The sequence below is a fragment of the Paroedura picta genome, chromosome 1, assembly GCF_049243985.1.
Source record: "Paroedura picta isolate Pp20150507F chromosome 1, Ppicta_v3.0, whole genome shotgun sequence".
In the NCBI taxonomy this organism is placed as follows: Eukaryota; Metazoa; Chordata; class Lepidosauria; order Squamata; family Gekkonidae; genus Paroedura; species Paroedura picta.
This window is the reverse complement of record NC_135369.1, coordinates 179,786,876-179,931,054: the sequence shown is the minus strand read 5'-3', so window position 1 is coordinate 179,931,054 and position 144,179 is coordinate 179,786,876. Positions and strand designations below refer to the sequence as shown.

The 144,179-nt window shown below is 46.2% G+C and overlaps 1 protein-coding gene across 22 annotated transcripts; it reads right to left on the bottom strand.

Moving 5' to 3' along the window:
• Positions 1–32,731: 32,731 nt before the first annotated feature.
• Positions 32,732–124,614, bottom strand: PCBP3 (poly(rC) binding protein 3). Of its 22 annotated transcripts, none has more exons than XM_077313829.1 (14): positions 124,468–124,609; positions 88,006–88,142; positions 86,646–86,669; positions 84,288–84,320; positions 83,009–83,125; positions 82,015–82,146; positions 77,938–78,087; positions 75,695–75,838; positions 61,080–61,121; positions 52,827–52,902; positions 51,771–51,830; positions 46,875–46,927; positions 34,898–35,067; positions 32,732–33,487 (listed from the first exon to the last, which is right to left on the bottom strand). In XM_077313829.1, the coding sequence occupies exons 2-14, from the start codon at positions 88,072–88,074 to the stop codon at positions 33,451–33,453; spliced, it is 1,107 nt and encodes a 368-aa protein (XP_077169944.1). In that variant the 5' UTR covers positions 88,075–88,142; positions 124,468–124,609; the 3' UTR covers positions 32,732–33,450. The 22 variants fall into 22 exon arrangements, with proteins under 22 accessions (XP_077169944.1, XP_077169926.1, XP_077169987.1 ...); XM_077313811.1 differs by having other exon boundaries at positions 52,827–52,905; positions 124,468–124,608; XM_077313872.1 differs by having other exon boundaries at positions 52,827–52,905; positions 75,764–75,838; positions 124,468–124,608.
• Positions 124,615–144,179: the final 19,565 nt, after the last annotated feature.

Below are 144,179 nucleotides of genomic sequence, written 5' to 3'. Positions count from 1 at the left end.
GTGCTCGCACTTCAGCAAGGAGAGGGAAAGATGGATTAAACCGCCATTGAAAAAGAGCAAGCTTATAAATGTAAATTAATGTAAATCAAGATCTACATTTTCTATTATGGGATGTGGATGTGGAACCACACATTACTAGGTCACTGGTCTCCTATCTCTTGGCAACTCAACATAAAATTAGAATTAAGGAAGAAAAACGGTTTAGATGGGTAATGGAATAGTTAGCCTGCAAGATAATCCTATTTCTATGTTTGGTCCAGTGCAAATTATGATGGAAGGTGATTCCTAAGTATTTGAACCATTTGACCTGCTCAATTTGATTACCACCAATATGCCAGTTTGAGGGAGACCACTTCTGTGCAAAGACCATCACTTTGTTTTTTTTTTGAAGTTAATCAATAGGTCATTGAGTTGGCAATATTCATAAAAAGAGTTCAGATATCTATTCAGACCAATTCTGGAATAGGAAAGCAAAACGGTGTCATCAGCATATAGAAGAAGTGGGATTGAAGTTTATCTAGTTTGGGGGGATGACCATTTTTGAGTCTTAGGGTTTTTGGAAGATCATATTAAAAAAGTTAAATAAATGGGGAGCAAGGACACAGCCTTGTTTAACTCCTCTCAGGATGGGGATTTGATTAGTTAAATTACCTTTTTCAGTAAATTTAACCTGACAGGTATTGTTGGAGTAGAGGTTCATTAGAATTAGTAATAGGCGCGAATCAATATTAAGGTCTTGCAGTTTTCTCCATAGTAAACACCTGGAGATAGAGTCGAATACACCCTTGAGGTCAACAAAAGCTGCATAGAGTTTCCTCCTACATATATGAAGATATTTGTCTGCAAGAGAATAAATGGTTAAGCAGTGGTCTAAAGCAGAACAATTTTTTGTAAAGCCAATTTGTTCAGGACCTATTAGGTCATTTGAAGTCCCCCAATCAAATAGCTTAAGTTCTAGATGTTTGGCATACATTTTGCTGGCGATAGAAGGCTAATAGGACAGAAATTTTCTGGAGAGCTGGAACCACCTTTTTTATAAAAAGGCACAATGACTGAATTAAGCCAGGATTCAGGGAATATTCCCGATTGGTAGATAGCTGTAAAAAGGACAGCTATCTTTGACTATCTTAGTTTATCTTGCTAATCTGCTTTATGCCAATAAAGCTATTGTGTGTGAATTAGAATTAATAAACTTGTATGCTTTCCCCCATGTGATAAGATATAATGGCTTAAGGCTTAAAGCTAAAAGATAAGAGAGCCAGCATGGTATACTGGTTCAGGGTGGCAGTAGAAGAAGAAGAAGAAGAAGCAGTAGTAATAGTAGTAGTAGTAGCAGTAGTAGCAGTAGTAGTTTTGGTTCTTATATGATGCTTTTCCCTGCCCCAAAGAGTCTCAAAGCAGTTTCAGTTGCCTTCCCTTCCTCTTTTTCAATGATCAATGATCAAAATTTAGGGTTGTGCGATTCAGCCGGCAAAGCTGCTGTTCCTGCCTGTAGCAGCCGGTGCTGCACAAAGTGCAAAGTGGCCAGATTACACAACCCTAGATCAAATCATGACCATTCTAATTTGTACCAAGCCAATAAATATCACAGCTGTCCAAGTCTATGCTCTGACAACTGATGCAACAGAGGCAGAAATTGAAGACTTCTATAGCACCATTCAAGACACTTTAAAACAAGTACCCTAGAAGGATGTCATTTAAATAGTGGGTGACTTTAATGCAAAAGTTGGCACGCAAACAGAGAAAGACATTACTGGCAACTTCAGACTTGGAGAAAGGAATGAGGCAGGTGATCGTCTGGTACAATTCTGTCATGAAAATCATTTTCGCATCATGAACGCTTGGTTCAAACAACATAAACATCACCTATACACTTGGACATCACCAAATGGGCTACAAAAGAACCAAATTGACTATATCTTATGTAGCCTACAATGGTCCTGTTCAAACCATATCCGGGTGCTGATTGAAGTTCAGATCATGAACTGTTATTGGCTAAAATCAAAACAAAACTCCACAATATCAAGAGAACATTAAGGTTAGGGAGTTTGATGTAAATAAAATTCCGCTCACATATGCAGTGGAGATGAAAAATCAGTTTCAACTATTGGGCGCAACAAAGAAGATGCCTGATGAACTGTGGCAGGAAATTCAATCAATTGTTGTTTGCCACACAAGAAGCCAGGAAAAAAGATCAAAATGGCTCTCAGACGAAACTATAAGAATAGCTGAATGTAGAATAGCAGCAAAAGATGCAGGCAAAAGGGAGAAAGCAAGAAAATTAAATGCGGATTTTCAAAGGGCAGCAAGAATAGACAGTGAAGCTTACTGGGATCAGATATGCAAGCCGTTAGAAAAAGCATTATCAAAGATAAACAAGGGAAGGAACTGACTGACCAACAGAGCATCAAGTGGCAGGAATACACAGAAGAACTGTATGCATGCAGAATGGAAGTTCACTCTCTCAAAAATGAAAAAGAAATTGAAATAGAACTTCAACCGGCCATTCTTGAGGAGGAAGTTGAACAAGCCTTGAGTCAACTGTCAAACAACAAGGCCCCAGGCATTGACAACATACCCTTGGAACAGGTGACATGTGTTCCAATCAAAACCATTACAGCTTTGTGCCAGAAAATCTGGGAAACTAATAACTGGCCAGAGGAGTGGAAACAATCTCTATTCATCCCTCTACCAAAAAAGGGTGACTCAAACTGTTCCAGTTACCATACAATAGCCCACATTTCCCATGCTAGAAAGATCCTGCTCAAAATCATATTACAATGCATAGCAACAAACATTGAAAGAGAATTACCAGATGTTCAAGCTGGCTTTCGACGGGGGCATGGCACTCGTGATCATATAACAAACCTGTGCTGCATTTTGGAAAAGTCAATGGGAATATCAAAAGGATGTCTTCCTTGGAAGGTACCTCATGGGTCATCTAGTCCAACCCCCTGCACTATGCAGGACAATCACAACCCTATCACTTATCTACAGTAACCTGCCAGCCCCTTGAGCCTTCACAGAATCAGTCTCTCTGTCAGATGTCTATCCAGCCTCTGTTTAAACATTTCCAAAGATGGAGAACCTACCACCTCCGAGGAAGCCTGTTCCACTGAGAAACCGCTCTCACTATCAGGAACTTCTTCTGGATGTTTAGACGGAATTTCTTTTGAATTAATTTCATCCCATTCATTCTGATCTGTCCCTCTGGAGCAAGAGAGAACAATTTTAATATTTATTAAAATTTAAAACCCAAGGCTTCAAGTAAAAAAAGGTAAAGATATCCCCTGTGCAAGCACCGAGTCATGTCTGACCCTTGGGGTGACGCCCTCTAGCGTTTTCTTGGCAGACTCAATACGGGGTGGTTTGCCAGTGCCTTCCCCAGCCATTACCGTTTACCCCCCAGCAAGCAAGCTGGGTACTCATTTTACGACCTCGGAAGGATGGAAGGCTGAGTCGACCTTGAGCCGGCTGCTGGGATTGAACTCCCAGCCTCATGGGCAGAGCTTTCAGACGGCTGCCTTACCACTCTGCGCCACAAGAGGCTCTTGAGGCGTCAAGTATAACCTCATTAAAATCCATGTGTACTTTCATGCTAATGCCTCCACTGACCAGATGTATTTCGGCATGGCTGTCTTTAACAATGGTCAAGCATAAACAAAACAGCATACATAAAATACAGGAAAAGAAATATTAAACATACGCTTGGCTCCTTTACATACAGTGATTTAATATGTTAAATATGTAGATCATCAAGGACCTTAATCGATTCTGCGGGCCAGAAGGCCAGATGAAATTCTTTGAGCCCTCTTATGTTTCAGAAGCAGGCCCTGGTCCAGAGGAGCACTTCCAGTGTCCAGTGAGTGTCCTAAAGGACAAATTTGCAATCGGGATGGATACCAGCCCAAACACTGCATGGCTGAGAGAGGTGGTGCGGGATTGGAGAGCGTGGCAGCCGCTGTGCCATGGGATCTCCAAGAGTCAGACTCTACTGAATGGCTGATGACAACAAGTCCCTGCTTTAAAAAATGAAGCCGGTTTTCTGGGGATTCCTTTGCTGCGGCACAAGTGAGGGGGCCGTTTGGTTGTGTGCCTGAAGAAGGAAATGTCAGTGCGGAAAGGGACAAAAACTCGACCCTTTAAAAATGCAAATCTGAATGATATCCCTCATGCGAAAGCAGTCCGAGAGGCAGCAGCTGTCCAGGAACTCAGGTGGAGATGTTTCATGTTAGGTCATAACAAAGTGCCAGTCTGAAAATATGTTGGATTTCGGTCATGGAGTTTGCCATGCTTGACGCCAGAAGTCCACACAAGTACCCTGCTTTTTACTACCCAAAGGAGTCTCAAAGTGGCTTATGATCACCTATCATTCTTTCCTCCACTTACAATCACCTTCCCATTTTCTCTGGGAGGGAGGCAGGCCCAAGAGACCTCCTAGAGAACTGTGACTGGCCCAAGGTCACCCAGCTAGCTGCATGTGGGGGAACAGCTGCCAGGCTGTGCCTGAAAGGATCCGTGTGCAGAGATGGCAAAGACCTTATTGGCCCGGGACTCATAGACCTGCTGGACTGGCTCTCCTACTAAACTATGACAACTTCACTCATCTGAGCCAAGCCTTCTGAAGGGGCTACTCTGTGAAGAGATAAAATGGGTGTTCGCCTGTTCACATGCTTTCTCTGTGATGAACACCTATCTTGTGATGTGGCCTGCTGGAGGACATCAGGAATCTCCCACACACACACACACACACACACATTTGTATCATAAATGTGCAAGACAGAAATGTTCAGGAGGGCTTTTTGATCAAGGGATCAGATGTGTTGTAAAATGAAATAGGATTGTGGTCTATTGCAACATGAACATTGTTTTCAGTACATTGGCTTCTGCCTGGAAAACCAGAATGATGTAGTGGTTAAGAGCAGTGGTCTTTAATCTGCAGAGCTGGGTTTGATTCTTCACTACATGCAGCCAGCTGGGTGACCTTGGGCCAGTCACAGTTCTCTCAGAATGTTCGCAGCCCCACCTCCCTCACAGGGTGACTGTTGTGATGAGAGGAAGGGACAGCAATTCTAAGCTGCTTTGAGACTCACAAAGCTTGCTGGGTGACCTTCAGCTAAGGGAGAGCAACCAGCAGGCAACCAGCAGAGGGAAGGTATGGAGGCTAAAATGCACTAAAGGCATCTGCGTCATCCTGCCCTCACACCTACCTCTTGCTCTCTTGTTCCTGGGGATGGGAATTTCTTTTTTAAAAGATCTAACATCCTGGAGCAACAAAAGGTGGACAAGCATGCAGGCGATGCAAGAAATAATTTCCCCCCAAAGTTGTAACACAAAGCATGCCTCTCTAAAGTCCCACCCCCCGAAATCAGGAACGAGATTAATTTTTTAAAGTTATATGCATAGGCATTTAACTGGAGAACTATGAATTAAAAAAAATTAGAGGGCACCACGGGACCTTTAAAGCATGGAGAAAGGGGATTGGTTGCCTGGCTTGATTGACAGGTGGAAGAGAGTCACGTATAAAGTGCATTGCTTCTGCCATTTCCAGTAGCATTTGTGGAGGGTGAGAAGCGTGAAAAGGTGGCAGACAAGAGTGAGACAGCAATTTTGAGTCCCTTGGGCATGCTCCTTTTCTCGTTGTTATCCTCCCTCCTCCCTCCCTCCCTCCCTCCATTCCAAAAAGTCTGTCTTTTGTTATAAAAGGGGTGATTGCGTTACAACACTATTTCTAAGTTTTAAAAAAGCAGTCTTGCACAGCAGCGCTATAGCCCATGGCTTAAAAAAATTAAAAAAAAATTACATTCAGGATACTTTTGGGGGAAAGGAGGAGGTGATCAAGAGCGCAAAATGGTAGGATTAAGGGGCACTACAAAAATAAAGGCGCGAGCAGGCATCATTTTGCAAAAAAAAAAAACAAACATGAGGGAGCAAAGCATGATGGGAGACTGCCTCTGCTGGACCCAGTACGAAAAGTATTTTCTGAATTTCAGCCTGGGAAATAAGGGGAGCAAAGCCCAAATGCAGAAAGGCTAGAGTCGACTTGCAGCATCCAAAAGAAATCCAAAGTGAGGCTAAAATAAGGGATGTCTCCTAATGCGGAAACGGACCAGGTGTCCGATTCATTAAAGGGAGCTTCATGTGTTCATGTGACATTTCCAGGAAGGTGTAGGGTGCAGCCACCTTAACAATGAAACAGTTAACAAAACTGGACTGTATCTTTCACCTTTCTTTGTGTGACTTTGCAAAGTTTGTTGCGATCAACATGAAACGCCTGTGCCATTTATTTTTTCCTTTTCTTAACAGTCAGCACTGGGACTATGGGAATTTTTAACCCTCTTAAAATGTCCTCATGGTTGCTTTGAAAAAAAAAATACAAACTGGAAAGGAGTCATCTGTCTGCTAAACCCTAATGATAACGGGACGGCTCTTGCAGTCCATCTTTGACCATATATGGGAGTTATTGCACATCTGGAAGGCATCAAGGCCACATGCTTTCCTGGCAGAATCACAGCTGGGCTAGATCCCAGCTGCACTCGGAAAGAAAGAGAGCCGTCGGAGGAAAGAGCAACAGCGCGCCCTTGGCTGCCGAAGGAGGGCCTGCAGCTGGTTTCTTAAGAACACACGAAAACACTCCCCCAGGGGTCTGTTCGCTAGAACCTGGTCTGATATCTGCATTTTGGAAAAAGGAATCCTCTAAACAAAATACCTTCGAGTGACTCAGATCCGTTTCTCTTCCACCGAAATGCTTCCACGGAAAAGATTTTCCCCGTGGAGAACTTCAGGTATAAAATGAAAGGCGAGTGCTGACTCTCCCTGTCCAAGGTATTCCTAGAGTGGCCCTTTCTAGGCGTTCCTAGAGTGGCCGTTCTTTGACCGGTGATAGAACAGCAAGCAAAGCAAAATGCTGTGTTTGGGACGCTCAAAGCCAAGGAACAGCGCTGAACGTGCTAGTGGGAGAACAAGGCTTGTGTGCAAAAACAAGAAAAGAAAAGAAAACTTACATGAAAGGGCATCAAAGGAACGGGGGGATTCCACATTAGAACAAAGGACCGGAAGGCCTCTGAGAAAAACTCCAGTGTTGTTCTGTCACTAAGTAGAAGAAGAAGAGTTGGTTCTTATATGCCGCTTTTCTCTACCCGAAGGAGGCTCAAAGCAGCTTACAGTCGCCTTCCCTTTCCTCTCCCCACAACAGACACATTCAAGAATTCAAGAATTATCCAAGCATTAACTGTTCCTCCTCCAAACCCTAAGGCTGCCACCCTCGAGATCTCCCAGAATTACAACTGATCTCCAGGCAGCACAGATTCCCCTGGAGGAAACGGCGGCTTTGGAGGGCGGGTCAACATAACTCCTGTTAAGCCCTGCTCTCCCCAGACTGAGGTTTCTGAGGGCAAGGTGGGCTCCCTCTCTGCATGGTGCCAGCGATACAGTTACTATTTTGCCCGTCCACGGTGGGTCAACCCCACCCTCAGTCCCATATCCTCTGTCACTGAGATTTGAGGAGGAAAAAAATCACTGGTAAATGGCATCCATAGTGACACTCTAGGAATTTCCCCATGTCACTGTAGCCAGTACCACAGAGATGAGGAGAGATTCGTAGAGTGTCACTTGGAAGTGATATCACGTCTTCCCCAAATTTCACCCTCCTCAGACACCCCCCTCAAAATCTCAAATACCAGGAACTGACAACTCTCATGCTGGTTGCCAGCTCCAAATTGGGAAAAACGTGTAGATTTTGGGGGTGGAGCCCGAAGGCAGGGTTTGGGGAAGGGAGGCACTTTATTAATGGGGCATAATGCCATAATATTTACCTCCCATAGTGGCCATTGTCTCAAGGTGAGCTGATCTCTGCCACCTAGAGATCAGTTATAATACTGCCAGATCTCCAGACACTACCTGGAGGTTGGCAACCCTATCCTCATGGCTGCTCACTAGTTTACCATCTCCCTCTGAGTTTCCCTGTCCAAGAGAACAGATTAATCAACAATCAGGGAGCAGTTATTCCTCCTCCTTGGCCCTCATTGCTCTTATCCTTAAAATCCAGGAGTGTAATACCCCAGGTGTTCCTAGAAATTGACTTCTGATTGGTTTCCAGGTCCAGTTAAAAAGTGGAAGTATAAACATGAAAGCCTTCACTGTTCTGGGCTTAGAACAACTAAAGGACAGTCACGGCCTACTTAGAATCATAGAATCCTCAAGATGGAAGGGGCCATGCAGGCCATCTAGTCCAACCCCCTGTTCAATGTAGGATCAGCTTCAAGCATCCAGGATAAGAATCTTTCCAGCTGCTGTTTGAAGACTGCCAGTGAGGGGGCGCTCGCCACCTCCTTAGGCAGCCCATTCCACTGCTGAACTACTCGGACTGCGAACCAGTTCACTCCCAAAGCCTCGTCATCTGATTAGAAACCCACAGCCTTCGTTTGAAGTGATGCCAAAACTGTGGGCTTCCCTCGCCAAGGAAGTCTGCCCCCCAGCCCTTCACTCCAGATTTTAGGAGCCTCCCCTACCCCCATCGCTGTGCGCTTCCAGAGAGCTCTGGCAGTGCCCTGACAAGTTAACGGCAGAGTCTGGTCTTTGAAACTGGTTTTTACAACCAGCTTCTAGCTGGAGGATCCTTAGGAGGATCATATAGCTGCCAAATGTTTTATGCTTCTAGACTTTATTGGAGGGTTGTTGCTGTTTTTTTAGCGCTTGTTCCTTTTAATGATTTTGTGTTTGTATGATTTTATCTTATTTGGTGAGCTGCAGCAGGCCAGCCTCTGAAGAATCAGCAAATACATGTTTTCAATAAATATATAAAGTGCCACAGTTTATTTCAAATATTTGTTCTCGGTCCTTTTCTAGTATTATGATTACGGGCCCAATTAAACCCAACTGCTCCCTTGAGGCAATGGTCTGTAAAGAGAAACTCTCATATTTTGGTTGTACAAACAATGGATTGGAAACAATGACTCTGCTTGGTAAGATTGGAAGAAGTAGAAGAAGAGGTAGGCAGAGACCAAGAGGGATGGAGAGAATCAAAGACACAGGTGGATTCACCTGGCAAAAGCTTAAATAAATATATCTGCAGGTAGAGTTGGGTGGAGGGACTTTATGGAAAGTCACCATGAGTCAGAAATGATGGAACTGGAAAACAACAACAAATTATCATCATCATCATCATGGCTAGCTTGGAAGTCAACCAAATGTAAACTTTTCTTATTCCACTAAGATCCTCTCTGAAAATGTTCCCTAGAGCAGGGGTAGTCAATCTGTGGTCTTCCAGATGTTCATGGACTACAATTCCCATGAGCCTCTGCCAGCGTTTGCTGGCAGGGGCTCATGGGAATTGTAGTCCATGGACATCTGGAGGACCACAGATTGACTACCCCTGCCCTAGAGCACTCTTGGATTGAGCAATACCAACTAGCTGAAGATCCCTGGCCTTTTCAGCCCTGCCTCCTGCCAGGTGAAATGAGCTCCTGAGCAAGATCAGGGCCCAGCCTGAATTATCCGAGTTCCGCAGGGCCTGCAAGATGGAGCTCTTCCGCTGGGTCTGTGGTTGAGACCAGCTAGATAATAGCTAGATAACAGGCATATCAAATATCAGGCCACCCTCTGGCCCCCTCTGCATCCTTTCCTCCCTTGCTCCCTCCCTATAAGTTAACATCTGCTGGCTACAACTTGACCTCAGTAATTAAAACGGATGCAACAATGTCAAATTGTGGTTCTATATAACTGGTTTTTATCTTTATGAATCATGGTTTTATTGAGTTTTTTGGACTTCGTAAACCAGCCCGAGATGGGCAACCAAGGGGGACGGTATATAAATCACAAAACAAATAAATAAAAGATAGACAAATTCTTTCTCTGAGATAGAAAGAGCAACATAGCAGATAATAAGCAACTTCTTCAATCAATCCCTGGACAACCGTATATTTCAGAGTCTGTATGTTCTTCAAAACAGCCTCTGTCTAAAATGTTAGATGAGTACTAACTTTCCTTAAGAATTGAAATATAAAATGCAAATGATAGAATCATAGAACCATAGAGTTCATTTTTGCTGCTTGCATCCCCCTTTGTTTGGGGTGTCCACACGTGCTTTGCTCCCTCCAGTGGTTGCTTTAATATTACACCGTTGTATCTCCAGCATTCCTGCAGTAAAACTGCAGGGAAAGAGGCAGGAGGTAGCCATATAATGGAAGTGGCCACAAGAAGGAGCCAAACATGTGCAAAAAAGGGGGAAACAAAGCCATAGGGGCAGGCAAGCAACCGAAATGAGAGCGTGGAAGAGCCCACAGCCAACAGGATGGGACAGTCAATAAACGATGGGACAGGATTTAGATCGCAGAAATTAGGAACCAACCAGAAATCTGAAGCAAAGCTCATGTATTAGCGTGGCACGCTATAGGATGCAAAAATTACATATTTGGATCCGACAAGCTGTACAGAGTAATACAGACCCCAGTCCCTAATCATTTACTCAAATAACACCGTGAACAGTTTTGTGCAGTACAACTCCATTCACTATATTAAAAAAAGCTCTAAAAGTGAACCAGCCAGATGTCTGCTCCAACACAAATCCCACCCAGCATCAAAAAAAACTATCAATCATCAAATTTTTGATCTACATCCTAACTCAGGTCTGGATTGTTTGTTGGCTGTGTGACAGTTAGACCCTGAGAACTTGGGTTTTCAACATGATGTTTGTATTATCTAAATAAAGTTTACATCTCTGAAAATGACCTAATTCAACTCAGGGACCTTGTTCCTGCGATTTTAACCTTCATTCAGCAGAAATTCTACATCTAAATTCAGGGTTGAAAAATGGGTCTCAAGAGATGGGACTTTGGTTCAGCAGAATTAGGTGTTGGCTTTTTTTTTTAATTGTAAAGATAAGGAAGGTTTTCCAAGCTGGACTCCCTCCAATAGGAACCTCCATTTCATAATTTTATTTGGCTTGATTTTTGTATGAAGTCAGATCAACGGTCCATTTAGTACAGGGCTGTCTAATTTGAATGGCAGAAGATTTCCAAACTTCTCGGTATTCCTAACCAAGCAAGTGACTGCTATTTGAGGGAGGGGCCCTGGGTGGGCCAGTGATAGGCCTGGAGGGGGTGGGAAGGGGAGGAGCCATGGGTGGGCCAGTAATGAGCCTGGAGGGGAGGGGTGGGGAGGGGCCCTGGGTGGGCCAGTGATGGGCCTGGAGGTGAGGGAAGGGGAGAGGCCCTAGGTGGGGAAGGGCCCTGGGTGGGCCAATGATGGGCCTGGAGGGAGTGGGAAGGGGAGGGGCCCTGGGTGGGCCATTGATGGGCCTGGAGAGGGTGGGGAGGGGTCCTAGGTGTACACAGCTATACTTTCCAACCATATTCTGCACCATTGCACCACTTCTGGGGGTTCTTGAGGCCTGAAGAATGTTTCAGGGGGTTCTCAATGGTAAAAAAAAAGTTGAGAAAGGCTGGGTTAGAGAGACCAACAACCCCTGGGGTCAGAACAACATCCAACCTGCTGAAGAGTTAAGGAGAACGTGAACTTCTGGACTTTCTGTCTTGTGCCATGTTGGAATGACATACTTATAAGAATAGCGTTTCTTTTAATAAATGTATCATTCTTGAATATTGTTAGCTTGGTGTAGTGGTTAAGAGTGGTGGACTCGAGCCTGAAGAACCAAGTAGGATTCCCCACTCCTCCTCAACGCAAAGCTAGCTTGGTGACCTAGGGTAGTAACAGTTCTCTTAGACCTCTCTTGGCCTCAGCTACCTCACAGGGTGTCTATTGTGGGGGAGAGGAAGTGATGCTGATTGTAAACCACGTTGAGACTCATGAGGCCTGCTGGGTGACCTTGGGCCACTGTTCTATTAGAGCTCTCTCAGCCCTACCTACCTCACAGGGGGTGTGCTGTGGGGAGAGGAAGGGAAGGTGATTGTAAGCCTCCTTGACACTCATGAGGCCTGCAGGGTGACTTTGGGCCAGTCCCAGTCCCAGGCTTTGTGAGTCTCAAAGCAGCTTACAATTGCCTTCCCTTCCTCTCCTCACAACAGTCACCCTGTGAGATAGGTGAGGCTGAGAGCTCTCAGAGAATGGTGACTGGCCCAAGGTCACCCAGTAGGCCTCATATATCTCCAAGCAGCTTACAATTGCCTACCCCTCCTCTCCCCATAACAGGCACCCTGAGAGGTAGGGAGGGAGTAGGGTTGTGCACAGTGGCATCCGAATTGGCTGTTCCAGGCTGATGCAGCCTGAGCCACGCCTCGGGGGGGGGGGGAGGAGAGGGGAGGCGGAGCTCCGCGCCTGTGTGTGTGCACCAAGTTACGCACCAGCGCCCGCACCTCCCTTTCCCCCCCCCTACGTAGTGCAGCGCTGGCTGTGTCGGCCTGGAATGGCCGATTCAGATGCCACCACACACAAACCTAGTAGGTAGGGCTGAGAGAGCTCTGAGAGAACTGAGAGTGGCCCAGGGTTACCTAGCTGGCTGCACATGGAGGAGCGGGTAATCTAAGTAAAACTACTGTTCCTGTGAGCACAGTCATAGTGTTCAGGCAATCAACCCCCATAGGGCATCGGGTTAGAAATGACCAATCCGCAGTTTTGCCCTGCAATAGGAGCGTGTCTATCAAGACCATCATGAAACAATTCGTGTCGCTCCGGCCAATATATCGTGCTGCACCGGGAATGGTTGAAAACAGTTTAAATTTCAGGTCCCTCTTCCTTTCCTGGCAGCCGGGGGTACCATCCTCTTGATATTTTTTCTGGAAGACGAATTCTGTTGTGCTCTTTGATGTCCTTTTGGTTTGGGAGGAGTTAATATGTTCCTCCTTACCTCATGTTGGCTTCTGGTTTGATGGGGAGAAAAAGGGGGGAGAAAGAACCTCCGAACCATATGGTTATAATATATCTTTAATAGCTGTCTGAGTTTGTGGGAAAGTCTGGCTCGATTTCCTACAGAAAGAGAGTCAGTTCAGTTTGGGGAAGGGATTTCTGCAGCGGAGGAAGCGGTTCCAGAACAAAAAGATCGGGGGAGAACAAAGAGGGGTGGGGAGCACAAACAATCTCTTGGTTCCCCCTCCCCAGAGCGACGGGTCAAGGAACGTTGCTTTTTCTGGTATATATTCCATATAAAATACGCATTCAGCATACCTGAAAGCCTATGCATAGAAGGGCCCTGGGGAAAGCAGGAAGGAAAGCTCTTTCAAATTAATTCATAACCCTCCTAAGAACAGCCTCATCTAGAACCCTGCTGGGCATAACTCAGGGGAGAAAATGAGTTCAGAAATCAGACATACTCCTTAATTTCTCAGTTGTAAAATTCCTGAAGATTTTCAGGGTAGAGCCTGGGCAGGGCAGACTTTGGGGAGCAGGGTGTGTTCGTGGGGTATCCACTCTCATCTGTGTCTCATCTGGGTATCCACTCTCCGGAGCAACCATTTTCTCCATTGAAACTGATCTCTGAAGCCTGAAGATGGGTTATAATTCTCAGAGATCTCCAGGCCCTGCCTGGAGCTTGGCAACCATATTTCCCAACTTTATGGCTCCAAGGTCACAAAAAGAAGAGCTGGGTTTTTTTGGTACCCTGCTTTTTACTACCCAAAAGTAGTCTCAGCCAGCTTACAATTGCCTTCCCTTCCTTTCCTCTCAACAAACACCCTGTGAGGAAGGTGGGGCTGAGAGAGCTCGGAGAGAACTCTGACCGTCCCAAGCTCACCCAGCAAGCCTCTCATGAGCCTCAAAGTGGCTTACAATGGCCTTCCCTTCTTCTTCCTACAATGGAAACCCTTGAGGAAGGTGAGGCTGAAAGACCTCTGAGAGAACTCTGACCGTCCCAAGCTCACCCAGCAAGCCTCATGAGCCTCAAAGTGGCTTACAATGGCCTTCCCTTCTTCTTCCTACAATGGAAACCCTTGAGGAAGGTGAGGCTGAAAGACCTCTGAGAGAACTCTGACCGTCCCAAGCTCACCTAGCAAGCCTCATGAGTCTCAAAGTGGCTTACAATGGCCTTCCCTTCCTCTTCCTACAATGGAAACCCTTGAGGAAGGTGAGGCTGAAAGACCTCTGAGAGAACTCTGACCGTCCCAAGCTCACCCAGCAAGCCTCATGAGTCTCAAAGTGGCTTACAATGGCCTTCCCTTCCTCTTCCTACACTGGAAACCCTTGAGGAAGGTGAGGCTGAAAGACCTCTGAGAGAACTCTGACCGTCCCAAGCTCACCCAGCAAGCCTCATGAGTCTCAAAGTGGCTTACAATGGCCTTCCCTTCTTCTTCCTACAATGGAAACCCTTGAGGAAGGTGAGGCTGAAAGACCTCTGAGAGAACTCTGACCGTCCCAAGCTCACCCAGCAAGCCTCATGAGTCTCAAAGTGGCTTACAATGGCCTTCCCTTCCTCTTCCTACAATGAATATCCCTGAGGAAGGTGAGGCTGAAAGAGCTCTGAGAGAACGATGCCTGGCCCTCGGTCTCCCAGCTGGGTGCATGTGAAGCAGTGTTCTCCAGATTAGAGGCCACCACACTTAACCACTACACCAAGCTGTCAGTCCACTCACAGGCATGCTTCCTGGGCCATTGTAAATGCAATCCAAGGGAGAGCAGCATCAGTGAAGACAGAGGTTTGGAGTCCCTGGAAGAGTAAGGCATAATTCTGTTCAGCTGCAAGGAGTGGCCAAGCCCGTTTCCTGTGAGTGTTTGTTTCTTTTTGCCTTTCGATTCACGCCATGAAATTAGGAACATCTTAACACAAAGAACTCTTTTTGAGGCTTGGTGATGTACAAGCCCAGGGGTCATCAAGGGGGATGTCTGAGAAATTCGCGCTTCCGCTTCCTAAGCCAACCAAGTTTTATCCAAGGCACATGAGCGTTCGTGTGCATGCACACTTCGTCTACTGCTCAAGAAACCTTATGCCTTGAATAAAAACTTGGTTGGTCCTAACGGTGCCGCTGGACTCAAACTTTGTCCTGCTCTGCACAGCGACCGGACCAAATCTGATTCCTTAACCCATTCTTGAGCACAGATGGAACTCAGCCTCAGAACAATCTGGCCGAGCCTTGGTCCAAGAGCTCCCCCTAGTGGTATCCAAACAATGGTCATTTAACTTCACATAACTCCTGCTGGTGGCCCACCAATGCAAAATGATGGGCTTATGGCTAGGTTTGAAAGTTCATGTTATGCCACTGACTGAAGATACCAGTGGGGTGCACATGATTTTCCGTAGGCGAATTTCTTGGGGTCGGTGCCACGAACTTCCCTTGACCTGGCCTAAACCAATCACATCAGGGGTAGTCGACCTGTGGTCCTCCAGATGCCCATGGACTACAATTCCCATGAGCCCCTGCCAGCAAATGCTGGCAGGGGCTCATGGGAATTGTAGTCCATGGACATCTGGGGGACCACAGGTTGACCACCCCTGAATCACGTGGCATAATGGTGAAAGTTCCGTCAGGGCCCTTGGCTCTTCCGGAGCTCATTCCCCTAGGCAGGGGCCAGGACTGAAAAGCCTCGGGCCCTGATCAAGGCCAGGTGCAGTTCTTGTGGTCCAGGGATAACTTCTTGCAGTCCAGTTGTAATTGTAGGAGAGCTCCAGGCCCCAGCTGGAGGTTGGTAACCCTAACAGTAGCAGAAATCTATGTTTATGCCCCTTCCCCCAATGCAACTCCGTTGTCAGGGATGAAAAGCAATGTTTTCCGGCCCCAGCCACTAGCAGAGCCAGAAACCAGAGACCACATCAGAGGACTATAACATGTTACTTGGAAACAAAAAGAAAAAAAAAATACCAGGCACCCAGATTGGGTATCTCCATTAAAAGCTTCAGTTAAAGCACAGAAACGAGACAGGAGACATTCAACCGAAAGGATAGCTGGACATTTTCTTCCTAACCAGGGCTGATTTATACGCTCTTTCCTATGACTAATCCTTAAAACTGTGGTAATTCGGGAAGTCTGCTGAACTCTGCAGCATGCTTCACACAGGGACCCTCCAGGAAGGCCCACAGATCAGCCAAAACCTCCCCTGCAGTCGCTCTCCAGCACTCAGCTTCAGGGGGCGGCTACTTCTGAACATGGAGGGTCTGCTTAGCCACATTGGCCGTCTGTAGGACTGCCAGGCTCCAGGTGGGGCCCGTAGAACCAGTGTGGTGTTGTGGTTAAGAGCGGCAACTTCTAATCTGGTGAGCTGGGTTTGATTCCCCACTCTTCCACATGCAGCCAGCTGGGTGATCTTGGGCTAGTCACAGTCCTGATAGTGCTGCTCTGAGCAGTCCTGTCAGAGCCTCACCTCCCTCACATGGTGTCTGTTGTGGGGAGAGGAAGGGAAGGTGATTGTAAGCCACTCTGAGACTCCTTCGGGCAGGGGAAAATGGGTTCTTCTTCTTCTTCTTCTTCTTCTTCTTCTTCTTCTTCAGGATCAAGAGCTGATCTCCTGGCTTGATAGTAGTACACAGGAAAGGAATGCGGGATGGCAGCTAAGAAGGTTAATGGGATATTAGGCTGCATTGCTCAGAACATAGAACCTAGAGCAAGGGAAGATTTAATACCACTCTATTCCGCATTGGTTCAACTTTATTTGGAATATTGTGTCCAGTTCTCAGTGCCTCCGTTCAAGATGGATATCGGCAAGTTGGAACGTGTCCTGGGAAGGGCAATGAGGGATAGTTGAGGGGCTGGAATCCATGCCTTACAAGGAGAGGTGGAGAGAATCAGGGATGGGTAGTTTGGAGAAGAGAAAGGCAAGGGGTGACAGAATAGCTGTGTTTAAGTAAAAGGTAGACATGTTGAAGAGGGGGCCCATTTGTTTATTGCAGCTTTATAGACAAGGACTAGGAGTGAGAGGTTCAAATGAAAGGAAAGGAGATTCCACAAAACATTTGGAAGCATTTTCTGAAGGCGAGGACTGTCTGTAGATGGAATATGCTGCCTTGGAGGCTGTGGAATCTCCTTTGTTGGAAGTTTTTTTTAGGAGAAGAAGAAGGAGAAGAAGAAGAAGAAGAAGAAGAAGAAGAAGAGTTGGTTCTTATATGCAAATTTTCTCTACCTGAAGGAGTCTCAAAGCGGCTTGTAGTCCTCTTCCCTTCCTCTCCCCATAAGAGACACCCTGTGAGAGAGGTGAGGCTGAGAGAGCCCTGATATTACTGAAGAAGAAGAAGAGTTGGTTCTTATATGCCACTTTTCTCTACCCAAAGGAGTCTCAAAGCGGCTTACAGTCGCCTTCCCTTTCCTCTCCTCACAACAGACACCCTGTGAGGTGGGTAAGCTGAGAGAGCCCTGATATTCCTGCTTGGTCAGAACAGCTTTATCAGTGCCATGGCGAGCCCAAGGTCACCCAGCTGGCTGCATGTGGGGGAGCGGGGAATCAAACCTGGCTCGCCAGATTAGAAATCTGCACTCTTATCCACAACACCAAACTGGTGTAGATTAGATGATCACCTATCAGAAGTATGATTTTTAAGTCTCGGAGAATGTGGGGGGCTGGCCTGGATGGCCCTTTGTGGTCTCTTCCAACTCTGTATAATTCTTACTTTTGACCAACCAGGGCCTAGGTAATGAAACAGGGTGTCTTGGCCAGTTGTAATGGCTGCTGATTCTGGGAAAGGCACTGTACGAAGAACATGATTTCCTGCACGGAGCCAAGATCTGTTGAAGCTTGCCTTAGCACAGCATTTTAGACCAGAGGCCACAGTCTATGGCTCTGTGTAGGACCAAATATGTTTCTTCTCCCTCTCCAGAAAGGGGGGGAGGATTTTTACATTAAAGCAGGGGTCCCCACCATGGTGGACGTGGATACTGTGGCACTCACTATCAAGGGTGGCCAGGGATTTCCTCACTGTCGGTGGGGGAGGGCAGGTGCTCTCTGGAGGGAGTTCTCATACCCAAACCCAGAAGACAGCCTGACATGCCGACACCTCTGGGAATTTGACATTGGAATGTCAGAGGTGCCAGGGGCAGTTCTCTGGCTTCTGGGGAAACTCTATGGCAAAAAAAAAAAAAAAAACTGACTTCAAATCATAGAGTTTCGTCCAAAACCCAGAGTGTCATCTCCCAGTGTGCCGACTTCACTTCCAGGTGACATCAGCATATTGAGACATTCTTCCTGATTGTTGTGGAGAGGAGATCCAGGGGCGTGAGGATTGCCATAAAAGCAGCTATTTCGGGGGGAGTTTCAGGGCTGTCAAGAAAGCCTGGATTGAGATCTATGAAACTTACGTATGAAATCTGCACTGGGCCATGGTAGCTTGCTGGGTAACCTTGGGCCAGTCTCTCTTTCTCTCTCCTCCCCAGCCGAAATCCACACAGGGTTGATGTGAAAATAACGTTGTGATTGTTATTTTAATGGGGATTTTATTGGGGTATTATTGTTTTAGAGTTTTATGTGTAAACCGCCGCGAGGCTACGGCAAGCGGCGGTATAGAAATCGAATAAATAAACAAACAAACAAACAAATAAATAAATAGAAAAATGGCAGAGAGGAGAATAATATAAACCACTTTGGGGACTGCATGCTGATCTTGCCTTCTCTGAGCTTGGAGGGAGCTACCACGCTCTCGTATCCAAAATGGTGTTATCCTGGAAGGGAGGAACTGACAGGGCCATCTCCAACCATCCCAATTTCCCCCATAAGCAACCAAAGAGGTCTAACACCCAAATGGAGCAGATGCAGGTCTCCCCTGAAGCCATGTGCCTCCAGGCCCATGGCTTGGCTGGAACAATGCCATGTTTGCGACCCCACACGTGTCGAGCACTGGGTCTGCTTTTTTGAGCATGTTGTCCTACAGCTGCAGCGCATGAGAAACACACAGCCGTAGGAAGGACAACACTGAAAAGATTTTTAAGAGGCGTTTTCCATGTAGCTTTTGGCAGCAAGCTTCTCTTGGCTCTGAGCGTGAAGAACAGATAGTCCTACTTCGGCATACAGCAAGCAGAGAGGGAGGACCCAAGCCAGCGCAGGGAGCGCAGAGTTTGCCTGCTGGCTTTGATCTTGGTTTCTTGGCCATGGCTGATGGGAAGGAAGGGGAAATTAGGATTACTCTCCCCAGGCTGGTAGATTCCTAGAGAGTTGGGGTCGAGCCTGGGTGGGGGGAGAAAAGCTTGGGGAGTAGATGTGTTACCCGGAATAGATCCCACAAGGGGAATTATAGGGAATTTGAATATGTAGCAAAAGGCTGGGTTACTGCAGGGTCCATCACCCCATGAGTAGAAGGAACTCAGCAGAAATGTGATGTCAAACAAGAAGAAGAAAAGTTGGTGTTTATACCTTACCTTTCACTGCCCGAAGGCATTTCAAAGTCGTTTACAATCGCCTTCCCTTCCTCTCCCCACAACAGGCACTCATAACCATAAGGGAGCCTTTATGGACAAAACTGATGTTATTTTAATACCTGCTACCCTATGGGGTAGGCAGGGCTGAGAGAGCCCTGACAGGACTGCTCTGTGAGGACAGCTCTAGCAGGGCCGTGCTGAGCCCAACCATTCGGGAAACCCTTCCAAGGGAGGAGAGGGGAACGGTGTGAAAAGCGGCTTGGAGTTCGTAATTACGGAGAAAAGCAGGATATAAATAAAAACAGGCCAAAAATAAGCATCCATTATCTGCAGCCTTTTCTACCCTTCGTCAGTTTTCTCTCTCTGCCCCTTTCTCTCTTTTTTTCGTTCTAGTTGTGAAGGTGAGAACTTTCCTGAGTTGTGGCTGCTGACGCTTTTGGGGCCATTGTTGCCTTTCGGTCAGTGTTAATTTGCTTTAAACGGTGCAAAAATGATGGGAGTGGGTGGGACAAAGCAGCCAGTTAGCTGAGTGTAAACCCTGTTCCCTGGAAGCGCTCCTTGTAGCTTAAAAATGCACAGCGGCTTGGAGCGCAAGCTTCATTCTGTCTCAGAAGCATTTTGTCAGCAGGCGTCTGAGTTCTTCTGCGCTGTGGTACTTTTGCGGGCCCATTTGGCAGGGGCCTCGTGCTGGAAACACAGAGAGGACCGGGCCTGACTGGCAGAGCGACAGGCCCAGGGAGCCCCGCTGTTCACAGATGCTCAGAGCTGACACTTGCTTTCAATTTTCGGAACATTCCAAGAGCAACACGAACCGTCCCAGGCCGCTGGGGCCTCCTACGTGATTGCTTCAGAGCAGTGGGCTCCAAAAACGAGAGGACAGCACATACTGGAGAGCCCTGGAGGGAAGGCAATGGCCACAGGCATTCAAGAAAGCTTGATGATCCACTGGGATAACTGGATCAGAACCTCTCCAGTGGAAGGCTGCCCGTAACAAGGGGGTGGGTGGGTGGGAGCAGCTACTTCCTTGGGGGCCCGCCTGGTTGGATTTGGAAATGTAAGATTTTTTTTTTTTTGCCTTCAAGTGGAAAGTTTCCCATCTGCTGCTCCTAGCATTGTTAACTCTGGCCTGGGGAATTCCTGTAGATTTGGGGGTTATGCCTGCTGTAGGTGGAGTTTGGAGGGGAGCTCAGTGCTGAGATGTCATTCTAGGACTTGTCTTTCCCACAACCTTTATGGTAAACCAGAGAGTCCTCCCACTGAAGCTGTCGCTTCTTCCAGGAGATTTAATCTCTTGTCACATGGAGATGGAACGCCCATTTCCAGGAGGTAGCTGGAATTATAACTGGTTTCCTGGGCTGATTATGTACTTACTTTGTTTATTCCATTGTGGATCCTCCTGAATTCGGATTGATTTGAAATTGGGTCTTCCTCTATTCCCCTCCCAATTGAAATAGAAAGTGTTCTGCACTCGAATGGGGAAGATCAGAACGGGGGGGGGGGGAGTCAAATGCAGCAGGAGCCTCTTTCTTTTCTTGAACGAGGTTGGTGGGGGAGAGGATTGGAGACAGCAGAGGAGTGGGAAAAAAACCAAGAGGCGAATCTCTGCTGAGAGAAGTTAGGGCTTCTGGAGCACAGTCACTTTAAGACAAGCCTTGCAACCGGGAACCAGGAAGATTTTGAACCGTCACCCTGGCCAATCAGGGAAAACTTCTTTGCTACAGGCATGAGGCAGCGAGTTAATTCTCAAAAAGTAGAGAGCAGCACATTTACTCATGGTGGTTTTTGAAATATCAAGGCTTATATCCACTCCAGGATCTCGTGGGGGAAAGATACGGTCACCATGAATGAATTATGCTTGTTGCAGAGAGAAAATGTAAAGCACCAAAATCAAAATGCAAACCGAATTCAGTGTAGACTGCAGAGATTCATTCGAACTGGGACTGGGTAAAACTCCCCCTGCAGACTACATCCAAGTGACAGCAATTAGTTCCCTTGAAGAAAATGGCTGCTTTGGAAGGTGGAATGGATATCAATATACCCCGCTAAGGCCCCTCACTTCCACAAATCCTGCCCTCCTTAGGCTCCACCCACAAGTCTCCAGGTATTTCCCAACCCAGAGGTGGCAACCCTATCGCTCCACCGTGCTGGATCAGGATCAGGAGATGATTCGTCCACTCCACGGTTGCTGACTCCAGACTGAAATATTCCTGAAGATTTGGGGTTGGAACCAGGATAGGGCCTGGTTTGGTGAATAGAGGACCTCATCAGGGTATAATGCCACCGAGGTAGGACTGCCAGATATGGATGGGGAAATACCTGGAGATTTGGGGTGGGTGGAATCTGGGAAGCGTGGGGCTTGGGGAAATGTCTCAGCAGGGTACAATGCTGTAGAGTCATTAGCCATTTTCTCCAGGGGAACTGTTCTCTGGATATCTATTTATTTATTTATAATTCAATTTCTAAACCATTCCTCCCCACTCATAGTTTTAGGGTGGTTTACAATAATTATATAACAAGTAAAACTGGAATACAATAAAACATTGTAAAACCCAATAACATTTGATAGCCACCACTATTTAGCTGGCATTTTTATGATAGTAAAGTGTCCTCTGTAGAGAGGAAGGGTTAAATAGGCTAAAACATGAAGAGAAAGGAAGGAGGCATATAAAACTTCTAGGCCAGTCCCGCCTCAACCATAGGCCTGGTGGAAGAGTGCTGTTTGACAGGCCCTGCTGAACCTTAACAGCTCCCTCAGGGTCTGGCTCTCCTCTGGCAGATCATTCAACCAGAAAGGGGCCAGGACAGAAAAGGCCCTGATACTGGTCAGGGCAAGCCAGATCTCTCTTGGTAACAGCGGGAGATCTTAAGACTTCACCTGAAGGTTGCACAAACAAGACCTTCTCCCTGTTGCTCAAAAGACCTTGAGCTCTGCCTGAATGTATTGGTCATGTGCAATTATTATACAACTGAGGAAGTCCAATGAAACTAGTTTACACCTAGGATAGTAGTTAGAAAGGGTGTTCAACAGACTTTTTGTCATCCTCAGGTTTCATTCACTCCTTTCATTTATCCAAAGGCCCCAGATATAGTTTGACAGCTGAGAAATAATGCTCTCATCCATCCTTTAAGACAGAAGGAGGGTTTGGAATGAATCACATTATTTATTTTTCACCAGTCAATCAATATTTATTTACGGTCATTCAGACCAAAATTCAAATACATGCAATTAAAAACTAAGACAATTTAAAAAAAGAAAAAACAGTAATGGTATAATAATTTTTTTTTAAAGATCTGGCGACATAAAAAACTTTAAGATGTTAGATTGAATATTTAAGACAGTTTAAGTTGCCAGTGACAACTGGTTCTTTGTACTTCTGAAGTTGGATCAGAGAGAAATTTTCTGATCCACATACATAGTACGCAATTTCATGGCGTCAGTGCAAAATTTAGCTGTGCAGAGAGTTATTTGCCTGTCTTAGTCTTGAAGCAGCAGCTTGACTTTCTCCTTTGGGGAAGATCTTGGGTAGGCGTTCAAAATTGGCTGAATAAAGTTACATCTGATGGCATAATAAATGGGGCAGAACAGAAGCACATGTTCGTCTGACTCTATCCATCCGCTGGCACAAGGACAGAGTCGCTGAGCAAGGGTTTTGTTGTTGTTGTTGTTGTTGTTGTTGTAATGCCCCTCCAACACAGCTGTAGGTAGGGCTGAGCATCTCGCTTGGGCGAAGGCTCTTCTATGGGTGTTAAGTTCTGACAGATATGGGGCTGGAACAAGCTTGTATCAGATCCTATCTGGACACAGAAACTCTGGTGTTTTGGCTAGATTGCTTTGCTGACTAACGTCCTTGATCCTTTGTTTACTTATGGATTTAGCTTGATCTTTGTGTAAGTTGGCTCGCTGTTGTTCCATAAAGCCAAGCTGTGATAGTGCTTTATCTGCTTCACAGTTTTTAGACAAGTTGACTGAAAGTAGTCTCTTAAGATCAAAGCAGATAATCACTTTGGGTCGTAGGTTAGCTTCAGCCAATAGAGGATCGATAACGTATAGATTTTATCTTCCACACTTTGTATACCATCTCCCCCTACCTGAAGTGGTTTGGGTTTTGCTGTGTGTTCTGTTGAAACATGGGGATTTTTCACCCCAGGTGGACAGCATTCCTTGGAGGAAAGACCTTCTTTCCCTCTTACGCAAAATGATTTGGCTTCTCAAAATATGGTGCCGTTCCAATGAACACAGTCTGAGAAAACAGCATTTTGCTGATTCTGGCAGCTGCTTTTTCAGAGTGGCCAGTTCTATATTAGGGCCGGGAGAGTCTGTGAAGGACTCAGTCATCCATAGATTCTGCTACAAGAGCCAGAGGCAAATCACCTGAAGGCAGGGCTAATCCAGTCAGGCCATTTTTCTTTACATGATCCTGGCCTTGTGGTCCCTAACCTTTTTATCACCGGGGACCACTCAACGCCTTTTACTGAGGCCCGGGGGGGGGGGTAGTTTACTCCTTTACTCTCAACCATTGACCTAGCACTCTCTGATCACTATGGTAATGCTTCAACATCCCTTCAAAATAAGATACAGACATGCCACAACAATGAAGTGTGTTGTAAAGGGCTAGGGGGGATGAAGTAAAGGGCCGGGGGGTGGGAGAGAAGGCATCCTTCGGGGCCCACCTCCAATTAGTCAAAGGACCACATGTGGTCCGCGGCCCACAGGTTGGGGATCGCTATTGTATGGGATATAAGTTCAGTATGAATGCAGGTGAGTGGCAGAGGGCAATGGGAGTGCCTTCCCCCAGCTGGAATCTGGAATCTGCAGTGTAAACAGAATGTAGCTATCGCCTGAAAAGTCAGGTGCCTTTTCCATACTCTTGGTGGCTCCATGAATGCTTTGATAAAATGATACAGACTGAAGATAATCTTACTGAGTGTTGTCTGTTGCTGTACATATGTGCCTCTTACTATGTCATTTCTGCATCATGTATAGCAGTGGTCCCCAACCTTTTTATCACCAGGGACTGGTCAATGCTTGACAATTTTACTAAGGCCCGGGGGGGGTAATCTTTTGCCGAGGGACATCACCGCTGCCTGAGCCTCTGCTCCGCTTGCTTTCCCACCGGTGCCCCTGACTTCCCGCCGCCGGCTGGGTGGTGCTGCCAGCAGCATATGTGCAGTGCCACGCCGAGGGGGAGCCCCAGTGATGGTGGCCACCGGAGAGCACCAAAGGTGAGCCAGCGGCAGAGTGGCAGGGCAGCCCCCGAGGCAGCAGCTAGGGAGGAGGACGAGGAGGAGCTGCGGCCCGGTACCGACTGATCCATGGACTGGTCCTGGTCCCTGGAGGGGGAGGATTGTATAGGGAGGATGTATAGGGAGGATTGCCAGGACCCCTCCCTGATCCCCAGTGGCGGATGGAGGATAAGGCTGCCAGAACCAGGTTGGGAATCTTCTGGAGATTTGGGGATGGGACACATACAAAGCAACACAGGTAAGCTAGTGCACAAATACAGAGAACCACCCGAGCAAAGGACTAGATGTTCACTTAGATGTTCACTTTGAAGGCTGGGTCTTCAGACAGAGAAGGTTTCACCTTACCAAGCAGACAAAAGAACTGAATTAGGAAACCACTGAAGATCCCCCCCAAAAAAACCTGAAGAAGCTCATTGGGGTGCCTGAGAAGGTTCTGGTTTTTCCTGACCAAATAAGAGATTTTGTTCACAGTCTTGGCCAGTGAATAAAGTTTTGAAAACGGGTAACATTCAGAAGTCATTTTGACCATACGTCAAGAAAAAACTTTCAAGACTTCTCAGTGTTTTTATTCTTACTGTTTTATTGAGGATTATGTAAAATATAGATTTGGTAATGGAGCCTGGGGATGACAGAAACATCAGTGGGGTCAAAACCGTAGAGTTCACCCTCCAGAGCATATATTTTCCCCAGGGAACTCCTCTCTGTAGTCTGGTGGTGAGATGTAATTCCTACAGATCACCAGGTCCCACCTGGAGGCTTGCATAACTATTTATGCCGTACCATAGATTTGAGGTGAACATCCTCCTCATATCTCCCACACTACAGACCCCCCCCCCACCCCCCAATCTCCAGGAATTTCCCTGGGCAAAGTTGGCAACTCTGATAGGGCTGCCGAGTTCCAGTTTGGAACCCGCCCTCAGTGCTGTTGCTTGAAAAATTATGGAAAAGCCACCTTGTGTACTTATCAGAAGTTGATAAAGGAAGTGACAAGGGTAGCTCTAGAATTTGTTGGAAACTCTGTGGAAACTCTACAGAGCACCCATCTTGGGAAAAGCCTCCACAAGTCTGCCCTTTCTCAGGGTTATGTCTAGTTCAAATGCTCAACAAAAGCATCTGCTCCATGACCACTAAATAGCAACTAACAGGAACACATATCAGCCTCTCAGTGAAAAAAATAACCTTTTATCTGGGAGGAGGGGAGTGTTTGTCCAGTTGTCCAGCAGGCAAACCTCTCCTTACACTGTGGGGTAGTTTATAGACAGAAACCCAGAAACACCCTTATTTAATATTGCATCAAATATTGATTTGTAAGACATTCTGTACCCTAAACTGACATTGGAGTAGATGTCAGTTGCATCTCAAATTTAAGAGTATACTGCCTGCTCCCAAGAAGGAATAAAAACATGGATGTCAGTCAGATGTCAATCTCCAAGACACATCTGGACCCTTAAGCTTAGACTCTGTGGGAATGTAGGGGCTGCTTCACTAATGGGTTCCTCCCCACTGAAACTCGATGCATATTTTTGGGACAATAGGGTCTCCGAGAACTGGTAACTAATTTTGTCAGTTTCTCAATCTCTCCTTTCCTTCACACCAATGGAGCTCAGTTAGCAATTCCTAACAACCTGCTTCACCTTGACAGTTTCCTGTCTGGTACTCAAGGGGTTGTCAAGAAACATTAATACCTTTAATTCCACTCAGGTAGAGCAATCCCTGTTATTGTCTATCTCCTGAGAACCCACCGAGGAATTTCCAAGATCATTGTTCACCCATCACATGTCTCCTAAGGTCATTGTTACACACAGGAAGTTTCATCAGTGTATTGTTTTAGGAGCTAGCGCATCAGCATAGCCTAAAGTAGCATTTTCCCTATAAAAACAGAGCACCCAGCATCAATTGTGGGTGTATATGTTCTAGGCACTTTACATACACTTTCTACTTGCGTGCTGGTTTTCTTTCTATGAAGCACTGGCCATTTCACTGCTGATTCCATGGACTTCTCTCTTCATGTCATGATGATAAATATTGCCTCTTTCCCCCAAAAGCTATCCTTCTTCACCCCTTGTTTTCCATAGACTTCCTGGGCGTGTGTTTTATGTGCTTTCTTGTGATTGAACCGCTTAAATTCTTTCCAGTAAAAAAAACATTTCCATTTTACACCTGATTGGTTTATTTAGAGTTTCTTAAGGGAACATCTGAGAATGCATAGGTGGAGCTCCTGTAGTTACCCACCTCCCACTAAGGCTACTATTAAATTGCTAGTTTCCCCAATTAAATCAGGAGACCTCCAATTTGGGTAGCACCCTTGGTTTCCTGTTTTGGGCAATGTCATTTGTTCCAGATTCAGGGGTGGTCAATTACACATAGCAGCCTTTGCTTTAGTTGAAAAATGTTTTTTTCCCTTGTCAAGCATTTTTTAAACTGCTGAGTCCCTGAGGAACTTGATCCCTCAGCAGTGGGGAGGATTCAGGGACCCTTTTCCCGACAGGCTACATATGCAAAGTTTAATTTATTTCAGAGTTTGCAAGATGCAGCAAAATTCAGAATTAAGACTTAGCAAATCTTTCTGAAGTACACAAACAGCCGGCAATTGCAGCTAATTCTCTCGAAAGGAAAAATTATCCTTGTACAATTAGCATGAATGTTCTGATTGTGTACATCAAGTGCCATCAAATTGCAGCTGACTTTTGGTGACTCCAGCAAGGGGTTTTCAAGTCACGTGAGAAGGAGCGGTTTCCATTTTCTTCCTGTGCAGAGCCTTTCTTGGTGGTCCCCTGTTCCATGTAATGACCCTGCTCAGCTTCCGAGAGCTGACAAGTTTGGACTATACCATGCTGCCTTCTCATTGTTATGATTTGCTGTAAAAAAAACCCCTCATTTCTTTTTACTGACAGGACTTTTTATGAATGGTTAGTTTCATGCCCACTGACTTCAGTATTTTCTCCTGAAATGCCAACAAGGATAACTGAGAGCCAGTGAGGTATAATGGTTAGGGGACTTGGGTACACATTCTACCATGAACCATGTTATCTTAAAAATATGAGGATAAAATGGAGAGAAGGGAAATATATATGCAACTTATGAGCTCTTGGTTATGCCCTTATCTATAGGTTTAAGATGAGCTTTGTGGATCCCACAGAGAGGAGAGTCCCCACAGGTGACCTCTTTCTAATGGGCCAATACACATGTTTTCTGTCAGCTTGATTCTCTTCTGTCTCAAGCACCGTAAGGTAGGTGGAAGGAAGACCGGAGTCACTTTATTTTGTCAGGAATTAGCACAAAGAAGCTGAGGTGCAGGAAGGTGTATCCACCCATCGATAAGAAGGTTTCTTGCCAAGATGCAGCCAAAGAAACAGACAGGAATTTTCACAATTTTTTAGCATTAGATGTAGAGCTAATGAGATACATAGAGATATCATACAGATATTTTTAAATGCTGGGTTGTTGTTGTTTTTTTACAGAAGTTTTCAGTTCAAAAAGTAAGATCTCCGGCAGGCAAAGCAGAGTCAGGGTGGGGAAACTCCATAGCAACTCCCCTCAGTGTCCCTAATTAGTGGAAATTAGAGGGTAGATAAAAATGATGAAACCATCAACAGGTTAAGCTTCAGTTGCAGACCAAACCCCCTTTTGTAGGGATATGCATTTGGATATTTCTGGTCCAAATATACAAATACTTTAGGGATATTGTTTTAGGTATATCCGGTCAACTGGGACGGTATTTGAAATTCTTGGAGTACTGATGTCTATATTGGGGGGGGGGGGGATGTTTGAGGCCAGTATTTGAATGCTTGTTATTTCTTCCATTTAACTGATTTCCTAGGCAACGGAAGGAAGAGGAGGGGAGGGAGGCAATTCTCCAAGGCAATTGGATCACGTGTTACTGTGAGCATTTCAACTCTCTGCCCAATTAGAATGATTATCATAATCATAGCTGAGCAAAAGGCCAGAGGACCAAAAGCAAGACCTGGCATTACCTTGACTCCATTTCAGGGAGAGAGGTGGGATTCTTGTTTGTTTGTTTGTTTGTATGTTTTTAGTGGTGTTCTTCTGCTGCTAAGATAATCATTCCGTTGCAGACCAAACCCCACTAGTGGGGATATGCATTTGGATATTTCTGGTCCAAATATACAAATTCTTTAGCAATATGGTTTTAGGTCTGTCCTATCATCTGGATCAGCAGGCCGTTAGATTGGCCCAGAGATTGAGCCATGTTGTGTCAATCAGATGGGAGGACGACTCAATATATTTATCAACTTTTCCACTAGTCAGTTAATTACAATTGCTAGAGGGCAGTGAGAATGACCTATGCTGAATCCAATCAAGCACAAGTCACAGCCTGAGCTGACCTGGACAACCCAGGCAAACCTGATCTCATCAGATGTTGGAAACTAAGCAGACCTGAGCCTGGCTAGTATTTGGGTAGGAGACTTCCAAGGAGTTGGGCAGTAATTCCCAACACCAGGGCCATGACGCAGAGGCAGGCAATGGCATACCTCCTCTGAACGTCCCTGGCCTGTCTGCCAGATGATCCTCGGATCTCCTGGCTACTCTACAGATGTCATGAGATAAATAAATAACAAGTTACGAACAGAAATAGAGGCACTTGCTAAACTACAAGCCAGTGTTAATTCAGCAAATGAAGTAGTTACCATTTCCTGGGTTTCTGGCAGCTTGTACCCATATAGATTTAGCAGTATGTGATTTCTCTTTTCTCAGCAAGAACCACAGTGGCATCTTCATCCACGTACGGACCACAGCTTAGTGGTAGAGCACAAACAGAAGGTCCCGGGTCCAGTCTCTGGCATCATCAGTGAAAAGATCTGATCATTGATGATGGGGAAGACCTCGGCCTGAGATCCTGGACAGCAGCTGCCGGTCTGAGTAGACAATACTGACCTTGAATCGGTGGTCTGCTACAGGGTGAGGCAGTTCATGTGTTCCATGTGTTCCATCCACTTAAGCAGGTTCTTCCTGCTTAAATCCATGGCTGCCTAATCAGTCTATACACCCCAAAGCAAACTAAACCGGTAGGCAAAAAGTGGTATCTTCTTGAGATTTATTAAATGCAGTCCTAAGTTATTTAAATAATTTTGCAACCAGAACAAGGTCCCGGGTATTCAATCCCACTTCCTGATACTTCTTCAGTGGTTGCATTTTGTAGTCTTTATAAAAAGATTTAACATCACCAGTATTAATTTGAACTCTAAAGGTAAAGCATATCACATTGGCAATAGCTCTTCAGTAAAGGGGTCACTTCTTCAATTTATATGAAGACTACAATTGCAACCACTGAAGAAGTAACAGAAAGTGGGATTGAATACCCGGGACCCTGTTCTGGTTGCGAAATTATTTAAATAACCCAGGACTGCATTTAATAAATCTCAAGAAGATACAACTTTTTGCCTGTTGGTTTCGTTTGCTTTTGGGTGTATTTCTACAAGAAACCAATATGGCCTAATCAGTCCAAGCAAGTGATAATGACAAGGAAAACATCTGAACTATCTTTTTCTGAAAGCGATTCTTTAACCACTTCCTGATCTAATTTGCGAGGCAGGGAGGGAGGAAAAAGCGAGTGAGGAAGAGAGGATGCTCTCTTATTCACGTTTCTACTCCATTGCTAAAGCCAATCAAGCCACTCCATAAAATCAGCTCTGACATAGAACAACAGGGATAAGGCGAGACAAACCCACAAGTCCTCCAACCTGACTAAACCGATTTGCAAATAAATAAAATGAACAAAGCAGTGGTTGAGGGTTTTCCAAGCTGTGTGGCTGAGATCGGATCATTTTAGTCCAGACTGTACCAAAGAGATTAACATTGTTAGACCTCGGCCACATAGCCGGGAAAACCCAACGACAACCGGTTGACTCCAGCTGCGAAAGATTTCGACAACTCAAAATGAACAAAACTCAAGAACAAAGCACAGTCCTCAAATGATTCCCACCAGATGGCCATTTTAAAAAAGAATCGTCAAAACCAATTAGGTGAGCAATCACAATAAATTAAAACAGTAGTTAAAAGGAGTCAAAACAACATGCTTCAATTTTTCTAAAAACCCAAACAAAAGCCCTGCACTTACAAGCCCGCCAGGAGCAGGCTAATGAGACTCCCTCCAAGACTTTTCATCTACCCAACTTCATCTACCCAAAGAAGGGAGCAAGAGGAGATTTTGGCACCGAGGCTGCAAAAGGAAAGGGGAAGGAAGCAAAAACCCTAAACCAGGCAAGTCAAGGCTAAATCAAATAGATGGGGAAAAAAGGACAAGAAACTAAGATAATAATAATAAAAAATTGCCCAAGGACAGAGCACAGCCTTGCAGTGTCCTATCACACCAGAACTGGAAACCTCAGATAGATAGATAGATAGATAGATAGATAGATAGATAGATAGATAGATAGATAGATAGATAGATAGATAGATAGATAGATAGATAGATAGATAGATAGATAGATAGATAGATAGATAGATAGATAGATAGATAGATAGATAGATAGATAGATGGGTTATACCATGCCCCCTTCCCTCCACACCTGTGCATAGGTGTTTATCTCCTTCCTGTGTGTAAAATATGAATAAACATGAGAGCTTGACCTCGTGTTTTCCACGAATAGGGACAAAGAACTGCCAGAAGATTTCATTCCCTCATACAAGACTCGCAACCAGAGAAGGAAAGGACATTTAGGGAGCTTACAGATTAATTTTGGACTATACAAAGTGTTGGGGGGGAGGGAAATGCTACCCATGCCTGTGGCATTGATGCTATGGAGTCCCACCAGAGTGCCTTGCCTCCATGCAGTTTAACAGTTACAGGTAACCACTGGAAGAAATTATCGGAGGGGGGGAGGAGTTGGATTGCAAGCTCTGGATAGGAAACTACCTGGAGATTTGGGGAGGTGGAGCCTGGGGAAGGCAGGGGTTTGGAGAGGGAAGAGACCTCATCCTTATCCATTGTTGTTCCTCTATATATTTCTGAAACAGCCTAAGGGGTAGGATGTGCCGGCTGTCCAAGTTGAAATAAGGCCAATCAGGGTGCAGCCAGCTTTGTCCTGATTGGTCCTGCCCCTGCGGCTCCCACCCTCTGGCTCTGGACTCTAGCCTCTTTGCTCTCAGATGCCTCAGTGTCTGGAGCCAGCAGCAGGGAAGGGGAGAGAGCCCTGGACAAAGGGTCGTGGTGAAGGTCATTCTAACAAGGGCCTCCCATACACTCCTCACCTTCTTGCTGTCTTGCTGTAGTCTGCTGCCGTTTTGTGGTTTTCACCCTCTACAAGCGGAAGATAGCAACATGCTTTATACATGACTCTCTTCCACCTGTCAATCAACCCAGGAAGTCAATCCCCTTTCTCCCCTTTTTAAAGGTCCCCCAATACCCACCAATTGTTTAAAATTAAATACTTCTCTATTTTTAAAAAGGATTTCCCATCCCGGGAAGCGGGGAGAGGGAGGTGGGTGCGAGGGTGGGACATTGGAGGCGGAGATAGTGCTTTGACTCCATATCTTTCTTTGCCTGGTGGCCTGCTAGTTTTCGCTGGGGGAAATCACTTTTTAGGTTGGTGAATCCACTTTTGGGGATTCACCAACTCACGCTTTAAAATGGCGGATATCCCGAGAGGTTTGCTGTCTGGGCGCTGGAGGTTGGCAATGTCATGTGGAGCGCCCGGAATATAGTGTCTTCAGGGGGCAGGTATTACGCTAAATTTATGGCATGCAAAATGGCCACAGGATCCACAGCCTCTCCCTTGAAGGGCAAATAGAATCAGTAGCTCTCAGCTTGCCCGGCATGAAGGGCAAATAGATTTGGTAGCTTTCAGCTTGCCCGGCATGAAGGGCAAATAGATTCGGTAGTTCTCAGCTTGGCCGGCATGAAGGGCAAATAGATTCGGTAGCTCTCAGCTTGCCCGGCATGAAGGGCAAATAGATTCGGTAGCTCTCATCCTGCCTGGCATGAAGGGCAAATAGTATCAGTAGCTCTGAGCTTCCCTGGCACGAAGGGTAATTAAAGGATCCAGAATGAACTGAAGAGACCACGAAGGAGAATACAGAGACCAGACACAGAGGCTGTTCCTAGCAGAGCTGCACAGACATTTATTGAATACAAACAATTGCAAACACAGCTGGCTCACAGAGTCTGGAGTATCCTGAGCTAAGTGTGTGGGATGTCACTTCAAAAACATTTGCAGCCATCCCTGTCACACTTCCAGCATCTCCATTCCCAGTGATTTAACTTCTATATTTAAAGAAACACTCCCTCCCGTCCCACCCCCCCCCTCACCCTGTTCTCTGCTTGTTACCAATGATGGTTTGCTTTGGCTCTGCCCCCCTCGAAGTGACGGAAACCATGTGGGAACCAGCTGGGACAACCCTGCTTATATCCCCTGGCTCAGACATGTTCCGCTCCCAACAGGCCACATTCTTCAGGACATAATGTCAAAAGTGTCCAGGTCGCCAAGGGCAGGAAGGACACGGAGGCAGTGGGACAATGGGGAAGGACGGGGGAGAGGGCTATTTCCAAGCTGCCATGGCTCTAGACGAGGCCAGAGATCTCCCCTACTATGGGAGCCGTTAAAACAAAATTTAAAATGGAAACAAAACAAAAAAGCTAAGGTAATTGTGTTAGCTAAATAGAGCTAAACAGAGACTAGCAAGACCTTCTTCTGAAACCTGGCCAAGAGAAACTCCAGCAATGCCTATTGCAAATAATTAGCACTGTACATCTGAAACATAGACGGATCCGCAGCAGAAATTTAAAAAAAAAATTAGGAACAGAATCAGGAGCACAGAATGCAATTTATAGAGAAGCTCGGTATGCGAATGTGCAATACGTGTGCATAGACATGGGCATATATGCACATAGATCCGCACTCACATATATTTGTTACCAAAGAAAAAAGTATTCAAAGAGATAGAGCAAGGAAGTATAGGGGCTGGGTGAAGAGTCATTGGCTTGATAGGGTCAGATGATGCACGGTGAAATAAGACAGGTAGAAATTTAGAGCGCACCCATTCCAGTGACCTCAGACGTCAGCCTAGAACAGAGGAAGGTAGAAAGGGATGGAAAGAAAAGTGTTTAAAGGTGTCCACAAGATGACATGTTTATTACAGACCCCGTGATACAACTACCCAGGCCAGTTTGCCAGTAATGCTGGTCTGTAGTCATCCTCTCTAATCTGAAGAGCCTGGGATAGGGCTTAAACGCAGTAGACTCTAATCTGAAGAACCGTTAGAGCTGCCAGGTCTGGGTTGGAAAATACCTGGAGACTTTGGGAGTGGAGCCAGGAGTGGGCAGGATTTGAGGTAGGGAGTATAATGCTATGGCCTCCACCCTCCAAAGCAGCCGTTTTCTCCAGTCACACACTCTCAGCCTAGTTGTTGTATTTATATTGTCTTTATTTGTTTTTTTTATTATTGTTTCATTTACATTGTAAGCTGCCTTCAATTCTGCAAAGGAGAAAGGCAGGAGATGGATGGGTGGATGGATGGATGGATGGATGGATGGATGGATGGATGGATGGGTGGGTGGGTGGGTGGGTGGGTGGGTGGATGGATGGAAGGAAGGACAGATAGGTGGGTGGATGGATGGATGGATGATAGGTAGGTAGATACCCTTCTGCCAGTTAATAGTCCAATTTCCTTAAATAATGTAGAAATATCATCTCGGCAAAGATGGATGGAATGATGGATGCATAGATTGATGGATGGATGCATAGATGGACAGACGGACAGACAGACAGATGTTGAACTTGGAGAATTTTTTGTGGAAAAGTGGCATTATGATTTTCTAAATAAATAACCTTATTGTAGCATGTGAAGCTGCAGAACTCAAATAACTGAGAAAGAAGGTTCTTTGGCATGGAGGGGATGGATTGGAACATCTTTGACATTGATGAAATCACTGTTAGGACTCTCCTAATCAGAGTCCTTACTCTCTGCATCTCAGAATCTCCTAAGATGGCTAGAGAAGTCCAGCTTTTGGGGGGTCTTGTCCATGTGTTACACCACAGGAAAGCAGATAAACTAAGCTACTCAGTAGATGAAGTAGACTCTGTAGACTCCGCTGATGGTTTTACCAAGTGTGCCAAAGTCCAAGAGGAACCAGCACATGACTTTAGATTCAGGTGGGTAGCCCTGTTGGGCTGGAGCACAAGAACCAAGTTTGAGTCCAGTGGCTCCTTTAAGACAAAGTTTTATTCAAGGTATAATCTTCCGTGTGCAAATGCATGTCGGTTTCTGAAGAAGTGTGTGTGCACACAAAAGCTTATACCTTGAATAAAAAATTGTTGGACTTAAAGGTGCTGCTGGACTCAAACTGTGTCTAGCTCATGACGACTTGTGTCCAAGAGATGTTCCTCTTGGAGGGTGTCCACGCCTTTTACACCAAAAGCTGGTCGTGGAGAGGAAGCTAGAGGATGACCATGGCCTTCATTAGAACCGCTCACCTGGCATTGATGAGGTACTGGGCAAGGCTGATGTTTGCTGGGGTTCCTGTGATGGTAATTTGGCGTTCCGATGAACCTTCTGTGGCGTTGGCGATTTTGATCTGTGCTCCAGACATCTGTCTAATTTCATTGATTTTGGTCCCTTGGCGTCCGATTATGCAACCTATTAGCTAGGGAAAAACAGCATGGGAGGCTTCTTAAATCGGCTCCTCTAGTATGAACGTAAACATTACAGAGATTTCCAGACACCTCTGACCAAGGTTCCTTTCTCAATTCCAATACTCAAGAGAGCTGTACTTCGCCACTCTCCTACTGCCCCAAGCTATCACTTAGAGCAGGGGTAGTCAAACTGTGGCCTTCCAGATGACCATGGAGTACAATTCCCATGAGCCCCTGCCAGCGTTTGCTGGCAGGGGCTCAAGGGAATTGTAGTCCATGGACATCTGGAGGCCCGCAGTTTGACTACCCCTGATGTAGAGGCTCCCACGGGTAATTTTCTTATTACAACGAAAGCATTTTGACCTCTGTGACTGTTTACTTTCTAAACTTGGGGATCAGTCTTTTATCTACAGAAACGCTCACTTTGGGGTTGCTTCCCCTGATTTGGGGGTTTCAGGAGGCAGGAGGAAATCTCCCCTAAAATACCTACTTTCACAGTGATTCTAGTTCTCCCCCCCCCCCCCATGCACACACTCTCATTGGGACCCGGAAGTTATTGGGGGCGACACTCTGTTTTTGGGGCAAAACTCTTATGATTTGAGGACAATATTTTTATCATAGAGTTTCCCCAAAATCCAGAGTGTCACCTCCAGTGTGTGAGGTGTGCCAATGTCACTTCTGGGTGATGTCAGCATGCAGGATGCTCATCTGAGTTTGGTTACATGAAGGGGGAGAGCGCCCCCTTCCCCACTGACAGTGTAGTGGCACCTGGGAATGGCCAAACTGTGGCTCTCCAGATGTTCATGGACTACAATTCCCATGAGCCCCTGCCAGAATCATGCTGGCGGGGGTTCATGGTATTGTAGTCCATGGATATCTGGAGAATCACAGTTTGGCCACCCCTGCAAATCTATGTACACAAAGTGTGCCTTAGTCAAGGTGGGATGGACCATTATATGGCCTGATATCACATATTTAGGGGGTCCTTTAGAGCCCATCCCCTCTCCTAGAACTTTATGGTAACACATGGACAAGGGCTGTGAAGCACAGAGGTGAGGGAGCTCCCATTTCTCCACGTCACAGGGATTATACAAAACTCCGCCAAGCTTGCGAACAAATCAGAAAGCGTGTCCATATCTCAGTCTCCACATCCTGTGAGGACATGAGGGCAGCAAAGACTTTGCTGTGAAGGAGCAGAAGTGGACGGGTGGCCATAAGTAGTAAGCATGAGAAGGTTGTTAATTTTACACCCTGAGTCACACCATTAGCTCAGGTTTTTTCAACCATGGTTTCATGAAACTCTGGTTTATTGACGGCACTGCAAGGATTCCCCAAATAATTTTAAATATATTTTTTAATTCTTAAATATTTATTGGGTGATATCTGTAACATAAATAAAGCTAGAAAGGGATGGTGGGAGGAGTTAGGTCTCATCACATACCTGATTGGCTGGCCATCGAATAAACGGCCAATCAGGTAGCTGGGGAGAGCACCAGCCCTGGCCTTGGTGCCAGGGTGGCTGCCTGCTATGGGGAGGTAGGATGGAACCTGCGGGGGCCACGACACCAGCCCTCCCCGCCACCTGCCCCGACTGCCTTTGAGCTGTGTGCTTAGACGGCTGCGCAGCCTAGGCAGGTGCTGCCCTGCCATGCAGAAGCTGACTACCTGATGGGTGGTGGCTGGGAGGGGGAGGCGAGTCACAGCTTTGGCTCCACGTGGTTTCCCAGCTGCCATGGGGAGGTCGGGAGGGAGGCTGGGGGGAGCCAGGATGCTAGCCATCCCTGCCACCTGCCCATCCACTCTCTTGCCCATGGCCCCAGCTTGCTTCTGAGCCTCATGCTTGGCTGCCTGTGCGGCCAGCTGGCAGGCAGGGGCTGGGGGGTAGAACAGCTGTGGCCTCACCTGTGCCACCTTTGAGCTTCCTACCCCTTTCCTCCCTTCCCTCTCATTTGCCTTCCTTCCTTCCTTCCTTCCTTCCTTCCTTCCTTCCTTCCTTCCTTCCTTCCTTCCTTCCTTCCTTCCTTCCTTCCTTCCTTCCTTCCTTCCTTCCCCTTTCTTTCCTTCCTTTCTTCCCCCTTCTTTATCCCCTTTCTCCTTCCCTCCCCTCCCTCCCTTCACCTGGAGATCCTAGCACCCCATTGCATTCTGGGATACAATGGGCTTTGCCCCTAGTGACCAAGTATGGTCATGCTGACTCACTCCTTTCTCCCAAAATAGCCAATAATGAGCCTGGAGTGGGTGGGAAGGGGAGGGGCCCCAGGTGTGCGTGTACCCAGCTATGCATCCCAATGATATTCTGCATGAAGAAGCCTGAAGAACATTTTGGGGGTTTCTCAATTGCTCAAAAAATTGAGAAAGGCTGCATTAGTCTCAGGAAATCTGTCCTCTAAAGCAGGGGTAGTCAACCTGTGGTCCTCCAGATGTCCATGGACTACAATTCCCATGAGCTCCTGCCAGCAGATGCTGGCAGGGACTCATGGGAATTGTAGTCCATGAACATCTGGAGGACCACAGGTTGACTGCCCCTGCTCTAAAGGACAGGTAATACAAGTGCCTGTCAGTTCATTGCTACAGACACGCCAAGCTTCTCCTAGACCATTTACGCACTGGAGGTTTCATGCCGGACTGCAGGCTGGAGTTTTAGTCATGGCAGGTTGCCCCACTTCTTCCTGCACCCACACGGGGGTGCATTTGCCCTGGTGCACCTTATCGGTCCCTGATTTGTGCTCCTGCGCAGGAGCTGGGGCAGTGAAGTTCCCAGTGCATAAATGGTCCTAGGCAGAACTCTTCCAAGCAGGAACAACAAACAGAAACAGGCACCTTCTCATGAAGCGTGAAACAAGTTTTTAAGGAAAATACACGGCCAAACTTTTTGAACACAAAAGGCCCACTAAAAAATAAAGGCAAATCCAAACCACAAAAGTGTTAAATAAAAGTTGATTTTTAACTGTAAGATGTCGTTTCAGAGAAAGGGGTGCTGGTGATCCCAATGAATAGCTGGACCACAATCTTCTCACAGTTTTATCCTGGGATACGAATCTGAATCTATCAGATAATCCTTCCTCTGTCCTCTGAGTGTTAATCTACTGGACTCTATGTCACTAACTCTAAAACAAACTAGTGAAGTTATACGAAGTTGGTCTGGTTTAAGGGACTGAGTGACAGGCAGGGTTGTGGTAGAGTTGAGGTCCAATTCCTGCTTAGCCGTAATGAAGCTCCCTGGGTGATATTCCTCTCTTTCCTTTTATCCTGTTAGTTATTGATCACCAGTTCTAGAAGAAGAAGAGCTGGTTCTTATATGCCGCTTTTCTCTACCCGAAGGAGTCTCAAAGTGGCTTACAATCGCCTTCCCTTTCCTCTCCTCACAACAGACACCCTGTGAGGGAGGTGAGGCTGAGGGAGCCCTGATATTACTGCCCAGTCAAAACAGCTTTATCAGTGCCATGGCGAGCCCAAGATCACCATCTCACCAGATTAGAAGTCCGTGCTCCTAACCACTACACCAAACTGGCTCTAGTCAAATGTAAGATCCTGGTCCATATTATTATTCCCTTAAATGATCTAGGACCAGGGGAATGGGCCACCTGATCATATAAGAGCCTGCATGTCAATTAAGATCAGTATCAAAGGCTCTGCTCCATCTGTCCCCACCTCACCTCAGCAGGTAGCTGCAGGCAGAATCTTTTTGGTGGTGGCACCTCAGCTGCGGAATACCCTCCCCATTGTTTGTTGCCTAGTTTGCTAAGCTTTGACCACATCTTGATCTACCAAAAATAATGTCATGTGAAATTGTGCAGCCTGTTCTAGTTCATCTTAGATCATATTGTGTGTTAAAATGTTTATATTCATTGCTAATATCACAACCAACCATTTATCAGGGAAAGGTAGGCTAAAATGTCTTAAATATAAAATAAAATAAAGAAGGTGTTAACACCTCTTCTACAGGGTAGGTAGTGACATTGTTGATAGATATGGCATCTCATAGAATCATAGAATCGTAGAATGATACAGTTGGAAGGTACCTCATGGGTCATCTAGTCCAACCCTCTTACAATCTGTAAGAGAAGAGAAAACCTTGAGAGGAAAGATAGAAACGATTCAGCCTGGGACATATTTAGTATCATGGAGTGATGAGAGATCTAGTGCGGAAATAGTCAACAGACAGCAAGTGTTTTGGAACTGGATGGCAGAAGAGCATTCAGGAGAGCTGAGAAAGAGCTGGGAGCTACCTGCATTTAGGTGATACAGAAAGCCCTGGAAATTTATGTTAAAGTCAGAGGCTATAAAAGAATTAAGAGAGAGGAAGAGGAAGAAGAGCTTCTCCCAGGGGAAATGCCCAGTGAGTGACTGGGCAGATAGAAAGAGAACCAGCTGGGCAAGAGTCATGGAAAACAAAGGGGTGAAGGGAGTAAAGGAGAAGCCAACGATCTGTTGGAATATGCAAGACCTGTAGCATGCATGATTGAACAGGATATGTGGAATGGCCTGCAGGGGGCAGCAGAGGAGATGTATAGTTAGGATGTTTAGGTCACAAACGTCTTGATATTTTTCATATAATCTCTGTGTCCTGATTGGCTCAATGGGAGACTTCCTGCTCCTGTGAGCACATATCCTCCCTGCTTGCCTCCAGAACAAACCAGACAAGATCAGAGAATCTCTTTTTTTCTCACCATAGGAAACAATGGAAGTTGGATGGGGGCACCCTTTTCGGGTGTCCATAAATTTGGATCCCCTAGTACAATCTTTTTAAAACTTGCGGTCTCCTTTGAGGGGAGCGTGACACAGCATTGCTGTAAATTTGGTGCATCTACTTCAAACTGCCACACCCCCCCAGAGCACAGAACAGATGAAAAAGCAAAATTTCCCATTGACTTTAATGGTGCCGAATCAATTCGTCTGATCCTGAATCTCTGAATCCGAACCAATAATTTGGGTGATTTGGATTTGGTTGACTCGATTCGGCCTGAATCTGAAATGTACTGAATTTTTTTTTTCTGGGCCCATCCCTACTTCCTACGTACTTGCCTGCAAAGCAACAGACAGAATGAACAACAGGACAGGACAGTGAGGCAGTAAGGAATCTCTCTTCTGTACAAAGTTGTTTCTCTTCTAAGTAAAACTATTTCATCTGTCTACGCTTATTCCAACTCTGCCAATAAGGTCAACTGTATCAAAAACATCAAGGGAAGTCAAGAATGATGCGGATGGAGTCACAGTGTTGTAGTGGTGCTGGATTTCGAATGTGGAACAAATAGGTTCGAATCTCCACTCATGCCACAGACACTTGCTGGTTGATTTTCTCAGCCTCACACACCTCACAAGGGTGTTGTGGGGATAAAATGGAGGAGAGGAGAATGCAGTAATCTGCTTTGGAGAGAAAAGGTGTGGTATAGATGAAGGCAATAAAATGATCAAGGTTCAATGGATTTGGTAGGGAGAAGGTTGGACCTAAGTTCTGTTAGAGAGCAGCTGTAGTGGAGCACAGCGGTCAGAAACCAGGTTGCAGGAATAAAAAAGGTTGAGGGAAAGACGATGAGGGCAACAGAAGTAAGCAGTGTGAGTTAGGAATTTGGAGGCCAAGGACGTAAGAAAACCAAATGGCATTTGGAGACAGAGGATGAGACGAAGAATGGCTTTTTAAGGATGTAAGGAAAGGGGTATATTGATGGCCAGAGGAGAGAAGCCAGTGGAGTTGTGTTAGATCAGGGATGGCCAAATTGTGGCACTCCAGATGTCCATGGACTATAATGGCACATGGCAGGGGCTCATGGGAATTGTAGTCCATGGACATTTTGAGAGCCACAGTTGGACCACCCCTGCCTTAGACAGACTAGGTCAGGGGTAGTCAAACTGCGGCCCTCCAGATGTCCATGGACTACAATTCCCATGAGTCCCTGACAGTGAAGTGGCAGGGGCTCATGGGAATTGTAGTCCATGGACATCTGGAGGGCTGCAGTTTGAGTACCCCTACACTAGGTGATGAAAAGGAAATAGCAGGAGATGGCAAAAGATAAAAGTTGGGAAGGCCTAGGACCAAAGGGGCATATATTGGGGGGGGGGCGGGGGATGGATGAGGTCAACAGAGCAGTCAGGTGACATGTGGAAAATGTTGGAGATGTGGAAGGGGGGACTGGGTGAGAAACAGTGGCAGAAGGGAAGAGATCCAAGTGGATAGTTTCAGTTTTAACACTGAGAGAAGCACAACTTTGAGTCAATGGGGAGTGGGGAGCAAGACTTGGTGGGACATCAAATGAGGCGAATCACTGAGGATTCCTTGAGTGGGTGTGGACTGGGAGAAGTGTTGGTAGGGTTACCAGGTCTGGTTGGGAAAATTCCTGGAGCCTTTAAGGGCAGAAGGCAGAATTTTGGGCTGAGAGGGCCCTCAGTGGGGCATAATGTCACAGAGTCCGTTTCCTAGAGCAGCTATCTTCTCCAGGGAAACTGGTCTCTATTACTTGGGAGACAAGCTGGAATTCCAGCTGATCTCCAACCATCACCCTAGAGACTACCCCCTCATCACAGGTGTAGGAGTATTACTCAGCCTGGCAAGGCCTTCATGTTGAGATGTTCCTAAGTTAGTGGCATGAATCGTAAAACCCAAACTAAGAAATGTAAACAGAATACGGTTTTGCCACTCCTTACATGCAGACAGAATTATTCCTTTCAGGGACTCCAAATGTCTGTCTCCACTGATGCTGGTATACCTCAGGATTTACTTACAATGCCATGGAAAGCATATGTATAAGTGTAAAAGGCTCCCCATTCTTCTTTGTTCTTCCCAGATCTTTTCGTTCTGGGACCACTTCCTCTGCTACAAAAACCCCTTCCCCAAACTGAATTTACTCTCTTTCTGTAGGATATGAAAGCCACCGTGGTGAAGCGGTTAAAGAGTGGCAGCCTATAATCCAGAGAATTGGGCTTGATTCCCCACTCCTCTACATCAGTGGTCCCCAACCTGCGGGCCGCGGCCTGGTGCCGGGCCGCAAAGGCCATGGCGCCGGGCCGCGGCTCCCTCTCCCCGCCCCCCCCCGCAGTAAAAAACTTCCCAGGCCGCAAGCTTGCGGCCCGGGAAGCTTCTTACTGCGGGAGGGCAGGGAGAGGGAATCAGGGCCGGGCCGCGCCCTGATGTGTGGGCGTGGCCCGCGCAGGCGCGGCCCGATGCCCTGCCGGTCCCCAGCCTCATAAAGGTTGGGGACCACTGCTCTACATGAAGCCAGCCGGGTGACCTTGGGCCATACACAGTTCTTTCAGAGCTCTCTCAGCCCCACTTACCTCTCAGGGAGTCTGCTGTGGGGAAAGGAAGTCACTTTGAGACTCCTTCGGGTAGTAAAAAGCGGGGTACAAAAAACGGCTCTTCTTCTAAAAAGACCAGACTGGAGGTGATGTGAAAGACCTCTACCTGAGGCCCAGGAGATCCTCTGTCAGCCTGAACAGAGAGTATTGACTTTGATGAACCAATGGCCTGATTCAAAATAAGGCAGCTTCACGTGTGTTCAAAGGAGACAGGAGGCAGCTGGGCCGGAGGGTTTATCAATGTCATGGAATTGCTAAGGAGCAGGGTGGGGATACTGCTTCAGAACAAGGAAGTGAATCAGCATCACAACTCTTATGCATTGTTGTTCCTGTATATATTTCTGAAACAGCCTACGGGGTGGGACGTGTCCGGCTGTTCAAGTTGGAATAGGGCCAATCAGGGTGCAGCCAGCTTTGTCCTGATTGGCCCTGCCCCTGCAGCTCCCACCCTCCATCCCTGGACTCTAGTCTCTTTGCTTTCAGTGCCTGGAGCCAGCAGCAGGTAAGGAGGGAGGGCCCTGGGCAAAGGGTCGGGGTGGAGGCCTTGCTAACGAGGGCCTCGTGGCCTTTTAGGCTGGGCCTGCTGACGAGAGCCTCCCGGCCTGCTGACTACCTGCTAAGGATCTCTGTTTCTGCCCTGCTAACAAGCTGCCCAGCCCCCGCCTACCCCACTTGATTTGGCTGCGAGCTGCAGCCCAAAGCCACCTTAAGCTGCCTGGCCAGGGGCTAGGGAAAGAGACCCTTTCAAGGCCTGTTCTTAGGAACGGGCTTTGAAGCTAGTCTGAATTAAAAATTGGGAAATTCTCAGGCATACAAACAGGGCAGACAGTCTTACAGAATGAACCTGTAAAACCAAGGAGCCTGAATTAGAACTGGGAGATTTTTGAAAGAAGGTGACATTTTGGGAGAACTGTGCTGGTAAAGGTGGCTGAATGAGAAGAGATGAAGGATCTGGAGGGGTGAAAGAAGTAAGAGATGGGGGAGATTTCTGGATGACAAAGCAACAGTGCAAAGAAAGGGCAGGAGAAGGGCATTAGAGGGGACTAACATACAGGGGTTCAGTGAGGAGAGAGAGGGCAGACGGGTTCTGTAAGGCTAGGGACAAGCCCAGCCAGGATCACACAAACATTGAAACCAGGGCCCATTCTGCACACATAAGATAATGCATTTTCAATGTGCTTTGGCAGCTGGATTTTCCTGTGCAGATCAGGAAAATCTACTTCCAAACAGCATTGAAAGTGCATTATCTTTTGCGTGCAGAAAAGGCCCAGGTTTGTAGCCAGGAAATTTTTATGGGGGCAGGTGGAGAAAGTAGTACAGGGGTGACCAGACATCTTATTTATTTTCCCTGCTCTACTTCAATGTGATTTTACAACCTTCCTTTTTTTTAAAGCAGGAGAATTCTTCAGCCCTGCTAGCGGCCAATTCTGTTTGTTGTCAGTTGCACAGAGAATTCACATTGGGAAAATCCATGGCAGGACTCACACCTTTTTTTTAACCTCAACTCCTTCCTTTTTCACACAGAGAATTGACACTTGAAAGACATGTGACATATTTCATGCCAACCATTAAGTATTGATTGGAAGGGCATGCCAAACGGTGGGTGGGGCCTGCTCTTTTTCCTAACACCGTGGCCTGTTTGAAGGCATCACAGATCATCCTAGAGCAGGGATCCATGAGAGCTCCCCAAGAGCTCCCCGGCCTTTCCTCTATATCCTGCCTTAATAAATTCGGACACAAGCTCTTCCCAACTTTGCCAAGAAAGCAAGGAACTGGCTGATTCCATTGACTTGGGGGCAATATTCTCACCTGCTTACCTTGCCTGGGAAAGGGGGGTGAAGCCTAGATGCCTACTCCTGCCTCAAACTCTCCTTTATCTCCCCCTCAGACCTCCTTGGGTGTGACAGGGAAGTGTGGCCAGCTGGTCTGGTTCCGGGACTCCTCAAAACTGGAAAAATATTTCAGGGGGTCCTCCATGGTCAAAGAGTTGGAAAAGGCTATCCTAGATTGTGTCTCCGTGCTGGGCTAGTAGGGCTTCTAGAATAAGGCAATTTCCCTGCTTCTCTCTCCCACTGCAGTTGACTACCCATGTGGGGGGGAGGGGGCGGGGACAAAGTGTGGGACTGCAGGGAGGGAAGGATCAGCAGGAATTACTCTCCCTTCTTCTCCCCATAGGGATGCTGTTCCTTCAGAAGGGCTTCTATGAACCAAACCTGCACCCACTTTCTGAAGGCATAATTTTACAAACCACGTGGTGTAATGCCATAGAGTCTACTCCCCAAAGCAGCCATTTTCTCCAGGGGAACTGAGCTCTGTGGTCTGGAAGTCTACAGAAATCTCCAGCCCCCCCCCCCCCCCCGGAGGCATGCAACCCCAATTCCAGTGGGGCGTCTCATGAACGCTAGTTTGGCATGATCCTCCCATTTTGTTTAAGTCAAAAGAAGCATGCAAGCCCAGCTGCACATTTATGTGGGCACCCAACACTCACTCTATGTTTTCGGTGAGGAGAAAGAAGGCCTCAAAATGATATTTCCACCAGCCCACTGGAGCAGGCTTTTTTAGCCAGGGTTTCGTGAAACCCTGGTGTTTCTTGACAGGTTTCCCATATGGGTGGCAGTTAATTAATTTTAAATATATATTTTTAAAATTTGTTAAATATTTCTTGGGTGATATGACCGTATATGGTCATGTCAACCCACCCACCCCAAAACAACCAATGATGGGCCTGGAGGGGGTGGGAATGGGAGGGGCCCCAGGTGGGCGTGTCCACAGCTCTGCTTCCCAACTACATTCTGTACGATCACACCTCTTCTGGGGTTTCTCAAAAGCCTGAAGAATATTTCAGGGTTTTCTCGAGGTTAAAAAAGTTGGAGAAAGCTGCGGTAGAGGGCCTAGAAAACAAATTCATCTAAATATGTTCTCCTGAGAAATACCACTCTTGATCACCATTAAAAAAATAAAAGCAACCTGAAATTCATTTCATAGAGCTGTGCTGCTAAATAGTCTGGACAGATTTTGTTTTGCTGTACCGAGGCGTCCGTTTTCATTTACACACACAAAAAAACCTATCCCAAACTGAACAGATGGTTTTAGACTCGGCTTCTGGAATGTAAACATGATGGGCCTAACATAAAAGAACCAGAAGGATCAAGGGGGGGGGGGATATCGGAGAAGCTAAGCTAGTTTAGAATAGAATTAGGAAATGGAAATTCTTAAGGTAATCAGAATGTGGGACCAGGGCAGTGTATGTGGAGGGCACAATTGACATGTGGTGGAAGATGGTCCCTTGCAAATCTGTCCCTCTGCCCCCCCCATCCTGTTTTCCTTCAGATAGATATTATTCTGGGCCCCGCTTTTTTTTTTTATAAAATAGGCAAGCTTTATGGGTTTTTTTGCCCAGCAAGGTTTCTGTTTGGCTGAGCAGTTCAAGGATCATGGATGCTTTAGGCTGATCCTGCATTGAGCAGGGGGCTGGACTAGAGGGCCTGCATGGCCCCTTCCAACTCTATGGTTCTATGATTCTATGATCCTGCATTGAGCAGAGGGCTGGACTAGAGGGCCTGCATGGCCCCTTCCAACTCTATGATTCTATGATTCAATGGTAAAAAGAAATGTTGAGAAAGGCTGTTCTAAGGCAAGGATTGTAATATAACAAATGAACAACCACTTTTGCTTATTTGTTGTATCCAATGAGATGTATAGGTTATAGTCCAATTGCAAGGCTCTGTTAAGAGCCAATCAGGTTGTTTGGTGGGAAGCCCAGTGTATAAAAGTGCATTAGGTTGTGTGTTAGTTTTTCAGAGTTTGGTTGGTGTTAATAAAGAGTTGGATTACCGAAAATACTGCATCTGCATCTACTGAACCCGTAAACTTAACACCTTAGACTACAAGGTTTGAGCCTTGGGCTGAGGATGGTGGATATTACATCACCCCCCCCACACCCCGAGGAACTATCACACTAAACTGAGAAACAGACCCTTGTTGTTGCTCTCCTTTGCCGCCACCCCTCCCCGCCAAATAAGGTGGGCCTTTCCCCCCTTTCCAGATCACATGTAATCAAGTTGCTTTTCAACTCTCCTTGGGGTCTGTCCACAATAAACCACGTGGATGAGGTCACCAAACAACAGGGTAGAGTCCAGGAGAGGAAAAGACAAGAGAAACGATTCCCTTCCCATCTCATAATGCCTCTTGGCAAGCTGCTGAGGGAGTTACTGGTTGTGACCTTCCCTCACGCTATCAAGAGGAACAGCCACCGAGCATGGTGAATAAGGGCAAATCCCAGAAGCACTACATTAGAAAACACAGCCCCCCCCCCAGCCCACCGCCCCATGATCCCAATCTCCTGTTTCACGCCTCAGAGCCAGGCAATGGACACATGGACGACAACGACGACAAAGGCCTTGAAATGACACGCCTGGAAGGACCTGACGGGCTTCTCTCCAGCGGCCTCGCCGGGACCGGATGTCATTTGAAGACTAGCAAGCCTATCGGATGGCAATGGAGAGTACGGAGATGCGATACTCACATCATTGGGAATGGTGAGTTCATGAGTACTGGCCGGGGGACTGGCATCCAAACCTGGGCATATGCAAGGGAAAATGGTTATCACTGGAAGAGAAAGTCCTGCTCACTGTCTGGTATTTCACCAAAATAACAGACCTTGTGCATTTCTCAGGCTGCACCGGGGCCGGAGGGGGAAGGGAGGAAGACACTTTGGTAAAATAGCCAGGAAAGCACTTCCTAACACACAGAACCCCAGGACTCCCCAACAAATATTGCCTCAGTGATCGCTTGACTTGTACAGCTGGTTCCACAATTGTACGTAATCTCACCCCAACTTGCCTATATGTGTGTGTGTGTTAGGCAGGGATTCTCCGCTGGGGTTCCATAGAACCCCGGGGTTGTGCGAGAGCTCCCCGGGGGTTACACAATTCCCCCCAGAAGTTCTGATGGCTGGTGACATCACTAGAAGTCACTGGAGGCCATTTTCCTTGCTGGTCTACAGGCTTAGTCTCTTTCTCAACAAGGATTGCTCAACTGATTGGCGGGTTCCTGTATCTTACTTCTGCACCCACTTCTCCGAAGGGGCATGTCGCCACTCTTGGGGTTCCGCAAAGCATGAAAAAATATTTCAGAGGTTCCTTCATGGTCAAAAGGCTGAAAAAGGCTGGTGCAGGGGAAATAAAATCATTCCTGCCCTATCTTGCTGTCCATCCGTGTTGCCTTATATCCTGGGCCCAGCACTCAGAACCCTATGGCTGTTTGGAAGTGTAATATTTTTAGCTCATAGACAAATGCCCCAACAACAAATGCCCCAATTTGATGGAAGGGCAGGCTATGTCTAAAAAAGTGGACATCAACTTTGGGTTGGGAAATATCCAAAGCTTTGGGGGTGGGGTCTGGAGAGGGCGGGGTTTGGGAAGGAGAGTCCCCAGCCGGATAGAACATAATGAAGTCAACTCTCCAAAGCAGCCATTTTGTCTGAGGGAGCTGATCTCTGTCATCTGGAGGGCAGCTGTAATTCTGGTAGATCTCCAGGCCCCACCTTCTTAAGATTTGTCCTTAATTCCTAGAAGATTCTCTAATGATATTTTCTTAGCTTTGTTTGCTAGAATTCCAAATATCTAAGTGGCCGTTGGCTCTCAAGTCAACCTATGGGGGACACAATGTTGGTCATTTTTCTGCTCATTCTATTCCCACATTCTTCTAGAAAATAAGAACATATGTTAAGAATTCATTTGTGAGCCACCGATGAAAATTTTGGTTTGAAAACGGTTTGTGCATCTGGACTCCGCTCTGATTCTATTTGAATAAACGAAGAAAAGGACTTTTGCCTACACCAGTTTCTTTATCTGTATGGCTTCACGCAGCTGGTGGGTCCATTCGTTCTTGGTGCCCACCTGGAAGCTGGCAACCTTAGTACCCCCACACTGTATTCGAGGTCTCCGCCTGACTTTTGTGTGCAGGCTGCCCAAAACAGATAGTTTACACACACATATACATACACACCATTACTTGCTGCACACTACACTGATACCAACTGCATGTGGGGGGGGGGGGGAGACGTGTCCAGTGGGAGGACAGATACTAGGAAATTACTGTCTACTGAGATCTGACCAGAACCACCAATGATTCAACCTGAGGGGAAACAGGGGAAATGGCAGGATAAGAGCCGAGCTTCCTGGGATGGCGCTGAGAGAAAAACTGTCTCTCTTGTTTCAGATTTTGTCCAGAAACAAGTTACAATGAGCACAGCCTCCAGAGGAGCATGAAAATTGCAGGTGGAGGGAAAATTTCAGGTCCATGACAGACAAACCAGCAAAGGTGGGCCTGAAGTGAGAAGGAGTGGCAGATAGCGTGACTTCCAGTGTCATCCTAAACAGTTATACCTTTCTAAGCCCATTGACTCTGATTGGGAGGGCTCTGTTTGTCCAGTAATTCTGATAGGGCCATTCAGTCTGTGTTATAGTTGCAGTCCTATGACCCAGTTCCTTATCCATTTGCTGCTGGAATAGATCCACGGGGCAGGGATTTCTGGACTGACATACTGATCCGCACTCTGTCTCCACTCACAAACACACACACGACCCTCTTGCGGTGTGTACTCCCATGCTGAGTGATACATGGCTGAGGTGAAAACTCCTCCTTTTTGATAAACATCAAAGAACCATAGAGACTTCTACAGAACTGCTGTTCGAGAGAAAACAGAGAGGTATTTCTTGGAGATCTCCAGCCACCTATTGGCTGGCTACCCTGGTAACATAATATGAAACTGTGGTTGACACAGTATGCTAGAGAGATGATCCTCAGCTTGGAAATACATTGGATTTAATCCTAGGGATTCTACTTCCAAGGAAAAGAATTTGGGACTAAAGTTAGTCCTCTTCTTAGGACTGCAAGTCCATTTTAAAACTCTCCCCCCGCCACATACACACACACCAGTGTTTGACAGAAGCTTGTTTTTAACAATTCAGCAAGTTATTAAGGGTGATGAGGAGTGTTAAAAAAAGGAGAAAGGCACTGAAACACAACTGGACGGAAAGGTCAACCTCAGGGTTATGTAGGGTTGCCAACTTCATGCTGAGAAATTCCTGGAGGTTTGTGGGTGGAGCCTGGGAAGGGCAGAGTTTGGGGGGGGGCTCTGCAGGGTCTAGGGCTATAGCAGCCTCCCAAGCAGCCATTTTCTCCAGGAGAACTGATCTCTGCAGCCTGGAGATCAACCTCCACCTCAGGGAGTTTACCAGCCAGAACCTGGAGGTTGGCAACCCTATAAATGGCTTGTGATTCTATCCAGAGTTTACCGTAAGTATATCAGCACCTGCTAGATGGATCCCAAAAGAAAACTGAAGTGTCTCTTGGACCACACTTTCCACAAAGCTGCCATTTTGTCTCGGGGGCACAGATTTTTTTTAAATCAGAAGTGGCATGGTGCCACATAAAAAGCTACAGGGTTTAAAAAAAAAATTTTCCCCTCTCAACATCGCTGGGAGTGGTTGTGGGTAACAGAAGCGTGATAAGGTGATCCTTACTCCTACTGGGGAACAGAACTCCTACAGGCAGAACAGGAAAAACTCTGCCTCCTCCAGTCCCCTCTTGTACACAAATGACGAAATTGCCCCTGGCTACCCTGGTCACCCTCTCCAGGCACCACCAATGCCCTTTATCTCTGGAAATATTGGAATCAGCTGGGCAGCCTAGACAGGCATAGGGTTAGACCAGGCTTTATCAACCAGGCTTTCATGAAAACCTGGTGTTTCTCGACAGCCCTGCAAGTGTTTCCTGAATGGGTGGGAGTTAATTTATTTTTTATATATTTTTCAGATTGGTTAAACATTTATCGGGTTATATGACCATATATAGTCATCTTGGCTCACCCACCCCGCTCCTCCCAAAATGGCCAATGATGGGCCTGGGATGGGTGGAAAGGCCCCGGTTGGGCATCTACACAGCTACGCTTCTGAACTATATCCTGTGCAACTGTTCCACTTCTAGGGTTTCTGAAAGCCTGAAGAATGTTTCAGAGGTTCTCAACAGTAAAAAGGCTGAGAAAGACTGGGTTAAACAACTCAAGCCATGCACATTTGCCAGTCCTTTCTAGTTTAAAGAGAAGCAAAGGCTGAACTGAGAAGAATATTTACATGCTACTAACATGTCAAAGTGTGATGAGTATATTATCGACATAGTAATTGACTGGAAAAGCATTTTAGCTGGTAATGTTTAAATTAATAAGATTCCAGCTGTCTACACAGTGTGGTTCACTGGTTAGTGTCAGATTAGAATCTGGGAGAACAAGCTTCGTCATCACTTCACCACAGAGGTTTGCTGGGTAACCCTGGGCTGGGATTGCCCAGGGGGTTACCAACATCGGGAGGGTCTAGCCTGGCATATCGGCCACGTTGCTGGTTAACATGACGATGTCACTCACGTCCCACCTGTGCCATATATGGCATCATTACCTCACTGTGCAACAAGGCACCACTCTGGTATTTCAGCAAATCCTCTATGATTTTACCATAGAGTTTTTGCTCAAGTCCCAGAGCATTATCGAGTTGCCAGTGACAGGATGACATCACTTCTGGTGTACTCCAGAAGCGATGTCACCACTTTGCTGGCAACATGGCCGAAATGTTGGGCTAGGCCTCGCACAATGCTTATAAGACCCCTTGCTGGCCAGTGGATTGATGGTGGTGGTGGGGATCGGGGTTGGGGGATCCACACTTCGAGGATGGGCCTGGCAAGCCTAACCTGGGCCAGTTACACACTCGCAACCTAATCTACCTCAGAAGATGGTTGTCATATAGATAAAAGAAAAGAATGACATATGCCCCTTTGCCATTGGGGAGAAATGCGGGGCATGAATGGAAGTAAACCAAATAAATAATGGTGATGCCCATAAAACAGATCATATCAGAATTAACGTTTGTTTCCTTATGCCGTACATTGTTTGGACTGATGTAATTGAACATGGCCACGAGGAAATCCTCTAGATTTCCCGTGAACATCAGGCCGTAAATTTTTGCCTGGCACGTAGACAGATGCAGGCTACCCTATGGATAGAGTGGGGATGTTAAAGAAGTGTAGTTGCACAGATAAGCAGAAAACTGAAAATGGAAAGAACCAAACACTGCGCTTAAAAAAAATGCAGAAGTGTCCTTTTAAAGAGGGTTATTTTAAGCCTGAAATGCCATTCGAAACTACAAGAGGCCCTAGTCTTCTCTAGAGCTCAGGGTAACCTGGGGCCTGTACTGCGTCCAATTGCCCTTGATCTTGCTCACTGAAAGTCCATCACTTCCTCTAACCAACATGACAGAAGGAGGCATTTTAGTACGACTATCAGCTGCGGCAAGGTCTGATTCCAGAGAGAATTCTCTTCACAACGAAAAGAGCCTACAAAATTTCCCTAAAGCCTTTTATTTTTTACCTGCGGATTGGCCCATCAGATTTTGAGCTTCTTCGGAGGAATGTAAGGGCAGCTTTTCTCCTGAAGAGCAAAGAAGAAACAGATTTTAGGGTGTTTGCCTTCGAGGAGATAAGCGATGTCACTTCATCTAGGAAGCTCAAAATATGATGAACAAAACGGGTAGAACAGGCAGTCCTGCGACGGTCCTAATGACACGAAGATATATTCTGTAACACGCACAAGCGGCATCTATCTGCCTGCCCAGGGCTCTCGTGACCAGGAATTAACCTTATTCTGCATTTGGCTGGTATTCATGAGACCCTTACGAGATCTTTCGTGAAGGCCAGATTAGGCTTGCTTCAAAGGAAGGGCTGAACTGTTTGAATCATGGACCTCTCCCTGCATTTCTCACGAACATCCCATTCTGAGTGTTCAGCGTCTTGGAATAGAGGAATGAAATATTCTAGGCAGTCCCTAAAAATATCATAAAGATCTGCAGGGAGTGACATACTTTTTGAGTGTCCCAGCTGATGGCCTCCCACATACAAAGCCCATAGACATATCACTGAAAAACGTTCGCTGTTGTCCAATCTCAGAAGCTAATCAGTTAGCTAGTTAATAGCGGGATGGGAGACAACCCGGGAGACTGCGGACATGTGACCATTTAACCTATTTGTTTTCCCATGAAGCAAAGCAGTTTAAACCTCTCCCCTAGTAGCGGACTGAACTCATGCCAATCACGAAGAACAATTGATCTGAAATATCGCTCTAGAGCAGGGATGGACAAATTGTGGCTCTCTGGATGTCCATGGACTACAATTCCCATGAGCCCCTGCCAATTGGCCAAGCTGGCAGAGGTTCATGGGAATGGTAGTCCATGGAACATCTCGCGTGCCACCGTTTGGCCACCCGTGCTCTAGGTTCTCCAACCCCTCCCCCACTGAGAGTGGCAACTTCCGTTTATATCATCTCTATCTCCTAATTTCTTTTCATTCAACAAAATGAGCTTAGAAAGAAGAGAGAAAACTGCACAGGTAAGAAGAGAAGGAAATCCATAAAGGGAATCTGGGTACGTACCAGGGAAAGCAGGGGTGGTCTGTCCAAGGGGAGTAAAGGGGGTTTGCTGCATAGCCAACTGGTGGAGCTTGGTCAACTGCTGAGGGGTAGGAGGGACATTAGAACTAAGAAGGTTATTGTTATCGAGTACAAGAACAAAATTATAATCAAAAAAATAACAACGACAGGAAGCCATGTGGCGACACGGCAAACACAGCTTTAACAAAAAGGACTTGGCCTGGGTACGTGCCATCGTGCCCACGGATCGAGGCACTTGTGCTCGAGCAGGGTCTGAAATACAGGAGCCTAGTTTGGGCTTTCGGACTCGGAAAGCTGAAAGGGAAGAGAGGAGAACAATGCCAACAAGCTCCTCTGGGTCCCCGTTGGGGAGGAAGGCGTGGCCTATGAAGTCCGTCACTCAATCAGTCAGTCGAACAAATCCTGCCCATACAATTATCCTTTTTTCTCCTGACAAAGGTTCGGCCACTCGATTCTGGGGCAGATGGAGTGTCTTGTTTTACCTGAGCCAAATTAGCTCCAAAAGCCCAGTGCATAATCAACCCAGGTTAGGAGCTCTGTGGCCACAGACTAGGAGCTGGTCTCTAAACGACATGGCGAGAGGCATTCTGGGGGCCCAAACAATGGTCCAGTTGCCTGTGGCCAAAATAGGTGTGTATTTCAGACCCTGTTCACCCCTTGTTGTGCTCGGAACTTTTGATCGCCCCTTTACAAAGACCTTGTAAAGAGGACTGCATTTTGCAATACATTTTGTGCTGTTCTCTCATACGATCGTCGAAGCAAACAAAAGGATCATCGAGTCCCCTTTCCAAATTTTGGGGTGTAGCCCGAGGGAACAATCTTAGAAGTGTTTAAATGCTGAAACCTGAACAGAACAACAGAAATCAGCCAAAGAAGGACACCTCAAGCCAATCCAACTGGACCTCCCAAAAGATGGGGGCGCTTGCAATTGGAAATGGGGTGGGGGCAAAAATGTTTCAAAAATTCTTGCTCCTGCAGCATCTCTGAGGGAGGGGGTGGGAGGAAATCTGACATCAGCAATAGCGAGGGGGAAGCATTGGTCAGGCAGAAAACCCTGGGGGAGAGGGGACTGAAGAAGACAGGTAGGAAAGTGGAGGGGTTTTTGAGAAACAGAGCAGCCCCCTCCGTTAGTAGAGTTGGCAAGCTGGTCACCAGAAGCGGACGGCATGCAAGGAAAGTCCAAGTTTAAGAAGCGGAATGGTGGAGGAAGTAATATATTAAAGGCACTAAAGAGAGAGTTATGGTCCAGTTTGCTTTCCAAACCAAACACACTGGAAATGTTGCCGTTCCTAACTCTGACGCACATCCCGACTCAAACCTATCATGAAGAATCTATACTCTGGTTTCTCTTCAGATCACATTCATTTTTTCCTGCTTTAGAATTAAGAATCTAATGGCACCATCCTAGGCAGAGTTACACCTTTCAAAGCCCACTGCCTCATTGGATTTAGAACGGTATAATTCTGTTTGGAAGAGCCTCTTGTGGTAAGGCAGCAGACATGCAATCTGAAAGCTCTGTCCATGAGGCTGGGAGTTTGATCCCAGCAGCCGGCTCAAGGTTGACTCAGCCTTCCATCCTTCCGAGGTTGGTAAAATGAGTACCCAGCTTGCTGGGGGGTAAACGGTAATGACTGGGGAAGGCACTGGCAAACCACCCCGTATTGAGTCTGCCATGAAAACGCTGGAGGGCGTCACCCCAAGGGTCAGACATGACTCGGTGCTTGCACAGGGGATACCTTTACCTTTACCTAATTCTGTTTGGGGGGCTGGCATTGAAAATCAAATACATCTCATGCTAAAGTCACATGCAACACAACAACTATAGGTCGAAATCGGGTAATCTAGCATTTGTCACACCCTCTGGCTACCTTTGCCTCATTTCTCCTAATATCTCAACACTCACACTGCCTTTCCTTTTTTAAAGAATTCAAGACTGCACCACCATGAGTCTAGTCTGGCCCAAAGAGTAGAAGTTTGGGACCTAAAAGGTTGAGTAGCAGCAGAATAGGTATAAGTATAAAAAATTGAAACAAAAATATTTATTACAATACATGTGCATATATACAACTTACATCAAATACATCTCTTGGATTCCCTCCAGTTAAAATATTTATTCTTCTAAATTCCACTCTTGTAGAAGCCCTCTCTGAACCTGAGTGTATTCATGGACAAGAGATATATTTGGATATATTTCATTAGTGTGGGAGCCTCTCCATTCATATTTTTTACTACCTTATAGTCCCCATTACATCACATGAGTGCATTTAAATTTTAGATCACTGAAGAAGACCTCAAGGCAGGGTTGAAACACATTTGGTCATTTGCTCATTTATCCATTTGTCAAAATGTTTTGGATTGGTGCAATAGGGCATGATATACATTGATGTTTTTAGGTTTTATATGTGCACATGTATTGTAATGCATATTTGCATTTTGATTTCTTATACTTATACCTATTCTGCTGCTGCTGTTCCCTCTTTTGCTGTTCCAAAGAGTAGAAGACCACATGAAAGTATTCCATGTGGACACACACAAATGGAAATTGATGGATGTTAATGCATTAATCATGTTCTCATAAATAAGAACTTTCTGGCTTGTTCTCAGAACCTCCTTTGGAGCTTGGGTGCTGGGGGATTTTCGAGGGAAGGGACCTTAGTGGGGTATTATGCCATACTGTTCACCTTCTAAAGCAGCCATTTTCTCCAGCGGAACTGATCTGTCACCTGGAAATCACTTGTAATCCCAGGACGCCCCGGTTGTAATTCCAGGCATCACCTGGAAGTTAGGGGAAACAGAATGGCCACTAGTAATGAAGTCTGAGAAAATCCCATGAGAGGCAACCAGTACGAAAGAATGTAGATCGTAACGTAGTTTATTCTGACCCAGGAGTCTTTACAGCAAAACTTCACATGTGTTCAGACTAGTAAATCCATCCAAAATAAGCTAATATTTTCCTGATATTTTCAGGAAAAATTCCTTTCTTCAGAACACATTTCATTGCACCAGAAGAGTTGAACTTGAAACAATGAACTCTATAATAAGCAAACAAACAAGCTAGGCCTAGAGGAAAGAAAAGCGTCGCTAGTTTAACCCTTCTGAAAAAATGGAATGTTTTCTGAAGAAAGGAATATTTCCTGAAAATAGGTTTAATCGGTAGCCAGTACAGTGTCATGCTTAAGAGCAGTGGCTTCTAATCTGATGAGCCAGGTTTGACTCCCTGCTTCTCCACATGCAGCCAGGTGGGTGGCTTTGGGTTTATCACAGCCCTGATAATGCTGTTCTCACAGAGCCATTCTGTCAAAACTCTCACAGCCCCATCTACCTCACAGGGTGTCTGCTGTGGGGAGAAGACAGGGAAGGCAAGTGTAAGCCGCTCTGAGACTCCTTTGGGTAGTGAAAATTAGGATATAAAAGCAAACTCTTCTTCTATTTGCTTATTTTCAAAGGATTTACTATTCTGAACACACTTGGGGTCATTCCGCACTCGTCCAAAATAGCACAATGGTTGCAAACTGAAATCGCTACTGTTTTGCTGTTATGCACAACGTCGTTGACAATCTGCAACACTCCTGAAACTGATCCGCAAAAAGCGCTTCGTTGTAGCGCTTTCAGGGAAATCCCAAAAAGTGGATTCACCCTCCGGCAAGCGCTGCACTCTTGCAACCAATCTGCAACACTAGCGGGAAAGTTCTGTGCGTTACCATTGTTGCGGTTTCTGCAAAGTCCTTCCCCCTAGCTCTCTCCTCTGATCTTCCGGCGAAGCGATCGCCATTTTTTTTTCTCGGAGATCAACGCACTGGCAAGCCTTCGTTTACCCAGCGAGGCTTCCCTGGCTGCAGAGCTGTTTTAAGTCACCAAGCACGAAACAACATACAGCCCCGTTTGCTGGTTTATTTCCCCTTTATTTTTCACTGTATTTTCGGCTGAAAATCGCGCCCGTGCTGGGGGGTGGAGGGGTTATTTTATTTTTTTTCACTTGGGGGGAGCGTGGCAACGATGAAACAGCAGCTCAGACACCACCTGCTAGCTAGATGGGTCTCTCCGTTGCAACGAATCTGCGTTGAATCAATGCAGATTTGTTGCAACGTGTTTTTTTTTTAACTTCCTTAAAGGGAAAGGGGCTCTTTGGGATCATGATAACAGCCGCCCATTGGCTGCTTGACGGCAAGGGGCGGGACGAGCTCGGCAAAATCGCTTCCTGGCTAGCGATTTTTGCCGAGACCGGAAACCTGTGGGAAACGATAGAAACGCAACTGGATTCCACTACAAAGCCAGGTATGCATAACGACGAATTCCACAATTTAAAATGGTGTTTTTTCGTCCCGCAACCAATTTGCCACATAGATCCTGGTGCGGAATGGCCCTTGAAGTTGCTTTAAAGACCCTTGAGTCATAATAAACTAGGGTTGCCAACCCCCAGCTGGGGCCTGGAGATCTCCCAGCATTACAACTAATTTCCTGTCAACAGAAATCAATACTCCTTCGAAAATGGCTGCTTTAGAGCGTGGACTTTAGGGCAGTGGTCCCCAACCTTTATTAGGCTGGGGACTGGCAGGGCATTGGGCCGCGCCCGCAGGGACCGCGCGGGCCACGCCCACGCTTCGAGCCGCACCCGGCCGCGCCCGCTGGCCGCACCCGCGGATCGAGCCGCGCCCGGCCGCGCCCGCGGGCCGCACCCGTGGATCGGGCCGCACCCGCGGGCCGCGCTGACGGATCGGGCCGGCCCTGATTCCCTCTCCCCGCCGTCCCGCAGTAAGTAGCTTCCCGGGCCGCAAGCTTGCGGCCTGGGAAGTTTTTTACTGCGGGGGGGGCGGGGAGAGGGAGCCGCGGCCCGGCGCCATGGCCTTTGCGGCCCGGCGCCGGGCCGCGGCCCGCAGGTTGGGGACCACTGCTTTAGGGCATGATACCCCTCTAAGGTCTCTGAGCTTCCCAAAGTCTTGCCCTCCCCAGACTCCACCCACCCAAAACTTCAGGAATGTCTCAGCCCTAACAAAGACTCTTCATATGGAGGGTTTCAGAAGATCTGAAGTAGCCATATAAGGGAGTGATATAATACGGGGGTTGGACTAGATGACCCCTGGAGATCCCTTCCAACTCTATGATTCTAAGGGCAATAGTTACAATGGTCCTCCTTGTGTGCTTTAGAAGTCTTATGTGCTACCTCACTGCGTAAATTTACTTTACCCGGTTATTATAATTTTTAATTTTGAAAAGTGTCAAATTCTGCTTGCACTGAACAATCAACAAGTGTGCAAAGGCTTGCTGAAAGAAATCCATTATGTTGAAATGTCCCTTTGGTTAGTCAAGTCTCATTACAGGAGCTCCATGTCATAGCAGGAAGAGGACTGATCCATTTCAAAACTCCAGACTGGATATATGGACAAAGAGGTGGGGTTATCAGGTACACTGAAAATGTGGCTGGGAAAGGTACATTAACCAAGCATATAGGAAAAAACAGAATGCTTGTCTGGGGCCTCTGTGATCTTCACTATTTAAAATCTTCACTGAGCCCCCGGGAAGGGCGGTATATAAATATAATAAATAAATAAATAAATAAATAAATGAATGAATGAATGAATGAATGAATGAATGAATGAATGAATAAATAAATAAATAAATAAATAAGACCAAATATTCTCATCACCTCCAGCCGTATCTACCCTGCAGATAACCTCACTCCTCAAGAGAAAAACAGTGAATCGACTGCCATTCAAACCCCTTGTGTCTAGCTTTGCTTCCTCCCTGTGCATAGAAATTTCCTTCCACCAAATGAAAGACACTCAATTCTTCTTCACTCCATGTCTGAGCAAGGCGGCTGTGTATTTCTTATATATGTTTGCTTGAGGACATGACAAGACACTGCTCCCCCCCCCCCCGTCAGCCCAGGCACATCATAACTCTGTAGAGGTTCAATGTACGTAGAGGTGAGGAGCGAGAATCAGCATGCCAGCTGTACCTTCTCCTGTGCCTGTTTGTCAACTAGCAGCCAGAGGCCTATGAAATCTACTTCCCCTGGTTCCATCCCTGTAATTAGGGATGTCATGGGGGCATAATTGACACAGGTACTGCCCGCCAAAGTGCCGTGGCCATGGTAAGGTGAATGTCCCCAGTAGGGGGTGGGATCAGAATGCTTGGTCACCATCAGGAGGCGGGGCCTGGGCGTTCACTCCCTCACTCTTTTGGTGCCTGTTGACCCTGTAGGCAAATATTCCACTAGGACAGGAGCTAATGAGAATAGCATTCACCCCTGATTCTAAGACAATGAGGGACTCTCCCTGTGCCAAGTTTACCATTTTTCCAGGTGGGCACTGGCATCCTCCGGGCATTACAACTGATCTCTGGAAAAAAGAGAGCAGTTTCCCAGGGGATGGACTCTATGGCATTGCATCTCTGCTGAGTTCCCCCCAACCTCCCAACTTTGCCTTCCCCTAGCACTACCCCCCACCAAATCTCCAGGGACTTCCCAAACTACTCCATGCACAGCTGAGCTTCTAGAGTTTAGTGAGCATGTCTAGAATCCTGCAAAGTGCTTCTTGCAAGTTCTGCAAACAGGAATCTTGCAACCTATCTTTGCAATAAGTATACAAAACTTGACCATGCACTATTTCTGAGGCAGGAGAGGCCAACTGTCCACAATAGTTGTGATCGGGGTATGTGGTGTACGCAGGGCCCCTCTCAAGATTCAGCACCCTCTTCTCCCACTTTGAATAATTCCTGTAATGTTTGGGCTATTTAATAGCCATGCCCCTAGCTGTAGTCCAGGGAGAATATTATCTTTGTCCCTGAATTTGCCTCCAACTTCCCCGCTTGTGGGTGTCCCTGCGGTTTCTGATTGGCCACTGAGTGAAACAGAACATAAGACTTGATCAACCATGGCTCTGATCCAGCACGGCTTTTCTTATCTTCTTCTGTCCCCCTTCACGTTGCTATAAACATTGCCAAAGGACTTCTAAGAAGGGGACAAAATCCGAAACTGGCTAAATGCTCCTGTACAAAAAAAGCAGCCTTGTCTCTAAAAAGCAAGACTGTCAGGGAGAAGGGTTTGTAGTACCTGACATGCTAGTTTTCTAGATGCGGGCACAACTTTGAGAATAGCAAAACGTTCAGTCACATGAGCTTCCCACTGCAGCTGGTGCGATACAGAGATAGATGGACCAACTGAGTAAGGAAGTAGAGGTAACGCAATTTTTTGATTGTACCAAGTACTCCATTTCCAATTATATCTAGGCCAGGAGTCCCCACCTGAGGCTGCCATGGTTCCTGCTTTCACCTTTCTTGGTGTCCACCAAGTGTTTTTAGAAAGTGGGTGGGGCCAGATGGGGCTTTTGTCCAGCAAAGATTTCAATTGGCTATTGAGATTTGATTGGCTGTGCAGATTTTTTTTAATGTTGCTTCAGCAACAAATGCTACCATAGCCCAAGAATCTTCACTGTGTAACTGAAGGTAAACTTCAGCAGCCATTTTGTGGCTGGCTCTGCCTCATGTTGCCATTTTGCGGCGGCCATTTTGTGCCAGGCTTCCAAAGGTGCTCATGGGCTCAAAACAATTGGGGAACCCTGATGGCTGCATTGCTTATCTTCCTTTTGACAGAAACTGCCGCTTTTAAAACCCTATGCGGAATAACCAAGGAAAGGATGTTTCCTTTCACCCCTGAAATGATCATAAAAATCAACACCTTTAAAGACATTTCCTTTACGCTGGCCATCAGGGAGTTGCAACATAGCCAGGCATTCAGACTCCCCCCCCCATTGAAAATGTGGATATCCTGACAGAACAACAGGCAAATTTGTCTTAGCAGCATGCATACAAATTCAGCGTGTTTCTATAAGCACATGTATTATTATACCGCCCTAAGCCATCATGGGGGGGGCGGTATAATAATAATAATAATTAACAACAATAATAATAATATTGGGAGGGAGGAAGAGAGGGCAAAGCTTTCTGATGGCCAGTCCCTGAGGCACAAAATGCATTTATATCTGGAGAGACATCCGGTTTTTCGTTTAGCAAAGGGATAGCACAGAAGAACGCAAAGAATTTGACGACAGGCCAAGTCCTCAGTGCGAAATAAAGGCGAGCGCGACTAGGTTCAAAGGCTATTGCCAAGACGACGATTGGCCAATTACTCTGAGCAAAACGGTTATTAATATTATTGTCTAATATTAATATTAGTAGCATTTGACAGTCGTCGCATGCAGGTGACGTAAGGAATCGACATACGGAAGCGCAACTCACATCTGGGTGCGGAATAGCGTACTGTCCCTGAATCGTATAGGCCTGCAAAGGAACGAGAAAAAAGAAAAGAGTTTCAGGATGTGGGGTGTTGAGTCGACTGCTTGGGTAACAGCCTATTCCCAAATTAACACTGACTCCTCTGACTTTCACACTGACTCCTCTGACTTCTCTGACTTCAGTACTTAGACCAGGGGTAGTCAAACTGCGGCCCTCCAGATGTCCATGGACTACAATTCCCAGGAGCCCCCTGCCAGCGCTGGCAGGGGGCTCCTGGGAATTGTAGTCCATGGACATCTGGAGGGCCGCAGTTTGACTACCCCTGGTCTAGTGCATTGTCATCAGTCATAAGGCTGCCATCTTGGGGTTGGCAAATTCCTGGAGATTGGGGAGAGGGGAAGCCTAGCAAGATTGGAGTTTGAACACTTAAGAGCTTTCCCTGGGATAAAATGTCATCGAGTCTGCCCTCCAAAGGCATAATTTCCCTCAAGGGGGCTGGTCTGTGTTGTCTGCAGATAAGCTGCAAATTCCAGGGGGGTTCTCCAGGCTTCACCTGGAGGCTGGCAACCTTGCACATCATCCAGCCATTCTCCAGTGTACCCAAGTCATACAGAAAGAGCAGATATCCAGAGAGAAGAGCGTCAAACTCTTGCTTTCAAGCTGTTACAAACTCATTGAGATTGTTTCAGAAATGTCTAGCGGCTTTTTTCAAGAATATCCAGCTTCAGAGCCTCTTGATGCATCCTGACTTAGCATCTTAGCACTCTCCAGGCTCAGCCGAGCCTGAGTAGAGAGTAGTGGGAACTGAGATTTAAGTTTCTGTCTTGAAATCTGTGAGACTGGAAAGCCTAGGCCACTGGGCCCCATGGGCACCTGGAAGAGGAGGAGGGGCTGAGGAAAGTGCCCCGCCCTCTTAGAACCCACTGGGACCTGACAGCCTTTACTGTTAGTGGAGTTCCAGGGATCCCACCAAGGTTAAAGAGCCTATTTCAGTGCTACTGGGAGCGGCATAGCTAATCTGATCTCTGCCAGACATATATCTTACAGTTAACAGCAGAATTCCTATATACCTATTAGAGGTTAACATTAAGCATGAAGACAAGTTCTTTTCCTGAGAATTTTGAGACTAGATTCCCAGGTAATGGCTAGTTTTGTTTTGAAACTTCTTCAGCTTCGGCCTCTATTCTGTTTTCAAAAGACTTTTCTTTCTTTCTTTCTTTCTTTCTTTCTTTCTTTCTTTCTTTCTTTCTTTCTTTCTTTCTTTCTTTCTTTCTTTCTTTCTTTCTTTCTTTCTTTCTTTTTCTTTCTTTCCGTCAAATTTATACTGCTCTCCCTCATGGCAGTGTACAACATTTCCCTTTTGTGCCCTGTATGAATTTCATGGCCATGTGCAAGTATTACAAAGCTGAAGAAGTTTTACAACGAAACTAGCTGTTACCTGGGAATCTAGTCTGATGATTTTAAAGATTCTGAAGACAAGACCTTCTCTTCATGCTTAATGTTTTCCTATAGCACGGACCTAGGAATTCTTCTGTTAACTGTAAGATTTATTGAGCCACACAATTTCCCCACCCTTCCCTCCTGCTGGTAGACATGGATTTCAGGCATCTTACAATCCAATCCAACACTCCTAAGGAAGCATCAGTTCTGAGCAAAACAGTGTAGAAGGCATGAGGAGGGTCAGGACTGGGGATGCCAGCTCCGTGTTGGGAAATACCTAAAGATTTTCGGGATGGAGCCTGAGGAGGGCAGGGCTGGTGTGGGACAGGGCAGGGTGGGACTTAAGTGAGGTATAATCCCAAGCAGCCATTTTCCTCTACGAACTGATCGCTGTTGCCTGGAAATCAGTTGTAATGCCAAATGATCTCCAGACACCACCTGGACGTTGGCAAGCATAGCACTGACAACTGTGGGGCTTGCTGCTGGTGGCCGCACAATCCAAGGGTATTTTGCAGGGGAGCTGATGCTCACCCCATCTCCTCCATTTGCCCCAAGTAGATATTCCATGCAGGGATTCAACTGTCCATGTCGAAGCGCCTCTGCAAAGAACACACTCTGAACACAGGGCCATAATCCCAAGTGCGCTCCCTGAATGCCTTTCTTCAAAAATAATCCATGACACACTTATTTATATATGTGGTAACTCCCATTTCATTCTTGCACTAAATGTGCTGTGCACACGCAGGCTTACACCTTGAATAAAAATTAGTTGTTCTCAAAGGTACCACACTGGACTTAAGTTTTGTACTATCATAGGATAAGTTAGGGTAGCAAACTCCAAGTTGGGAAATTCCTGGAGATTTGGGGAAGGTGGGTCCTCAGGAGAGGAGGTCTTCAGTAGAATTTAATGCCATAGAGGCTGCCCTCCAGATAGAGCTCAGCTGTAATTTCCCACCTGAAGTTCACTCAGGGAGAAATGTTAAAGGTAAAGGTAAAGGTACCCCCTGTGCAAGCACCGAGTCATGTCTGACCCTTGGGGTGACGCCCTCTAGCGTTTTCATGGCAGACTCAATACGGGGTGGTTTGCCATTCCCTTCCCCAGTCATTACCGTTTACCTGTTCAGAAGGTCGGTGCTGGGTGAATTCCTCTCTGCCCCAGGCATCTCCCATGTTTTTAAACGTCCTTCCATTTGGAGTGAGTTGCCCCCAGCGTGCCAATAACCGCACACGTGGCAAACAGCAGGAGGGTTTGTGGGTGGGAATATGGAAGAGCTGTGTTGCTGCATCCCTTCTGGAGAAAATATGGAAGTGACATACGGTCGCTTGAGGAAATGCCATAGAGTTTCCAGAGATTCCTAGAGCTACTCAATGTCACTTCTGAGTTTCCCGCAGGAAGTGAGGGAGTGATGCGTCCATTGCTATCTTTTTTTTTAAGCTTCTACCACCATTAGGAATGGCAGTGAAGAAGTAGGCCTGCCCTCGGGATTCCTCTGACCATAGCGGTAGGCTTGGGCCTAGCACTCACTCCTGCTTTTCAGAAATGGCCACCCCCCCCCCCCCCCCGAAAGCACTGTGGACAGCTCCCCTCCTCCTTTTTAACAGACCTTCCGGCATCCGATGGAAACTTTTTGGTGCACAATTCTGGAAGGAAGATGCCTAGTAAAATCTTGTCTCTAGAGCCTGCAAGTTTTTAATGGCCGTCTTTTTGTAACAGTTTTGTACGGACTTCACCTTGAGCATATTAAATTTTAAAAAGGTGCAAATATTCTAATGAATCAGAGGCAGAATGTAATCCATAGTCAACGTCTCACAGATTTCAATTGCTAAGAGGTTTGTTTCCTTTCCTTCTGCTAGCACTGGCTAATAACAAGTTCTGATCTCACAACCCACTTGGTGGAGATATATGGAACATTACCAGAGTTCCTACGCATGAAATGTTTTGTATTATTTTCTGGTCTTTTGCACTTAAATGCAGCTTCAGTGGTGTAAAAACTGTTCAAGCTCAGTTCTTATTGTAAGAGGCTAACCGCCGTTCTTTAAATTAAGGGAAGTTGTATTCTTCTTTGGCGTTTCTACACAAGAGTCTCTGAGTTCCGTGAAAATAAACCCTTTTCTTTTCCTTGGGAACAATGAAACCAATCCACCCACCCACAGAAGAAGCCTTAAACCAAAAGAGCCTCCTGCTTTTTTGTGTAGGACAGCATTTCACATTAGTTAAAATGATCTTAAGACAAATGCAGTGCACACAGGATGACAAAACAGACAACCGTTTGTTAAGGGCAAGTAAAGACAGCGAAGGAAAACAAATGTCAGCTTTGACAAAATAAGGCTGGACTCCAGAATAAATAAAATCAACCATGCTACAGGAAATCCCCAAATTAGGGTTAAAGGTAGTGGTCAAGAAGGCTGAATGGAGCGGCAAATGGAAAGATATTTACATTCAAACACTTCTTTCACTTGCCCCTTTTTCATTTGCCTATTTGTCCTCATTCTGCACTTTGTCAAAATGTCTTCCACCCTGGAAATATTTCCCAGCATGCACTGAGGGAGGTGAAAGGGAAAGAGAGGCTGTCCTACACTAGCTCTCTGCTTGGTCTGGCCATGTCGGGGGCTGCAGCCCCTCAAATGCAGGACAGGAGGTCAGGAAGGGAAAGAGCAGAGGAGATTTTTTTCTTTCTTAAAAACTGCTAAAACAAAAAAGACTAATAATGACCATGGATAAAGCTTTTTGAAATAATTTTTGTCTGTGCCTCTCCTGTCCCCAAGCCCACAAAAGGCTGTTTTTAGCATTTAAGAGGTGCACACTATCGCAGGAGGAGAGGATCATACGTTAAGTGGTGAACTAATAACAATGAATTATTTGCCATGAAGGCGCAACCAACTTTTGGCAACTCAGATCCAGGCTGGGAGACTCCTGGAGATTTGGGGATGGAGTCTGGGGAGGACAGCGACCTCAGTGAGCCACAATGTCATACAGTCCACCTTCCAGCACATCATTTTCTCTGAGGACACTGACCTCTGTAGTCTAGGAGATGAGCTGTAATTTGGGGGGATCCCCAGGTCCACCTGGAGGCTGGCATCCCTGTGACCCAGCAATGGGTTCTCAATAGATGGACAGAGGAGGCTTGCCATTACCTGCCTCTGTATAACGACCCTCGTCTTCCTTGGTGGTCTCTCGTCTAGGTACTAAACACAGCCGATGGGGCTCAGCTTCTGATGTCTGAGAAACTGACTGGCATCATTATGGAGAATGCCAGAATTAATGCTCGACTGTGATTTTTAGTCAGGAATCGTAACTCGGCCCTGACCAAATAAGCTGACTATGATGTAATGGCAAAACACTTGTCTGAGAGGCAAGTTATGGTGAAGATCTCCCCAGAAAGTTGGAGAAAACCATGCTGGTCCTGAGCCGGCCTCATTTGGAGAAAGAAAGAAAGAAAGAAAGAAAGAAAGAAAGAAAGAAAGAAAGAAAGAAAGAAAGAAAGAAAGAAAGAAAGAAAGAAAGAAAGAAAGAGGGAGGGAGGGAGGGAGGGAGGGAGAGAGAGAGAGAGAGAAAGAAAGAAAGAAAGAAAGAAAGAAAGAAAGAAAGAAAGAAAGAAAGAAAGAAAGAAAGAAAGAAAGAAAGAAAGAAAGAAAGAAAGAAAGAAAGAAGGAGGGAGGTAGGGAGGGAGGGAGGGAGGGAGGAAGGAAAGGAAGGAAGACAGGTGATGATAGATAGATAGATAGATAGATAGATAGATAGATAGATAGATAGATAGATAGATAGATAGATAGATAGATAGATAGATAGATAGATAGATAGATAGATAGATCTGAATTGTCTGCCACCCTGCTTGAAGGAGGCTTTGAAACCCCTTGGCTGTTACTGCAGTGGATTCTCCTCATGCTTTCTGTGCATTTGAACTGGGAGTTAGATAGGACGTTCACAATGTAGCTGGCTTGCTCTGTTATAGTATTAGATGCATTTTCTCCTTCAGGAGCTTTGGCTAAGTGTCTTTGTTCTCTGCCTGATGTCAGAAGCCTTCTGAAAGGGCCAGTTTGCAAGGAGCCCTCATCTCCTCCTGGACTTGAGACAACTTTTAGTCCATGTCGAAAAAGCATTCCTTCTGTCTTACTTTCCCTTTTGAAAAGCAAAAGCTGCACCCAAAGCTCTTTAACCAGGCTGCTGTTTAAGAGAAGAGGCGGCTGGCGGACAAGCCTTCGCCAACAAGGAGTACGGTGGCATTTTCCCGGTCCAAAACTCAACAGATCATTTCTTTTTAAACCATCCTTTATAGAAGAGTTGTTTTTTATACCCTGCTTTTCACTGCCCAAAGGAGTCTCAGAGTGGCTTACAATCGCCTTCCCTTCCTCTCAACAGACACCCTGTGAGGTAGGTGAGGCCGAGAGAGCTCTGACAGAACTGTTCTGCAAGAACAGGACTGCAGCTGGCCCTAGGTCACCCATCTGGCTGCACGTGGAGGAGCGTGGAATCAAACTCGGCTCGCTGGATCAGAGGCCGCCGCTCTTAGCCGCTGCATCAAGCTGGCTCTCTTAAGTTTGGCCTGTTTGTAGGGCCAAGATAATAACCGTGTTAAGAGGGCTGCAGAGAATACGCCGTCAGTGAGGTGTGACTGACTCGAAATCCCTCTCTGGGTAACTCCGATTTGAGCAGAACAACATGCGTCTCCCCAGTGGCAATCCTTGGCAATGGTTAGGAGTACATCTCAAGCAGCTGCTGATTCCTAGGCCTGCTGGGAGGCACGTTCTTTTCTCACGTGCTTCCATTGTTCCCTTTCGGTTAAAAGCATTTATTGTGGTTTTGGGGGAAGTAGAAGATTGAACTGTTAGTGGGTGCTTGTTTTGAGGCTATTGGCTTAGGTGTTTCCAAAACACTCCCCCTCCCAAGAAAAAAAAAAAAGATCCTGAACCAATTATAGTACAGAATCATTTTGTTCACAAGTAAACTCTTTCAAATTCCAACTGTGTATCGCACATTAGGGGAACATTCTGGTGAGTCTACTCAGAATTAAGAAGAAGAGTTGTTGTTTTTTTATACCCCTATTTTTCACTTCCTGAAGGAGTCTCAAAGTGGTTGACAATCGTCTTCCCTTCCTCTCCCTACAGCAGATATCCTGAGAGGTAGGTGGGGCTAAGAGAACTCTGACAGAACTGTTCCATAAGTACAGCTCTAATTGGGCTTTGACTGGTCACCCAGCTGTCTGAGGAGCAGGCGACCAAACCTGGCCCGCCCGATTAGAAGACACTGCTCTTAACCACTACACCTCTTTGGCTCTCCTGTGCTTATTTATTTATCATTTGGCATTACGTATGGCCAGAAGATCCTAGGACTGTCTGGCAGCTAGGCAAGAGATGTTTGGAGGTAGTATGACATTGGCTTCCTCCACATCATGACTCTAATGTTCCTTGGAGGTTTCCCATCCAAATACTTGCCAGGGTTGACCCTGCTTGGCTTCCAAGATCTGATGAAATCAGGCTTGCCTGGGTTTTCCAGGTGACGGGCCAGTAAGTCCTGAGCTATTAAATGAGGCAGACGTCCAGGAAATTTAGGGGGCTTTCCGCACCGGGATCCTTGTAGCAAATTGTTTGCTGAATGAAAAATCGCCATTTAAAATAGTGGAATTCGTCATTATGCATACCTGACTTTGTAGTGGAATCCAGTTGCGTTTTGTATCGTTTCCCACAAGCTTCTGGTCTCAGCAAAAATCGCTAGAAAGGAAGCACTATTGCCGAGCTCGTCCCACCCCTGGCCGTCAAGCAGCCAATGGGCAGCCGTTAGCATGCTCCCAAACAGCCCCTTTCCCTTTAAGAAAGGTTTAAAAAAAAAAACACCCATTGCAACGAATATATGTTGATTCGTTGCAAGGAGAGACCCATCCAGCTGGCAGGTGTGTTTGAGCTGTCGTTTCATCGTTGCCACGCTCCCCCCGAGTGAAAAAAAAAATCCCCCCCCTCACGGGCCCGATTTTCGGCCGAAAACAGTGTAAAAAATAAAGGGAAAATACATCAGCAAACGGGCTTCTCTGTTGTTTGTGCTTAGTGACTGTAAAGAGACTGTAAAGAGCTTTGGGGAGGGACTGCAGCCGGGGAAGCCTCACTGGGTAAACAAAGGCTTGCCGGTGATTTGATCTCCGCTTGCTCGGAGAAAAAAAAATGGCGATCGCTTCGCCGGAAGATCAGAGGAGAGAGCCAGGGGGAGGGACTTTGTAGAAACCACAACAATGGTAACGCACAGAACTGTCCCACTAGTGTTGCAGATTGGTTGCAGGAGTGTAGCGCTTTCCGGAGGGTGAATCCACTTTTGGGGATTTCCCTGAAAGCGCTACAAGGAAGCGCTTTTTGCGGATCGGTTTCAGGTGTGTGGCAGATTGTCAACGACGTTGTGCATAATGGCAAAACTGTAGTGATTTCAATTGGCAACCACTGTGCGATTTTGAAGGAGTGCGGAAAGCCCCTAGAATTTCACCCTTTCTTTACTAGGGAACCAAACCTAGTTACCTTTAAAAATAAGAAAGGTTTTCTGCCTTGTCCTTTGAGTACCAATTCAGGCTGGCCGCATTTTAAGGGATGTTTAGTTTAATGAGATGTCTTCCAGAAAGCTGAGATTTGTTTAGGCAAATAGCACTGCTGAAAGGAAATAGTTGCCTACACATTATTAACTTGGGCTGACGTAGACATTTCAAAGTCCCACGCACCAGGCGTTTTGCTGAAAGCAAATACACAGATCCAGTCGTTGGTCTGAAATGCTTATTTAGTACAATTCCCAATGAAAAAGTTTAGAGAAATGTATGTGTGGAGGGGGCCTGATTGATATTCCATCTCAAATGGGTCCTTTTTGCTCCTTAACATGTTTTCTTCTGAGCACCGAAATGAATTAGATGTACTTAATTTTTTATAATATACACAGATCCCTCTCTGCGATACTCTAAAGCAGGGGTAGTCAATTGTAGTCCTTGGACATCTGGAGAGCCACATACTTGCTTTAGAGCTGAGGTAGTCCAAATGCGGCCCTCCAGATGTCCATGAACTACAATTCCCATGAGCCCCTGCCAGCGAACCCATGGGAATTGTAGTCCATGGACATCTGGAGGGCCACAGTTTGACTACCCCTGCTCTAGGGGTAAACTGTGGCTCTCCAGGTGTCCAAGGACTACAATTCCCACGAGCCCCTGCCAGTGGCAGGGGCTTATGGTAATCATAGTTGTTAGACATCTGGAGACTCCCAGTTGGACATCCCTGCAATAAATTGTGCCCCAGCTTGGATGATGCTCCCCCATAACCCTTCCGCTATACCTAGTGAGTGAACAAGAGCGATCTTTTGTGAAGATCTTTTTATTTCACCTAGCATACCCCCAAAAACAGCAATTGGCCCACTTGTCCTGTTATTTTAGGTCTTTGATCAAATGGCAAGGCAGCATGAAAAAAGTTTCAGATGGAAATAAATGATAAATCCACATAAATCTGTGGGGCTACCTAGGTCAATGCAAACTGATCCTACACCATATTTATGGCAACCTCCCGTTGCGGTGTTAGAGGAGGATGGTAATCCTTCAATCCACTGCATACTCGATAACAAGGCTCTGGACCTGCCTCACCTGGGTCAAACTTCAAGCCCTCCTTCCTCTTCAAAAGATTTGCCAAGCACGGCTCCAAATGGATGCATTTTTAATGACCCGCTAAAGACCTTGGACCAAATTGTTGAATCAGAGTGACTGGCTTCTGTATTTTCTATCCACGAATTTCGGCTCATCTCATGGAACGTAACTGGCTGGAAAAACAAGGCTCAGGATTCTTATTTTATTAATTATTTAAATCCTTTTGCTCTTCTTTTATTCCAGGAAACTTGGCTGCCATATGACTTATATTTAAAAGGGTTTTCTTCCTATAATTTGCCTGCAAGTAATGAATGTACAAAAGTTCGCTTGTGGTATTATTTAAACCATACTATGCCATTGTTCCACTCGATTCCTTGCCTCCCTTTGTGCACGCTGCCTCTGTTCCTATTTCCAATCCCTTTTTCATTATAGTTAAGGTTTGTTTTCCATCTGTGACTGATATGTCCCCACTGCTTTCCTGGGATATGTTCTCTGAATTCGTATTGTGCTTGGGGATAAAGTATCCTTTAACTTACTTAATCATTTTGGGGGATTTCAATGCTCGGCCCGGCCCTAATAATTCCATTATCGGCCCCCAACTGGGCTATGTCAATGGCGATACCTTACCCACTGTCCTCTCTATGGAGTGTGATTCTAAGAGCCATTCCGCACGACTTAAATATAGCAGAGGTCTTACCTTTGGTAAACGCTACTAATTCAACATTCCGCATGACGTTGCACACAACCTGCACCACTCCTGCAACACTCCCGCAAAAATCGCTTCGTTGTAGCGCTTTTCGGGGAAACAGGAAAAGTGGATTCCCCCTGAAAAAATCGCTACACTTCTGAGCACAAGCTGCAATACATCAGCAAAAGACATGTGCGTTCTCAATGTATCAGTAGAAAGAATGTCCCTCCCCCACTCTTGGTCCCGAACTTCCGGAGAAGTGATCGCCATTTTTTCCCCTTAGACTGGGGAAAGCAACAAACGAGTGAAGCTTCTCTGGCTAAAGTCCCTCCACAGAAGTGATTAAAAGTTAAACAAAGCTCCCTACTGCAAGTGTCTTTGAAGTTCCCAAGCACAACACAGACCCCTGTTTGACACTGCCCGTAATTTCGGCCACAAATCGCGCCCATGGGGGGGGATTTTTTTTTTGAGGAGTGTGCAAACGATTAATTGCCAGCTCCTACACCAGCAAAAAATGTCTTTCCGAAACAATGATTGAACACAGATTCATTGCAATGGCTGTGTTTGCATTTTTTAAAAAAACAGTTCTTAAAGGGAAAGGGGCTTTTCAGGAGTATGAACACAACAGTCCATTGGCTGTTCCGTTTGATTGACGGCCAGGGGCAGGAAGAAGCACAGAAAAATCTTGCTTCTTTTGTTGCGATTCCAGCGAGACTGGAAACATGTGGGGAATGAATACAACGCTACTGGGACTTCTATATTCCACTAAAAATAAAGTATGCGGAATGATGAAATTCCACTATTTAATATTGCATTTCTGCATTCTGAACACTTGGCAACATTAGTCCTTGTGCGGAATGGCCCTAAGGATACTACCATCAACAGAGCTGGCCTAAATTTAATGGATTTTTGCATTACTCACAATGTAGTGTTTCTAAATGGACTTCCGGCCTTTGTTTCTGCTAACGAATTTACTTTTGTTTCTGCTCGGGGTTGCAGTGTAATTGATTACTGCATTTCTTCACCAGTAGCGTTGGCTAATGTTAAACCCTTTGCTGTCGGTTCTTGAACTGAAAGTAAACACCTGGCTCTAGACTTGGTACTAAACTGTCAAGAATTTTTCCATGCTAGTGGCCTTAATCACTTTGATTGTGACTCTGGGAATATATTCAGAAAAATTAGATGTCCCCAAATTGAGGAGAACCTTCTTTTGGCCTAAGAGTTGGAGCCTTTTTAAAACCCAGAACAATGCAGTCCTATGAGGAGGTTATTGCCAGTTATGCCCAATTGATTGACGTATTTGGATCCTTATCCAAGCCCGTTTCCTCCTTTTCCACTAAACCCTTGTCCTGGTTTGATCTTGATTGCTATGCTGAGAAGAAATTATTGAGGCTCCTCTTTAAAGAATCTCATATCTCAAATGATCTAGATACATTAAAAACCTAGTTAGCTCAGAAAAAAAATCTTTCCAAGCCATTATCTCAGCAAAAATATAAGAAGACAAATGGTCACAATTAGGGTTGGGCACTTCGGCACCAAAGCAGCTGTTCGCTCCTGGCTCAGCCAGCGCCATGTCATGGGCGGGGAGGAGCGGGCGTCGGAGCGCTGGCGGACACACACACACAGGCGCGAAGCTCCACGCCTGCATGTGTGTGGCTGCTGGCGTGCCCACACCCACTCCTCCCCTCCCCCCCGCGGCACAGTGCTGGCTGCATTGGGAGCGAACGGCTGCTTTGGGTGCCAAAGCACCCAACCCTTGTCACAATTGTTCCAAACTTTAAAATCTAATAATCCCAAGATTTTTTGGGCAAGTGATTTCTTGTTGTGAAGAAGAAGAACACCCTGTGAGGGAGGTGAGGCTAAGGGAGCCTTGATATCACTGCTCAGTCAAAACAGCTTGATCAGTGCTGTGGCGAACCCAAGGTCACCCAGCTGGTAGTGTGCGGAGGAGTGCAGAATCAAACCCAGCTCGCCAGCTGAGAAGTCCACATTCCTAACCACTATACCAAGCTGGTTTAGGTCTTGAGTGGCCCACCTCCAATATTCCACCACAAATGTGGATTGACCACTATTGTGCTACATTGAATGTTTCAAATTCAGTTTTAACTAAGAAGTTGAATACAGCACCTTCTAACATTCCTGACTGGCCTCCAGTGCGTTCCAATGAAACCCTTGAGTTAATTGATGAATTAAAAGTTGGTAAAACTCCAGGACCCGACAGCCTCCCAGCTGAGATTTTTACAAAATTCTCTTCCTGGTGGTCCCTTTCCCTGGCCAAGTCATTTACTCTAATAGATCATTTTGGAATAATTCCTGACTCATGGCTTAATTCATTCATTAATCCAATCTTCAAAAAAGACAATCCGAATCTGCATGAACATTTCTGCCCAATTAGTCTACTCTCCATAGTTGGTAAACTTTATGCCAAACATCTTGAATGACATCTTACTTTGTGGATACATTCTTCTGGAATTATTGGTCCAGAACAAACTGAATTTACCAAAGGGAAATCTACTTTGGATTACTGTTTGCTTCTGTCTTCTCTAACAAAAAATATATATGAACCTTGGAACTAAAAACTATATGTAGAATTCATGGATTTGAAAAATGCCTTTGACTGCATCCCAAGGGAGGCATTATGGGGAAAACTGAAGTGTTCTAATATTGACCCACATTTATTATTCCACCTTATGAAACTTCATACCGGCACTTTGTGTCAAGTTAAATACTCTTTCCAGGGCCACCTGGCTGCCAAATTGCCAGTCACCAATGGTGTGAAACGGGGATGCATTCTTGTACCATGTCATTTTAATTTGTATTTGTCCAATTTGGCCTAGAATTTTAATGGGCATCCTCTGAAGGTGGATTCCCATCCAACATCCTTACTATTATATGTGGATGACACAGCCATTCTCTCTTATTCAAGAGTTGGTCGCTTGAGATCTATTGACTGTTTCTATTCATATTGCCAAAACAATTCCTCATTGATTAACTATTTGAAATCGAAGGTTTTTATTTTCTCTAAGATTTGGAAGTCAAAGAAATGGGTTTTGGGGGACACAACAATTGACAAAGCTAAATTTATTTTTATTTAGGCATCGCATTTAATTATAAGATTGTCAATTCACCTTGAGTGCTCCATAAATCTAGCTAAGTGCTCACCAGCACAGATTACACTTTTATTTGTAAGGCAACCAATATGTACCTGCAACTAGAAGAATTTTCGAAGCTAAAACTCTAGCCCAGCTGTTTTATGTTATTGGATAAAAATCTTTTAATGATAACACAGAAGGGATCCAAGGTGCCTATTTTTGCCAAACTCTTGGTGTGCCCAAATGCATGTCTTACTCCATGTTATGTGCTGAGTTGGGCCAACATTTAGAAACCAAGACCTAGATGATTATTTTCGGATTTTGGCTCAAAATATTTTTCCAATCTGAATCAAGTAGTTTAATTGCTTTTTAAAAGTCAGACCCTCAATGTAGCTCATGGTTTCTCATTATTGAATCAAAGATTGCTCAGCTGGGATTCTCAATTGACCTCTTTCTGATGTTCAATGAGTTCAAGATCCGTAATACTTTGAAACAAAGACTATTTGATCTCCAGCAGTCAAAAATGTTCTCTTCACAACCATATGTCGGTTCCCCAGCTGCCTTGGGCATTCAACTAAACCCTGGGAAAATGGGTTTAATCTGAAAATATTTTTACAATCTTGTTAATCCATCTCTTCAGAGAGCCTTTATCCTGGCAAGAATGAGGGCACTTCCCTCAAACATTTTAGCAGGCGATACAGGCATATTCCAAGGAGACTGCCCATGCTCTGCCAGTTTTTCTGATTCAACCCTACATATAATTCTGGACTGTCCGCTCCATGTGAGCCTTGGTAGCAAACATCTCCTTCCCCTATTGTCTTCTTGTGGGTTAACAAACAATGATGCTATACTCAGTTCCTTTTAAATGATAATTCCGTTGAAACCACACTGTACATACTTTTTAATTATCGTATCTTGAGCTACAACTAAGATATTTTAAAATTAATTTTATATGCATCCTGTTCAGTTGTATATGTTTTATCCTTGCTGTATGTCAATAAATGTATTACTATTACTATTACTATTACTATCACTATTACTATTACTATTACTATTACTATTACTACTACTACTACTACTACTACTACTACTACTACTACTACTACTATTACTATTACTATTACTATTATTATATCTGTGAACAAAATTTTAGTGGTGTTGCTGTCTAGTGCAGGCTTTCTCAGCCAGGGTGTCATGAAATTCTGGGGGTTTTGAAGGCCCTGGAAGGGTTTCCTAAATAGGTTGGAATTAATTAATTTTCATATATTTTTTAAAAATTGTTAATCATTTATTGTGTGATATGATCATATATGGTCATGTTAACCCACCCCTCCCCCCCAAATGGCCAATGATGGGCCTGGAGAAGGTGGGAAAGGGAGGGGCATTGGGAGGGCGTATCCACAGCTCTGTTTCCCAACCATATTCTGTATGATTGTGCTACTTCTGGGGTTTCTCAAAGCCTGAGGAATGTTTCAGGGGTTTCTCAATGGTGAAAAAGTTGAGAAAGGCTCGTCTAGCAAGCTGGGCGTGCCTCATGGGCAGATCCGGAAGATGCAACCATGCTCCTTGTGCTGCACCGAGGAGGAGAATAGCATTTGAGTTGAACTTTGCTGTCAGTCCTCTTAGCCTCGGGACTGTCGGCTGCAAGCGAAGGCTACTGTGCCGTATAACCAATGGCAGGAGCAGCTGCCCCTCAGTCCTTTCTGGGGGCCAAGAGCTTTGGGTCCATTTGCTTAGGAACAAGATGAATCGGGGTGACACCATGCAAGTGAGAAGAAGACGAGAAAACCTGTGTGTACTAACAGGCAGTGGCTGGTGCTGCAGTAAAAGGCTGAGGTTGGCAGTGGAGGCCGCAAGCGGGTCGGCTCTTACCTGACCACCTGCAAAAATGACAGGGGTGGAGGCGGGCTTTGGGCGATAGGGGATGGTGGCACCTTTGGGTGGGGACTAGGAAAAGGGACAAGGAGAGGGAGAGAGAATATTAGACCAACGTCCCTGAAACAGGAGCAGCAAGAGAGTTAGACAACCAAAGACAGAAACGGCACGTCGGGCATGCAGCACGCGGATTTCATGCTAGATTTGAAATCTCAAAGTTTCCGCACACATAGGATAATGCACTTTCAATGTGCTTTGGCAGCTGAATTTTCCTGTGCAGATCAGGAAAATCTACTTCTAAAGTGCATTGAAAGTGCATTATCTATTATGTGCAGAATAAGCCCTAGTCTGAGACCAGAGAGTTGCGCAATAATCAGCCAGGGGGAGAAATGATCCTGGCCTTACTAGGCATTTCAGTTGTCCTTACAACAACTGTGCAAGGTAGGCCTGACTCCGACTATGCAGCTGTTAAGACCTTAGTAGCCGAAAGGTTTATTGATGCGTTGCCAAACTAGCATGATTTCGTTTTTGTTAGTAAGGCAGCCAGTTGACTCGAAGGGGTTCCCGGTTTCTTCAGGCGGCTTCCTGGCTTCCCGCTACCAGACCTCCATCTCTGTCAGAGTGGATCCCGTCTCCCGCTTCTGTTGAGACCCACTCGTCAGCTCCAGGTCAACCACCATTATCTGGGTCAGCTGCTTCCTGATTTCCCTCACCAAACCAAATGGCACAGCTGCAACAAGGGCCAGCACCTTCTGAAAACCGTCTCTAGGGTTTAATGAAGCTACACTCAGTGATGCAGCAGAGGCTTTCATGAAGAAGAAGAGTTGGGTTTTATACTGCGCATTTCACTCCCTGAAGGAGTCTCAAAGCAGCTTACAATTGCCTTCCCTTTCCTCTCCCCTCAACAAACACCCTGTGAGGGAGGTGAGGCTGAGAGAGCCCTGAGATTACTGAAGAAGCAGAAGAGTTGGTTCTTATATGCTGCTTATCTCTGCCCAAAGGAGTCTCAAAGCGGCTTACAAGCGCCTTCCCGTCCTCTTTCCACAACAGACACCCTGTGAGGGAGGTGGGGCTGAGAGTGCCCTGACAGCACTGCTCGGTCAGAACAGCACTATCAGGACTGTGAGTAGCCCAAGGTCAGCCAGCTGGCTGCATGGGGAATCAAACCCAGCTCGCCAGATTAGAAACCACCGCTCTTAACCACTACACCACACTGGCTCTCTGAAAATCTATTCTCTGATCTATTCTCTGAAAGCCCTCAAGGTAGATGGAAACCATGGACAATAGTAATGTTTGAAGTATCTGGTAGGGATGAAGAATATGTTTTGATTTGGTTACAAACCTAGGAAGAAGATCCAGTTTTTATACTCCGCTTTTCACTGTCCAGAGTCTCAAAGTGGGTTACAATCGCCATTCCTTCCTCTCCCCACAACAGACACTCTGTGAGCTAAGTGGGGCTGAGAGAGCTCTCACAGGTCTGTGAAAACAGTTCTAACAGAAGTGTGACTGACTCAAGGTCACTCAGCAGGCCTCATGTGTCTCAAAACAGCTTACAAGAGCCTTTCCTTCCTTTTCCTACAACAGACACCCTGTGAGGCAGGTGAGGCTGAGAGAGCTCTGACAGGATTGCTTAGAACAGCACTATCAGTGTTGTGACGAGCCCAAGGTCACCCAGCTGGCTGCAGGCAAAGGAGTGGGGAATCAAACCCAGCTTGCCAGATTAGAAGCTGCTACTCTTAACCGGTACACCGCACTAGCTCTTGAATGCTGAGGTTATTCAATAATTCCCCACCTCTAACAGTATCTTACCAATGACTTCAGTTTAACATAAAAGGCACTAAGTATTTTCTGATTCCCCACATCCTGTCTCCATCTGCCCCCTCAATACCCTCCATTTTCCTCACTGTCCTTTGGGTGCCATGAAAAAAACGTTCCCCCCTCTGCCGGTTCTGTCTCTTTTGTCTTCATCAGGACCTGACTATCTTACTTTACATCTTTTCAGTGTCACCCTGTCATTCCCGTCATCCGAGGACATGTTAAACCACCAGCAGTTGAGAGCTTTAGAAGGCAAGATCCTCTGACGTGATCAAATAATAATCCCATCGCGAACGGCAAGAAACGGCAGCCTGCCCAGGCTTGGAGTTGGTATGGTTTGATTCTGTATACTTTACCCCCGTCGTTACAGACTGTACCTCCAGCATCACCACACAGATCTGTTTGACACACTGGATAATTGCGTCGGGGGTTCCCGAGATGGTCACTGCCCTCTCTGTGGAGTTGGGCAGCATGTCCCCCGCCACCTGAACTTGGGCACCTGTTGACTGCAGAAAGAAAAAAAGGAATAAAGAAAAGAAAAGAAAAACCGTGAATGGAGATCCCCCAAAACACTCTAACGCCCTGCAGGTTATGGGAACTGGAGGGATAATCAACCCAGGGAGGAAGGGTTAAGATCGTACCAGCAGGAATCTGCCAGTCTTGCCCTCCACACTTGTGCTTACAATCCGCACAATACCACATGTCACCCCTGTGTATAGGTATGCCAACTTCCATGTGGAACCTGAAGATCCCCCTGAATTACTGCTCATCTCCACACTACAGACATCAGTTTCCCAGGGTTAGAATTGCTATCAGCAAGTAATTTGGTGGAGTCACTCTTGAAGGGTTGTTGTTAAGCTGTTTAAGCAGCTGAGCTGGACCTGTGTGTTCACTAGTGGTGCAAGGTGGTCAGTGCTGGGATTGCAGCTGTGAGCAGTGGAAAAACCCTAGCACATGGTCCAAGAGCTCCCGTTGTTTGAGCTGGTCACTGCTCATTTCCTCCTTCGTTAGGAAGAAGAAACTCTCTGAAGCAAGTAGTAAGTAGCCTCCGTTAGGCTCTCTGCTCTCTTCATCTGCTGATGTGTGGGCATGTAGTCTGTTTGCAGCCTAGACATAGAGGCTTGCAATGTGCTGCTTTTGTAACTGCTCTTTGAAGTTTTTGTACTGCGTTTCAGTAAGGCGACTGAAGCAGATGAATATGATATATTTTGTAAATAATCTTTCTCAGTAAAGATTACTCTCTTTTAAAGCTCAAAGTGCTGTGAGTCTGGAGGGGCTCAGGACCAAGCCAGGTCCAAAAGTCCCAACACCCTGGAGAAAATGGATACTTTGGAGGGTAGTCTCTGCAGCACTGCACTCCACTGAGCTCCCTGTTGTCCTCAGGCTCCATCCTCAAATTTCCAGAAGTTTCCCCAACTGGAGCTGACAAACCTACCCCCCTCCAAATCCCATCAGTGGCTGGGGGGATGACCTGGGCAGTTCTAACTGTGCAGAAGACCTTATCATGTATGGTGCATTTCCATGGAGTGCCTATGGGAGGCGATCCTGCTGCCCACTCCACTCAATGATTATCCCCGTTTTTCAGCCAATTGCACAGGGGAGGCAAAAATCATCAGTCACCAGGGCCTAGTCTGCATACAGTAGATAATGCACTTTCAATGTGCTTTCGCGGCTGTATTTTCCTGTGCGGAACAGGAAAATTTACTTCTAAAGTGCATTGAAAGTGCATTATCTCTTGTGTGCAGACTAGGCCCTGGTTTCCCCTTGCCAGAAGCTTTAACATACTGTTTGACACAGTGTGAAGACAACCATTGGGACTCATACTGCCGTGTCTCTCTGCTCTGCCACAAACACGCAGCACTTTTTTCATCAGATATTTCAGCCCAAAAGTCAAACACTTCAGTAATGCTGAGAACCCAGCTTAGCAGGCAGAGATCTACACTTTATATGATATTTCATGCCTATACTGCTCTTTGCCAGCAAAACAGAATCCGCTTCTATATATAGGAATTTGTATCTTGACTGAAAGCGCTGTCAAGTCGCAGCCAAATTATGTCAATTATGTAGGGCAGCCTTTCTTGACTTTTTTACTGTGGAGAAACCCCTGAAACATTCTGCAGGCTTTGAGAAACCCCAGAAGTGGCACAATCGGGCAGAATATGGCTGGGAAGCACAGCTGTGCACACGCCCACCGAGGGGCCCTCCCCTTCCGCCCCTCCAGGCCCATTAATCACCATTTGGGGAGGGGGGTTGACATGACCATATATGGCCATATCACCCGATAAATGTTTAACGATTTCTAAAAAATAGATTTAAAATGAATTAACTCCGACCCATTCAGGAAACCCTTCCTGGCCATCAAGAAACTCCAGGGGTTCATGAAACCCTAGTTGAGAAAGCCTGCTGTAGGTTTTTCCAAGGCTAGAAATGTTCAATAGTTCTGGCTCTCCATAGCAACCCTGGACATCCTTGGTGGTCTTCCGCCCAAGCAGGGAGGCATTTTACTAGCCAAAGGAGTCACAAAGTGGCTTAAAATCACGTTCCCTTTCCTCTCCTCACAACAGACACCCTGTGAGGTAGGTGAGGCTGAGAGTACTCTAAGGCAGGGGTAGTCAAACTGCAGCCCTCCAGATGTCTATGGACTACAATCCCCATGAGCACCTGCCAGCGTTCGCTGGCAGGGGCTCCTGGGAATTGTAGTCCATGGACATCTGGAGGGCCGCAGTTTGACTACCCCTGCGTCTAAGGGAACAGTGAGTGGTTCAAGGTCACTCAGCTGGCTGAGTTCTCTTAACTGCTCTTAACCACTACACCAAACTGGCTCTCTAACCAGGGCCAACCCTTCTTAGCTTCTGAGATCTGACAAGATCGGCCTAGCCTGGGCCGTCCAGAGCATGCTAAACCAACAGAATGATTCACATTCCCCCCCCCCCTTTGGGTTGAAATGTATTCCAGCTGCCTTATGGATTAAAACAGGCTTTCTCAACCAGGGTTTTGTGAAACCCTGGGGTTTCTTGACGGCCCTGGAAGGGTTTCCAGAATAGATGGGAATTAACGTTTAAAATATTTTAAAAATCTGTTAAACATTTATGAGGTGCTATGACCATATATAGAGCCTCTTGTGCCGCAGAGTGGTAAGGCAGCTGTCTGAAAGCTTTGTCCATGAGGCTGGGAGTTCAATCCCAGCAGCCGGCTCAAGGTCGACTCAGCCTTCCATCCTTCCGAGGTCGGTAAAATGAGTACCCAGCTTGCTGGGGGGTAAACGGTAATGACTGGGGAAGGCACTGGCAAACCACCCCGTATTGAGTCTGCCATGAAAACGCTGGAGGGCGTCACCCCAAGGGTCAGACATGACTCGGTGCTTGCACAACGGATACCTTTACCTTTACCTTTATGACCATACTAGTAATCAAGCCCGCTGCAGGGGAATGCAGCGGGCGCTAGGACCTTACATTGTTCTTCGGCGTGGTGGTCTGCGGCTCCTTCAGCGGCGGCGGCGAGCTTCTGGCAGGCTGTTCCGAGGGTCCAACACCTCCTGCTGCTCCTGCCGGCCGCCTGCGCGTCCCCTTCGGCCGCCGCTTGTCTGCCGCCGCCGCCGCTCCTGCCCCTGCTGGCCAGCGGGCCCGGGCCCTCGGTGGCGGCAGCGGCGGGGCGGGGAGAGCCGGGCGGCGGCGGCGGCGGGGGAACGGCAGGCAGGGGCGCGGCGGCATCAGCCCGCCAGGCAGGGAACCCCCGGCAGCCGCGCTTCGCGCGACTGCCGGGGGCTCCCTGGGTCGGCGGCCTGACGCGGCGAGAGGCGCTTTGCGCCTCTCGCCGCGTCAGGTCAGGAGGAACTGCGAGCCGCGCTGCGCGCGGCTCGCAGTCGCTGGAGCTGGGAATCGGAGGGACCAATCGGCAGGCGCTTTGCGCCTGCCGATTGGTCCCTCCGATTGTCTGTCATGAGGAAGGGTCCAATTCGGACCCTTCCTCATCACGGACTAATCCCACCTCCAGACCCCTTACCGAATTATATAGTCCGTGGCACCCATGGCGCCACGGGCGGTTTAAAGATATGGTCATGTCGACCTCCGCTCCCCTCCCAAAATGGCCAATGACAGGCCTGGAGGGGGTGAGAAGGGGAGTGGCCCTGAGTGGGCCTGTGAACAGCTATGATTCCCAACCATATTCTGCCACTTGTGAGGTATCTCGAAGCCTGAAGGATGTTTCAGGGGTTTCTCAAGAGTAAAAAAGCTGAGAAAGGCAGGATTAAAGCCCGAGGGTTGTGTCCAAACACTTGTTCTTTTTCCTCTCAAAGACTACTTCAGGCTCTCCCTTATTTACTATATAAATCTATGTAAGTCTCCGTACCGTTTAAGTAGCAAGAGAATGTGCACAAGCAGCCTTTACACCTGGCCTTAAAGAAAACCTATCAGGAAGAAAGCGGCAGCCCTCACCTCCCTGATTTCCTTAATCTTGGAGCCTCCTTTGCCAATCAGGGACCCACATTGGCTGGCTGGCACCACCAACCTCAGCGTTACGGGTGGCTTGCTGGTAGCCGTACTGTTGCTCATAGAGTTGATTATATCCTTTGGAGAGAGAGAGAGAGAGAAAGGCTCCCATTAATAAAATGTAGCAGGGATTTTCGCAGCATCATGAGAGCGCCAAGTTGGCAAGTGAACAGAATCATCTTCTTTCTGCCTATCTGAAAACAGTTAACAACAACAACAATGATAATTTATAGCCCACTCTGGGCCTCTGGGGAAGGGTCTAAATAAAATTATTATCATTATTGTTTATTTATTTCTTAAATTGATATGCTGTCCTTCCCTGGAGGCTCAGGGTGACTCATGAACGATTTATAATGGACAGTTAAAACAAAGTAAAACATTTAAAACAAATAATTTACATTTAAAACCATCCGAAGTTCATTGCTCTTTCTGTAGCACAGAGGAATCGGAATAAAATGCTTTGTTAGTATAGTCATAGAGCGTATATTCAGTTGCTCCTGTGTCCAAGCATTCTTTGTTCAAGTGCTTTTAAGAAGCGAGGCCAGCTTGTGAGACCCTGAGAACTGTTTTAAGTCCCAATGAACCCTGATCTTCCTCGGAAGAGTAATCCACCAGGCTGGCCCCAGGGCTGAGAAGGCCCTGTCTCTGGTTGAGGCCAATTGCCTTTTTATATTATACAATGAAAATCTCATAGGGGAGGGTGGGAAAAGGGGCCCACATGGAAAAACTCTTCAGGAGCATTCGTAAATACGATTAGTAGATTTTCGTCTAGCTGCCAGCATAGTGCCTGCTACCCTTTGATCATACGCCTTGTTTGGAAGGTGCGCCCATTTCATTTCCACACGGCTACGTGGAACCGTTCAGGGTCCCTCCACAGTCAAAAGGCTGGAAAAGGCAGAGCTAAGCAGTTAACTTCCTGGGAAATGACAGATTTCCTCACCTCTTCAAATTTGTAAGCGATCATGGCGAAAGCCTTGAAGATGGCATCGGTGGGGCCAGTAATGGTCACAATCCTCTCTGGACAATTTCCCTCGGAGATATTGATTCGTGCGCCACTCTGCAATGGAAAACCTACGTCAGACCCACAGAAGCCACGTTTATACTGTTCCACATTTTTGATTAATTCTTTTGAAATGTCGCCGGCCTAATTATTTCTATCAGGTTTTTAGGTGTAATTATGCCATACGTAGCTCAGGTTTCCACTGAGACCTTTGCTGCTGCCTGCCAAGCGCTTTTAGAAAGGGGGTGGGCCCAGTTGAGGCTTTGGCACAGCAAGGTTTTTGATTGGCTGCTGAAAACTTGATATGCAGATTTTTCGAAAGCTGGCTTCGGCAAGAGCCAAAGCACGAGCACCTTCACGATGTATCTGAAGGTAAGCCAAAGCAGCCATTTTGTGGCTGGCTCCATCCCCATTGGCAGCCATTTTGTGGCAGCCATGTTGTGGCTGCACCCCACCCCCCACGTCTCCTGCTGGGGGCCAGGAGCCTAAGAGCACCCCATACACAGGGATAATGCATTAGGGAAAGGCACCTTGTAATGGGGGCAGGTGTTGCTGTTAGCAACACATATCCACAGGATTGAGGCCTAGATAACCTTTGATTCTTCTCAGCTGCTGCATCCCCTTCCAGCTAAGTTTAGACTTCGTGGTTGGGCAATCCTGATCTAGTCTGATCTTTTTATAACAGAAATAATTGCACTGGGTCCACATACCTGCATTTAAGGTAGCAGTTCTGCTGTGCATAGGGTTGCTAGCTCTGAGTTGGGAAATATACCTGGAGGCTTTGGTGGTGGAGCCAGAAGTGTGTGGGAAGCATAATGTTATGGAGTCCACCATCCAAAGCCGCCATTTTCCCCAGAGGAACTGGTCTCTTTAGTCTGGAGATGACCTGTAATTCCAGAGGATCCTCTGAAGACTAAAGAAAATATTTGGCCACCCGGTAGTGAAGCTTGAGAAAAATCCCACGAGAGGCAAAAAATAGATTACATATAACATAGTTTATTCTGAACAAAAAGTCTTCTCAAAAGTTGATTTTTGGTCGGAATAAACTATGTTATCTAATGTCTGTTTTCTATGTTTTGCCTCTCACGAGATTTTCACAGGCTTCATCTGGAGACTGGCATCTTTAGTATTATAAGGAGGGTGCAGGGAGGGAAATTCTGCTTTTGAAACCTGTGGAAAGAATATCTCCACAATGTTTTGTAGAATCAACCATGCTCACCTCTTCGCGCATCTTTTTCACAGTTTCTCCTTTCTGAAAAGAGACAAAACATCATTTTCCAACAGAACTGATTAGGATTTTCATCATGCTTTTCCAAAAGATAATATTGAGATTCTTAGCATACATTTGTCTTGTTCAGGTTAAGAAAGACTGATATCTTTTAGACATCTTGTTCTTTGACTGCCAGTGTTACGGAGAGATGTGAGAATATATTTTATTTAAAGAAAACTGATTTTATTTCCAATTCAAATTTAGTCCTCATGTGTTTCAGGATTGGGGGCGGGGGGTTGCCTGCTGTCTGTTCTGCCAACTTCAATTAGGGTTGCCAACTTTGGGTTAGAAAATATCTGGAGGTTTTGGGGGTGGAAGAAAAAGAGCTGGTTTTTAATACTCCACTTTTCACTACTCAAAGGGGTCCCAGAGCAACATACAAACAAATTTTCCTTCCTTTGCTGAAAACAGAAACCCTGTGAGATAGTTGGGGCTAAGGAGAGTTCTAAGAGAATTGCTCTGCCAGAACAGCTCTAAGAGAACTGCAACTGGTCCAAGGTCACTCAGCTGGCTGTATGTGGAGGAAGAATGGGGAATCAAAGCCAGTTCTCTAGATGGATCCCACAGGCAGACATGGTCAGCATACTAGTGTGGTGGGTAGAATGCCCGACTAGGCCCAAGGAAATCTCGGTTCAAATCTTTACAGAGTGCAAGGTGTGTCTTTGGGTCAGTCACATTCTCACAGGATTGTTATGAGAATATAGCGGGGAACAGGAGAAGCATGTTAATTAGGATTGCCAGACCTCCCACCCTCCCTTTATCATAGAGTTCCCAGCTAATCCTAGAGTGCCATGATGTCACTTCTGGGGTTTCCCCTTAAGTGATGTAATGCCATTACTCTGACAGTGCTCCCCACATTTCTGCCTCTTCCCCCAGACTCCTGCAGGGATGCCAGCCACTGCCAGAGCTAGCACAATTCCGTGGGGCCGGCAAAACAGAGCTCATCCACCAAGGCCAATGAAGACAGCACAATCACCTAGACACCCCCTTCAGAAGCCCCCTCCCCATCACCAGGCATCATCAGACAAAGCACAGGGCAACATCTAGTCTGGCTAGCCCATCAAACAACAGTTACACATACAGTCATGTAGTTAATGGTTTAAACATTTATGCTGTTTATAATGTTCATAATGTCAACGCATTATGAGCCTCTTGTGGCGCAGAGTGGTAAGGCAGCCGCCTGAAAGCTTTGCCCATGAGGTTGGGAGTTCGATCCCAGCAGCCGGCTCAAGGTTGACTCAGCCTTCCATCCTTCCGAGGTCGGTAAAATGAGTACCCAGCTTGCTGCTGGGGGGTAAACGGTAATGACTGGGGAAGGCACTGGCAAACCACCCCGTATTGAGTCTGCCATGAAAACGCTAGAGGGCGTCACCCCAAGGGTCAGACATGACTCAGTGCTTGCACAGGGGATACCTTTACCTTTACCTTTAATGTCAACGCATGTCAAGTCCAACTTCTTTGTACTGTACCAACATTACAATCGGTTTGTAAGCTGTGAACTCATGCTGTAAACTGCCCTAGGCCGCAAGGGAGGGCAGTATAAACATATAATAAAGTTAAATAAATAAATAAACCTAGTGGAGATCTGTCCAGGATTTTGTCAGGTGATTTAAAGGGAGAGCAAGTAGGAAGGAAGTCCATGAGTAGCCTAAAACACTCAGTGTACTTGGGGAGTGGGGAATAGGTGACCAGATTTTAACATTGGTAAAGCGGGACACCATTGACCGGGGGGGGGGGGTCTTTATATATATAAATTTCAACATAAGTACAATTTACCAGGTACCCCCAGATGTCCCTCCAAAAGTGGGACAATCTGGTCACCTTAGAGAGTAAATGGCAAACCCTAGAACAGCCTTTCTTGACTTTTTGACTATTGAGAAACCCCTGAAACATTCTTCAGGCTTCAAGAAACCCCAGAAGGGGTGTGATCTTACATAGCTGTGTCCACGCCCACCCAGGGCCCCTCCCCTTCCTGCACCCTCCAGGACCATCATTGGCCATTGGGGGAGGGGGTCGACATGACCATATATACTTAACACACTTAAAAAAAATATTTTAAAAAATAATTAACTTCCCTCTCCAAAGTTGCGACCATTTTTCTCCCACTTTCCAGCTAGATGCTGACAACCTTCCTGTGAATGTGCTACATTCCACCTCCTCTGTTGCCCATGTGGTAAAGAGACATCGTTGGAAGAGCAGGACAGAATCCCCTCCCACATCTCCTGCTGCTCACAGAGAGTAAGGGACGGATGATGCCCTTGGCCATCAGAGTACTGAATGATTCAGAAGCATAACTGAAGAAATTACCTTGCCGATGATGCTTCCGACTTCCTGTTTTAAAAGAAAAATGGAGATGAAATAAGTAAATGTAAGAATGTTCCTTAGCAAAAGATATTCACCACACGGCTTAAGACATGCCTGTTTTAACTAGTGAGCCATTCTAGTCGGTCATGAGCGAAAATGCAGTTTCTTTACGATTAAACCAGAAGATAGGGATGCCAGTCTCCAGGTGGGACCTGGGAACCCCCAATTTCACAGCTCATCTCCATGTGACAGAGAACAGTTCCCTTGGAGAAAATGGCTGCTCCCTAGCATGATCCTCCAATGAGCTCCCTCCCCAAATCCTGCCTACTCCTGGCTCTGTCACCAAATTCTACAGGCACTTCCCAACCCAGAGGTGGACAACCATTGAAGATATCCTCCGGGGCCGTCCTAAGGGGCTCCATCAAGCTCCATTGGGCATTCCCCAGGGGTTGGGCCCATCAGAAGGATGTCTGAGCTGAGACCTTCTTATGAATACTGATTTTTTTTTTTTTTTTTTTTGCTCTCCATAGATGCCAGCATGGCCAGCTTTGGGTTTGGAATACCCTGGAGATTTGGGGGATAGCTTGAAGAGGTCAGAGTTTACCTCAGTGGGTAATAGAGTCCAATCTCCAAAGCAGGGGTAACTGATCTGTGTAGTCAGTTATAATTCTGGGAAATCTCCTCACCTGGAAGTTGTTAACCCTGTCTACCACGGTCAGAATCTAACTTGAGCCCCACACCTTAAAAACAAACGAACGCTGAGATCACTAAAGGCAACCATGTCTAGGGATGACAGTCCCCAGGTGGGACCTGGCAATCCCTTGGTTTTGCAACTCATCTCCAGGCAACAGAGATCCGTTCTCCTGGAGGAAATGGCTGCTTTGTAAGGTGGACTTCCTAGCATTATACTCCACTGAGCTCCTTCCCCTCCCCAAATCCTGCCCACTCCCAGCTCCATCTTTAAAGTCTCAAGGTATGTCACAACCCAGAGCTTACAACCCTAGGTTGTGTAGTTACTAAACTCCCGGTGAGACTTGGAGATCCCCTGGAATTACAACTGATCCCCAGTTCTCCTGGGGAAAATGACTGGAGGTCTCCAGGTCTTTCCGAACCCAGAGCTGGCAGCCCTAGTCAGGAACCTCTCCCGCTAAGCAAGCCAGCCGGCAGCATCTGCCTCCTGCTTGTAGAAATGGCCTTGGATCCAGGCTCCCGACTTCCTATCTGATGAAGTGGCAATCCCAGGTGTTTGTGGGTCATGCACTTCTCAGAGAACTGAACAGGTGTGGGTATCCAGGCGCCAACTTGTTTTGAACCAGTTCGAACAAGAGGACCACTGCCAGGAAACGCTGGCTGCCCCACTCACCTTGCCGTGCATCAGGAGCCGGATCGTGAGGGTCACATTCAGACCACCCTCAGAGACTTTGGACTCCATTTTCTACTGAGGTATGGTGAATATTCAGAGAACTAGGCGACCCAAGGGAAGGCAGAAGTTTCTCTCACCTAGAAAGAGTGAGAAAGAGCAAGCAGTGCATTTGTTTACTTGCTCTACAAGGCCAAAAAGGGTTTCAGTTTGACACTTTGCACATTGATTGGATGCCAATTTTTAAAATGATATATATTAGCAACACTTCCTGCACATACTTCACTTCTGGAAACTGAAATGATGAGGGATTGGAGGGAAGCTAATTTTCTTTGGCACCCTTTTGCCTGCTTCCTTATATCCAAATGGCAAATTGTTTGGGATTTGCCTGTGGACAGTGTGAAAATGGTCCCTTCCACCCTTGAGCATTACACTGAAAGCAGAGCAACAAACAAAACAAACATATAATCCTCAAGTTTTTTTTTTCAGTCAGTAAATCAGCAACTGCAAACCCAGCCCCATTCAAGGCTCTGTGAGAATTCAGGGCTCTTGTGATAATTTACCTCAGGTTTTTGCTTCTTGTTTTTCCTCATGTTTCAATGATAATCCTCTATATTCTCAATTCAAAACCAGGCTTCCTGCAGGTTTGACCCTTCCCTTACTTATATCCTGAATGCCATTAAAAAGTATTTAAATTAAAAAAAAAAGATGTGGTCATTGTATTAAAGGTTGGCTAAGTTGTCCATAAGAGCCTCTTGTGGCGCAGAGTGGTAAGGCAGCAGACATGTAGTCTGAAAGCTCTGCCCATGAGGCTGGGAGTTCAATCCCAGCAGCTGGCTCAAGGTCGACTCAGCCTTCCATCCTTCCGAGGTCGGTAAAATGAGTACCCAGCTTGCTGGGGGGTAAACGGTAATGACTGGGGAAGGCCCTGGCAAACCACTCCGTATTGAGTCTGTCTTGAAAACACTGGAGGGCGTCACCCCAAGGGTCAGGCATGACCCGGTGCTTGCACAGGGGATACCCTTACCTTTTCAAGTAGTCCATTTTAAAGGAGGGTTCCTAACACGGCAAGATTGTTGTTGGCATAATATGTTTTCTGCTGTGTGTGATATGAATCCCCCCTTAAATATTTCTTTAACTATTGCTTTAAAATGTTTTTGGGGCGCAAAGTTTTCAGCTTACAGTATTTTCATAGATTCCGTTTTCATTTATGTCATTTATTTTGAAAGCTTTATATCCTGCCTTTCTTCCTGGGTGACCAAATAATGACCAGATCAGTCAAACACGTTCTTTCCCCTAAAACTCAACATGACACAGCAACTATTTCAGTCAATTGAAAACACTGGACATCTTGTCTCAGTTTTCAGACCCCACTTCTCTCACAAAGAAAGCAACTCCAATAGGGATGCCAACCTCCAGGTGTGGGCTGGCAATGTGGTCTTCCAGTTAATCTCCAGACAACAAAAATCAGATCCCCTATAGCAGGGGTAGTCAACCTGTAGTCCTCCAGATGTCCATGGACTACAATTCCCATGAGCCCATGCCAGCAAACACTGGCAGGGGGTCATGGGAATTGTAGTCCGTGGACATCTGGACGACCACAGGTTGACTACCCTTGCTCTAGAGCAAATGGTTGCTTTGTAAAGGAGCTGATGGGGAAAATGAAGGAGCAAGTAAGACCATGATTGAAAGGGAGCATCAGGTGAATTAAAGGGGGGGGGGGAATTCATTTGCCCCCAAACCAGAATGTGAGAAGACAAGAGTCTGAAACAGAGAACAAACATACTATTGGCTTTGACATGTTAACATTTCTTCACATACTGAGGGAGTGGCAACTACTACTCATCGATTCATGCAATGAACAAGGTGTGGCCACTAGGCCTCAGTTGACTTCCGTCCCATGACCTGTTGCTCCCAGGTTACAGTAAGAGTCACTAGACCCTAGTTTGGGCCTGGGGATCCCCCAGAATGGCAACTTTTCCATTGCTTCAGGGGTTTGAGAAAGCAGAGGAAATCCCCCCCCCAAAGAAAAAACAGGCTAGAAGCCTGGAAAAGAAAGCACCATTTCTATGTCACCTGGAACTGTCATGGAGGCATCAGTGATGTCATGGGGGACAACACTGGTATTTGGGCAAAATTCTATGGTAAGAAGCTAATTCTACCATAGAGTTCTGCTCAAAAACCAGAGCATCACCCCTAACGTCACTTCTGGGTGACACCTTTTGGAAGGCTTCTTCCCTCCCTGTTCCAAGTAAGTTCCCCCTTTCCCCACCAGCTGGCCTGATAGGGCCTGGCAACCCTAAGTACAGTTGCCATCCTCCAAGTGAAGCCTGGATATTTCATGGAACTACTCCTGATCTCCAGAGCAGAGAGACCAGTTCACTTGGAGGGAAGGGCAGTTTCATTATTATTATAAATATATACTTACTAGAAATAAAGCCGATTTTATATCTAAATAAAATGGGCGCTAAGCCCCTGTCTCCAGGGAAACCTTCGCAGGGCAGCTCCCCATTGGCTGCCTGGCCCTGGATTGACACTCGGAGGGGCTAATCAGGAGCCGCTTCGCGGCTTCTGATTGGCCCCTCTGAATTTTTATCCCGGACAGGGCCCGCCCTAACTCCTCTCCAGGTGGCCTTACCCTTTTATTTAATCCGCTCCGCAGGAGCAGTTAAAGATAATATATTAAAGATAATATTATTATAAATATATTAAAGATAATATTATTATAAATATAATATAATAAAATAATATTTAGATTTCTTGCCCACTGCTCCCAGACTACCTGGCTCATGGTGGCTTACAAAATAAAATCCCCACTATAGAATCACATCACTCCCAACCATTACAACTCCACTGAGTTGCCCCCCTTCCCCACATCTTCAGGAATTTCCCAAGCCAGAGCTGCCAACCCCATCCAAGATCCCCAAATTGCCACCCCATCTCTACTTCTGGTTGCAGAGTCCTGCGTTGTTCCAATGCACACACTGACTGAGCGTGCCGAAGCACTGTGATGTCCCTGCTATTGTGGGACTCTTTGGCAATATATCCCATTCAGGATGTTGTCCAAATGGGCTTCGTTCCTTTCTTTCTATCTAGGAAACGGAAAGCCTCCATTAGACAGTTATGTAAATATTTCCAATTGATTGAAAAAGTGGGTCATGTGTTAGCCAAATGCTCCTGGCTTTAAGATTTATCAGGGTTATTAAATTATACATGCTTCACGCTTCACTGTGCAGGAAAGCTTACATTAGCCTTTTCTTAATCATGCTGGCGAAAGGTAAACATTTGGGTTCCTTTTTGTAGAATTGAGCAGCAGAAGCTTTTTACTTTATGTTTCCTTCAATGTATTGGCTACAGTGGCGTTTTTCTTTGTGCGTCCTTCAACCGATTGGAATTGCCCTTCAGACACAGATGTGGAGCCCAACAAAGAATGAAGAAACACACTATTTGGGACACATCACAATAGTGGAGCTTCCTCCCCCCCCCACCCTCTCTTTTTGCCCAAAGTCAGACATCTAAAGCATTTCTTCTTCATAGATTCCTTTGTGTCCTGCTTATTCTCAAAACAAGTTTTGATGTTTTAAAATTATTTCTCCTAGAGACCCCGAAGGTTCCATTAGATGCAAGCCAGTAAATACGTTAAGAGACAAGATGAGCGACAATACAATTGAGGGCAGCTCAGAATGGTTCGTCCGTGCTTCGTTCATATATTTATCTGGATCATATGGATGTCACCAGGGTAAGAGAAGAAGAAGAAGAAGAAGAAGAAGAAGAAGAGTTGGTTCTTATATGCCACTTTTCTCTACACGAAGGAGGCTCAAAGCGGCTTACAATCGCCTTCCGTTTCCTCTCCCCACAACAGACACCCTGGGAGGGAGGTGGGGCTGAGAGAGCCCTGATATTACTGAAGAAGAAGAAGAGTTGGTTCTTCTATGCCGCTTTTCTCTAGTTGAAGGAGTCTCAAAGCAGCTTACATTCACCTTCCCTTTCTTCTCCCCACAACAGACACCCTCTGAGGAAGGTGAGGCTGAGAGCCCTGATATTACTCAAGAAGAAGAAGAGTTGGTTCTTATATGTCGCTTTTCTCTACATGAAGGAGTCCCAAAATGGCTTACAATCCCCTTCCCTTTCCTCTCCCCACAACAGACATCCTGATATTACTGAGAGCCCTGATATTACTGCTCAGTCAGAACAGCTTTATTAGTGCTGTGGGGAGCCCAAGGTCACCCAGCTGGCTGCATGTGGGGGAGCAGGGAATGAAATCCAGCTCGCCAGATTAAAGTCCGCACTCCTAACCACTACACCACGCTGGGTGTCCCATGCTAACCTGATATTGTCAGATTTCAAAAGCTAGAAACCTAAAAGCTTGAGCAGCAGCAGCAGAATATGTGAAATATTAGAATGCAGATATTTATAAAATGTTAAAACATCAACATATACCAAGCACTATTGCAGAAATCCACAGTATTTTGACACATGGATAAATGACAAGAAACCAGAAAACCAAAGGAGTTTCGACCCCTCTTGGGATCTTCTTCAGTGGTCTAATATTTAAATACACTCACGTGATGTAAGGTAAAGGTAAAGGTATCCCCTGTGCAAGCACCGGGTCAAGTCTGACCCTTGGGGTGACGCCCTCCAGCGTTTTCCTGGCAGACTCAATACGGGGTGGTTTGCCAGTGCCTTCCCCAGTCATTACCGTTTACCCCCCAGCAAGCTGGATGCTCATTTTACCGACCTTGGAAGGATGGAAGGCTGAGTCAACCTTGAGCCGGCTGCTGGGAACGAACTCCCAGCCTCATGGTCAGAGCTTCAGACAGCATGTTGGTTGCCTTACCACTCTGCACCACAAGAGGCTCTTATGTGGTGTAATAAGGTGGCAAAAAATATGAATGAAGAGGCTCCCACACTTATAAAATGTGTCCAATTGGAGCCTCCCAGTTAAAATATTTATTCTTCAAAGTGCTACCCTTATTGAATCCCTTTCTCAGCATCAGTGTATTCTCATGTGTCTTGTAGAATGTAGTGATCTCAAAAGCTGAACTAGGCCAGCAGTGGTTAGTACTTGGATAGCAGGCTACCAAGGAAATCATAGAATCATAGAGCCGGAAGAGACCTCCAGGGTAATCTAGTCCAGGGGTAGTCAACCTGTGGTCTCCAGGGCAGAGTCTGCACTTACTTTGCTTATTCCATTGTCAATCCTGTTGAATCCAGAGGATTGAAAAAGGAAGAGAAGGGAGAAAAAATCCAGGACCGACAGAAGTTGAGAGAAATTAGGGGCTTCTCCTTTAAGGCAAATGTGTCACATGACCAGGTGTAGCCTATCAGAGGTTCTCTACCACGGAGCTTTCTTTCCCACTTTCCCAACCCGGATATTGAGGATTAAAAGCAGTCTGAGATATCGCACAATAAAGGTTGGGTCACTCCGGATCAATCCTTCTTGCTGCAGAAGGAAAATTAAAATTGCCCCAAATCCAAACGGAAATCGCATTCTGTGTAGAGAGGGCAGGGACTGAATTGATCTGGGGTTGGAATAAAAACTCCATGCATTTTACACCCAGATGTCCATGGCCTACAATTCCCATGAGCCCCTGCCAACTATCCTTGATCTAGTCCAACCCCCTGCAGAATGCAGGAAATTCAGAACGACCTGCCCATCATAGTGACCCCAATTCCATGCCCAGATGAACCCCCCCCCCCACTGTGCTGTATCTATAGACCTGCCAAGGACTAAGCTTAAAGCCCAAGACAGGATTGTAGCTTACAATGTAATTGACCAACGCATGGTTAGATCTAGTCCAGGGGTAGTCAAACTGCGGCCCTCCAGATGTCCATGGACTACAATTCCCAGGAGCCCCTGCCAGCATTCGCTGGCAGGGGCTCCTGGGAATTGTAGTCCATGGACATCTGGAGGGCTGCAGTTTGACTACCCCTGATCTAGTCTGTCAGATCCAGTCAGTTCAAACTGAAACTGGTGGGAAGATCCATAGTTTGCTTGTGTGTATGTAGATTCAAGTGGGTAGCCGTGTTGGTCTGAAGCCGCACAACAAAATCAGAGTCCAATAACACCTTTGAGACCAACAAAGATTTATTCAAGGCGTGAGCTTTCGAGTGCATGCACTCTTCCACAGACACTCAAAAGCTCACGCCTTGAATAAATCTTTGTTGGTCTTAAAGGTGCTATTGGACTCTGATTCTGCTGTGTGTATGTGTTAGTGTTTTTTTGGGGGGGGGTCAGTTTTTGGTTGGAGTCACATTAAAGAGCTCAAATAACTCCCAGTGTCCGTGCCCACCTCTGAACTCCCGGATTTAACACCAGGGTCGCTATGCCAGTCCCCGGGTGGGAGCAAGAAACCAACAAGGAGAGGGTGCACAATGTGTGAATATAACACAACAGACCAGAAATCACTGGGCAAAAAACCCCTGTATGATAAAATCAGAATGAAAAAAGTTTTTTTTTTTTTTACAAAAATATAACATTCAAATGCTTAGGAAAAATGCATGTAACTTTTACAAAATTGCTATTAACTTTTTTATTTCATATGTCACACAGCTGTCCACGCAAAGATTCGTTTCACCAAATTATTGCATCTTCAGTGGACTCACAGAAACACAGAGGACGAGGGTCTAAGTATGTGTCCAAATCACAGAAACTCACCATTTACAGCCATACCAGAAAGATTCTCCAGTTTAGACACAGTCTTTCCAGCTCACAGAAACATCTCTTCTCCCAACAATGCAGGAATGACCTGGGATGAGAATTCCCGCCCACTCACAGCTCCACCCCCAAAGTATTTCCCAACTCTGAACTGGCAACCCTGGCCAGGCAATGGCATGCCACCTCTGTACAGCTCTTGTTTTGAAAACCCTATGAGGTCAGCATAAGTTGGCTGAGCCTTGGTGACAAAAAGGAAATACAAAATTATAATGAATAAACAAGCCTTGGTGGGCCTCTGTGTTTGCAAAACGCCATAAAAAATAAAGCTTAACCTATCCGTAAATATTTGAGGTTCCACAAGGATGCTTGGATGCTCACCAGTTCAGTTTACAGCCTATCAGCAATTGCCGACGGAGCCAATTTTCTGTCAGTTGATTTGACAGTTTGTTAACAGTTGGAGCCTGTTTGTTGGGTAACTTTTCTTGGCAAAGTTTAAAGGTGCAAAGGTGCAGAGCACCAGTTGCTTAAGGTCTAAATAGCTTTGTTGAGAACTGAAAATTTTCAGTTCCGCAGGACCCGTAAAACGGAGCTCTTCTGCCAGGCCTTTGGTTGAGAGCAGGGTGAGTAAGATCTGAGCCCCTCTCCCTGAGTTAGCTGGAACATCAATCTGCTTTTAGCAGTCCTCCCGAGGTGTTTTAATGGCAAACCACTTCTGTGAGCAGGGGAGTTTGGTTGCTGCCTGTGGGTGCGAGTGGTTAATCAGGTTTTAATGGGGATTAAGATTTTATGTTTTTATGTTTCTTAAGAAGATTGTGACCCGCCATGAACTGCTATGTGGGAGTGGTGGGATATAAATCAATGATAGATAGATGATAGAAGGTAGAAGATAGAAGATAGAAGATAGAAGATAGATAGATGATAGATAGATGATAGATAGATGATAGATAGATAGAGACAGAGAGAGAGACAGAGAGAGAGACAGAGAGAGAGACAGAGAGAGACCTTTGCCTGGGGGATAGAGAGACCCTTACTGCCCTTTGAGGCATTGTGCTGTGCCTTTGGGCCTTTGGAATCATGGGGCCCGTAGCATGTGCCACATAGATAAATTGGCCCTCAGATTACAGCTGTTGTTCAACACAAATGCTATGTCATCGTACCTACTGAGTCCCCCCTCCCCGCTCCAGGTGGCCTCCCAAAATTTCCAGGATTTCTTAAGCCAGATTTGGCAACCCTAAGTAGATCCGACAAAGCACCAGAGTCAGCGAAACGAAATGTTAACAATAATCATTTAGACACAGTGAAATATAGGACTGATCTCATTCTGAATTACAGGGAATTCTTCCATTAAGTCTTGGCAGCCCCATCTTTGGGAAACCTTTTCTGTGGTGACGTCGCTGCCTCCAGGCCATGCAAGGAGGAGGGGCAGGCGGCCTCCCCATTGAAAGCACACACTCCTCTCCAGTAGTTTAGGTGGCCTTATTCTACACCAAATGGGGATTTATTCCTTGGGAATTCATTCAAGGTAGACCATCTATACCACACTTTCATGCATGAAGAATTTGCAGCCCCTGGTGCTTTGCAACTCAGTGCTCCCCAGTGGGGGACAGGATTCTTCCCTATCCCCAGTGGCTGGCCTCTCCCAGGCTACAGTCGAATGATTTATTTATTTATTGTATGGTGTGTGTCTTGTAGCTAGGAGACCCGAGGCTTGTCTGGCAGCCAGGCAAGAGACATTTGGAGTTGGTTTGTGATTGTCTGCTTCCACATCATGGCCCCTAGTGTTACTTGGAAGAACAGCTACCCAAATCCATGAAGGTCTCGGGTCCAAATACTAGCCACAGGGTCAGCTTTGCTTAACTACCCAGATCTGACAAGATCCGGCTTGCCTGGGCTATCCAGGGTGTAGTCTGCATGGGGCTTTTTACCCACTCCCAGATTGATTAAATCCCTGCAATCTACCCTGAATTCGATTTCCATTTTGATTTTGGGCACTTAAAATTTTCCCTCTGCAACATGGATGATTGATTTGTGGTGACCCTACCTTTCCCCTGCAATATCCTGGAGTGGATATAAGCATTGATATATCAAAAACCGGCATGAGTAAATGCGTAGATTTTTGCTTTTTTCTAATTAACTCAGTGCTCCGTGCTTTGGAGCAAAGCATTCTTCCCTGATTGGCCAGGGTGTCAGTTCAAACACTTCCTGGTTCCCGGTTGCAAGGCTTCCCTTAACGTGACTGTGCTCCAGAAGCCTTCTCTCGGCAGAGATTTGCGTCCTGTTAGTTCCCTCTCCTCTGCTGACTCCAATCCTCTTCCCCATCCCCATTCAAGAAAAGATAATTGACACCCCTCCTCATTCTGAACACTTTCTGTTTCAATGGGGGGGGGGGGATAGAGGAAGACCCGAGTTCAGATCAATCTGAATTCAACAATATCCACAATGGAAAAAACAAAATAAGTGCAGAATCAGCCCATGGGAGAGTTTAAGGAACTCAAATCTCTTACTTCTGCAAACATCTTTAGAATGTCCAGTGCTGCCTTTTTCAACCTTTTGACCGTGTAGGAGCACCTGAAATAAGTGGTATCAGCTGGTGACACCTCCCAGAAGTGATATGTCATCAGAAGTGATATACTATCTGCATTAACAGGCAGGCTCCAGGAAGGCTCAGGAGGGGAGAGATAGGAGGCGGTTTAAGGTGGAAGTAGGCATGCAGGTTCCGCCCTCTCCCAGGTGCAGAAACCACAAGAGAACACTCATACTCCGGAGTGGGGGCAATGGAAGCGGCAGATTCCCTAGCTTGTGGCTGAGTCCATTAAGGTAAGAGAGGAAAAGCTGTGGACCCCCTCTGGAGCACCTGTGGACCCCTGGAGGTCTGTGGACCCCTGGCTGGAAATCCCCAGGCCAGTGAATATCCAGCCTTGACTCTAATATGAAGTTAGGGCATGCCTGTCTGTGGTCACTGGGGCCTGGATCCATCGAACTGGACCATGCAGTCCTGCCAGCTACATAGAGAGGCCACTTGGCTCAGCTTCTTCCTGGCACAAGGACAGCCAGGGGCCCACTGGCAACTCTCCAGGAAAGTTCAAGGGCCAGCCTGCCCCTGTGCCTGGCTGTCCCCTGACTCTGCACAGGATGGGCAACTAGGAGGGGGGGGGGTCACATTTCTCACTACAGCTTTAACAGGGGGAGGAGTTCAATGTGTCGGCAGAGTTTAAATTTGCCAAGAGAGGCGAAGCACCAAGTTGCTTAGAAGAATAAGCAGTTCTCTTTAGAAGAGAGGCAGCTGTGTATGGAAAGAGAGGAGAGAGACAACTTGTCTCTGCTCTATCTGGTTGGGAGGCAAGCAGGAAGGAAGTGTGCTGAGAGGAGCAGGAAGTCTCCAATGAGCCAAAAAGGAAACAGGATGAGACAATTTGAAAAATGTCAGGAAGTTCTTGACCTAAAAATGCTAACTACACGGCTCCTCCAATGTCCCCCACAGGACACTCTGCAGATTCTGTTCAGTCATGCACACTACAGGTCTTGTATAGTCCAACAAAACAAAGAGGACTCCTTGGTGTCACACTGAGTGATATGGTTTCTAGTGGGGAGGAAATAGAAGTGACATCATTGTGCCAAGGTTCACCGGGCAGAGGTGGCCAAACTGTGGCTCTCCAGGTGTCCATGGACTGCAATTCCCATGAGCCCCTGTGAACACTTGCTGGCAGGGGCTCATGGGAATTGTGGTCCACGGATGTCTGGAGAGCCCCAGTTTGGCCACCCCTAGGATATAACCATAGAGTTTTTGGAGAATACAAGAGGATTGTTTCAGTGGGATTATCACTTCTGGTGCTATGTCAAGAAGATTTTCACCACCCCCTAAACTCTCCTGGCAGGTTGCTATGGCTGGCACCCTTAGCAACCATATACGAGGGAGAAAGGAGCTATTGCCGAGAGCCATATTAGTTCCTTTGCTTCTATCTCTCTTGGGCCTATTTTCACATCGTAGTAATATCGGCTCCCTTCAAAAATGAGATGAGGAGAGCTGGTTTTTATACCCTGCTTTTCACGACTCGAAGGAATCCCAAAGCAGCTTACAATTGCCTTCCGTTCCTCTCCCCACAACAGACACCTTGTGAAGTAGGTGGGGCTAAGAGAGCTCTAAGAGAACTGCTATGCATGAACAGCTCTAAGAAAACCGTGACTAGCCCAAAGGCTCCCAGCTGGCAGCTTGTGGAGGAATCAAACTCAGTTCTCCAGATTAGAAGCTGCCATTCTTAACTACTGCACCAGGCTAGCTCACCGTACATTCCAGATATTGGAAAGAATCAACAGGCAGATTAGGTCTGCAGTGATTTTCAATACAAACAACATGAATCTGTTGCTCTCCTAGTGTAATTTAACCTGCAGCCCTACTGAATCAGTTGGGAAATTTATGACTTATTTAATTCCCAATTATTTGATCTCACTTTCTCTGGACAGGTGATGCAATGATTATGCATGACGAAAGCTCAGTCGTTTAAGACTATACAGTGTTGTTTAATAGTCAGCTATCAAATACTGGACATTACAAATAAAAATGGATGATTAAAACGTGGAATTCATTGCCTGAGATCATAGTGATGTCTACAGGCACAGACAGCTTTAAACGAGGGTCCATGGAGGGAATCAGGGGCTAAAGGGATGAGAGAACCAGAGTGACAGTGAAAGACAGGCACCAGTAATCGTTGCTAGAGACTTGCTAGGTGCTGAGCAGCTTTCAAAAATTCTGTAAGGTCTTCCGATTTATAGCGTGATCTTCCCTGCCCCTCTGCCACTTCTGTGGCATCATCCAAGTTGTGGTTCTTGTGTGAGGCCACAAATAACAAAGGGAAATAAAAACCCAACCTGGGAAGCAGGAGGGAACCACAAAGATTAGGGATATAACCAAGTATAGAGAAATTTATTACAATTTATTATTAGAGCTCAAAATTGTTTTAAAACCATAAAAGAATCTTTTATCTTTTGGATAGAAAACATCTCAGTGTGTACACTACAAGTGCCAACAAGTTCAGACCTAACGCGTTTCAATCATACCAATCTTCCTCAGAGGTCAAGATATAGATACACAATTTCCCAATTTATAATGGGGGGGGGGCTTTGGGGAATAAAAATAATGAGAAATTAGTTTTCTTGTTGTCCTTATTCATTAGAAATAGGAAATTGTTGCTGGCTGAGCATTCTGCCAATACAAACACTTTGTAAGACCAGATTAAAGAACTAAGCAAATAATGTCATTAGTATTTGCGCAATTGAACATGAAGGAGTCTCAAAGCGACTTACAATTGCCTTCCCTTTCCTCTCCCCACAATAGACACCCTGTGAGGGAGGGGAGGCTGAGAGAGCGCTGATATTACTGAAGAAGAAGAGTTGGTTCTTATATACCACTTTTCTCTACCTGAAGGAGTCTCAAAGTGGATTCCAATCGCCTTCCCTTTCCTCTCCCACAACAGACATCCAGTGAGGGAGGTGAGAGCCCTAAGATTACTGCTCGGTCAGAACAGCTCTAACAGGACTTTGACTGGCCCAGGGGCATCTGGCTGGCTGCATGTGGGGGAGCGGGAAATCAAACCCGGCTTGCCAAATTAGAAGCCACCAGTCTTAACCACTACACCAAGTTGGCTCTCTCACAATGGCTAAGAGCAATTAACCTTCTCTTCTCCTATTTACACTGAGTGGTAGCAAGAAACAATCTGAGTGTAGTCCCAGGAGCTAGGGTTAGAAGACACCCATTGTTACTTTTATACTGACGTCTGGAGAACTGCTAACAGCTCCCCTGGCGAAAATGACTGCTTTGGAGTGGGGACTCTATGGCATTATTCCCCACTGGGACCCTTTCTTTAGCCAAACTCTGCCCCTCCAGACTCCCCCCCCCCCCTCCGCAAAAAAAAAACAAAACCTCCATGTATTTCCCAATTCCAGAGCTTGCAGCCCAAAACACTGACTCTTTCCCTGGTGTTCCGTCGCCCAAGATGCGTGCCAGCGATTCAGAAGAGACTGTTTGCCATGTCTCTGGCAGATGTTCAACTGGTCCTAGGTAGTCAGTCTATCTTTTAATCTCACATTAATCTCACATTTTTATGACACGTTTAAGCTGATTTACATCTACATTTCAGCAGTAATGGTAATTCAGTTTCTTTGAAGCCTAAAGATTTTAAAAAAGGATGCTGTGCTCCTCCCAAACTCAGATGCGGGGATGTTTTAGGTACAGGAGTAGTCAAACTGCGGCCCTCCAGATGTCCAGATGTCCCTGTCGCTGGCAGGGGCTCATGGTAATTGTAGTCCATGGACATCTGGAGGGCTGCAGTTTGACTACCCCTGTTTTAGGAGGTAACAAAGCGAGGCCACACACTGATTTGGGCCTTGTTTACACCTGGGCAGAGTCTGCACTTACTTTTTTTATTCCATTGTCAATCCTGTTGAATTCAGATCACTTTGAACTCGGGTCTTCCTCTCCCCCCCCCCCTCCCCATTGAAACAGGAAAGTCTTCTGCACATGGCTAGGGAGGCTCAGAAGAGGGGGGGAGGCAAATGGACACTCTTTGTTTTCTTGAAGGGGGGAGAGGATCGAAGAAGTCAGAGGAGGGAGGGAAAAAATCCTTTCTTTTCTTGAAGGGGGGGGACGAAGAAGGCACAAAAAAAAATTCAAGGCCGACAAAAATTGAGAGAAATTAGGGGCTTCCCCTTTGAGGCAGGCTTGTCACGTGATCACCTGTAGCCAATCACGGGTCCTCTACCACGGAGGAGAGCCCAGATTCAAAACAATGCGATTTTCTGAATATATTCAGGATTAGCAGCAGTCTGAGATATCGCACAATAAAGGTAGGGTCACTCCGGATCAATCCTTCTTGCTGCAGAAGGAAAATTTAAATGGCCCAAAATCCAAACGGAAATCGCATTCTGTGTAGAGGGCAGGGACTGAATCGATCTGGGGTTGAAATAAAAGCTCCGTGCAGTTTATACCCTGGAGGGGGCTCAAGTACAGAGGTCACCCCACCGAAGTGCCCGCCCCCCCAGCCAATGGCTTTCCTGGCCAGGTTGTAGTTCACAATCTCACTGCAAATTTGGGGTCTTTGTTTCAGAGAGCATGGATGGGCGATGGATTAATATTCCGTAGCGATGCGCACCCTCTGCAACGACCGAGTATGAGCCTCCCATTAGATCCTAATCCTGAGATTACCGGTTTAACAGCAAAAACAAAGTAGGGAGCAAAGTATTTGTGATTATGGCTGAATGTAGTACATTACAGGCACATCGGAAATGGCGGTGCTCAAACGGGGGGGGGGGGTGAGTAATCCCTGAAATGGAGTCCCACCCAAATGTGTATGTTATTACACTGAATGAAACATAGAAAGGACCTCAAGGATCATCTATTCCAACCTATAGTCACCAAAAGGAGTTGCCATGAGAGAAAAGCAATCCCAGAAGACTCTCCTGTGTTATAGGAGCATCAGCCTTCAGTATTTAAAACTGAATGTCCTCATAGGTTGGTTGCCTTCAATTTAGCTTGGTAAATTTTTGAACTCCTGAATATTGGAACATTCTGTCCAGTTCTGGGCACCGCAGTTCAAGAAGGATATTGACGAATTGGAACATGTTCAGAGAAGAACTACTAGAATGGTTGAGGGGTTGGGATCCATGCCTTAGGAAGAAAGGGTTGAGAGAGCTGGGTATATGTAGCTTGGAGAAGAGGAGGAAAAGGGGTTATATGATAGCTGCGTTGAACTACGTAAAAGGTAGGCATGTTGAAGAGGGGGTCAACTTGTTTACTGCAGCTTTAGAGGCAAGGACGAGGACCAATGGGTTCAAATTATGGGAAAGGTGATTTCATTGAATTTTCGGATGGTGAGGGCTGTTCGTAGATTGAATACACTGCCTTGGAGGGTGGGGGAGTCTCCTTCCTTGGAAGTTTTTAGGAGAAGATGGAATGAGCCCCTGTCAGGAGGGTGTGATTTTTAAGTTCCAAAGAAAGTGGGGGGCTGGACTGGATGACCCTCAGTGGTATTTTCCAGCTCTGTGTATGATTCCAATATTCCTCTCTTTGAATGATTCAGAGCATGTGTGGCTTTTGTTCTTTTTAACAAAACGTGATGCACGAAGCTCTTACTGCTGGATTTTCTCCTCCTTTCTTCCTCCCCCAACCTTGCCCGGCAGCCATAATTTACCACAAAGTCTTCCTGTAGGATTAAAAACCCTCTAATAAGCTCTGTCAGTTTCCGCTGGCCTAGGCCACACAGGGGAGGATGTGGGTACCGAACTGTTAAACACAATAAATCAGAGCTTTCTTCTTTGTTCCCGAGCTCTTTCTCTGACGGGTGGTTTTTCTTATTTGGGGCACTAGATTCTTTTGTCAGTGCAGTAGCTGGAATGCATCTTAAAGAAACAAGCAAGAATCCAGACGTTTGGTCACTTCAGCAGGCTACGTTGTACAACCAAGTATCCAGTAAGATCAATATGCCTATCCAGAAACAGATCTCCTTCTCTGGACCGGGAACTATTGATGTAGTTGAGATCTAAACTCAAATGCAGATGTTGCTTTCCATCTATCCAACTCTGTCTGTCCATCAATCCATCTATGTCCGTCCGTCCGTCCCTCCATCCATCCATCCATCCATCCATCCATCCACCCATCCATCCATCCATCCACCCATCCATCCATCCATCCATCCATCCATCCATCCATCCATCCATCCATCCATCCAACATCTAGTTAGCTATCTAATCTTTCTCCTGCCCCTCCTCCAAGAAGCATAAGATGGTCTGTCTATCATCTATCACTATCTATCCATTCATCAGTCCATCTAATCTATCAAATCTATTTTACGCACGTACATGCAAATGTATGTACTTATGGAACTACCTTTTCCTGGGTAGTCAAGGCCAGCCTGATCGATCAGACCTTGGAAGCTAAGCAGAGTCAGGCCTGGTTGGCACTTAGATGGGAGACGAATGAGGAACACTAGGGTAGCTACACAAAGATGGACAATGGCAAACCACCCCTGAACATCTCATGCCTTGAAAATCCTATGGGGTCACCATAAGCGGACTGTAACTTGATAGCACCCTTCACCACCATTTATGGAACTGAACTGAGGACTTGATCAATGCAGAGGACTTTGCTGGACCACATTATGCAGAGGATTTTGCTGGACCACATTAATACACTAATCAAATAGACATTAATCTGCACCAAGGCCAGCTTGAACATTAGTCTATAATCCAGACAAATTGGCATTTGTGCATTAATTCTATGCATTGTTTCCTATAAACCAGCCCAATGGAAATCAATGGTATTCTCTTTAAATTACTGTACTGCTTTAGTACAGTGATCTTAACAATTTTACAAGAGCCAGTAATATTCAGAAACATTCAGGCCTGTCTGTTTTTCTACGGAAAAGTTGTACATAGCTGTATTGACCCACAGCTGTATTATTCTGGGACCTTGCTGACTAATTTAGAGTTCAGCAAGGTAAGCAGGAGTAGCACCTGAGGAGAGCCATTCAAGAAATAAAAATAGGACAGTAGATTAAACGACAGGTCTTGCCAGATCACTGATCCCAAGCAGCCATAAATCAGTTTCCTTGACAACCTCTATCTTCACTTCCTCATCTAGTTCTACATCTTGCCAGAAAGTTTACATCTTTGACAAGGAGTCCTCGGAGCAGAGCAGCTTCCCCCAAATGTATCTATCTAGACTGATATAATCACAAAGACCATTTCTGCACAGAGGCGGACAATGCGCATCGCCTCCTATTCGCAAGCACACAACTGTAAATCGCAACATTTGGCCACTTCAGGATGGGAGACCCCTCCTGTGTTATCTCGCTGCCTTGTCGCAGCTTTTCCTTTTCTGACAAGGTGGTGGAGAAGACGGAAGCATGGACAACCCTCAGGCTTCCCCCTCCCCTGCTTCTCGGGTTGTCAATCAATGCAAGCCATCAATCCCCTCACAGCGGTGGTTTAAGGCAGGGGTAGTCAACCTGTGGTCCTCCAGATGTTCATGGACTACAATTCCCATGAGCCCATGGGAATTGTAGTCCATGAACATCTGGAGGACCACAGATTGACTACCCCTGGTTTAAGGGACTCAAACTTCCTTCATCTCTCGAGTCCCGAAATTAATTAAAAAGAAAAAACACATTTCCAAGTTGCTATGGGATCATGCCACAACAGTAGAACATTTTTCAAGATTTCTTTTCGGGATTCTTTGTATAATGGTCTCCATTTATGTTTGAGTAGATTTCTGATGGGTTGGCCACAGTAATTGGACCCCAATGATTGTTTGTTCACAATAAAGTTTACGGTTGAGGCCAGGGCGAAGAAAAGATCTGTGCCCCCCTCCCCGAAGGAGGACAAGGAGGAGTAAAGAAGGAAGTTTGCCTCCATATTTAAGAACTGGCCAGTAGTCCCCCTTGTTTCCCCAACGATGATAGGTGATGGTTGGTTTGCTGCCATATTTTTGTAGATTTTGCTATGAATTATTGTATTTTAGTGGAGTTTTTAGGGGATTATTTTACTTTTTATATTGTAACCCGCCACAAGCCAGCTTTGCCGAGAGTGGCGGGTAATTAATCCAAATAATAATAACAACAACAACAACAACAATAATAACAATAATAACAATAATAGGGAGAGGTCTGCTTCATCATGCGGCGCTGCCCTCCTCTTTCCCTGTTTATGCCCTACCACCAAAAAACAAAAACATGGATGTGTTTTAGGTAGGATTGCTGCCCACTCCCAATATTACTGTGCATGCTGAAAAGAGCATGACAGTACATTTTATTTCCACTGATACATGGACATGTTGCTTTGCAGTCCCACAACAATGCGGACTATGCCATTAAAAAAAAAATAGCGATCTGGAAATGGAGAGGGGAGGGCACGTGTGAGGGCAGGCAAAATGCTAGTGAGACTGTTGCGCATTTCTTCTTTCAGACAGGCTTACCTCTGTTTGTGCCACCTTGTGCACCATGACAAGAAAGGGGAAGCAGATTCTACTGCTTTCCCTCACCATGTGGCAATGGGGACGAAAACTCCTGCCAATCACTGGAGAGCTATGGGTTGCTGCTGATGTCATGAGGAAGCGGCATTGAAACCCGCAAACAATGCAAGGCTGGGCAGGGACAAATTTCTTGTGCAGAAATTGCTGGAGTTGGAAGGGGCCATCCAGGCCATCTAGTTCAACCCCTTGCTCAATGCAGGATTAGCCTAAACCATCCATGGTAAGTATGTCTTTCCTGATGTCTAGCCGATATCATTCTACATGTAGTTTAAACCCATTATTGCGGGTCCTCTCCTCAACATGAACTGCCCTCCTCCAAGGGACAACCTTTTAAATACTTCAAGAGAGCAATCATGTCCCCCCTCACCCTCCTCCAGGCTGAAAAATTCCCAAGTTCCTCAGCTTTTCCTCAAAGGGTTTGGTCCCCAGGCCCCAGATCATCCTAATCTCTCTCCTTGTATGGGGTATGTAGTGTAGCCAGGGATTATCCAAGGATTATCTGGCAGCTGGAGGTGGTTTGCATGTTGACATTTGGCATATGCACCAACCTGAAAACCACAGTTTCTAGAAAGGTCTGAAGGCAAAACTTCTGAGTTCTTGTCATAAAAAAGGTGTAAACACCAGAATAAGTTATTTCTGCCCTAGCTAGAATGGCGAAATTAAACACATAGGAATCCCAAAGCATCCAAATTCCTCAAACTGAGTGCAATGAATGAGAACCCCAAATAGTTGTCAAAGCTTAATAAATTTTCTTTGGATCTAGGAGCCAGCCCCCCAAAATTAGAAGCCAGATGAACAATTAAGAAGACGTGTTGGCTTTTATACCTGAAGGAGTCTCAAAGAGGCTTACAATTGTCTTCCCTTCCTCTCCCCACAACAGAAACCCTGTGATGTAGGTGGGGCTGAGAGAACTTGGATTTTAGTAAAGCTTTTGACAAGGTTCCCCATGATGTTCTGATGGATAAGTTGAAGGAGGTGGTGAGCTCCCCCTCACTGGCAGTCTTCAAGCAATGGTTGGGTGCACACTTTTCTTGGATGCTTTAGGATGCTTAGGGCTGATCCTGCGTTGAGCAGGGGGTTGGAATAGATGGCCTGTATGGCCCCTTCCAACTCTATGATTCTATAAACTCTGAGACCAACTGCTCTGTGAGAACTGGACTATCGGGACTGTGACTAGCCCAAGGTCACTCAGCCGGATGCACATCAAAGAGCTGGGAACCAAACCCAGCTCGCCAGATTAGAAGCTGCCTTTATTAGCCACTACGCCAAGCTGGCTCTGCAATGCAAATAAAGCAAAGCTATCCATATCCTAAATCAGGGGTCCCCAAGCTTTTTGAGCCTGCAGACACCTTTTGGAATTCTGGCGAAGTGTCTCAATATGGCCGCCACAGCTTGCCTTTGGTCACCCAGAGGTGATCCTCGTGTTGTTATGGCAGCCACTGTCCAATGGCCAATCAGAAGCCTTGCTGGCAAAAGCCCCACCTGGCCACACCCACTTTCTAAAAACACTTGAAGGGCCGTTCCCCCAGTGCCCACTGGCACCATGTTGGGAAACATTGTTCTAAATCAGGGGTAGGCAAACTGTGGCCCTCCAAATGTCCATGGACTACAATTCCCACGAGAATTGTAGTCCATGGACATCTGGAGGGCCACAGTTTGCCTACCCCTATTCTAAACAATGTTAATCTTCAACCATATACATTAGAAATAACAGAGTTTAATGTTCAGGAATTCCTTATAGCAGTGCTCCTCAGAAAAATGCAAACGTATGTTCTCCACCACAGGCCCTGGCTCTTACTCTTTTGGCCGAAATTGCGGCATGGCGGATTCCCATCTGTAGGTCTGTTCCAAAAGGGAAGTGTTTTCTTCAACCCTGATTTCTGGCAAAGGGGTCCTTGTACCATTTGTCATCCGGCATCTCCATGGGACAATTTAAAAACAGAAACACATTCTCCATTCCACAGAACATTTGTGGACAGCTTACCAGTCATTTAGCAATAGCTGACCAGGTAGTCAAGCTGGCAATCTTGGGTCACTTTGGGCATAACAAAGAAAGATTTGTTTCCCAATTTAGGCATCCTGCTAGTGTGCCAATGGCTATAAACTGCTGATATTGAAAAAGGAACCTCTGTGTACAGAGGTCTCTGAATACCCGGGGTGTTTCAGGGGAGGGCTATTGCCTACCTCTCCTGCTTGGGGGTTTCTGAGCAGCATCTCCCTTGGTCTTTCCAGGAAACCTCATGATATTGTGTCCCAGCTCGTTCCAATGCTCAGAGTCATGCTCAACTGTAAGGTAAAAGGTAAAGGTTTCCCCTGTGCAAGCACTGGGTCATGTCTGACCCTTGGGGTGATGCCCTCCAGCATTTTCATGGCAGACTCAATACGGAGTGGTTTGCCAGTGCCTTCCCCAGTCATTACCGTTTACCCCCCAGCAAGCTGGGTACTCATTTTACCCATCTCTGAAGGATGGAAGGCTGAGTCATCCTTGAGCCGGCTGCTGGGATTGAACTCCCAGCCTCATGGGCAGAGCTTTCAGGCTGCATGTCTGCTGCCTTACCACTCTGTGCCACAAGAGGCTCTTATGCTCAACTATAGAAGCTATCTAATACTGTTTTTAATTTTCTCAAAATTTCAACCCATTCTTATATACCATCTTCCCTGAGCCATGTGGGAGGGTGGTATATAAATTAAATAATTCATTCATTCATTCATTCATCTATCTTTCGCCAACTCTGGGGGTGTGGAATTTGGGAAGGGTGGGATTTGGGTCAGGAAGGGACTTCAGCCAGGAAGAATACCCAGCATCCCTGGATATTAATAAAGCCAAAGGAAATACAATGGGCAAAATATAGAAAATGAAAGCGATTAACCCAATGTATAAGACACAAAGAACACAGTGAATTTCTGTTATATTCACAATAATCTTTTTACAAAGAAATGATGTAATAAACCCCAACCAAAATATCTGTTCAAAGCATTATTTGCACGAACATGTCTTCACTTTTTTCAAACCAAACCAAACCCAAGCCCTTGAAAACAGAACCAAAGGCCGTATAGATAACACAATCCTCCTGTAACTCCCGAAGGTAGTTGGGCCCACCTTTCTCGTGGGTGCTTCTTCTGGGGAGACGGGGAAACAGCACAGGTCTCTTAATTCTTTTGACATTTTTTTAATGTGACGACAAAACACCAGTATGCCAAACTATAAGACGTTTTAATATCTCTTCGGTGAGAGAGCCGAGGATAATCGGGTGCAAGCTTCAAGACACAACAAATTTAACATTTTCACAGAATCATAGAGTTGGAAGGGACCTCCTGGGCCATCTAGTCCAACCCCCTGCACTATGCAGGACACTCACATCCCAATCGCTCATCCCCTGTAACCTGCCACCCCCTTGAGCCTTCACAGAATCAGCCTCTCCGTCAGATGTCTATCCAGCCTCTGTTTAAAAATTTCCAAAGATGCAGAACCCACCACCTCCCGAGGAAGCCTGTTCCACTGAGAAACTACTCTGACTGTCAGGAACTGTCGTGTTAATAACACATTGAAGAGACATTTTGGGTGTGCTTTATTTGTTTGTAAAAAAATATATATTGTGAATATAGCAGTAATTGACTGTATCCTTTGTGCCTAGGCATTGGGTTAATCGAGCCCACCTGGATCCTGGCGAGGCTGCCCCCGTGAGGGTAGCTGCTGTTCAGTTGAGCTTCCGCTGCGCAAGGGTCCCCCAGGCTGGATAGTCCCAAAAGAGCCTCAAGGCAGAACACATGACACCTGAAGCCTCCAAGACAGATGCATCTGCCTGTCCCCAGGCCAGGAATGGAAACTCTCCAGCAGCCCCTTTGAGACGAGTCCCTGGCCAACGTGTTCTTTTTCCGGAGCTGCTTTCCCCTGACTTTAACCTGCGCACCGCAGCTTTTCCAGTTTCCTGTCACCATCACGAGACTCTTATTTTTAAAAACAACCACTCTTAAAAACCTTAAAACATTTAGATTTTAAAAATATTAGCGGGAATGAATGGAGGAATGAATTCAGACCAAAGGGACATGGATTCTAAGTGAACTGGGATGAAGTTCGGAGCAACGGAGGCGGCCTAATCTGGGGATGGTCAGGGAGGGCTGAGGTTTTTGAGGAAATTGCAACTCCTGCTTGCAGGGAAAGGTGCAAGAAGATTTTGGTAATGCAAGAAAGCAGGCTGGGGGCATGAGGAATGAACTGAAGATGAGCTGGGTTTTTCACACCCCGCTTTTCACTACCCAAAGGAGTCCCAGATGGCTTACAAACACCTTTCCCTTCCTCTCCCCGCAACAGACACCCTGTGAGTGGATAGGGCTGAGAGAGCTCTGGGAGAACTATGACCAGCCCAAGGTCACCCAGCAGGCTTTGTGAAACTCAAAGTAACTTACAAGCACCTTCCTTTCCTCCCACTACAACAGACCCCCTGTAAAGTAGGTGGGGCTGAGAGCCCTGAGAGAACTGTGATGCAGTGGTCCACAACCTTTTTATCACTGGGGACGGGTCAACGCTTGACAATTTTCCTGAGGCCTGGGTGGGGGGGGGTAGTCTTTTGCCGAGGGACGTTGCTGCCGCCACCTGAGCCCCTGCTCCACTTGCTTTCCCGCCGCCGCCCACCGAGGCAGCAGCCGGGGAGGAGGATGAGGAGGAGCCGTGGCCCTGTACCGACTAATCTATGGACCAGTACTGGTCTCCGGACCTGGGGTTGGAGACCACTGCTGTGACGGACCAAGGTCCCCCAGCAGGCCTCATGAGTCTCAAAAGGGCCTTCAATGGCCTTCCGTTCCTCACCCCACAACAGATGCCCTGTGAGGTAGGTGGAGCTGAGAGAACCATTAGAGAACTGTGACTAACCCAAGGTCACCCTAGAGTTGATTATACACAGCCTGCATGCAGCCACCGGTTGGCATGCTGCTGGCGCCCCTCCTTTCCATGCCATGGCAAAGGCCACCTCAGGCTTCGGCGATCACTGAAGCAGCCGAACCAAGCCGAAGCGCTCTGCTTCAAGCAAAGGTCATTCATATTATTTATTATCTGATCTTTTTAACTGGTGATGCCAGGGATTGGACTTAGGACCTTCTGCACGCAAAACAGAGTCTCTTCCACTGAGCCATAGTCCCCCCCCCCCCGCAAAAAAATCCTTCATTAAGCCAGGTTGAAGAGACATGGATATGTTAGCGGTCAGACTCCTCCTGGCTTTGAGGGGAAGTTTACTCCTTAACACTGTTTGTCAGTGCTGCTTGTGTCCGACTATTATATTGCCCTGCGGTTGCATTTTGCTGCTCAAAATGTACAAAAAGGGTGTCAGCTTGGCCAAAGGCTGACTTCAGGTGACATCGTTGTCAGCCCACGGGGATATTCACCATTAGCTTTTCTCTCCTATTTGCACGTCAGTGGTGCACCTGGAAATGTTATTAATCACTTCATAAGCGCTCCTTCCGTCCCACCTCACCTATGGAACTCCTTGAGCCATGATTAATACACCTACCACACCTGAATCCTAATCCCAGGGTCATTAAGACATTATTTGCATTTTGCCTAATTTGATCAGTGTAACTCTTTGTCCTTTTGCCAGAGAATCTCATCAAGGGTCCACCCAGAGAAATCAAGGGTATTATCTCTATTTTGGGAAACCTCTGGGATCTCAACAAAAATATCTGAATAAAAATATCACCTAACTTCTAAGTGTCTTTGTGTTATGCTGGTCTCTTTCCCGGTTTCTTCTTGGACTTCTGCGCCTTATAAAGGTAAGTATACTCTTTCTTTCCCCCTAATTATACTCTCCTATCACACCATCTAACCTCTGTTTTTTTCTCTTGTATTTATGCTTAATTCAGTTTGTGTGCAAGTGTACTAGCTTTAATTGGTTCCCTAAAAAAAAAAAATCATTTCATTTCAAACTAGTCTCTGCAAGTTTCTAAGGGAAGGACCCTGATATACAGGTGGAGAATCCCATTGTTACCCCTCACACGCTCAATTCCCTATTCCTATCTAATTTGGGTAACAGATGAGTCCGAATATTTCCAGTTATTAGCTGTTGTCCTGTTTGGATTCATTATAATAACCACCTAAACAAACAGAGTATTCTTGGTTCAGGTTTTGCTGAGTTAATGTACATCCCTGAGAAGTTTCCTTTTATGTCCTCAGAATGTATATTTATTCAAAACTCTTATAAACCTGCCTTATTCCCAGGAAACTAAGACCCAATGTAGGTTACAGCAATAAAACATCAAATAGGAACCATTAAATTAGCCCTTGGGGTCCCCAACTTTTTGGATTCTGAGGGACACCTTTGAAAGTTAACACAGCTTCACAGGCCCCACAACAAAATGACTGCTACAAAATGGCTGCCCGACAAGGTGGAGCCAGTCATACAATGGCTACTGCAGTTTCCCTTCAGTCACACCGCGAAGATTCTTGTGCTGTGATGGCAGCTGCTGCTGAAACAACGTTTTTAAAAAATGTGTGCTGTCAATCAAATCTCCAACAGCCAATCAAAAACCTTGCTGGACAAAAGCCTCAACTAGCTCCGCCCATGTTGTAAAATCACTTGACAGGCACCAGGAAGTATTTCTGCAGGCGCCATGTTGGGCACCACGTTGAAGTCCCTTGAAATAGCCAATAAGAAGTTTCTAAAGTCCAGGCAGTTCTCCAGAAGCAAAGGGTTAAAAACCACTCCTAGGATATGAGCTTAAAGCCCTTCTTTAAAAAATTTGATCTTGGGTCCCCTCTGAAACCGAGGAAGGGACGCAAATCAGTCTTCTAATGTCCTCTGGAACGTGGCTTCACAACACTGGAGTGGCTGCTGGGAAAGCCCACTGGTGGGTAGGCAGTTTTTCGTCCTCTCATGGTGGCTGTGGGGGTGGAGGTGCGGGGAGATGGCCTTTTTATCCATTTGCTCACTTCTTGCTGTTTTGAGCACATTGTGTGTGACAGTCCCCCTTTTTATGTGGTTGTCAGTTTTTGTTCCGTCTCTTCCAGGACGAAAGGCAGGTTGTCCTTTGTTTTCAAAGGGACTAAGTAAAACTGGCAGCAGGCGACTTCCAAGAATATCCCCTTGTCAGGCTTCCTGTGCCCTGGTGCTCCTCTGCCCTGAGACCCTAAATCCAAGCCCTTTAATCCTATCAAACCAACGCCACTCACAGTGAGCTTCTAATGTTCCCAGCCGGGCTATGTGTTAGACTCCCATCAGCTCTGTGCGACTCAAAGACCGCTGTCACTTTACCTGCACAATGGGCATGTAGTGACAGGGGTTTTGTTCAGAGCTCTGCAGATTTTGCTCTCTCTCTCTTCAGAAAAGACTCTGTCCTTTAAGGAGCTGCAGTGCAGGCAGGCATTCTACAGTTCCAGATTCTCTCTAGCGGTCTAGGAGAACCGCAATCAAACCTAGCTCACCAGTTTAGAAGCCTTAACCACTACACCAAACTGAGGAATCCAACTCAGTTCTCCTGATTAGAGGCCACTGCTCTTAACTATCACATCACAGTGGCTCTAAGCACCTTTGAATCCATTTGGCCATCCTGCTATGGCATTATCCCCCACTGAAGACCCTCCCTGCCCCAAACCTGAAGTCCTCAGGCTCCACCCTCAAAATCTCCAGGCATTTGCCAACCCAGAGCTTGCAATTCTTTCCAGAGATCAGTTCCCATGGGGAAAATGGCCGCTTTGGGGCATGGAATCTTTGGTATTCAACCCTTTTGAGAGCCGTCCCTGTCCCTGCCCTCTCCAGGCTCCACCCCTAAACTCTCCAGTAATCTCCCACCCCAGAGTTGGCAACCTTAGAGGCACATAATATCTTCTGCGGAAATCTGGAAGTGACATCAGGTAGCTCTAGGAATCATCTGAAACTCTACGGCAAACCCCTAGTTTCCACTGTTTCCTAGAGCGGCCCAGTGTCACAATGCAAATGATGCTTTTTATTTTTCTCCTGTCACTGTGGGCCACAAGGACTAAAGGCAGGAGGCATTTCTCTATAACTAACACCGCAGGAGGCCTGGTAGCCTGAACATGAGAGCCAGGAATAGGACCTTTGTCAGTATTGTGGGTTTGCAGAACACTCTGTAGTGATCCAGTGCAAAGGATGCTTAGAGGGCCGGTGTTTAAATACAACTCTTGGCAAACTTCCACGTAATTTGTAAATGCAATATGGCTGGCCCTCCCCTCCGATCACTACAAGCCCACCCTCCCATCTGTTCGTGCAGTGGATAAAGCCACACTCCTTGGCTACGGCACAATTCCATTGCTTTTTATTATTAACCAAAAGCCGCAGCCAATGACCCCCCCCACCACCACATCTGGAATCCTCTCGGCCTGAGCCCTTTTGCTGCTCCCCCTTTAATCCCACAGGCAATATCTCCCAAATAATCAGCCTTGGCTTTCAATCTCTGCATCGAGTCACGTCCCTCAAATCCCCTCGTTCCCAGAGCGAAGCAATCTTCATGGCCTCGTTTCGACGTTTTCCCTTTGCATTTTATTTTTTTTTAATCTTCAAAAACACACAGTTGCATCCGGACGTGTGCGCTGCGTAAGCCTAATGAAGATCAGCATGGCTAGATTTTAGCTTTCAGTACCGAAAGCTTTTACATAAGCTCACGTGCAAACCTTTATATAATCGTGGCGCTTGTGCATGTATTTACCATTTATGCACTGAGGAATACGACTCTGCTGAGGCAGCCTGCCCACACGGGATGGGCAGGGAAAGAATATATCTAGTGTGGCTCTGAATCTTGCAAGGTTGCCTCAAAATACAACACGTTTGACCCCAACAGGATTACCAGTTCTGGGTTGGGGAAGACCCAGAGACTTCGGGGCCAGAATTGGCAGGGGGTGGGATTTGGGGCTGGGGAGGGGGTCTCAGTGGAGTACAATGCTATGGAGTCCACCCACCAGAGCAGCCATTTTCTCCAGGGGAACAGATCTCTGTCACCTGTATGGGAATGGCTTAAATTTAAAAAATCAATAAGAAATATATTAAAATACGTTAGCCTCCTGGCCTGAGGGTGACAAATCAGGTTTTTAAATAATTAATTAAATAGTAAGAACATTTTCTGTATGTTCAACAGTGAATTAAAAAGACTAGATAAGCATTGTCTGAGATGATGGACTAGTTTGTTCAGTCAAGAAGTCCTTATAGAATCATAGAGTTGTAAGGGGCCATACAGGCCATCTAGTCCAACCCCCTGCTCAATGCAGGATCAGCCCTAAGCATCCTAAAGCATCCAAGAAAAGTGTGTATCCAACCTTTGCTTGAAGACTGCCAGTGAGGGGGAGCTCACCACCTCCTTAGGCAGCCTATTCCACTCTATATCGTTGTACTTGAAGTTTAAACCCATTACTGTGTGTCCTCTCCTCTGCAGCCAACGGAAACAGCATCCTGTCCTCCTCCAAGTGCCTGAGTGATATCCTGCTAGCAAGACAGAGAAACATTCCTGAGTTAGGTGATAAATATATTTTAATTAGTTTTGTCAGGATAAAGAAAATTATGAAGCACTGGGTGTAACATGTTGACATTGGGGTGTGTCTCAAGACAAAATTGGGAAGGGCTGAGGGAAATAATATTATGCATATGCATATGGATAAATACTGGTTCCATAAATTGGACTTCCGCTTGGTGATTCTGAAATCTTATTGCTTTTTGTGAGGCCTGGTGTTAAAACTTTCAGTCTAGACTTGGTTCTAGGTCACTGCAGAAGATTAAAGCTGCAGAGTAACAGTGTTTTGAAAGTATGCAGTGATCCACCTTTGTGAATGAGGCACATATCCAGATTCACAGCACTTTGAAGTTTAAAAGAGTGATAATCTTTGCTGGAAAGATTATTTTAAAAACATCTTATTAATCTGCATCAGTCTCCCTACTGAAGCAGAGTATAAAAGCTTAAAAGATAGTTACAAAGAAAACACATTGCAAGCCCCTATGGCTGGCTCAAGCTGACTACATGCCAACATCTGCAAATGGAGAGAGCAGAGAACCTTAATGGAGGATACTTCTCCTTGCTTCAGAGCACACAAACTGATCTCCTCCTCCTGAAAAAAGAGGAAGTGGGCAGGAGCTCATCTCAAACAAAGGAATCCCCAGGTGATGTGTTCAGGGCTTTTCTATTGCAACCTCACCTGTGGCTATTTGATGAACTAGTGAGAACATAGGTACAGCTCAGCTGCTTAAACAGCTTAACAACAACCCTTCAAGGCCTGAAGAAAATTCAGCCTGGAGAAAAGAAGGTTGAGAGGGGACATGATAGCCCCTTTAAGTATTTGAAAGGTTGTCACTTGAAGGAGGGCAGGATGCTGTTTCTGTTGGCTGCAGAGGAGAGGACACGCAGTAATGGGTTTAAACTTCAAGAACTACAATATAGGCTAGATATCAGGAAAAAAATTTTCACAGTCAGAGTAGTTCAGCAGTGCAATAGGCTGCCTAAGGAGGTGGTGAGCTCCCCCTCACTGGCAGTCTTCAAGCAAAGGTTGGATACACACTTTTCTTGGATGCTTTAGGATCCTTAGGGCTGATCCTGCGTTGAGCAGGGGGTTGGACTAGATGGCCTGTATGGCCCCTTCCAACTCTATGATTCTATGATTCTATAAGGCTGGCTTCACCAAATTACTTGCTGATTGCAATTACAAGTGACAGAGATTGGTTCCTTGGGGGAAAAAATGGCTGCCCTGGTGGGTTTCCTCCCCTCCCAAACTCCATATTCTTCAGGTTCCACACCTGGAGTCTCCAGGTATTCCCCAACAAAGATCTGGTAACCCTAGCACTACTGGTTTCTCCTAGTCATATGGACTCAGTGTTCCAAAGACAGGGCTCCCAACTGGGAAGAAAATGGTGTTCATGGGAAACTGCCCAGGATTCAGACTTCCAACTCTAGTTTGGGGAAATCCGTGGAAATTAGGAGGGATTTGAGCTAGGGATGCAGTTCAGCAAGGTTAGGATGCCACAGAGTCTGTCCTTCAATGCTGCATTCTCCTCCAGGAGAAATAATTCCTGTAGCCTGGATATTTCAAGCAAGCCTGATCTCACCAGATCTCCAAAGCTAAGCAAGGCTGACCCTGACTAGTATTTGGATGGTAGTTCCTCCAAAGACTCTTGTGGCGCAGAGTGGTAAGGCAGCAGACATGCAGTCTGAAAGCTCTGCCCATGAGGCTGGGAGTTCAATCCCAGCAGCCGGCTCAAGGTTGACTCAGCCTTCCATCCTTCCGAGGTCGGTAAAATGAGTACCCAGCTTGCTGGGGGGTAAACGGTAATGACTGGGGAAGGCACTGGCAAACCACCCCATATTGAGTCTGCCATGAAAACGCTGGAGGGCGTCACCCCAAGGGTCAGACATGACTCGGTGCTTGCACGGGGGATACCTTTACCTTTACCTTCCTCCAAAGAATACTGAAGGTCATGACGTGGAGGCAGGCAATGGCTAGCATTTGGATGGGAGACGTCTAAGGATTTGGGTGGAGTTCCTCCAAAGAACACTAGGGCTCATGATGCAGAGGCAGGCAATGGCAAACCAGCTTCAAACATCCCTTGCCTGGCTGCCAGATAATCCTCAGATCTCCTGGCTACACAACACACACCGTGCAATAAATCAATAAATGGGAATCTGTTGTAGTTCCAAGACTGGAATTACCTTGAGATTGGTAACTCTGACTTTAAGATCTTAAGTTCTCAACTACCGAAAAAGCTTTCCCATTGCTGTTTCCCAGCTATTGAACTGAAAATGCCACAAATCAAACTGGAACTTTTTGATGTACCAAGAATAGTCTCTTCTGACTCCCCGGTGTCAGTTTGAATAGAGAGTGTGCCATGGATTCCACACAGAATCAGAGTCACACAGAGTTGGAAGAGACCACAAAGGGATATTCAATCCAGCCGCCCAACCTTCTTGGGGATTGAAAAATTACATACTCCTGACAGGTGCTCCTCCACTCTCCTACTAAAACCAATGAAGGAGACTCACCATCCTCCAAGGCAGTGTATTCCAGCTGAAAACAGCCTTCACTATGAGAAAAAGCTTTCTAATATTTCTAATATTACTTTCCTGTCATTTGAACCTATTTTGCCTAGTCCTTGCCTCTAAAGCTGCCGTAAACAAGTTGCCTTCTTCTTCTTCAAGAAGAAGAAGAATATCCCTTTGTGGTCAAGACGAAGAAGAAGAAGAGTTGGTTCTCTACCCGAAAGAGGCTCAAAGCGGCTTACAATCACCTTCCCTTTCCTCTCCCCACAACAGACACCCTGTGAGGTGGGTGAAGCTGCTAGGTCAAAACAGTTTTATCAGGGCCATGGCAAGCCCAAGGTCACCCAGCTGGCTGCATGTGGGGGAGTGCAGAATCGAACTTGGCATGCCAGATTAGAAGTCCGCACTCCTAACCACTACACCAAACACGCCTACCTTTTACGTTGTTAAACACAGCTGTCCTATCACTCCTTGCCCTCCTCGTCTCCAAGCTACACATACCCCATTCTCCCAACCTTTCCTTGTAAGGCATGGATTCCAACTCCTCAACCATCCCAGTCACCCTTCTCTGAACATGTTCCCTGGTTGTCAATATTCTTTTTGACCTGCAGCATCCAGAACTTAACACAATATTCCAAATGAGATCTAATCAACATGGACTAGAGTGGTATTATAACTTCCTTTGCTCTAGATTAGGCTTTCTCAGACAGGGTTTCATAGACCAACGGGGTTTCTTGACGACCCTGGAAAGGTTTCCTGAATGGGTGGAATTTAATTAATTTTGTGTGTGTTTATATAATTTGTTAAACATTTATTGGGTGATATGGTCATATTGACCTGCCCCCCCTCCCAAAATGGCCAATGATGGGCCTGGAGGGGGTGGGAAGGGAAGGGGCCCCAGGTGGGTATGTGCATAGCTATGTTTCCCAACCATATTCTGCATGATTGTGCTACTTCTGGGGTTTCTCAAAACCTGAAAAACATTTCAGGGGGTTCTCAATGGTAAAGAAGTCCAGAAAGGCTGGGCTAGATCTTATACTCCCAGCAATGCAGCCCAACATCACATTCACCATCCAGTTCTCAGAGCAATGGTTTAGCCATTTAGCTCTAAAGGGACTAGCTTAATGTGAACTCGTGCTCCATCTCAAAAAACACATTTTCATTGCTAAGCAGTGCAGCGGCAGCTGAGCCAGCCATTTTTGGAAAGTGAGTCACTGGTCCAATCCAAAAGATGAAAGGATGTCACTCAAGAGTACCCTGCAAGGCAAATGCACGCATGCAAATGCACACAGCCAGTCCGTTGCTATGATGTTGCTTCTAATCCGCTGAGCTGGGGCAGAGAGCTAAACTGGCAGGCAGGAAGACCCCCTAGCAGCCCTATAGACCACCCCAATACCGCCCTCCATTCTAGTGCTAAATATTCAACTACCAGGAGAAAAACCTTTCAGTTGCCAGTCTAGCCTGAAAGGCACCATTTGATGAATTAAGATGCTTTAAATTAGGAGGGAGGGGAGAGATGCCAGAATAGAAGGCAAAAGAGTAGTTCTCCAACCCCCTTCAGCCTTTTTACCTGTGATTATTTTGCTAGCTAAGACAATAGATTTCCGGAGATCATTAGGCAGCTCTTCGGCATCTATAGCTCTCTCCACTGAGCACGCTCTCTTCAGACCCTGACAGCAAGCTCCAAAACTGTCACTCTCGATCTGTTTTCACTTCACCTAAATCTCAGGCTGGATTAAACTCAAAAGCAGATTAAAAAAAAATATCTTATTCTTCGGGTGCAATCGGTGAGTTACGTCTACTTCGCTTCCATCGATTTCACCGGGGTTTCAAGGTTTGCTGGATGGTGTTGTTTCTGTAGAAAGCAGCCCCTTAAAAAAAATTTACAGTGAAAGATAACCCAAAATTAAAAAGACTTTTTTCAACAGATCCACTGTGTAATGAAGTCCGTTGAAAACAGTGAAGGCATCAGGTCGATTCATTCAATTGTCAGGAGATGACTTTGCTGGAAGGGAGAATTTTGTGTCAGTGAATCAATGCTTTGCCATGCATAGTTTCCTTTCTGACTTAAAGGAGCTGGAGTTGGACTAGGCAGCTTCTTTCCAAACTAGCCATCTCTAGATGTACAAATAAGGTTCTTCAGACTGCGCATGCTCTCCCATAACTCATAGAACCATAGATTTGGAAGGGGCCACACAAGCCATCTAGTCCAACCTCTTGCTTAATGCAGGATCAGCCTACAGCATCCATGAGTATCTGTCCAGCCATTGCTTGAAGACTGCCAGTGAGGGGGTGCTCACTACTTCCTGTGGCCATTGATTCCACTGCTGAACTACTTGCACTGGAAAACTCCCTGATATCTAGCCGGTACCATGCTACCATTCATGTGCACCCTTAGAAACCCTCACTTAAACTCCTGGGCATGTTTGTAATAAGCTCGGCCCGATTTTCCCTCCACCTGTACTCAACAGAAAGGGCCTTTGGCAAGATGAAGAGTTGGTTTTTATATCCCATTTTTCACTGCCCAAAGGAGTCTCAAAGCGGCTTACAATCGACTTCCCTTCCTCTCCCCACAACAGACAACCTGTGATGTAGGTGAGGCTGAGGGAGCCCTGACAGAACTGCTTGGTCAGAACAACACTATCAGGACCATGACTAGCCCAAGGTCACCTGGCTGGCTCCATGTGGAGGACCAGGGAATCAAATTAGAAGCTCCCACTTTTAACCACCACACCATGCATCTCTCGCAACTGCCATTTAAGCAGAGGTTGCTTTCCCCTTGCCTTCCTCTACAGAACCTTCCTTGGTGGTCCCCCATCGACGTACGGACCTTGCATAGCTTCAGAGGTTAGGCTATACCATGCTGCCCAAACAGAAATATGTATGGCAAAGCTGTCAAATCACCAATGGCCAATGGCGACCCCAACAAGCTTTCAAGGCAAGTGAGAAGCAAAGATTGTTCATTGCTCTGGGGTCAGGCTATACCATCCTGCCTGCCCTCTGAAAAGAGCTGTGAAATTACCACAGGCCAATGGTGACCCTGGCAAAATATTTTCAAGGCAAGTGAGAAGCGGAGGTTGGTTTCCCATTGCCTTCCTCTGCAATTTCCTTGGGGTTTTCTGATGGCCCTGGAAGGGTTTCCCAAATGGGTGGGAGTTAATTAATATTTAATATTTTTTTTAAATTTTTAAACATTTATCAGGTGATATGTCCATATAGCCATGTTGACTCACCCCACCCAAAATGGCTAGTGATGGGCCTGGAGGGGGTGAGAAGTGGAGGGGCCCCAGGTGGGCATGCACACAGTTATGCTTCCCAACCATATTCTGCATGATCACCCCACTTCTGGAGTTTTTCGAAGCCTGAAAATGTTTCAGGGGTTTCTCAATGGTAAATAAGCTGAAAAAGGCTGGGCTATACCATGCTGTCCTCCCCCTTGCGATAAAGATTACAGCCCAATAAAAGCAAGCTTTGCTTTTTAGGATCCCTTCAGTTACCTTGGTTCTGGGGAGAAGGATCAGCCTTTAAGAAAAGTTAGCTGGGCAAGTGGCTTGTTGGCTTAAAGCAGGGGTAGTCAAACTGCGGCCCTCCAGATGTCCATGGACCACAATTCCCAGAAGCCCCTGCCAGCAAATGCTGGCAGGGGCTTCTGGGAATTGTAGTCCATGGACATCTGGAGGGCCGCAGTTTGACTACCCCTGGCTTAAAGGGCCAATAACAATTGTCGGGTAAGGAGCAGAATGTAGTTTTGGTCATGTCTTGACTTCCATTCTCATGGTCCTCAAAAATTATCTTGTCTACACAAAGTCAACGAAGGGGTGTGTCTATACAACAGCTCTCTGTCCCAATATTCGGATAGGGGTGCCAGCCTGCAGAGGAGACCTGAGGATCCCCCAGAATTACCTCTCATCTCCAGACTATAGAGATCAATTCGCTTTGGCTGTTTTGGAGGGTGGGTTTCATATCATTATGCTCCACTGAGGTCCCTCATTTTACTAGACTCCACTCCCAGATCTCCAGGTGTTTCTCAGCCTGCATTTGGCAGCTGCATCTCACCATCCCCTGACAAAGATCCTGGCCACCGTCCTTGAGAGAGAGAGCTGTCTGCCTCTGCCCACATGTGTCAACATTCACTCAGGCGTTTCTCTACATAGAAAGGCTGTTGTGCTGAACCATTAAAGGGACTTGTACACCAGATGTGCTTGCAGTGGGCATTAGCTAAAACTACTAGTGACTGATTAGTGGGGCTAAGAGCAGCATGGATGTCATTACGCACCACAAACAAATCAGAGTAATTGCTCTTCCTGGTGGGCAGGTAGTTGCGAATTTCCTGCATTCTGCAGGGGGTTGAACTAGATGACCCTGGGGGGCAACTTCCAACTCTATGATTCCATGATTCCTGCTTTCTCACAATTTAATCTCGTGTGCATCCCAGATGCCTTTGGACACTGCTGTGTCTCGATCCACCCCCCCCCCCGCTGCCCATTCCGAAAATCTGAAACGAGACCTTTGCTTCTAGTTTATCAAATGGCTTTCCAGTGCTCTTAATGGGGTCAGCAGTTCTGCATCTTGAGGGTCCATGAGCACATGGTGAGGTCCACGCAGGCTAACACCTTCTCAGCCCAGGTTTGGCATTTCATTCCTCTCCATCCTTCATTTGAACAGAGCGCCCTGCCTTTCCGGGCTCTGCCAACAGCTCAAAGCTATAGCTATGCCTTTTAAGCAATAAAAAAAAGACTGAAGATGGTATGAATTGATTGTCAAGCCTATGTCCCGAGTCTGACATTGTTCTAAGAAAGCCAGTCACCCGAACCTCATCAAATAATTGTTCTCTGCAATGAGTAACTGCAGGAGCCATTGACCGATACCCTCCGTTACGTGTCAGGAGCCCAATTGGCCCGAAGCTGGTCTGAGACAGAGTAAAGTCTAGAGGTCATGCTTAATTGTTCATACGGTGGGGAAAATGCAAAGAAAGAGGAGTGCGACGGTGACAAAGGAACATTCTTGCCGGGCCAGAAAGCTACAGTTCTGTCACATCTGATACAATTCAGGTTGCCCCGTGATTGCATTTTTGGCTTCAGGAAGCCATTTTTAGACGCCGTTCTTCAGACCCCCAGCAATTTCATCTTTGCGCCGGTAAATTTGTACATGCTTGGGAAGTTCTGGATCATCAACCCCAAAAAACAACAACGAACAAACAGAAGAATGCCAAATACCAGTTCTTTCTAATGAAAGCTATATTGCATCCTAATATACATTCCATTTGTAAGTCTCCCTGATTTCATTCCAAAAAGAGAGGCACCTTTAGCATTCTAACCTTCCTAGGAGAATAACTTGACTTCCATGTGATAAGGACAAAAATTCACCATTTGGAAGGAGGCGTGGAATGCCAGTGCCTATAACGATTCCTTATATTTCTTGTATTCCCTGCTCTATTAAAACTATACATATAAAGATAATGACAATATCAGAAGAACTACTCTTTGATTTAAATAAGATATAGTATAGTGGATATTACGAAAATATTTTCCTCAGAATAAATTGGATATAATTGTCAGTTCAAGGAATTTGGCGCCAAATAACATTTCAACACCATCTAGGCTAAAAATAAGAAATCGAATGGATTTTTTAAAAAATCAAATGCTATATTTCACACAAGCACATCGTATTTTGCCCCAATAGGCAGAACAATTTTAATCTTTGCTTAGAAAATTTAATAGTTGATGTATCTGGAAATTTCATGATATGCTATAGCTGAGCCATTTTAATCAGGTTTATTCTGAATCTTCTGCTCAGATCTACTCAATGGAGTTTACATCTATGAAAATACTATTAGGACCGCATTGTCAGTCACTTGCAAGGTAAATTCCAGAAAGGAAATCGTCATGGCAAAGAGTTATGTGAACCTTCACAGAATCTCACAAAAGTTACGTAACTGTGGCATCTAGACAACTCAAACTTCAAATTTAGGCATTGTTTGCTATAGCTGTATGACAGATCAAAATATTTCATAACTGACATGTAACAGACACAGAAGCCCAGTTTTTCAAACACACGGTTTGATCTTGTATTAGGAATTCTTTGCCTCTAACCACCCTTACCCCAGCTGCTGATCTGACCTGATAATCTTTCCCCTCAAATCTCTTCCCGTTCATTTATTCTTCAAGCAGGAGAAAACAAAATATTAGCCAGTGGAAGATGATTAATAAAGTACAGATTCCATAACGACAGTTAAGTGCACAATTTGTTTGAATTGTTTTGTATGTCGATTTTTTAAACCATAATTGTGATTTTTCTCCCCCAAAATGACACAGAAAATTTCTCTTTTCACCTCCGTACCTAGGATATTACATGCTCCGTTGTATATGGAAAGATGGGCTGAGAAAGAACGTTGTCTCACACTGAATACATATTACGTTCTGTACCAAGATGTGTAAAAATAATGAAATCCTCTTACACAATACCAATACCTAAGTTGACAATGCAATCCTACGCAGAGGTACATAAAGTGGAGTCCACTCAGATTAATGGGTTCAGCCCAGTGTCACTCCACATAGGGTTGCCCAGCTTGTGATTTACCGTTAATTTTCTTTCCAAGAGAAAACATTACATCCATTACGCCCTGTTTTACAGCCCCTACCTCATACGAGCTTCTTGAGAAGGTCAATCAATGCATCTCTTAACAGACTTCAGGAATTTTTCAACTCACTTTCTACACAATATTCTCCTCATACTCCACGCTCCTCAGTAATAAAAACTGGGGTAGGAGACTCCTTTTGTTTAAAAAGCAGCTGTGGTCCGCCAAAACAAGATTTTTAAATCTTCTTACCTCCAAAAAGCAGCTTTGGAAATGATTGGGGGTTGATGTAGGGTTCCAAACAGATGGTCACTCTTTCTACGTTGAGAAAAGATAAAAATACAAATGGATAAAATTACACGGGTATCTGGTTCAAATGCACAGAGGACTAAAACCCCATTGGCCTCTGGTTGGCAATCATGTGATATGGGATGAAGTACATGTGACCTATTTTCCCAAATCCTTTGGTTCCCTTGAAATAGGATGCAACCAACACAGATTTTCATTTTTATTTATTTATTTATTTATGGTCATTTTGATGACTTAAAAAAAAAAATACCGAAAGCCACTGAGCAAACGGAGTGCCCTCAGGCCAAGAGATTTAACAAGTCAGGACATTCCCCATGAATGGGCAGGCAAATCCGGCAATTAGCCAGATATTATTCTTTCATCGTATGGAATCCCTCTCCCCGCTCCTCCCCCCAATCTTTTTAGGTGACAGATGAAAAGCAAACATGGGTTGTGAACATAAGCACGGACGGATATCTCCCTGACCCATGAAATGTCCGGGCATTTCTGGCTCCGGTGAAATATCTCTGCTGTGTGATGGAGAGCACCTTCACGTCTACCGCCGATTAAGGACCACTCACTCTATAGCTAGAGAAAGAAATACAATGCTGATATAGGGCGAATAGATCTCGTTCCCTTATGGATAATTTCTTGTTGTCTAAAACAATCACCTCGGAATCTTCTCGCTGGATGTCAAGGGAATTGAAACAAATGCATGGAAGAATTATATTTCATGTTGTCTCTTTGTCATCCCCTTGGCAAATCTTGTTTGTTTGTTTTTTTATTTAAGACATCTTGGGTCTTGAATGGTCAAACATTACATCTGCTTTTTAAAAAATCGTTGTTTCATCTTGACAACTATTATGGCCAGTGATGTTTTTATTTTTTTTATTTTTTTAAATGTCAGTACTCAAATAGAAAGCTGGACCAGGTTCCAACAATCCCCCTTCCCCTTGCAGACCCCCCCTTAGGTTGTCTCTAAGCATCTGCAGACCTGCAGGAACAACATATCAGTAGGCTGCAGCAAAAGAGGGGGGTTGCTGCTGCCCCCCCCCCTAAGAAAATGGTACTTAATTTTTCTTAATGGTGTGTTTTAGGATTGCCAACTTCCAGGCAGTAGCTGGACATCTCCTGGGGTAACAACTAATCTCCAGGTGACAGAGATCAGATCACCTGGAGAAAATGGCCACTTTGGGAGGTGGGTTCCATGGTGTCATACCTCATTAAAGTCCGTGAATTCTTGCAGTAGTTGTGAGTGTCCTGCATAGTGCAGGGGGTTGGATTAGATGACCTCGGAGGTCCTTTCTAACTCTATGATTCTGTCCCCTCCCCAAATGCCACCCTTCAATGGTAGCCAGATTTTGGCTAACCTAATCTAAGGCTACCGGTGCATTCCAAAAGCGGTGAAAGTGGATCTGGGGCCATTCTGATTTTATTTCTACTTGCCTTTCCAAAATGTCCAAAAAACTCTTCTATTGTTAATTTCCTGGGTTCCCAGAAAGGTGCTGGTAAGAGAGCAAGCAAGGACTGTTTCACACACAAAAAAAAAAGCCAATAATTACCTAACGAATGTGAAGGGTGATATCCTCGCTCAGAATCGACTTAAATTGTTTTATGCAAGACTCATCCATCCTTTGCTCCCACAATATCATCTCTCACTCAGAATTGACCTAAATAGTATTATTTCTCATTCATCCGTTACTCCCACAATATTATCTATTTTGTGCTTGTTTCTGGCTGCAGACATAGTAGTTGCGGGCAGTAAAATGAATGTGATTGGGTTTAAGGAAACCCTCCCACTAAGAAGAGGTATGAATGCCTCTTAGCTAATGATATTAAAAAATTGCAGATTGAACATTTAGATATGACAGAGTTGCCAACTCAGGATTGGGAAATACCTGGATATTTTGGAGGTGTCACTTCAGGGGCAGGGTCTTCAAGTATTTAAAAGGCTGCCATATAGAGGATGAAGCAGAGTTGTTCTCTCTTGCCCCGGAGGGACGGACCAGAACAAATGGGATGAAATTAATTCAAAAGAAATTCCATCTCAACATCCGGAAGAAGTTCCTGACAGTTAGAGCAGTTCCTCAGTGGAACAGGCTTCCTCGGGAGGTGGTGGGTTCTCCGTCTTTGGAAATTTTTAAACAGAGACTAGACAGCCATCTGACGGACAGGCTGATTCTGTGATGGCTGAAGGGGGTGGCAGGTTACAGTGGATGAGCAAGAGGGTTGTGAGTGTCCTGCATAGTGCAGGGAGTTGGACCAGATGACCTAGTTGGTACCTTCCAACTCTATGATTCTATGATTCTAGGGTGTGTGGAAGGGAAGGACCTCAGTAGACTACAATGCCATAAAGTCCACCCTTCAAAGCCATTTTTTCCAGGGCAACTGATCGCTATAGTCTGGATATCAACTAGTGATCTCCAGTCGCCACCTGGAGGTTGACACCCCTGATGACCAGAAGGCCTAGCCAGACAATCAGGAGAAAATGAAAAACTGAGGAAAACAACAGTAGTGTGATACCGTTTTCTTACAGTTAATCAAAATATCACAAAATGTTGAGTGTGTTTCTAAGTCCTGGGGGCTAACGTGTTAGTGTCCGGACCCCTCCTTAGCCAAGGCAGTTTGCTAACAAACCACCTCTTGTGCAATGTTGCCAACATCTTGTTAGCAAAGCAGCACAAGATGTTCCATTTGGCCCAAAATATGCTAAGGCAGGTCAGTTTCACCCAGGAAGCTAACCCAGCCATGTCTGTGTACCTGCAGCAAATGAAATGTACATTCTCTAGGTCAGTGGTTCTCAACCTGGGGGTTGGGACCCCTTTGGAGGTCAAACAACACTTTTACAAAGGTCGCGGCAGGGCGAACAGCTTGGCTTGGGGGGGGCGCCACCACTGTTGCCGCTCCTCCTGAAGACACCTGCCAATTTATATACCATTTATAACCAATTTATATACAATCATGAACAATGGATCTTGACTCCATGGGTCAGTTCCGGTTTAATTTCTGTGAAAGAACACTTGCATAATTTTATGGTTGGGGGTCCTCACAACATGAGGAACTGTATAAAGGGTCACGGCATTAGGAAGGTTGAGAACCACAGCTCTAGGTGGATGCACAGCCCCCAGGGAGATTGCTGGATCATGTAAGGTGACATTATTGAACCTGCGTGGGGTCTTATCACTGATATTTCTTGCACCCAGATTGGTAACATTGCTTATTGATAAGAAAATGGCACCCAACACACTATATCTTTGTTCTAGGAGCTAGCTGCCCAGCCTTTGTTTCCAGATACAAAATTTGGAACTTAAGAGGACACATGTGGCCTTTTTCTATGTGTATTCTTTTGGGATCCAAACCACACACCCAACTTTAGAATCTTGCTGTCTCTCTTCTCTGGATTTCTCCATGTCGTGAAAAGGTAGCTATTAAACTTTCTTTGACCCTAATTGCACCATCTCAACCCTTTACTTTCTTCTTGTGTACCTGTGTTAGTTTAAATTGCTTTATTTTTAAATTCTTTTTTCATTAAAGATCATTTTCAATTGGGTCTTCTGTGTGAGTTTTCTAAAGGGACCACCCTCAAAAACACTGGTGGAGATCCTGTTTGTTACCCCTCTTACTGCATCTCCTAGAATCTGCTAATTTCCCCAACTAAATTCAGCAGGCAGTCTATTTTAGGTAGCAGCTATTATTTTGGAATTTTTCTAAGGCTTACAATGGCTACCTACAGTTTTTGTCAGTTATGGAAACAAACTGATCTTCGCTCACACTATGTTTTCTAAAAACTTCATGGACTTCTGATTCTAACATTGGCTAATATTAGAAATATTAACTCCTGCAGTAAGAACATTGCTTTCCACAAAACCAAAGCACTAAACTTCTGAATAAGGCATACTGCAAAAAGTCAGCTACATAACAATAGGGTTAAAGTTAAAGGTATCCCCTGTGCAAGCACTGGGTCATGTCTAACCCTTGGGGTGACACCCTCTAACATTTTCATGGCAGACTCAATGCCTTCCCCAGTCATTACTGTTTACCCCCCAGCAGCAAGCTGGGTACTCATTTTACCGACCTCGGAAGGATGGAAGGCTGAGTCAACCTTGAGCCGGCTGCTGGGATTGAACTCCCAGCCTCATGGGCAGACAGGTTCAGACAGCATTTCTGCTGCCTTACCACCCTGCGCCACAAGAGGCTCTAACAATAGGGTTAGCCCTAGACAATGCCAATATTAAGATAATATAGCCTGTATGAAGTCAATACACAGTTTCCCCAAGAGAAGCCTGCTGGATTAAAAGATCAGAACCTAGATTAAAGCCACTCTGATGTTTAAGAGATGGAATATCTTTGCGAAAATATCTACTGCAGTACATGTCAGAAAGCACCTGAGAGCACAGAACAAGCCTATGTAATACCTGCCAAAATGGCAGTCTGTTTTCCTCCTTATTTCATAGGGCTTTCAAGTGCTGCTTGGGAAATATTAGTTACCTTTGTGGATGAGGCACAGATCCAGAATCACAGCACTTTGAGGTTTAAAAGAGAGAAAACTTTACTTGAAAGATTACTTACCAATATTTATCATATTCATCCGCTTCAGTTTCCTTACTGAAGCACAATACATACTTCTGAGAGTAGTTACAAAAGCAGCACATTGCAAGCCTCTATGGCTGGGCTGCAAACAGACTACCTGCCCACATTTCAGCAGGGAGAGTGCTGAGTCTAATGGAGTCTGCTCCTTGCTTCAGCAAAGGCCCAAGGAGGTCTTCTCCCTGAAGAAAAAGGAAGTGAGTGGGAGCTCACCTTAAACAAAGGAATCCCCAGAGCACATGCAATTCCTTGAGGCCACTAGCAGGAACACAAATGCAGCTCAGCTGCTTAAAAAGCTTAACAGCTCTTCAAGGCTGACTTAACCAAATTACTTGCTGGTTGTGATTCCAAGAGTTGCCTTTCCAGGAGATCTACAACCCACTATTAATCCTATTAGGAAATAATGACCTTGTAAAAGAAAAATCACTCCATGTTAACAGAACACACCCTCACTGGCTTCACTTGCAACCTCCTGACAAACACCTTGTTTGTGGAGAAGGGATGGAATTTCCCAACCCAGAGTTGGTAATACTATATGTGGTAGGGATGCCAGTCCTCAGGTGGGACCTTAGGATCCCCTGAAATTATAGTTCAACCCCAGGTTAAAGAGATCAGTTCCCCTCAGTTGGCCTATGGCAAGGGAACCCCAGGCTTCAACAGGGCATATGTCAGGCCTGGACCATTTGTCTGCGGAAACTCTGGGCAATCCTCAGTCGGGGCATTGCTCCTCCCCTCCTCTCCTCCCCGAGTGTCACTTCCGTCATCTACCCTTGCAAGATTTTTAAATTGGGAAAAAACCCAAGTCAGATTGTATAACAACATGATTCCAAAGTAATGAAATATCAAAAAATAAAATAAAACCCACAAATATTTGGTTTTCTTGGTTTTAGCGAGATGAAGAAGAAGAAGAAGAAGAAGAAGAAGAGTTGGTTCTTATATGCCGCTTTTCCCTACCCGAAGGAGGCTCAAAGCGGCTTACAGTCGCCTTCCCATTCCTCTCCCCACAACAGACACCCTGTGGGGTGGGTGAGGCTGAGAGAGCCCTGATATCACTGCCCAGTCAGAACAGTTTTATCAGTGCCGTGGTGAGCCCAAGGTCACCCAGCTGGCTGCATGTGGGGGAGTGCAGAATCGAACCCGGCATGCCAGATTAGAAGTCCGCACTCCTAACCACTACACCAAACTGGCTCTGGGATAGTCTGCGGGGGGTGGGGTACCATGATAAAACTGCCCGTTTTTTTAATCACCTTGTGCATGTTGTGCTGCATTACAATGCAATTCTGGTAATTAAAAAGATATATTTTGGACGGAGGAGGGATGTTCAAATGGTGCTGGAAGGTGATTCTCACCATGTCCCAGTAATTGACGATGTAAACGAATAGTGAGAAGTTTCTATTTCCTGTCCATCAGCTTCCTCGTGCAGTAGCAAAAATCCAGGATGGATGGGTGGAAGTGGGACAAAATGCGACCCCATACGGTCATGGGAAGATTCGGGGCAACTAGCCCCAGACCAATAACAGGCAGCAGTGTGGCACAACACCCTCTGTGCGCAACAGTCTGAGATCTGCATGCGCAGATCCTCTCAAGCCCTCAGCTGCAAGATTTGTACTGGTTGAACATCTCTTTCTGGCACAATTCAGTGTTTTCACTCTTACCTTTAAGGTCTTTAACAGCTGGGGGATGAGGGGCTTGAAGGACTCCTTCCCACCTGCGTTTTCTGGCCTGCCTGTTAGAATCATAGAGTTGGAAGGGACCTCCTGGGTCATCAAGTCCAACCCCCTGCACTATGCAGGACACTCACATCCCAATCGCTCATCCACTGCAACCTGCCACCCCCTTAAGCCTTCACAGAATCAGCCTCTCCGTCAGATGGCTATCCAGCCTCATCCCATTGATTCTGGTCCATCCTTCCGGGGCAAGAGAGAACAACTCTGCTCCATCCTGTATATGGCAGCCTCTTAAAATCTGCCTCACAAGCCCTACTTTCTATACATCTTCAGATGGGATGTGGATGGCAAAGAAAGACAGGGCTTTTCAGTGGTGGCACCACAGATTTGGAAGGACCTCCCCCTTGAGGTCCTGGTGCCTACACTGCAGTCACTTTGGTGCTGAGCCAAAACGTTTCTCTGTATTTTGGCTTTTGATAGAAGTTTTGCTCCATTGATTTAGCAGGTTGCTTCGGGGTCTGTCTGCAATATGGTTGTTTTTATGAGCATGTATGCCCTCTTTTAATTAAAATGTTATTTTATTGATTTTTAAAAAGTTGTTTTAATCTTTTATTTCCTGGGAGCGGGGTTGGGAGGGGATTTAAGTTCGGCGCCTCTGTTGAAATGATTTTTATTGTATGGGGTTTTTATTTTGTTAGCTGCCATGATCCTTCTGGGAGTGGTGGGATATAAATCCAATTATAAACAAGCAAATAAATAAATGCATTATGTGTTTGTTTTTACTAGGTTAGCCACCTTGAAAAGATGCCTAGAGAGTAGGGTTGATGGCTCTGGGTTGGAAAATACCTGGAGACCTTGGGGGTGGGTCTGGGAGTGGGTTGGATTTGGGGCAGTGAGAGACCTCAGTGAAGTATAATGCTACTTGGTGAACCAGCTTGGTGCAGTGCTTAAGAGCGGTGGCCTATTATCTGAAGAGTTGGGTTTGGTTCCCCATTCCTTCTCCACATGCAGCCAGCTGAGTGACCTTGGGTTAGTCACAGTCCTGTTAGAGCTGAACTCACAAAGCAGTTCTGTCAGAGCTCTCTCGGCCCCACCTACTTCACAGGGGATCTGCAGTGGGGAAAGGAAGGTGATTGTATGCCACTTTGAGACGCCTTTGGGTAGTGAAAAGAAGGAAACAAAATCCCAACTCTTTATTCATTAATTTATTTTATTTATTTATTTTATTGCATTTAATTACCGCCCTCCCCGAAGGCTCAGGGCGGTTTACATGAAACAACAAAATGGTACAGGCAACATCATTCTGGTAATAGTAAGGTGGTAACAACAATAACATTAATATATTAACAGTAATAACAATAACCATTAAAGGAAGGTGAAACTGCAAAGAGCCTTAGCTCAACTCGTACTGAGCCCCAGGGGTTGGGTGGATCCATTAACAGTCATGCTAGGAGGGGGAGGGCTTGGGGGGCTAATTGGAAGTGACCGATATGTCGACCTCAACCAAATGCCTGGTGGAGGAGCTCCCTTTTGCAGGCCCTGTGGAACTGCTTTAGTTCTGTCAGGGCCCTGATCTCCTCTGGGAGCTCGTTCTACCAGAATGGAAAAGGCTTTGGCCCTGGTTATGACACCCCTCTCCAAGAATGGTCTCAGGCTTACATAAGGGTATAAAAACACATGGAATACAGATTCAAATAAAAACAAGCTTTAGACTAGTTACAATTTTCTCTGATTTGGAGGTCACCACTAAAGAGCATTTAGACAAGCTAATACTTGTAGACCTCTGTATATGGGATACCATAGAACTATTTGGAGAGTTAACCATATACAGATCAGCAAAGGATTAAGTTTATATGCTTCTGATATATGTTCATCATTGTTAAGAATTCATTTAAAGAGGATTGATTGATATAGGTTAAAGAGTTTCTTATATCACTGAGGAAGACACCAAAAGCAAAAAAAAAAAAAAAAAACCCTAGGAATTCGTTTTGATAATTTGGAAGTTTGAGAAATTGTTTTACAGTGGAATAAACTGTTATTTGCCATCGCCAGCTTGAAAACCAGATCTCGGAAGCTAAGCAGAGGTGTGAGTTTTTGGTGACTTTTTGGAGATGAGACCACCCAGGAAGTCCAGGGTTCCTCTGCAGAGGCAGGGTATGGTAAACCATCTCTCTTGCCTTGAAAAACCTACTGTTGGCCTAAGTCAGCATGACTCACAGGACATTCCCATCACCACCAGCACCTGCTGTAAACCAGTGCCAAACAGGTGGCCTTTGAGGGAACAGATCCACCTATGAACAAAGCAAATTAGTCCTTACATGTAACGGGAAGACTGCCATGGCAGGGCGAGCGGCTCACCCCAGGCGGACAGCATCCGACGCGAATGTCAAAATGTGTCCTCTTTGTACCAGCCTCCCGATGAAATTCCACTTTGCCCCCAGCAAGGTTGACCCTGTTCCACTTTGGGAGAGAGGCCTTGCGTTCTGACTAATTGTATCAGAAGGGCATGAAGAGAAAGGAGGAAACCATGAAGAGAGAGGGGACGAATGTTCGCGGCAGCCATTTCCCTGCAGGGCACAACGCCACAGAGAGCTCTCCTCCGCTCCCGAGATCAATACTATTAACTATTGGCTCACCTTCAAGCTCATATTAAGCAGAAGGGTCACATAAATACATTCTGTGGGTGCTTATGGACTTTTCCTTTCAAAACCATGCTGGAGGATAGCAGGGTGGAAAGCCAGGCCTCTTCAGCAGGTCCCTTGTGGTGATGGACACAAGAAAGGCTCTTGACTTTTCCCCCTTCAGCCTCTACATCCTGCCAATAGCGCATGGCCAAGCAAGCCTGATATGTTCCAAATCAAAACTTGTGAGATTTAATGTAAAGTGACCAGATTGTCCCACTTTTGGAGGGACATCTGGGGGCACCTAGCAAATTGTACTTATGTTGAAATTAAATAATATATAATACTATTTTTGCGTTCTATGCATTCTATGAAAATTTTTGTTGCTCCATATAGACCAAATTTTAATCAAGAACTTCCCCCACCCCGTCAATAGTGTCCCGTTTTACCAAAGTTAAAATTTGGTCGCCTTAATTTAATAGGACCTCTCCCTAGGATGGTTCTCAGCTTGGTGTAGTGATTAGTAGTGCAGACTTCTAATCTGGTAAGCCAGGTTTGATCCCCTGATCACCCATATGCAGCCAGGCAGGTGGCCTTGGGCTCACCACAGCACTGATAAAGCTATTAAGACCGAACAGTAATATCAGGGCTCTCTCAGGCATCCCCTTGTTTCCCGGGCAACATGTTGTTGTTGTTGTTGTTGTTAGGTGCGAAGTCATGTCCGACCCATCATGATCCCATGGACAATGATTCTCCAGGCCTTCCTGTCCTCTACCATTCCCCGGAGTCCATTTAAGTTTGCACCGACTGCTTCAGTGACTCCATCCAGCCACCTCATTCTCTGTCGTCCCCTTCTTCTTTTGCCCTCAGTCGCTCCCAGCATTAGGCTCTTCTCCAGGGAGTCCTTCCTTCTCATGAGGTGGCCAAAGTATTTGAGTTTCATCTTCAGGATCTGGCCTTCTAAGGAGCAGTCAGGGCTGATCTCCTCTAGGACTGACTGGTTCCCAGGCAACATAGGCGAGCGCTTTGTGATGTCATTTCAATAGGTCTCATTTCTAGCTGGATGTTGGGTTCATCTCTGACTTCTAGTGCATTCTGATCCCCCCCCCCCTGTCAGTAGCAAGCATCCCCTTGTCTCCAGGGGAACGTAGGTGAGTGCTTTGTGGTATCATTTCAGTACATTTCCAGGTTCTAACTGGAGGTTGGCGTCCCCTCTGACTCCTAGTGTGTTGTGATATCCCCCTGCCAGTAGCAGGCATCCCATCATCTCCAGGGGAACTCAGGGCAGCGCTTTGTGATGTCATTTCAGTAGGTCTCCTGTTTCAAGCTGGAGGTTGGCTTCCCCTCTGACTCCTAGTGTGTTATGATATCCCCCCTGCCAGTAGCATGCATCGCATCATCTCCAGGGGAACGTAGGTGAGCACTTTGTGATGGCATGTCAGTAGTTCTCCAGTTTCTAGCTGGAGGTTGGCTTGCCATCGGACTCCTAGTGTAGTCTGATAACCCCCTACCAGTAGCAAGCATCCCCTCATCTCCAAGCCATCCTAGGCAAGTGCTTTGTGATGTCATGTCAGTAGGTCTTTAGTTTCTAGCTGGACGTTGGCTTCCCCTCTGACACCTACTGCGTTAGGTCTCTGATACCCCCACTCTCAGTAGCAGGCATCCCTTCGTCTCCAGGGAAACATGGGCGAGCACTTTGTGATGTCATTTCTGTAGGTTTCAAGTTTGTAGCTGGAGTTTGGCTTCCCCTCTGACTCCTCGTGTGTTGTGATATCCCCCTGCCAGTAGCAGGCATCACCTTGTCTCCAGGGCAACTCAGGCCAGCGGTTTGTGATGTCATTTCACACTAGGATTCAGAGGGGAAGCCAACCTCCAGCTAGAAACAGGTCACCTACTGAAATGACATCACAAAGCACTGGCCTGAGTTGCCCTGGAGATGAGGTGATGCCTGCTACTGGCAGTCGGGATATCAGAACACACTAGGGGTCAGAGGGGAAGCCAAACTCCCAATAGAAACAGGAGACATACTGAAATTACATCACAAAGTGCGCATCTATGTTTCCCTGGAGACGAGGGGATGCATCATAGAATCATCTTTAACCCCCCCCCCCCCCGCTCCAGAGGAGCGGGAGGCATAAAAGAGTAAGGGCATGTGGGGAGGAGATAGGGCGGGCCCTGTCCGGGATAAAAACTTGGGGGGCCCAATCAGGAGCCGCAAAGCGGCTCCTGATTGGGCCCCCCGAGTGTCCATCCAAGGCCAAGCTGCCAATGGCGGCTCCCCATTGGCCGCTTCGCGTGGCTCCCCATTGGCTGCTTGCCCAAGCCTCGCTTGCCCTGGCTGGGACAGACAGAAGACGCTGCCTGCCTGGTGAGTCCTCCAGCCGGCCTCCTCCCACTAGGGAAAGGAGCAAGGACGCTGCGTCAAAGACTCCTTTCCCACAGCCGCCTCGCCGGCCCTCCCCAGCCCTTTTCCCGGCTTCTGCTCCTTCGCTGCCGCAGAAGCCAGGAAAAGCCGCGTCCCTCCGCACCTGGCCTGGTGCGACTGCGCTGCCCCGCATACACGGCAGCCTACAACGTGGCCTGTGGATCTCCACCATTGCCCCGACGCCCGCCTGGCCTCCTGGTCTGGCCAGCCGACTCCAAGGTACGTCTCGCCGCCAGGCACGGGAGGCCTCAGCAACATCGACCATGCCTGGCTGCCAATGCCCCCCAACCCTACCTTTCCTCCTGCTAGCGCCCATTTTATTTGCTGATAAAATGGGCTTTAAATCTAGTAGAATAATAAAATCATAGAGTTGGAAGGGGCCATACAGGCCATCGAGTCCAACCCCCTGCTCAACGCAGGATTAGCCCTAAGCATCCTAAAGCATCCAAGGAAAGTGTGTATCCAACCTTTGCTTGAAGACTGCCAGTGAGGGGGCGCTCACCACCTCCTTAGGCAGCCTATTCCACTGCTGAACTACTCTGACTGTGAAAAACCTTTTCCTGATATCTAGCCTATATCGTTGTACTTGTAGTTTAAACCCATTACTGCGTGTCCTCTCCTCTGCAGCCAACAGAAACAGCATCCTGCCCTCCTCCAAGTGACAACCTTTCAAATACTTAAAGAGGGCTATCATGTCCCCTCTCAACCTTCTTTTCTCCAGGCTGAACATTCCCAAGACCCTCAACCTATCTTCATAGGGCTTGGTCCCTTGGCCCCAGATTATCTTTGTCGTTCTCCTCTGTACCCTTTCAATTTTATCTACGTCCTTCTTGAAGCCCTTCTTGAAGTGAGGGCTCCAGAACTGCACACAGTACTCCAGGTGTGGTCTGACCAGTGCCGTATACAATGGGACTATGGCATCTTGTGATTTTGATGTGATGCCCCTGTTGATACAGCCCAAAATGGCATTCGCCTTTTTTACCGCTGCATCACACTGCCTGCTCATGTTTAGTTTACAACCTACAAATACCCCAAGGTCTCGTTCACACACAGTGTTACTGAGAAGCGTATCCCCTATCCAGTAGGTATGCTTTTCATTTTTCTGACCCAGATGCAGAACTTTACACTTACCTTTATTAAATTGCATCTTGTTCTCATTTGCCCATTTTTCCATTGTGTTCAGATCTCGTTGAACTCTGTCTCTATCTTCCGGAGTATTTGCCAGTCCTCCCAATTTGGTGTCATCTGCAAACTTGATGAGTAGTCCCTCCACCCCCTCATCTAGATCATTAATAAATATGTTAAAAAGTACCAGGCCGAGCACAGAGCCCTGAGGTACCCCGCTACTCACCTCTCTCCAGTCTGATGAAACACCACTGACAACAACTCTTTGAGTGCGGTTCTCTAACCAATTCTCTATCCACCTAACTATCTGAAAATCCAGATTGCAGTCCTTCAATTTATCCATCAGAACATCATGGGGTACCTTATCAAAAGCTTTATTAAAATCCAAGTAAACGACATCAACTGAATTTCCACGATCCAGCAAACCTGTTAATTGGTCAAAAAAGGAAACCAGGTTGGTCTGACAGGACCTGTTGGAGACAAATCCATACTTACTTCCTTGGATCACCAAATTGTCCTCCAGATGTTTGCAGATCGCTCCCTTTAATATCTGCTCCATTATCTTCCCCACAACAGAGGTCAGACTCACTGCTCTGTAGTTTCCCGGGTCATCCTTCCTCCCTTTTTTGAAGATCGGAATAACATTTGCTCTCTTCCAGTCCTCCGGGACATCTCCAGTCCTTAAAGAGGTGCCGAAGATGATGGGCAAGGGTTCTGAAAGTTCTCCGGAAAGTTCTTTGAGCACTCTCGGGTGCATTTCATCTGGCCCAGGGGATTTGTACTTACAAAGCACTTGCCTAAGATGGCTTGGAGATGAGGGGATTCCTGTTACTCGTAGGGGGGGGGGGATATCAGACAACACTAGGAGTCAGATGGCAAGCCAACCTCCAGTTAGCACAAAGCATTCACCAAGTCTCCAGGGCAACTTAGGCCAGGTCTTTGTGATGCCATGTCAGTAGGTCTCCTGTTCTAGCTGGAGATTGGCTTTGCCTCTGACTCCTAGTGTGTTCTGATATCCCCCCTGCCAATAGCAGGCATCTCCTTGCCTCCAGGACAACATAGGTGAGCACATTGTGATGTCATTTCAGTATGTCTCCTGTTTCTATCTGGAGCTTGGCTTCCCCTCTTAGTGCGTTCTGATACACCCCCCTGTCAGTAGCAAGCATCCCCTTGTTTCCAGGGGAATGTAGGCGAGCGCTTTGTGATGTCATTTCAGTAGGTGTCCTGTTTCTAGCTGGAGGTTGGCTTCCCCTCTGAATCCTAGTGTGAAATGACATCACAAAGCACTGGCCTGAGTTGCCCTGGAGACGAGGGGATGCCTGCTACTGGCAGGGGGATATCACAACACACGAGGAGTCAGAGGGTAAGCCAAGCTCCAGGTACAAACTGGAAACCTACAGAAATGACATCACAAAGCACTCCCCCATGTTCCCCTGGAGACAAGGGGAAGCCTGCTACTGGCAGGGGGGATATCAGAATGCACTAGGAGAAAGGGGGGAAGCCAAGCTCCAGCTAGAAACTGGAGACTTTCTGAAATGACATCACAAAGTGCTCACCTATGTTGCCCTGGAGATGAGGGAATGCCTGCTACTGGCAGGGGGGATAGAACAACACAGTCGGAGTCAGAGGGAAGTCTCCAGGGGAAGTTTGGTGAGCGCTTTGTGATGTAATTTCAGTAGATCTCCTGTTTCTAGCTTGAGTTTGGCTTCCGCTCCTACTCCTAATGTGTTGTGATATCCCTCTGCCAGTAGCAGGCATTCAATCGTCTCCAGGGGAACGTAGGTGAGCACTTTCTGATGTCATTTCAGTAGGTCTCCTGTTTCTAGCTGGAGGTTGGCTTCCCTCTGATTCCAAATGTGTTCCGATATCCCCCCTACCAATAGCAGGCAACCCCTCGTCTCCAGAGGAGCTTAAGTGAGCACTTTGCAATGCCATTTCAGAAGGTTTCTGGTTTCTAGCTGCAGGTTGGCTTCCCCTCTGACTCCTAGTATGTTCCGATACCCGCCTTGCCCATAGCAGGTGTTACCCAAATTGCGTGAACACGTGTCCTAAGACATTGAGCTTGTGGGGAATATTAGCCCAAATGCTGCGAGAGGGGGGTAACTTAGCGTTTATCGGATCGTTACCTATGTCTACAAGGGTTGATTACACCCGTAGGAACTCGAGGCAAACACAGATTTAAATGGTAAAATAGTAATATAAGCTTTTATTGAAAGGAAAATAACAAAAAGACACACAAATAGCTAACACACATACAAGCAGTCATATAGAGAAGGGGGAGGAAGAGTGGAAGGCTTGATAGTTACCTGTCTGAGGAGTGGTGGGTCAGAGGAAGAAGCATGAATCAGCGTGGGAGGTCCCGGGTTGGAAGACACTCAGAGTGTCTGTGTGAAGCCACGGTTTTTATAGGATTTTGGGAAGGGGGCTATGTGACAAGGCTCAGGTAAGCATGTGCTGGAAGTTTCCAGGGTCCCCAGAGATTAGGACAATACCTGGCCAAGTGGGGGGTGATGTCCGTAAATGGATTTGGATAACGGTATTAATGGCTCTGAGGAAGAGAGCCATCAGGTCTAGCTGGCAGGATGTGGGGAGGAGATATCCCCTGGCAGAGGGGCCAAGTGTGAAAAATGTTGCAAGACAAAGGATTTTCCTAGGAGCCCATAGGCAAACAGGAGGAAGCCAGTCCACTGACTTAGAAATACAATTGGGGGGGGGGGGGGGTGAGCTGATGCAAGCTTGAGTCCAGAGGCACCTCTGGGTCAGGCAAAGGCTGTTATTCCAAACCTAAGGCAGAGATGGAGTCTGGCCTGGCTTGGCCGACCCTAGCAGCGTTGTCTTGGCTTTAGCTTAAGCCTAGACTATTGTGGGGTGCCATTGGTTATAGAAGACAGTGTGCCAATGCATAAGGCAGGGATCCTGCCATGCGTAACGTTCCCCCTCTCCTGTAGTGAATTATATGTCCAATTTATTCACTACAGACCAATGTATAATGCGTTAGTGGCGGCAAAGATTGAAATTCAGACTAGAAATTCAGAGAGAAAAGTGGGGCCATCTTCTGCCACTACAAAAACTACAAAAACTTAAGCCAAATTAAAAACAAAACGCATTTAGGAGGGGTTTGGGTGACTTAAGGAAAGCTGTGAAGTTGCCATTCCTCTTTACCACAACCACTCAAAACTAAATGTAACATACATGAACAATGAACTAGCTAAGCGTGAGGTCTCCACCATATGAATAAAGCAATAAATCAATGCGTTGAGCAAGGCAATCTAGCAAACAATAGACAAAAAGCAAATGCAGTGAAAACCAAATTCTATGCAGGCAGAAAACTGTGGGCAGTACCTGAGCAATATTTTAGAATGCGAGCACTAGGCAATCCTAAAAATGCTGGCAATGAATATCAAGCAATTACTATGAAGCAGGCAGAAAGTGGCAGAAACTAAAAAGTTAGACAATGAACTAAGCAAATGGCTTCTAATAAGCAATGCAATAAGAACAAGGTAAAGCTAAGCAATTTAGCAAAACTTATATACATAAACTAGCAAACTATTTACTACTTTCTCAATCTAATTAAAATGGATACATTGTACACAAAGAAAAATGTATATTTACAGCAAAAATGTAGGGTGGGAGAGGTGGCAGTCACCTTCCCAATAAATACAGAGGCAAATAATTCCCATTCCCACCCCTCCCTCCCTCCCTCCCTCCCTCCCAAGAATCTTCTTGGCAGGTTGGCCAGGTCTTCTGATGCCCTCCCCCCCTTGCTTCCAGGCGGCAGATAGTGGCGGCAGAGCGGCTGCAGCAAAGTCTCCCGGGGAGGGTGGCATCAAGCATTATTCGTGGCAAGCCTTACAATAGGGAAGCCGTGAGATCTTTGGGGCAAACCGGGAACAATTGGCATCTGCGGGAAATCTGTAGCAGGGAAACAAGCTGACAGGTTTGGTTATGGATTCCCGAGCAGCGGGAACCCAGGGAGCTGGATAGGGAAAACGAGAATCTGGTGTTTTAGGCTTGGGGAGAGGAGGTCAAAGGTGGGGGCTGTGGGGAAGAGGGAACAATAATCTCCTGTTGAGGAGGAAGAGTAGGGGAAGCATTTCCAAGAGAGAGCACAGCAAAGGCTAGAAGGAGAAAGGAACGGGGGTTGTAGCAGGGGCCATATACACAGGTGCAAAATGCCTCAGGAAAGGGCCTCCCCCCCCCTTGCGTCCGAGAGCAGGCAAGGTATTTGTCCCTATTTCCCTTTACCCTGGATCAAACTGGAGGAAGGTTTCTGCCACACCTTCCAAAGCAGGCTCTGCTGAATTGCTCAGTGAGAGTTGTTTGACCACCACTGTTGTGGTGGGGGCTGGAGGTTTGACCTCGGGAGGCTCTTCAGTGGCACAATCCTCCTAGGGATTGTCCAATTGTCCTTTCCATTCCTTGAACTGGACACAATGGAAATACTTCAACCAGATGCTCCCATTCTTAGGCAGAGACACCTGGTATCCTTAAAAAGGGAAAGACTGTTCCTGTGAATGGGCAGAGGGTCTTTATCGGCTGGCTGATAAGATTTTCATTCAAAACAAAAAAAATGACCAAAAAATGTTCTAATTTCCAATTAAAAATAAAAAGACAAAATGTAAAAGGGAAGAAAAAAACTGTAAAGGACACATTTCCCAAAGAAGATCTGTGACTCCCCCCCCTTGCTTCCCTGAGGTGGGGGTCAGTCTTTAAAGAAACAAAACTTCTTCCCTTCCTGATTTGAGAAGAAAGAATACTTTCTGTTCTGTTAAAGTTCCTTAGTTATGTAGATTATTTGCTTTGCTGGGGGAGAGCAAGGCATGAGTCATAGGCCTGAGTGCCTAGAAAGGCAGTTAGACAAAGAGAGTCTGTTTTAAGATTGCAAAATAGTGGCTGTTTCAGTGTGAATGCAACTATCAGTGGAGGCTCTACCCATTGCAGCCAAATTTAAAATTTGGAGGTTTAAAAGTAAAAATGGAAGCACACATGTTGAACAATTATTGTGAACTTGGATTTTGGAACTCTGTACTGGTTCAGAGGCAAGGTTTCCTTCCTGACTCAGATATGGGGGAACTGAGAATATTTCCTCTTCTTTAAAGACAAGAGGTGAAGCTGGGTTACTGGATCTGCTGTAATTTCTTTTCAATTTATTATCTGTGTGGCTTTGGAAATCCTGGACATTTTGCAAATGGGTTTTTACTTTTAAAAGTTCACCCTGGAATTCTTTGTTTTTCTCATTAAGATCCTTAATTTCTAGATCTTGTTTCTGGGGAAGTGTTTTAAATTTCTCTATTTCCTTCTGCCAGTACTTAGAGGGTTCAGAAGAAATTTCTAGGGGGCTAGTTTTCCGTAGCTCACATCTAAGTATGTTTCTGTTTCTTTTCTCTCGAATGGCCTTTACAAAAGCACACATGAGTACAGATGTGGGTTGGTTATCATACTGGGTCATGTCTGCCCCAGTATTTCTAAGTTCCCGCCACAGAAAAATCCGGTCACTAATTTTATTCTGCCGCTGAGGGACAGAATCTCTATTAGGTTTGGGATTGTTCTGGGGGAAGTTACTAGAAGGAAAAGCACTCTGTGGCTTATCCCTGTTTTGGGCAGGGGAAGGTGGCTGTGGGCGCTCTGCTGAGTTGGCAGTAAGCTTCCCATAGGCAAGGGCTAGCTTTCCCAGAGGCTGCCTGTTGAACTGGGCCATGTCCAATCTGGCCTCCTTGAGCCTGGCCCAGAAGTATCTCCTTAGGAAGGTTTCCGGGTGCTGAGACCGATTCTGGGCAGAGGGAACTGCCTGCTGAGGGTTCCCAAGAGGTGTTGGGGGTGGCACAGCAGTTTGGGTGCCAAGGGAAGACTCTGCACTTTGGCCAGAGAAGTTTTTCCCTGCTCCAAAGCTGCTGTGTCTCCTGTTTCTTCTACGTTCCAAACGGGGACCATTGTTAGCATAAGTGACTACCTGCACCGGTTCCTGGGAGCCTTTCTTGGGATGCTTGACTCGAGAACCTTGAGCATAGGCCACCTCACGGAAAAGGTCGCCAGCGAGCCGTACCTTCTTCTTGAGCGCATACCAAGTGATGTTGGTCGGGTTGAACAAGCCTATAGCAATTTTTGTTCTGGTGTTAAGACCATTGTAGAACAGAGTCTTCAAATTGTCTACATTAAAGTTCCATATACCCTGAGCATTTGCCTGAACCTTCTCAGCTAACTGTGCAAGGAAGCACTTGCAGCTTGAATAGCTTTCAGGGTTCTCATCGGGGCCTTGCTTGTCCATGAGGAACAGTAGCTCCGCTGATTGGCCTGGCCATAGCAACTTGGCTATTTCACGGGCCCAATTCATTGGACCTAACTGTGCCATATTACGTTGGAGTAGGCCATTCCGTAAGGCTTGTGCGTCTGGTCCAGTAGCGCACACCCTTACCAATTGGCACAGATCCTCCCTGCTGGCAGTGGGGTACTGCTCTAGGGTTGTACACAGCCATTGCACGCCAGTGTCCCTGTTGAGAGGGCCCAACTGGTCACCAATAGCCTTGGCTTCATGAGGCTTCCAAATCATGACTCTCTCCTGGTTGGTAACCTCGACATGGCCGTTTGCCATGTGCCTCCGGACTATCTCATGCTGGATGGGATGGACTGGAGTGGGGGTTTCCATCCAATCAAGGTTGATTGGAGGATGTGAGACAGCCTCTGCTGACAATTCCTGCTCTGTATGAGACAGGTCTGGCAGGGCAGGGAGTGTCTCAGGGTGAACAGTTGCAATGAGAGCAGTCTAAAACCCCAATTTTTGCTTAAGACTTTCAATTTCACGGCGGCACACATCATGGCTTATGGCTGAGACTTGTGCTGCTTTTTCCCTAGCCAGAAATTGTGCTGCACTCTGTGCCTGATCATGCAGCTTGCCCAATTCTTTCACCTTAGCGGAGGCCTCTTCTGCTCTCAGAAGAGCCTGTTGGCACTGGAGATCTTTCTCTTGTACCAGATTTGCTTAGTGGTTTTTGTCCACCAGCAAGTCAAATTTCTCTCCTTGCAACTGTTCTATTTTTTGGTGGAGCTTGCTGATTACAGCATCTCGCTCCCCGATTTCTCTCTCAAGATCTTTACTTTCCGACGCTGTTTGGAGTTCTCTAATCTGTGCCACACTGTCCTGCAGCGCGATGTAGAGACCCCAGGCAGCGTGGGTACTCACACTTCCCAGTTTCAGCCTCCTGGAGTCACAGTATGACTGAAAAGTCTCTGTAAGTTTCTCCAGGGGATTTGGGT

Excerpts from the sequence above, each read along its gene's own strand:
- PCBP3 (XM_077313811.1), bottom strand. The coding sequence starts at position 88,074 with ATGGAGTCCAAAGTCTCTGAGGGTGGTCTGAATGTGACCCTCACGATC. Across the intron at positions 83,126-84,287 it reads TGAAAAAGATGCGCGAAGAG|AGTGGCGCACGAATCAATAT; the intron begins GTGAGCATGGTT and ends TTTCCATTGCAG. Across the intron at positions 51,831-52,826 it reads GACCACCCCTGCTTTCCCTG|GAGAAAAGCTGCCCTTACAT; the intron begins GTACGTACCCAG and ends TTTGCTCTTCAG.